Raw genomic sequence first — 120,589 nt, 5'->3', positions numbered from 1 at the left:
TAGTTTGCAAACCAGACCAATGAATCAGTTCTCCAGTGTGGAGCTTGCAAACCAGACCAATGAATCGGTTCTCCAGTGTGGAGTTTGCAAACCTGACCAGGTCTGCTCTGGAAGCCCTGAACCCTAATGAATCGGTTCTCCAGTGTGGAGTTTGCAAACCAGACCAATGAATCGGTTCTCCAGTGTGGAGTTTGCAAACCAGACCAGGTCTGCTCTGGCAACACACATCAAAGTTGCTGGTGAAGCAGCAGGCCAGGCAGCATCTGTAGGAAGAGGTGCAGTCGACGTTTCAGGCCGAGACCCTTCGTTCAGCCTTTCACTGACACTTCTCCCTCTCTGATATCCTTGCAGTTTGAACACGCGAGAGTTCGGGCAAAGACCAATTAGATTCAGATACAGATTTACTTATCAGTTGAATGTGTCATTTGCATTAACAACCAACACCCCAAGGGTGGCCAGGGGAATGCGGGGCGCAGCACAGAACACATTCTGGTGCCAGCACAAAGCACCCACAATATTGACGGAGCAATGCAGAACACAACAAATCAAATATACCAAGCGACTGCAGAATAATCCCCATTCCTCCCTCTCTCCCACCCATGCACACACACAGACCCTCACCCCATCCCCCAGCAGACTAGTGGATCCGCAGGCGTTTGCAGGCTCAGGCTCCAGCCATCAGCCTTGGCGACTTCAGATCGACCTTCGGGCTTCAAGCCAGGCCATTTACTTGTGGGTGTTCATCCATTGGCAGGGTGTCCTTGCCTCCCCATCTCCTGCACAGCTGGTAATAAGGTCCTGTCTAGTTTCCATCTCCCTCAACCCCCTGAGGACACAAGCCAACTGCTGCTTCCCAACAGACAGTTCTGCTGTTCGCCTACCTTGGGGCAGCGGAGTAGAGATGCGTCTCTACCAAAGGAGGTGTAAGGTGCTTCTATCCTCCGATAGCCTCTAGGTCACCGTTGAGCAAGGTGTAGCACCTACTTAGCCTCTTCTCTCCCTCCCCCCCCAAAAAAAATCAGTGTACGGCGAGGCCATGGGAGCAGATGGTGGATGGTCGTATGAGCAGATAGTGCATATCACGTCCTGGTTATATGATGCCAGGTAGACAATATCTGAAGAGTATTGATAATGGCTGGGGTCACCCATCTTGTAAAGATACTGCCCAGAAGGCAGCAATGGCAAACCGCTTCTGTAGAAAAAGTTGTCAAGAACAATTGTATGGATAAACCACGATCACCTATGTTGTAGGGCATGGCACAGAACGATGACGACACCTAAGACTTGTGGATTACTTTTTCATTCTTTACAGCCAGCGAAGTACTTAAGAAGGTTTGTGATAGAGGAAACATAGTGACAGGCAAGGCGACCCTGCAGCTTCCCGGAACCAGCACTGTGCTAATGAGCAGAGAACTCCGAGGAGGAATCTGGCCTCCAGGATGCTGGGGAGAATTGTCTGGGGGTTGAGGTCTTTGGTTTGACATCGCACCTGGGCGGACAACCCCCTATTTGGTTCTAGGATGAGCTTTGAGTCCCATATCAGCAATCCCACCAAGGCTAAATTCTCAGCTCATTGTAACACTGCTCACTTTCGGTCCTCTTACGCCTTCCTGAAACCCTTGTATCTTTAATGTAAGCCTTCACTCTGTCCTGCCACAAAAGGCAGGATCTCCCATTGGCCAACCATTTCAAATCGACCTTCCATTCACATTCCAACATGTCTGTCTATGCTTCTGTACTGACACAATGAGACCACACTCAGGTTGGAGGAGCAACACCTCATGTTCTGTCTTGGTAGCCTTGAACCTGATGGCACAGACATTAATTTCTTCAACTTCTCATAATTTTTTGCTCTACTCTTTTTTTTCCATTCTAGGTGCCCTCACCTCATCTCATCTGCCTATCACCTCCCTCTGGTGCTCTTCCTCCTTCCCTTAATGGCCCACTGTCCTCTTTTATATTTCTTCTTCAGCCTTTGACCTCTACCACCTATCTCCCCACCCCCAGCTTCTCACTTCATCCTCCCTGCACTCCATTATCTGCCAGTTTGTACTCCCACTCCCTTGCACTTTAGCCTGGTTTCTGCCTCCTTCCTTCCCAGTTGTGATGAAGGGCCTTGGCTCAAAACGTTTTCAATTTATTCCCCTCCATAGATGCTGCCTGACTTGCTGAGCTCCTCCAGCATTTTGTGTGTGTTGCTTAAAATTCTTGTACTTGTTTACTAATACTTTCATGGTCTTATCCCACCCTTTCTCTGTCATCCCTCGCCCAATGACTCTTTGTGATATCAGCTCTTAAGTTCAAGTCTCATAATCAGCGCAGAATTTAATTATAAACCCCCACTCCACTACGCCTTCAGCAGCTTGAGTCCTAAACTCTGGTCTGGAATTCCAAAAGACTTTTGACAAGGTCCCACACAGGAGATCAGTGTGCAAACTTAAAGCACACGGTATTGGGGGTAAGGTATTGATGTGGATAGAGAATTGGTTGGCAGACAGGAAGCAAAGAGTGGGAATAAACGGGACCTTTTCAGAATGGCAGGCGGTGACTAGTGGGGTACTGCAAGGCTCAGTGCTGGGACCCCAGTTGTTTACAATATATATTAATGACTTAGATGAGGGAATTAAATGCAGCATCTCCAAGTTTGTGGATGACACGAAGCTGGGCGGCAGTGTTAGCTGTGAGGAGGATGCTAAGAGGATGCAGGGTGACTTGGATAGGTTGGGTGAGTGGGCAAATTCATGGCAGATGCAATTTAATGTGGATAAATGTGAGGTTATCCACTTTGGTGGCAAAAACAGGAAAACAGATTATTATTTGAATGGTGGCCGATTAGGAAAAGGGGAGGTGCAACGAGACCTGGGTGTCATTATACACCAGTCATTGAAAGTGGGCATGCAGGTACAGCAGGCGGTGAAAAAGGCGAATGGTATGCTGGCATTTATAGCGAGAGGATTCGAGTACAGGAGCAGGGAGGTACTACTGCAGTTGTACAAGGCCTTGGTGAGACCACACCTGGAGTATTGTGTGCAGTTTTGGTCCCCTAATCTGAGGAAAGACATCCTTGCCATAGAGGGAGTACAAAGAAGGTTCACCAGATTGATTCCTGGGATGGCAGGACTTTCATATGAAGAAAGACTGGATGAACTGGGCTTGTACTCGTTGGAATTTAGAAGATTGAGGGGGGATCTGATTGAAATGTATAAAATCCTAAAGGGATTGGACAGGCTAGATGCAGGAAGATTGTTCCCGATGTTGGGGAAGTCCAGAACAAGGGGTCACAGTTTGAGGATAGAGGGGAAGCCTTTTAGGACTGAGATTAGGAAAAACTTCTTCACACAGAGAGTGGTGAATCTGTGGAATTCTCTGCCACAGGAAACGGTTGAGGCCAGTTCATTGGCTATATTTAAGAGGGAGTTAGATATGGCCCTTGTGGCTACGGGGATCAGGGGGTATGGAGGGAAGGCTGGTGCAGGGTTCTGAGTTGGATGATCAGCCATGATCATAATAAATGGCGGTACAGGCTCGAAGGGCTGAATGGCCTACTCCTGTGCCTATTTTCTGTGTTTCTATGTTTCTATCATGGAACTTACTCAAAGTTGAAAGTAAATTTGTTATCAAAGTACATATATGTTACCATATACTGCCTTGAAAAACAATTTCTTGCAAGCCTTTACAGGAAAATGAAGAAATACAATAGGATTTTGTGGCCAAGTTTGCAGACAATATGAAGATGGATGGAGGGTCATGTAGTGTTGAGGAAGCAAAGAGTCTACAGAAGGACAGATAGATTAGGAGAATGGGCAAAGAAGTGGCAGATGCAATACAGAGTCGAGAAGTGTATGGTCCTGTACTTTGGTAGAAGAAATAAAAGCATATACAATTTTCTAAATGGAGAGAAAATTAAAAAATCTGAGGTGCAAAGGCACTTTGAAATCCTCATGCAGGATTCTCTGAAGGTTAATTTGCAGGGTGAGTCGGTGGTGAGGAAAACAAATACATTAATTTCAAGAGGATTAGAATGTAATGCTGAGGCTGTATAAGGTACTGGTGAGGCCAGGTTTTTGGGTATATTTAAGACAGAGGTTTGTATATTCTTGATTAGTCAGGGCACGAAGGGATACAGGGAGAAGGCAGGAGATTGTGTCTGGGAGGGAAAATGGATCAGTCATGATGAAACGGCAGAACAGCCTCGATAGGCCAGATGGCCTAATTCTGCTCCTGTATCTTGTAAAACTATATAACTACTTATATAAAAAGATTTATGTAAAACTATAAATAATGTGAGCAGAATACTGGAAGTGACAGTAAACAATCTTGAATCTTGACTGACAGTCAATGAACAAACGACAAATCATGCACATTATGAACAAACAGGCCTCTGTCGGTCAGGGTCGACCATGGATATTGGGTCCTGGCTCTCTCGATACTCAAGCCTGGGCAGTTCAATATGGTGAGCAAGCTGTTGTCCATGTAGCCTCTTTACACATCTGATGAACTCAAAGGAATGGCAGAGACCGGACACAATTTAGCACCAGCTGCATCGCGGGAGTTGTAGAAACATAGAAACATAGAAAATAGGTGCAGGAGTAGGCCGTTCGGCCCTTCGAGCCTGCACCACCATTTATTATGATCATGGCTGATCATCCAACTCGGAACCCCGCCCCAGCCTTCCCTCCATACCCCCTGACCCCCGTAGCCACAAGGGCCATATCTAACTCCCTCTTAAATATAGCCAATGAACTGGCCTCAACTGTTTCCTGTGGCAGAGAATTCCACAGATTCACCACTCTCTGTGTGAAGAAGTTTTTCCTAATCTCGGTCCTAAAAGGCTTCCCCTCTATCCTCAAACTGTGGCCCCTCATTCTGGACTTCCCCAACATCGGGAACAATCTTCCTGCATCTAGCCTGTCCAATCCCTTTAGGATTTTATACGTTTCAATCAGATCCCCCCTCAATCTTCTAAATTCCAACGAGTACAAGCCCAGTTCATCTAGTCTTTCTTCATATGAAAGTCCTGCCATCCCAGGAATCAATCTGGTGAACCTTCTTTGTACTCCCTCTATGGCAAGGATGTCTTTCCTCAGATTAGGGGACCAAAACTGCACACAATACTCCAGGTGTGGTCTCACCAAGGCCCTGTACAACTGCAGTAGTACCTCCCTGCTCCTGTACTCGAATCCTCAGTCAGCATTGAACTCAACGTAGACAGCCTTAGGGACTCCAGCTCTGGATTTTCCCCCCCGGTTTACTCCCGAAGCCTTCCCCTTGAGTGGGTTTAGCTGCAAAGGAGATTCGAGATCAGAGTTTCCCTTTTCTTAGGTGAGCTGCCAAACATAGGTAACACATCAGGCGGCGCGTCAGATGCCTTTGAGCAGAAAATCCTACAAAAGGTCGTGGATTTAGCCCAGTATATCATGGGTAAAGCCCTCCCTACCATCACAGAAAAGCAGCATCCATCATCAGATATACCCACCACCCAGGCCATGCTCTTTTCTCGCTGCTGCATCAGGTAGAAGGTACAAGAGCCTCAGGACTCGCACCACCAGGTCCAAGGACAGTTACGGCCCCTCAATTATCACGCTCTTGAAGAAAAGAGGGTAACTACACTCATTCTATTTCTGGTCTTCCAGACCCAATGATAGCACTTCAAGACCCTATCTTGTTATTTCATGCTCTTGCTATGTATGTGTGGATTTGCACAGATCCTCTTCGATGCTCTTGCTCTTTTATTGATCCTGTTTGCAATGACTATTCTATGGATTTGCTGAGTATGCTTGTGAGAAAAAGAATGTGGCGACATGCATGTACTCTGATAATAGATTTTACTTTGAGCTTTGAGCCTCATCTGCCTGAAGTGACTGGTTTTAAAGTGTCAATAACCCGCCTTTGCCCCTTCCCCTGTCAGTAGAAGCGATTTCGGTGGGCTTCGTAGCTAAGCCATGTTTGAAGGCCGGGAGTGGGCATGGTTGTCGGAGACCATTTGAGGTACACACCATTGGGAGCATTTAATAGTTAGTGGGAGCTTATCCCCATTACCACCCCCAGCTATAACAACCTGAAAGAACCAAGTAATAAATGACGTAGATAAATAATACTGAGTTGTAGAGCCTGCAAGAGGAAGTCTATAGGACTCTATTTCTTGCACTTTAAAAATTTCCTTATATCTGCTGCTGACCGAGATTTTAACCTCTACCTTAATGTGTCCCTGTGTGGCTTGGAATTGCATTTGAATTGGAACTGAATGTTGATGTGAAGTGGTTTGCATCTATAGGCACAGGTGGAAGTGGATGGGTTAATGTGTTGGGACATTGCTTTCTCCACCAGGTGGGGCTGTCCTCCTGTTCTCAGTCCCTCCACTAAAACCCAAGTCCTGGGAAAGAATCCTTATCCCCAGCCACATCCAGAACTCTTCTTAACAAGGCAAGTAACTGCACAGTGTAATCCACGGGTCGTAGATTGAGAGTATGGGGACATTGTGCTGTCTGTTTGCACACTGGTGTTGGAACAGTTTCTTCCCCTCTGCCTTCAGATCTCAGAATGGGCAATGAACTCTAACTCTGTTGTTTCTTTTTCTTGCTCTCTTTTCGCACTACTTAATTTTTATATATATTCCTCATTGTAATTTAGTTTTTAAAATTATATATTGCACTGTACAGCTGTCACAAAACAACACATTTCACGATGTACACTAGTACTGCGCAAAGGTTTCAATCTCATAGCAAGGATGAGCGTTTATAAGGCACTGGTGAGGCTTCACTTGGAGTACTGTGGGCAGTTTTGGGCCCCTTATTTAAGAAAGGATGTGCTGACATTGGAGAGCGCTCAAAGAAGGTTCACAGAAATGATTCCTGGATTGAACGACTTGTCATTTGAGGAGTGCCTGGCGGCTCTGGGCCTGTGCTCACTGGAATCCAGAGGAATGAGGGATCTCATTGAAATCTATTGAATGTTGCAAGGCCTTGACAGAGTGGGTGTGAAGAGGATACTTCCTATGGTGTGAGGAGTCTAAGATCAGAGTAGACAATCTCAGAATAGAGGAACGCCCATTTAGAATGAAGATTAGGAAGAACTTCTTTACCCAGGGGATGGTGAATCTGTGGAATTCGTTGCCACACACAGCTGTGGAGGCCAGGTCATTGGGTATATTTAAGGCAGGGGTTGATAGATTCTTGATTAGTCAGGGCATAAAGGGATACGGGGAGAAGGCAGGCAAATGGAGCTGCGAGGGAAATGGATCAGCCTTGATGAAATGATGAAGCAGACTTGATGGGCCAAATGGCCTAATTCTGCTCCTGGTCTTATATAAGACTTTTGCACAGTACTGTAGTCATTCTGTGTATTCCACTTCATTGCTACTGTGAAAAAAAGCAAATTTCATGACAGATGTGAGTGATGATAAACTTGATTCTGATACGGGTCTCGATTGTGGGCTGAGAGTGGGAAAGGGGGCAGGGAGAGAGGAATCATGGTTGGGAAAACGGGAAGGGAGAGGGGAGGGAGCAGGAAGCACCAGAGAGACATTCTGTAATGATTAATAAACCAATTGTTTGGAATGATCTATAGGAAGAGGTACAGTCGACGTTTCGGGCTGAAACCCTTTGTCAGGACTAACTGAAAGAAGAGATAGGAAGAGATCTCTTACTAACTCTTCCTTCAGTTAGTCCTGACGAAGGGTCTCGGCCCAAAACGTCGACTGTACCTCTTCCTATAGATGCTGCCTGGCCTGCTGTGTTCACCAGCAACTTTTATGTGTGTTGCTTGAAATTCCGGCATCTGCAGAATTCCTGGTGTTTGGAATGAAATGACCTTGCCTGGTGTCTCAGGGCTGGTGTGTCTGTAGCACCCCCCCACCAGAAGTCCTTCTCTGCCACCTGCCCCACACCCCTCCCGTGATGCTCCATCCCTCGCCATTCCCAATATCCTTTGCTCCAGGTTTACAAACTCGCTCTCTGCTCCACGTTGACAAATGCAGTACTGTGTAAAATCTTAGGCACTTTAGTTATAGATACGTGCCTTACACTTTTGCACAGGACCATGTGCAGTAATATTAAAACTGATTCTGATCCTCAATATTAATGTGACAGAAGGATAAGGAGGCTGTTATCACAGGCGATACTTAGTGGCTGACACTTGGAATTTAAGAGCAGGTGGGTCATGTTAGAACTGAATAGAGCATTAGCTAGCCCAGCCAGAGTACTGTGTGCATTTCTGATCCCTGCACTACAGGAACCACAGAGGAGTTAATTACTGTCCATCCTTAGTTGGGCAGTAAAGGTGCTCCCACTATGCTAATGGGGCGGGAGCTCTGGGATTCCCGCCCAGTCGCTGTGAACATAGCTACATGTGACTGTGGTTACACAGGGTGATTAGGAAGGCATATGCATGTTTGCCTTTATAAGACGTTCAGCTCAAAAGTCAGGAAGATACATTGCTACTTACTTGCTGTCTGCCGCAGGCCGCTGGCATTTAGGGCAACAATGAAGGTCCTCTATTTCTAGCGGTGTTTATGGCTTCCATCATTATGTCATTAGCTTCCTCTCAGTGTTCATGCAAGTCCCGGGTGGAGACTCAGGAACACAGTCACACTCAGATGTAGAAGGATTCTTCATTGCTGTTTGCATAACACTTTCGTTTGACCAGTCAGGGTTGTTAATCCTGAGCTGAACCCTTGAACCTGTGGGCCACTCTTAGTCTGGCCTCTACCCTTTGACCAGGTTGGCAATGGGTGACCCTACCAAGCCCTGACTCCAGCCAACGCAGCTCTCCAGGTCATTGAGGCTCGCAAGTCTCTAAACCAGGTTACGTTGCAGCTTTATAAACTTCTAGTTAGGCCACATCTGGAATACTGCATACAGTTTCGGTTGCCCCATTACAGGCAGCATTTCGAGACTTTAGAGGGCACAGAAGAGGTTTACCTGGGCATTGTCTGGATTGAGGGCATGTGCTATATCAAGAGGCTGGACAAACCTGGGGTGTTTTCTCTGGAGTAATGGAGGCCAAGGGGAGATCTAAAAGAGGTTCTTAAGATTGTGAGAGACAGAGATAGAGTAGACAGATAGTATCTTTTCCCAGGATTGAAATGTCTAATACCAGAGGGCATGCATTTAAAGATGCAAATACACTGATAGGATTGTACTACAGAACCCCAACTAGCCACCTGAACATTGAGGAACAAATATATCATCAGATTAAGGGAACGTGCAAAAATAATAGGGTTGTTGTCTCGGGGGATTTCAACTTCACCAATATAAACTGGGACCGTCTTGGTATAAGAGGTTTAAACGAGACAGAATTTAAGTGTATCCAGGAAGGTTTCTTAAGTCAATATGTGGCCAGTCCAATGAGAGGAGGGGCTGTACTGGACCTGGTGTTGGGTGATAACCCTGGGCAGGTAACTGACCTTTCAGTGGGTGGGCAGTTCAGGAACAGTGACCACAACTCCTTACCTTTAACTTTCAGGATAGCTATAGATAAGAATAGGTACGGTCCTTGAGGGAGTTTTAAATTGGATAGGGCTAAGTTCAAGGGTATGAGGCAGGAACTGAGGAGAGTTCATTGGGAACACCTATTTTTTCCTGCAAGTCCACATCAGACATTTAAAGATCAATTACACAGAGTGCAGGAAAGGCATGTTCAGAATCAGATTTAATGTCACTGGAAAATGTTGTGAAATTTGTTAATGCAGCAGTACAATGCAATACATGACAAATGTAGAGTGAATGAATGAATGAATCAATAAATAAATGGATTCCTGTGAGTATATGTAAGTTAAACAGTTAGTGCAAAAACATTAAAAAAGTGAAAGCAGTGTTCATGGGTTCAATATCCATTTAGAAATCGGATGGTAGAGGGAAAGAAGCTGTTCTTGAATCACTGAGTGTGTGTCTTCAGGCTTCTGTACCTCCTTCCTGGAGGTAATAATGAGAAGAGGGTATGTCCTGGGCGTTCCTGGTAGAGAGAAGGAGAAGGATGGATATAAATGGGTATAAACATGTTAGGCTGTTTGGAGGTCAAGGAGGAGGAAATATTGGGTCTCCTAATGAGGATTAGGGTGGTTAATTCCCCAGGGCCTGATGGGGTTTACCCTAGCTTATTGAAGGAGGCAAGAGACGAGATTTCTGGGGCCCAAATCTCAGAAAGGATGTGTTGTCATTGGAGAGAGTCCAGAGGAGGTTCACCAGGATGATTCTGGGAATGAATGAGGAGCATTTGGCAGCTTTAGCTCTGTGCTCACTAGTATCTAGAAGAATATGAGGGGATCTCATTGAGGTAAGGAGGAAATTTTTAGCCAGAGAGTAGTGAATCTGTGGAATGCCCTGCTAGGGACTGCGGTGGGGGCCAAGTCCATGGATATAATTAAGGCAGAAGCTGATCATTTCCTGTTCGGTCAGGACATCAAAGGATATGATAAGAAGGCACATGTGTGGGGTTGAGTGGGATCCAGGATCAGTCATGATGGAATGGCAGAGGAGACTTGATGGGCTGAATGGCCTAATTCTGCTCCTATGTCTTGACAAATATCTTTGTGTCCTCTCTAGCCATAGGCAAATTCCCGGAAGACTGACGAGTGGCTAATGTTGCACCTCTGTTTAAGAAAGGAACAAGGGAAAATCCTGGGAACTGTAGACCGTTGAGTCTCATGTCAGTTGTAGGGAAATTGCTGGAGAAAATTCTTATGGATAGGATAGATGAGCATTTGGAAAACTATGGTCTAATTAGGGAGAAACAGGATGGCTTTGTGTGGGGCAGGTCGTATTTTACCAACTTGATTGAGATTTTTGACAAGGTGATGAGAGAGGTTGATGAAGTGGATATTGTCCACATGGATTTTAGTAAGGCACTTGACAAAGTCCCTCATGGGAGGCTGATCCAGAAGATTAAAATGCATGGGATCTGCGGTGAACTGGCTGTTTGGATTCAGAACTGGCTTTGCATAGAAGACAGAGGGTAGTGGTTGAAAGGGCTTAACTGAGCTGGAGGTCTGTAATTAGTGGAGTTCTGCAGGGATCTGTGCTGGGACTTCTGCTCTTTGTGATGTATATAATGACCTGGATGAAACTGTAGATGGATGAGTTAGTAAGTTTGTGGATGGTACCAAGATTGGTGGAGTTGTGGGTAGTGTAGAAGACTGACAAAGAATATAGCACGATATAGATCAGTTGCAGATGTGGGCAGAGAAATGGCAGATGCAGTTTAACCCAGATAAATGTGAGGTGTTGCACCTTGGTAGGGCAAATTCAAGGAGACAGTACATTGTTAAGGGCAAGGTCCTTAACAGTGTTGATGAGTAGAGAGATCTTGGGATCCAAGTTCATAGCTCCTTGAAAATGGCTACACAGAATGCTTGGTTTGTATTAGTTGAGGCACTGAGTTCAAAAGCCAAGAGGTTATGTTGCGATTTATAAAATTCTGGTTAGGCCACATCTGGAGTGTTTCATACCGTTCTAGTTGCCCCACTATAGGAAAGATGTTGCGGCTTTGGAGAGGGTACGAAGAGGTTTACCAGGATGCTGCCTGGTTTAGAGGGCATGTGCTATCATGAGAGGCTGGATAAACTTGGGTTGTTTTCTCTGGAATGCCGGAGGCTGACGGGATATCTGATAGAGGTTTATAAGATTATGAGAGGCATAGATAGAGTGGACAGAGAGTATCTGTTTCCCAGGGTAGAAATGTCTAACACCAGAGGGCATGCATTGAAGGTGAGAGGGGGTAGATTCAAGGGGGATGTGAGGGGTAAGTTTTTTTACTCAGAGAGTGGTGGATGCCTGGAATGTGCTGCCTGATGTGGTGATAGAAGCAAATACATGAGAGGCTTTTAAGAGACATTTGGATAGGCGCACAGATGTGAGGAATATGGTGTAGGTCGGAGGGATTAGTTTCGGACTGAGATCAAATGCAGTGTGGAACACCTCTGCTGGGTCGCAGTATGAAGACTTTTCCTCTTCAGTTGCCAATAGTGGAAGATGTAACAAGCCATCAGCATTGCTGTGTTGTTTGGTACCGTTGAGTTATATGTCATAAGAGTGGGCTCCTCGGAATAGTGCCCAGCGTTGTAACTGCGTAGCAGTCGTTACTGGAATCCCGTTCTTGGGGTTGAAAATGGACACAAGAGGCTGGTGGTCAGTCACTAGAGTAAACTTTTGTCTGCAGAGGTATTGGTGGAACTAGACTCTGTCAATCTGTGCATAGTTGTGTTCTATGCTTGTCAGTGATCTTGAAGCAAACACAATCGGGCGTTCAGACCCACCTTTCATAATGTGTGCCAAAATGGCTCTAATGGCGTAAAGGCATGCATCACACGCCAGTCTGATGGGCAGGGATGGGTCATAATGGGTGAACAATTCATCTGATGTTACTAGACTCTGATTCCCTGAATGCTCTTTCACATCTTTCTGACCATTCCCACTTTGCTCCTGCCTGTAACAGTGTGTTCAATGGGTGCAGCACTGTAGCAATGTTTGGGAGAAACCGGTGGTAGAAGTTTACAAGGCCCAAGTATGACCTGAGTTGTGACACATTTCCCGGTTTGGGTGTCTATAGCACCGCTCCAGTCTTCACTTCTTACTTATGTAAGCTATGCTTGTCAATAACATCCACAATGTGAGATTTTATTGTTGAAAAACTCGCATTTCTCTCTCTTTGTGCACAGACCACACCCACCCAGTCTGGTAAGCACTCTACCAAGGTTCTGGAGGTGTGCTTCATCATTTTTGCCAGTCATGATGATGTTATCAAGGTAACACTATGTTCCAGGATACCTTGGAGCACTTGGGCTATTACTCTTTGCCAAGTTGCTGGAGCTGATATGTTGCCAAAGATGAGACGATTATACTGGAACAATCCCTTGTGAATGTCGACTCTGAGGAACATGATTCCTCTGTCTCCATTTGCAGATAAGCATGTAACAAATCAGTCTTTGAAAACCTCTTCCCACGTGCCAAGGATGCAAAAATCTATTCATGGCAGAGGAAACTGCTCGGTACACAGCACAGGGCTGATGCTCACATTGAAGTCCCCATGAACGCGAACAGCTCGGACCTTCCTGTTCTTGATCACTGGGACAAAGGGCGTGACCCAATCACTCCACTCAACCTGGGAGAGAATTCTGGACTTCTCCACACCCTGAGGTTCTGCAGCCACTTAGGACATAGTGCATAAGGCACTGGACGCACTTTACGGAATTTTGGAGTTGCTGCTTCCAGTCCTCTTCTCAAATACCTTCTCATTAGCATTAAGCTGCTGTGACAGTCTCTGATCAGTGCTGCCTTTGCCTGATGATGCCACACTGAGAGCTTTGATCGTGTGCCAGTTTAGTTGGATTTTTCTCAAAGCGTTCACATCTGAAAAATGCTGGTCCTCAGTTTTTGATAAACACATTTCTAAGTTGTGTTTGGCCTCCATACATCACATTCGCCTTCAGTTTGTCTCTGCCTGTGTAAGTCTTTAGCACCACTGAAGTCTTCTCTGATGGTATCTTAGGAAACGGTCTGTTGTAGTCAGCCTCTGGAATTACGGACAAAACTGACCCTGTATCCAGCTCCAGTTTCAGTTTTACACCAGAAACATCTATTGTGATCCATATGATCTTGTGATCTGCTTCAGTAATACCATGCAGTGCTGGGCATGACAGTTCACCTTTGTCAGACTCTATGTTGTCTAATTCTGTTTTACATTTGTAACTTTATGCATTTGCTTTTCACTCGGTTGTGCTTTTTGTCTGCCTTGCACATTCTCTCTACACTTTCTGCAGACTTTGTCTGTGAACCAAGTTGTTTGCATCATGGGAGGTTTTGTCACATTGATGACATTTTTTTGCTTTTTGCACCATTCAGGGACAATTTGTGCATTTCACATTGTAACCTCCTTTTCTGTAGTTCTGCAGTGCCCTTTGCTGCAGTCTCAATGGTCAATGCCCATTCTAAGATTAAGTCTCGTTCAGACAGTAGCCTCTTTTGGGTGCTTTGACTATGCATGCCACATACAAGCATCAGAATGCATCAATGCACCTTAATGCATCAGAAAAGCCATCTTTAATGTCACAGTACTGGGAAAGTTTGTGCAGTTCTACAATGTATTCAGAAATGCTTTCATCCTTTGACTGGTTCCTTTTGTAAAATCTAAATCTCTCAGCTATTACCAGCAGTTTAGGGCTCAAGTGATTTTGTAAAATTGTAAGAATTTCATTGAATGTCTTGCTTGCTGGCTTCTCATGGGTTACTAGGCTGCATGAGAGACTGTCCATCCATGACCTGTTAAGAAGTGTAGGGTCTTTGCTCCTCCAAAATTTGTGTTACAATACAGTTCAACTCTCTCAATATACAACTCCCAGCTTTCATTAGTGCTATCAAATTCACCAACTTTCCTGACTCAAGCCACCACAGCGTTACTTTCACTTTAAATTCAGTGCGTCTTTCACTGTTACTCACAGGGCTTTCGGCTTTCTCGTGCTGTTTAACTCTCGCTATTTCATCCCATAACTGTTGTGCAGTTCGTGTTATTTTCTGACATTCAGGTTCGTACTTGTTGCCAATTTGTTGTGACTGTGCACAGCTACATGTTGATTAAATAAAAGCCGTATGCAGGAGGCGACTTTAACAGGTGTATTCACATCGCGCAGACAACATACCAATACGTAACACTAAAGGGGGAGGGGCTCATTGCTCTAAAAGAAATAGATCTATATACTACAGAAACATTGACTCTTTATTCATTGCTATAGATGCTACCTCCAAGGCAGAGTACAAAGTAAATGGCAGGATACTTGGTAGTGTGGAGGAGCAGAGGGATCTGGGGGTACATGTCCACAGATCCCTGAAAGTTGCCTCACAGGTGGATAGGGTAGTTAAGAAAGCTTTCATAAGTCGAGGGATAGAGTTTAAGAGTCGTGATGTAATGATGCAGCTCTATAAAACTCTGGTTAGGCCACACTTGGAGTACTGTGTCCAGTTCTGGTCACCTCACTATAGGAAGGATGTGGAAGCATTGGAAAGGGTACAGAGGAGATTTACCAGGATGTTGCCTGGTTTAGAAAGTATGCAATATGATCAGAGATTAAGGGAGCTAGGGCTTTACTCTTTGGAGAGAAGGAGGATGAGAGGAGACATGATAGAGGTGTACAAGATAATAAGAGGAATAGATAGTGTGGATAGCCAGCGCCTCTTCCCCAGGGCACCACTGCTCAATACAAGAGGACATGGCTTTAAGGTAAGGGGTGGGAAGTTCAAGGGGGATATTAGAGGAAGCTTTTTTACTCAGAGAGTGGTTGGTGCGTGGAATGCACTGCCTGAGTCAGTGGTGGAGGCAGATACACTAGTGAAGTTTAAGAGATTACTAGACAGGTATATGGAGGAATTTAAGGTGGAGGGGGTTATATGGGAGGCAGGGTCTGAGGGTCAGCACAACATTGTGGGCTGAAGGTCCTGTACTGTGCTGCACTATTCTATGTTTTTATGTACCTGACCTGCTGAGTTCCTCCAGCATTTTGTGTGTGTTATTCTGGTTTAACTCTTCCCATCACCAGCCAGAGCTTGTTCCTCTAGCGACACAGTAGTTTAGCATAACGCCAGTGACCAGAGGCGTGAGGCCTGTTAATCAGGAAGGGCTGTTACTCCCAGTCAGACACAGTGACTCCTGGATTGGTGGAGAAGCCAGAAAGCCTGTGTGACTGCTCCGTAAGCCGATGTGTAGTTACAACTTCCGACACGTTGTCCTTCTCAATACTTTGATTTATGTACAGGAGACGGGATGTTATGTTGAAGTTGTATAAGACATTGGTGAGGCCTAATTTGGAGTATTGCATGTGGTTTTCATCTTCAGGAAAGATGTAAACAATGTTGAAAGAGTACAGAGAAAATTTAGAAGGATGTTGCCAGGACTGGAGGACCTGAGTTATAAGAAATGATTGAATAGGTTAGGACTTTATTCCTTGGAATGTAGAAGACCGAGAGGAGATTTGATGGAGGCATACAAAATTATGAGGGCTATAGATAGTGTGGAATAGGTGGTGGATGGTTATATGAGTAGCTGGTGTGTATCACAAATCTAGATTATGTGACCACTAATGCCAGGCAGGCAGACAATCTCTGAAGAGTATTGATACTGGCTGGGGTCACCCATCTTGTAAAGACACTGCCCAGAAGAAGACAATGACAAACCACTTCTGTAGAAAAAATTGCCAAGATCAATTATGGTCACTGAAAGACCATGATCACCCACGTCATACGACATGGCATGTAATAAATTAACGTTAGTGTAAATGCAAGCGGGCTCTTTCCATTGAGGTTGGTTGAGATGAGAACTAAAGGTCATAGGTTACCGGTGAAAGGTGAAATAGTTAAGGGAACCTGAGGAGAAACAGAGGGCTGTGTGAATGTGGAACGAGCTGCCAGCTCAAATGGTGAATGTGAGTTTGATTGCAATGTTTAGGAGAAATTTGGATAGGTACATGGATGGGACAGGTATGGAGGGGTATGGTCCGGATGCAGGTCGATGGGACTCGGCATGGGCTGGATGGTTGAAGGGCCTGTTTCTGTGCTGCATGGTGGAGTGGATTTCCTTTGGAAGCTCCTGTCTCCTCACACAGTCCAAAGATTGTTAGGACATTGTAAATTGTCTTGTAGTTAATCAGGAGATTGCTGGGCAATGTTGCTTAAAGGGCCGGAATGGTCTATTCTGCACTCTATCGCAATAAATAAACAGAATTTTCTCAGGCTGTAGATAATACAGGGTATTACCGTGGCTCAGTAAGAGATAGCGTTCTTTCCTCAAAGTCAAAGTACTGTTGATGTATGTTTCTGAGCTGTTATTCTAGAGCAGATGAAGGGTTTTGACCTGAACCTCCACAGAAGCTGCCTGACCGCCCCCCCCACACACTCAAGTCCCTCCAGTTCCTTTGTGCATTTCTCTTAGAACAATGACTTTCCAAATGGGGATGTGTAAAGGTCCAAAAGGCTAGGTGACTGCTTGCAGTCCTGCATTTGCTGCTTTATCCCTGATCCAACCTCAGGGTCAGGTTGGTGGGACTTTGCAGTGCACATTAGTTCAGGACAGCCTGCAGTCACAAACTGTCCCATAAACAAGCAAGTTTTGTATCCACGTGTTTAGAATTTCTGCAACTACTCGGGGTGAGTGAAAGAATTGGGGGATGAGTCATGGACAAGTACAGCACAGAAACAGGCCCTTCAGCCCATCTAGTCTCGCCCGAGCCATTCAAACTGTCTACTCCCATTGACCTGCCCTGGGACCATAGCCCTCCAATCCATGTATCTATCCAAAAGTCCCTCAAATGTCAAAATCAACCTCGTATGCACCACTTGCGGTGGCAGCCTGATCCACACTCTCACCATCCTCTGAGGGAAGAAGTTTCCCCTCATGTTCCCCTTAAATTTCTCACCTTTCACCCCTAATTCATGAACTCTGGTTGTAGTCCCACTCAACCTCAGTGGGGAAAGCTTGCTTTCATTTATCCTCTCTATACCCCCCAGAATTCTGTATATCTCTATCAGATCTCCTCTCAATTTTCTACACTGCGAAGAATAAAGTCCTAACCTATTCAACCTTTCCTTATAACTCAGGTCCTCCAGACCTGGCAACATCCTTTAAGTTATTAAAAGGAACGATTCTGTAAAATATTTACATTTACTTTATTTCCTTTAGTACTGAGATTACATACTTAAAAACATTTAATTAAGACACCACAGGTTATTATTCCGGGCACTTAGCGCTACGATGAGAAATTATGCTGTTGTCAACAAGACTGAGTTGGGAATCTGTAGGCCAGGCAATGGAGGCTCCTGTCCTGTACAGGGCGGCTGGTGGGGTAAGGGAGTTCCATTCTTGTTCTGGCGAATAGTGAGAAGGAATTACTGTTCACAGCACATTGTAACATTTCCTGTTTAGTTATTTCAGTCCATGACATACATTAATGTATAAACACGAGGTTCTGCAGATGCTGGAAGTCCAGAGCAACACGCACACACACACACAAAATACTGGAAGAACTCAGCGGGTAAATGAATAGGAATAAACAATTAACATTTTGGGCCGAGACCCTTCATCAGCCCAAAGTGTCGACCGTTTATTATTTTCTATTACTTATAACCTTTGATAACAAGTTTGGTTGCTGCAATCGAGCCCACTGGCCCTCGGCCCAAAACATTGACATCTCTGTGGATGCTGCCTGAACTGCTAAGTTTCTCCAGCATTTTTGTGTGTGTTACTGTTGGTTGTTCTGGAGGTTTTATTCTCATCCCACCCCCTTCCTGTGCCATGCCACCTTACATTTATGGCATTTATAGTGAGAGGATTCGAGTACAGGAGCAGGGAGGTACTACTGCAGTTGTACAAGGCCTTGGTGAGACCACACCTGGAGTATTGTGTGCAGTTTTGGTCCCCTAATCTGAGGAAAGACATCTTTGCCATAGAGGGAGTACAAAGAAGGTTCACCAGATTGATTCCTGGGATGGCAGGACTTTCATATGAAGAAAGACTGGATGAACTGGGCTTGTACTCGTTGGAATTTAGAAGATTGAGGGGGGATCTGATTGAAACGTATAAGATCCTAAAGGGATTGGACAGGCTAGATGAAGGAAGATTGTTCCCGATGTTGGGGAAATCCAGAAAGAGGGGTCACAGTTTGAGGATAGAGGGGAAGCCTTTTAGGACTGAGATTAGGAAAAACTTCTTCACACAGAGAGTGGTGAATCTGTGGAATTCTCTGCCACAGGAAACTGTTGAGGCCAGTTCATTGGCTATATTTAAGAGGGAGTTAGATATGGCCCTTGTGGCTACAGGGGTCAGGGGGTATGGAGGGAAGGCTGGGGCGGGGTTCTGAGTTGGATGATCAGCAATGATCATAATAAATGGCGGTGCAGGCTCGAAGGGCTGAATGGCCTACTCCTGCACCTATTTTCTATGTTTCTATGTTTCTTACAGTGGATGGTTCTTATGTCCGTCAAGCCTCAGCCTGTCATCTGCACCAATCAGATTGTGAAAACTCCTCAAAAACTAATGAACAATTCTTGACAACTTTCAAAACTCTAATACATGTAAATCCAAGAAACAAAAAAAAATCAAAAGTAAATTAAAAACTACTTGCTTTAATGCCCTCAAGGTATTTTCTCCTAGGTTTTGTTCTCTGGGGATCGATGTGTAACGCTTTGAAATGTCGAGGCGTAATTGCAACGTTGGTACCTAGATCTGTAGCACCATGGGAAGTTACATTAGACACAGTAAGGATATTTCTACAGGGTTTTTCTCTTAACATGCAGTAAATGTGCTGAATTCTTTTCAGTGTTGTATGTGCAGTTTGGGAACACGTTAGAATTTGAAGAGAGTCGGGGTGACAAGGGTTTGAGTGGGTCTGATGCCAACGTCTGCTCCCATTGTGCCTGTCCACTCATGCACGCTCACCTGCTGGCACTGCGCTGTCTCAGTGAGGGATGGAAAGGGTTCACAAGTCTCCTCTGCTCTCACAAGGCCTGCTTTCCAGCCTCCTGCTCTTCTACCTTCCTTTGAATAGCTTGCGGACCAAAACCCATCGATAGTAACTTGCATTTGCATTTCTAATGAAGTATCATTGCCTCTGTTTTAACTTCAAGTGCATGCTAGAGTTATAGGGCACAACAGCACAGAAACAGGCTCCCCAGTCTATCTAGTCTAGGGCTTCCCAACTTTGGGTCCATAGCAGGAAAAAGAAGGTTGGGAACCTCAGGCCTAGTCCATTGACCTATTCAAACATTCCCTATAAGTGAGGTCCTCAAGTCCCGACAACATCCTTGTAAATGCATCTCGTCTGCGTCCAAGTGCCTAGTTCCATCGACCTGCAACTGGACCACAGCCACCCATGTGCTTATCCAAACTTCTCTTGAGACGGGATCAAACTTGCTCCACCACTTTCACTGGCAGCTCATTCCACACTCTAACCACCCTCTGAGTGAAGACGTTTCCCTTTAAACATTTCACCTTTTATACCCTTAACCTATGACCGCTAGTTCTAGAGTGGCCACCTGATCCAGGAAGTGACAGGTGGGGATGGGGAGAAACCTATCAAAGCATCTGGTGGGGGTTAAAGTCAAGGAGCTGAGGGCAAGCTGACCACTGGACCCAGACTGACCCTTCACCAAGTTCCTTCTGCATCACCGTGGAGACCTTGCCATCCCCCTGGGATGCAATTCTGGAGTTAACTTGCAGCTTGAGTCTGTGGTGAAGGTGGCAAATGTGCTATTAGCATTCATTTTATATTCTAGTATATAAAACCAAGGATATAATGCTAAGGCTTTACAAGACATTGGATCTTTAACCCATAACCTCCAATTCTAGTCTCGCTCAACCTCGGTGGAAAAAGCCTGGTTGCATTTACCTATCTAGACCTCCCCTCATTCCCCTTGCCCTAATCGATTCAATCTTTCCTCATGACTCAGGACCTCAAGTCCCAGTCCTCCAAGAGGATCACAACCTTGTTGTTGGGATGGAAGGTTTGTGTGCCTCAATGGCCCAGAGAGCTTTGTTGGCTGGAGTCAGGGCTTCGTGCTTTGGCTCTTGGTAGGGTCACCCATGCCAAACAGGTCAAAGAATAGAAGCCAGACTAAGAGTGGTCCACTGGGAGTGCGACGGAATTCCTGGGTCTCCACTTGGGACTTACACCATTGACAGTAGTGAAAACCGAGAGGAAGCTACTGACATGATGAAGGAAGCCCTGAACACCACCAGAGATGGTAGATCTTCACTGCTGCCTTAAATACCAGTGGTATAATGGGCAGTAAATCAAGTCCTTGCAAATGTTCTCTGCACTCTTTCCTGTTAGTGACTTGGAAATTTCCCCTTGAGACTTCGCTGCCTTTCAAAATTTTTAAACATTGGCATATCGGATATCTACCTCATTCTCCCTCAACCCTTCTCACTCTTGAACTTGCTTTCCCAGGTCTGTGTCAGTGACAGAGAACATTAACCCCTGCTTCTATCTCCATTGACACTGCCAAATCAGCTCAGTATCTGCAGCACAGTTTAGATTATCAGCTTTTATGTATTTATTACCCCTGCTGTCTGTGTTTAAGCTTGTTTGGGGATATTTACAATATTAATGATAAAATGCAAGCTATTGCTGTTATAGACAGGTTTAAGCTCTACACTGAAAGCGATAAGTGACTATTCAAGGGCCATAGATAGAGTGGATGTGTCCAATAGTGGAGGATTCTAGGACCAGAGGACACAACCTCTGAATACAAGGACCTCCCTTTAGAAGAGAGATAATCGCAGAAAGTACAGACCATCTAGTTTGAGCCAAAGTATTTGATCTGCCTACTCCCATCGACCTGCACTGGGACCGTAGCCCTCCAAACCCCTGCCATCCACGTACCAATTCAGACTTCTCTTAAATGTTGAAATAGAACTCACATGCACCATTTCCACTTGCAGCTCATTCCACACTCTCACTGAGTGAAGAAGTTTCCCCTTCAGTTCCCTTTAAGCTTTTCACCTTTTACCCACGACCTCTGGTTGTAGTCCCACCCAACCTCAGGGCTATAATCCCCTGGTTTAGATCCTTTCCCGCACAGCGGAACAACATTAGCTATCCACCAGTCCGCTGTGACCTTTTCTGTTGCTAAGAATGATTTAAATGTCTCTGCTAAGGCCCCGGCAATTTCTGCACTTGCCTCCCATAGGGTCTAAGGGAACACCTTGTCAGGAGATTTATTCACCCTAATTTGCCTCAGGATAGCAAGCACCTCCTCCTGCGTAATCTGTACAGGGTCCATGAAGTTGATGCTGCTTTGCCTCACTTCCATAGACTCTGTGTCTTTACAAGGAGGAATTTCTTTGTGAATCTGTGGAATTCATTTCCACAGTCGGCCGTGGAGGCAGGAGAACGGGCTTGATGGGGGAAGATAAGTCAGCCATGATGGAATGGGGTAGCAGGCTCAATGGGCCAAATGGTCTTAAACGAGCTACCAGCAAAAGTCATTGGCTTCGAGTGTTAAATATTTCTCTCTCTACTGATGCTGCCTGACCTGCTGTGTATTGTCTGTAGATTATGGTTTTATTTCAGATTTGTCCTTAGACTGAGGTAGCTGTGCGGTAAATCCTGGATGAATGAAAACATATAGGAACAGTGCTGTAGAGCGAACTGGCAAGGGAAAGAAAAGTTGTTTTGTTTGGTTGTATACATGTACAGTCAGATGATAATGAATTTGAAATTGAACGGTGGGTACTGCCTTCAGTGAAGGTATACAACCCTTGTGCATTCACCCATCTATGGGTCACAGTTTTCGTGTTATATCCATCCAAAGACTGGGTTGTGGTACCGAGAGAAACTTCGGCTCTGAGCTAGGTGTAGGAGCTGACCCAAGCCTCGGCCTCTGTTGAGGCACAGGAAGAAGTCTGTGGGGATGTCTGCCAGAGAGGGGATTCTGTGTGGTTGGAGCGAGGGCCTCGGGAGACATGGTCCAAGGTGATTTCATAACTCTGCTCCCTGGGCTGTTCTGTAATAGAGTACTGACCCCACAGTCAGCAGCAGCCAGCTCGGGGGGGCTCAGAAGCCTCTGTCTGGAGTAGGTGCATGGTCAGTTCTGTGGAAAGAGAGCACAAGGTTAGACAGAGCTGAACCCTCACCCTAATAGCACTTTAACCAAGTAGCTGCCTCTAAGTCAGAACGTTCTGGTTTTAAACCTCCGTGCAGCACTGAAAGAACAATGAACAGGTAGACACATTGGGTGAGATGTTAAAATCATTTCCTGGCTCCATGGATGCCAGAACATCAGTTTCTTTTAAACTTTATTTTCATTGTTTTGCCAATAACAGAACAAACAGGATAAATACACACAGACAGACAGGGTCATAATAGGTGAAGTAAAATCCGTATCTTATAATAGAAAAGGGTTACATTGGGTTAACCACACTCTTATGTCCATAATTGTCCTTCAAAGTCTCAGGGGACCTTAAGATCCATGACCTTAAAGTCCATTCTGCAGGTTCCCTCATAGGAAGAAATAAAACAAAGTTCTTCAATCCAAATAAATGTACAGTGAAGAAGTCATTTCAGGTTCAAATAAAATGTCCAATTTTCTCAGTATTTTTCAATTTTTTTAGTGTCAATTGTTCCATAACATATATTTCTTGAACTATTTCTATCCTTTCCAGGACGATAGGAGACTCTTTGCTTGGCCGTTTCCTGATAATCACTTTCTTACTGGCTGCTGGTAGTATTTGTAACAAATATCTTTCATGAATTTTGAGCTTATTTGGTACATTACCCAAATAACGATAAAGTCAAAATTAATTGCTGGGCTGATTATCGATCTTATCTCTGTTACCACATCTAACCAATAAGACAGAATCTTTGGACACTCCCAGAAAATATGAAAATGATCAGCCAACACATTATCACACATTCTCCAAAATTGACCTTGTTCAGGTCTGATACTTTGTAACTTCTATATTTTTGGCGTTATGAAAAATCTTAAGGTATTCTTCCAGGTGAATTCCCTCCACAGACCTGAGCTTGAAGTAGTCGAATGTGTTCTGCGTATGTTTAACCAATCATCTTCTGTCAATTATATGTTGGCTTCTCTCTCCCATTTTGATTTAACATACATTGTGGAGAGACCCCTGTTAGATTGTAAAATCGAGTAAATCCTGGTTATGTTTCTTTTTAAAATTCCTTTAGGCACATCAATGAATATATTAATCAGACTTAACCTTTCTCTCCAATAGTTTAAATATTTTGAAGATATCTAAAGAAGTTTTGTTTCTCTAAGTGATATGTTTCTGTGAGTTGTTGAAAGGACGCCAAGCCCTTAATGGAAGATATTGTACAGTATGAGGTGATTCCCTTACTTGTCCAATGTGTAAACCTACCACCCAATTGTGCTGGGAGGAATTCTGTGTCATGTGCCACCCAACGTAGTATTTTTACATTTCTTTCAAATTTTGGGTCTTTCAATTCTTTATACCAGATGTTTAGTGGGACCATTGTCCACTGAGTCAGTTTATTTAAATGCTTCTTTGGAGTATTTTATCCACCAGTGAAGATTGGAGAGGGATATTTATTAGACTTTGCTCTAAATCCTTCCACTTTGCCTCACAATTAGGGTCACCCCAACAGACCAGACTGTGCAGCTGTGCTGCTCTGTAATAGTCTTCAAAGCAAGGCGCAGCAAATCCACCTTTATCCTTACGCAGCTGTAATGTCTGAAATCTAATTCTTGGTTTCTGTTTTCCCCAAATAAATGTTGAAATCATTCTTTTCCATTCATTAAATTGCTTAAAAGGTACTTCAACAGGCAATGATTGAAAAAGAAAGAGCAATCTAGGTAATACATTCATCTTTACGGCTTCTATTCGATTATACATATTCACTGGCAGCAGTGAACATCTGTTTAAGTCTGCCTAATATCAGCTGTCATGGGAATATAATTATGTTCGTAGATAGTAGACAAGTCTTTAGGTATTTGTACTCCTAGGTATTTAATAATATTACCTTTCCATTGGAATTTACTCATTCTGTAAATGTTTTCTTGTGGTTCGTAATTAAAATTCAAAGTTTGGGTTTTATGTAAATTTAATTTATCGCCAGAGTAGGAACCAAATTCTTTCAGCAGGGATAATAATTTAGGCAAACCTGCATTGGGACTGGTAAGAGTCACGAGAATGTCATCCGCATACAGACAAATCTTATATTCTGTATCTCTGATCAGTACACCTGTTATGATCGTGTCTTCTCCAATTGCCTGGGCCAATGGCTCAATGAAAAGAGCGAAAAGCGTGGGGCTTAAGGGGCACCCTTGTCGGCATCCCCTTTCAAGAAATATTGTTTTAGATAAATTCCCATTTATTTTAATTCTGGCTGTAGGGGAAGAATATAAAGATTTCAGACATCCAACTACCTGATTATTGAAGCCAAACTGCTTAAGCACCAAGTACCGAGTCAAAGGCCTTTTCAGCATCAAGGCTAATAACTACAGATTCCAGGTTATTATTGCTCCTGTGGTCAATGAGATGAAGGGCCCGTCTCACATTGTCCTGGATTTGCCTATTTTTTACAAAACCTGTTTGACCTGTGTCAATTAGATCTAGAATTATATTTTCCAATCTTTTTACTAATATTGATGCAAATAATCTACAATCTATGTTTAGAACAGATATGGGCCTATAGAAACTGCATTTAGTCCGATCCTTACCATTTTTAGGAACTACTAAAATTATTGCTTGATTCCAGGACAATGGAGTCTCCCCTCCTCCGAGAACATAATTAAAACATTTCTTAAGTATTGGTATTATTATCTCTCTGAAAGTTTTGTACCATTCCGCTGGATAGCCATCAACGCCTGAGATTTTATTTGTTTTTAATGCTGATATAGCCTTACCTATTTCTTCTTCTGTTATCTCCTGAGTTATTACTTTATTTTGCTCCGTTCCTACAGATGGTAAATCTAAGGACGTTAAGAAGTTAGATATGTCTGCTAACTCTGCAGCTTTGGGTTGAGCGTATAACATTATGTAGTAGGTTTTGAAAGATTTTTGCATGTCTTCCAATTTGTGAAGCATCTTATTAGCCTGGGGGTCTTTCACCCTGTGTATGGATCTCTCAGCCTGATGTTTACATATTCTCCATGCAAGTAATTTCTTAGATTTGGGACTATTCTCATAGAAAGTTTGTTTAACAAACTTAGTTCTCTTCTCAACTTCACTTTCATAAATATTATTTACAGTTTGTTTTGTATCCAAAATTTGATTCAAGACATTACTGTCATTATACTCCATATGCTTACTCTCCAAAAATTGTAATTTTTCAGTAAGATCCTTGATTTGTTTCTCTTTTTCCTTTTTCTTCAGAGCTGGCTACTTTATGAGTTTACCCCTAATAACAGCTTTTGCAGCATCCCACAGAGTTCTGGGGGACACTGTTCCTCATCATTATATATCGTATAATCTTCAAACTCTTTCTTTAGGTATTTTGAATATAGGGCTTCATTCAAAAGACTGGTATTAAGTCCCACAAGGTATCTTTGGGCTTGTTGTCTAAATGTAATGTTAAGTTAACCCCTGCGTGGTCAGAGATGTCTCTTACCCCTATATCGCATTTTATAATCCTGTGTCTCTCTGAATTAAACATAAAAAATAATCTATTCTCGAGTACACGGAGTGGGGGTGAGGAAAAAATAAGCTGAAATGTCCAGCAAGTGGGTGTAACTCTCTCCATATATTGATTCGAAGAAGGAGTCTGAGAGTCTGAGTGGGAGTGCCGAGAAAGAGATTTTTGAAATTTTCGTTATTTTTTTTTTCTCCAACGGCTTTCTGAGAGGCGGGACTGCGCAGGCGTGTGACGTCGGGCAGTGCAGCGCGGCAGATTTAAAAGGGCAGACATCCTGCTTCGGGTTTGATTCGAAGAAGGAGTCTGAGAGTCTGAGTGGGAGTGCCGAGAAAGACATTTTTGAAATTTTCGTTATTTTTTTTTCTCCAACGGCTTTCTGAGAGGCGGGACTGCGCAGGCATGTGACGTCGGGCAGTGCAGCGCGGCAGATTTAAAAGGAACAAAGCCTCATAGAGCGGGCAGCGTAGTTTGCGGGCTGCGGAGTGAGCCGGGAGCAGAGTGAAGACTTAAGGGCTTCGGCTCAACGGGCTTAGGCGGAAGCGGGCGAGGCGAGGAAGGTTTGACATTCATTTTCTGTTGCTATTTGAGGAGAGGGGCATTATGACTGTGAGGGCAGTTTGCTGTTCTCGGTGTCGGATGTGGGAGGCCCTGGAGTCTCCAAGCCTCCCGGACGTCTACATCTGCGCCAAATGCATCGAGATGCAGCTCCTAAGGGACCGCGTTACGGAACTGGAGCTGCAGCTCGATGACCTTCGTCTAGTCAGGGAGAGCGAGGAGGTGATAGAGAGGAGTGGAAGGCAGGTGGTCACACCGGGGCCACGGGAGGCAGACAAGTGGGTCACGGTTAGAAGGGGGAAGGGGAAGAGTCAGGTAATAGGGAGTACCCCGGTGGCTGTGCCCCTTAACAACAGGTACTCCTGTTTGAGTACTGTTGGGGGGGACAGCTTACCCGGGGGAAGCGACAGTGGCCGTGCCTCCGGCACAGAGTCCGGCCCTGTAGCTCAGAAGGGTAGGGCAAGGAAGAGGAGGGCAGTTGTGATAGGGGACTCGATAGTAAGGGGGTCAGATAGGCGATTCTGTGGACGCAGTCCAGAGACCCGGATGGTAGTTTGCCTCCCTGGTGCCAGGGTCCGGGATATTTCTGATCATGTCCAAGATATCCTGAAGTGGGAGGGTGAGGAGCCAGAGGTCGTGGTACATATAGGTACCAATGACATAGGTAGGAAAAGGGATGAGGTCCTGAAAGGAGAATATAGGGAGCTAGGAAGGGAGTTGAGAAAAAGGACCGCAAAGGTAGTAATCTCGGGATTACTGCCTGTGCCACGCGACAGTGAGAGTAGGAATGCGATGAGGTGGAGGATAAATGCGTGGCTGAGGGATTGGAGCGGGGGCAGGGATTCAAGTTTTTGGATCATTGGGACCTCTTTTGGCGCAGGCGTGACCTGTACAAAAAGGACGGGTTACACTTGAATCCTAGGGGGACCAATATCCTGGCAGGGAGATTAGCGAGGGCTACTGAGGTGACTTTAAACTAGAATGGTTGGGGGGTGGGAATCAAATTAAAGAGGCTAGGCGTGAGGAGGTTAGTTCACAACAGAGGGATGGGAACCAGTGCAGAGAGACAGAGGGGTGTAAAGTGAGGGTAGAAGCAAAAAGTACAAAGGAGAAAAGTAAAAGTGGCAGGCCGACAAATCCAGGGCAAGCATTAAAAAGGGCCACTTTTCAACATAATTGTATAAGGGCTAAGAGAGTTGTAAAAGAGCGCCTGAAGGCTTTATGTGTCAATGCAAGGAGCATTCGTAATAAGATGGATGAATTGAAAGTGCAGATTGTTATTAATGATTATGATATAGTTGGGATCACAGAGACATGGCTCCAGGGTGACCAGCGATGGGAGCTCAACGTTCAGGGATATTCAATAGTCAGGAGGGATAGACATGAAGGAAGGGGAGGTGGGGTGGCGTTGCTGGTTAAAGAAGAGATTAATGCAATAGAAAGGAAGGACATAAGCCGGGAAGATGTGGAATCGATATGGGTAGAGCTGCGTAACACTAAGGGGCAGAAGACGCTGGTGGGAGTTGTGTACAGGCCACCTAACAGTAGTAGTGAGGTCGGAGATGGTATTAAACAGGAAATTAGAAATGTGTGCAATAAAGGAACAGCAGTTATAATGGGTGACTTCAATCTACATGTAGACTGGGTGAACCAAATTGGTAAAGGTGCTGAGGAAGAGGATTTCTTGGAATGTATGCGGGATGGTTTTTTGAACCAACATGTCGAGGAACCAACCAGAGAGCAGGCTATTCTGGACTGGGTTTTGAGCAATGAGGAAGGGTTAATTAGCGATCTTGTCGTGAGAGGCCCCTTGGGTAAGAGTGACCATAATATGGTGGAATTCTTCATTAATATGGAGAGTGACATAGTTAATTCAGAAACAAAGGTTCTGAACTTAAAGAGGGGTAACTTTGAAGGTATGAGACGTGAATTAGCTAAGATAGACTGGCAAATGACACAAAGGATTGACCGTGGATATGCAATGGCAAGCATTTAAAGGTTGCATGGATGAACTACAACAATTGTTCATCCCAGTCTGGCAAAAGAATAAATCAAGGAAGGTAGTGCACCCGTGGCTGACAAGAGAAATTAGGGATAGTATCAATTCCAAAGAAGTAGCATACAAATTAGCCAGAGAAAGTGGCTCACCTGAGGACTGGGAGAAATTCAGAGTTCAGCAGAGGAGGACAAAGGGCTTAATTAGGAAGGGGAAAAAAGATTATGAGAGAAAACTGGCAGGGAACATAAAAACGGACTGTAAAAGCTTTTATAGATATGTAAAAAGGAAAAGACTGGTAAAGACAAATGTAGGTCCCCTGCAGACAGAGACAGGTGAATTGATTATGGGGAGCAAGGACATGGCAGACCAATTGAATAATTACTTTGGTTCTGTCTTCACTAAGGAGGACATAAATAATCTTCCAGAAATAGTAAGGAACAGAGGGTCCAGTGAGATGGAGGAACTGAGTGAAATATATGTTAGTAGGGAAGTGGTGTTAGGTAAATTGAAGGGATTGAAGGCAGATAAATCCCCAGGGCCAGATGGTCTGCATCCTAGAGTGCTTAAGGAAGTAGCCCAAGAAATAGTGGATGCATTAGTGATAATTTTTCAAAACTCGTTAGATTCTGGACTAGTTCCTGAGGATTGGAGGGTGGCTAATGTAACCCCACTTTTTAAAAAAGGAAGGAGAGAGAAACTGGGGAATTATAGACCGGTTAGCCTAACGTCGGTGGTGGGGAAACTGCTGGAGTCAGTTGTCAAAGATGTGATAACAGCACATTTGGAAAACGGTGAAATGATCGGACAAAGTCAGCATGGATTTGTGAAAGGAAAATCATGTCTGACGAATCTCATAGAATTTTTTGAGGATGTAACTAGTAGAGTGGATAGGGGAGAACCAGTGGATGTGGTATATTTGGATTTTCAAAAGGCTTTTGACAAGGTCCCACACAGGAGATTAGTGTGCAAACTTAAAGCACACGGTATTGGGGGTAAGGTATTGGTGTGGGTGGAGAATTGGTTAGCAGACAGGAAGCAAAGAGTGGGAATAAACGGGACCTTTTCAGAATGGCAGGCGGTGACTAGTGGGGTACAGCAAGGCTCAGTGCTGGGACCCCAGTTGTTTACAATATATATTAATGACTTGGATGAGGGAATTAAATGCAGCATCTCCAAGTTTGCGGATGACACGAAGCTGGGTGGCAGTGTTAGCAGTGAGGAGGATGCTAAGAGGATGCAGGGTGACTTGGATAGGTTGGGTGAGTGGGCAAACTCATGGCAGATGCAATTTAATGTGGATAAATGTGAAGTTATCCACTTTGGTGGCAAAAATAGGAAAACAGATTATCATCTGAATGGTGGCCGATTAGGAAAAGGGGAGGTGCAACGAGACCTGGGTGTCATTATACACCAGTCATTGAAAGTGGGCATGCAGGTACAGCAGGCGGTGAAAAAGGCAAATGGTATGCTGGCATTTATAGCGAGAGGATTCGAGTACAGGAGCAGGGAGGTACTACTGCAGTTGTACAAGGCCTTGGTGAGACCACACCTGGAGTATTGTGTGCAGTTTTGGTCCCCTAATCTGAGGAAAGACATCTTTGCCATAGAGGGAGTACAAAGAAGGTTCACCAGATTGATTTCCTGGGATGGCAGGACTTTCATATGAAGAAAGACTGGATGAACTGGGCTTGTACTCGTTGGAATTTAGAAGATTGAGGGGGGATCTGATTGAAACGTATAAGATCCTAAAGGGATTGGACAGGCTAGATGCAGGAAGATTGTTCCCGATGTTGGGGAAGTCCAGAACGAGGGGTCACAGTTTGAGGATAGAGGGGAAGCCTTTTAGGACCGAGATTAGGAAAAACTTCTTCACACAGAGAGTGGTGAATAGAAACATAGAAAATAGGTGCAGGAGTAGGCCATTCGGCCCTTCGAGCCTGCACCGCCATTTATTATGATCATGGCTGATCATCCAACTCAGAACCCCGCCCCAGCCTTCCCTCCATACCCCCTGACCCCTGTAGCCACAAGGGCCATATCTAACTCCCTCTTAAACATAGCCAATGAACTGGCCTCAACAGTTTCCTGTGGCAGAGAATTCCACAGATTCACCACTCTCTGTGTGAAGAAGTTTTTCCTAATCTCGGTCCTAAAATCTGTGGAATTCTCTGCCACAGGAAACTGTTGTTTCCACAAATGAAACATTTAGTGTAACTTCTTTATGATCAATAAAACCCTTCACCAGTAAATAACGCTCTTCTTTGTCTGTAATCTGCGAGGAAAACCGGAAATTTACTTTATTTGAGATTAATATTGCAACTCCCCTTGCGTTTCCCCTCTCAAAAGAGTAACAACAATTTTTAAATCCCATTTTGCGTAACTTCTCATGTTCAATTTTTGAAAGGTGAGTTTCTTGCCAAAAAATTATATCTTGCTTTTCTCTCTTCATTTTAGCTAGAGCTAAATTCTTTTGATTGGGTTCTATAACCCATTCACATTAAGGGTGATTACTCTGTATTCTTGATACGGCATTCCACACCAGTAAAAAAGGGTTTATATAAATAGTTAAAAATCCCGAGATGACCTAAACAAATGAACTTCTGTCTGTACAACAAACTAACATTTAACATATAAACAACACATAACATCTGTGACTTCCACCTTTGAAGTTTAAACTTCAGTCAGCATGGACTTACGAAGGGGAAATCATGCTTGACTAATCTTCTGGAATTTTTTGAAGATGTAATTGAAAATGGACAAGGGAGAGCCATTTGATGTAGTGTACCTGGACTTTCAGAAAGCTTTGACAAGGTCCCACATAGGAGATTAGTGGGCAAAATTAAAGCACATGATATTGGGGGTAGGGTACTGACATGGATCGTAAATTGGTTTGCAGACAGGAAACAAAGAGTAGGGATTAACGGGTCCCTTTCAGAATGGCAGGCAGTGACTAGTGGGGTACCGCAAGGCTCGGTGCTGGGTCCGCAGCTATTTACAATATACATTAATGATTTAGATGAAGGGATTAAAAGTAACATTAGCAAATTTGCAGATGACACAAAGCTGGGTGGCAGTGTGAAATGTGAGGAGGATGTTATGAGAACGCAGGGTGACTTGGACAGGCTGGGTGAGTGGGCAGATGCTTGGCAGATGCAGTTTAATGTGGATAACTGTGAGGTTATCCACTTTGGTGGCAAGAACAGGAAGGCAGATTACTATCTGAATGATGTCAAGTTAGGAAACGAGGAAGTACAAAGAGATCTAGATGTCCTTGTTCATCAGTCACTGAATGTAAGCATGCAGGTACAGCAGGCAGTGAAGAAAGCTAATGGCACGTTGGCCTTCATAACAGGGGGAGTTGAGTATAGGAGCAAAGAGGTCCTGCTGCAGTTGTACAGGGTCCTGGTGAGACCACACTTGGAGTATTGTGTGCAGTTTTGGTCTCCAAATTTGAGGAAGGACATTCTTGCTATTGAGGGAGTGCAGCATAGGTTCACGAGGTTAATTCCCGGGATGGCGGGACTGTCATACGTTGAAAGATTGGAGTGACTGGGCTGGTATACACTGGAATTTAGAAAGATGAGAGGGGATCCGATTGAAACATAAGATTATTAAGGAAATGGACACGCTAGAGGCAGGAAACACGTTCCCGATTTTGGGGGAGTCCAGAACCAGAGGCCACAGTTTAAGAATAAGTGGAGTTCTTCCTCAACTCCATTTAGAACGGAGTTGAGGAAGAACTTTTTCACTCAGAGGGTTGTGGATCTGTGGAATGCTCTGCCTCAGAAGGCAGTGGAGGCCAATTCTCTGGATGCTTTCAAGAAAGAGTTCGATTGAGCTCTTAAAGATAGCGGAGTCAAGGGATATGGGGAGAAGGCAGGAACGGGGCACTGATTGTGGATGATCAGCCATGATCACAGTGAATGGCGGTGCTGGCTCGAAGGGCCGAATGGCCTGCTCCTGCACCTATTGTCTAAACTTCTAAGTCGGTGGGGGGAGAGAGAGCCCTTAAACCCGAAGGGGCCCCTCCTAGTGCAGGTTGATGCCTCTGAATAATTGAAATCACGACACTGCACAAAAAAAGAACAAAATCAAACATCAACTCCCAGGTTTGTGGTCAGGTTAGTTATAGTAATAAGAGCTTACAGAGGAAAAATAATTTATGTTCTATTTTTAAGTTCTTATACAAAGTCAATTATAGTTTGGTGTTAGGGTAGATGTGATTTTACCGACCTGGCTGAAGGATATTTTATCACTATACTTTTGAGAGCTCTCACGCAGTATCTTTGTTGCGTCAAAATTCCTTTAGCTTGTCCTGGATGCGTTTCAGATATGTTTCTCAGTCCCGGCGGGATTTTGCACCAGCTGCCTCCCAGGAAAGTTGTCTCAGTTTCTTGGTGGCTGTGACTTCCGCGGGGGCCACGATTCCGGGACAGTCCGGGAAAAATCCCCAGTTCTTCAGGTCTTCCGTCGCCTCCGATGCGTTACTGTAGATGACTTGTCCAGTGTCAAAAACACTCGAAGTTTGGCTGGGTAAAGAGTCTGGAACTGGAGCCCCTTTGCTTTAAGCGTTTTTCTGATGGTGGAGTAAGCCTTTCTTTTCATAAGTATTTTGGTCGGGTAGTCTTGATCAAAAAATACTCTTTTCCCATCATAATAAATCTCTTATTTTTTCCAAGCAGAGCGAAGCACCAACTCTTTAATTTTATACTCCAGAAAGTAGATGACCTCGGACCTTGGGTTGGAACCTTGTGCTGGTCTGGATCCAAGAGATCAAAGGCAGTGTTGTACACAGAGGGCGGCATCGGGAAGGGACAACTCTGTTTTAAAAAATTTTTCCAGAAATTCCTGTATGTTGTCTCCTTCCGCCCCTTCGGAAAGTACGTTATTCCTGCGTGAACGGGCCTCCAGGTCCGTTAGTCGAGCTTGAATGATCTCCTGAAGTTCCAGTGCGCGGGAAAGAACCTCCCTGGCTTTGGCATTCCATTTCTTCACTTCTGCCACCCTTTGCTCCATATCCTCAACTCTAACCGTTACTTCTTTTAAATCACCAACAATAGCCTTCAGCTTCTGGTTAATTTCTTCTCTGAAATCTACCAGCTCCTTCTTTAGAAAACCCAAGGAATCACTCAGTTCTTTTTTCATGTCCGAACGAAGCGCCCGTATTCCGGCCATGACGTTCGCATGAACAGCCTCCGTATCCTCGTGTTCAGCTTGGTTGCTAGCGCCGTCGTCAGTGTCCTCACCGTCAGTCGGTACTTTATCGCTTCTCTTCGGGTTTTGTTGCGGTTTTCCTCGTCTTTCTTTTGTTTCCCCCTTTCATGCTACGAGACCCAGTTTTCTGTTTAAGCAACCGTTTCTTATTTACGGGGAAATAAGACCATCTGGGAGCCCTTACTGATCATGCCAGTGGATGTGGTATATTTGGATTTTCAAAAGGCTTTTAACAAGGTCCCACACAGGAGATTAGTGTGCAAACTTAAAGCACACGGTATTGGGGGTAAGGTATTGGTGTGGGTGGAGAATTGGTTAGCAGACAGGAAGCAAAGAGTGGGAATAAACGGGACCTTTTCAGAATGGCAGGCGGTGACTAGTGGGGTACAGCAAGGCTCAGTGCTGGGACCCCAGTTGTTTACAATATATATTAATGACTTGGATGAGGGAATTAAATGCAGCATCTCCAAGTTTGCGGATGACACGAAGCTGGGTGGCAGTGTTAGCTGTGAGGAGGATGCTAAGAGGATGCAGGGTGACTTGGATAGGTTGGGTGAGTGGGCAAATTCATGGCAGATGCAATTTAATGTGGATAAATGTGAAGTTATCCACTTTGGTGGCAAAAATAGGAAAACAGATTATTATCTGAATGGTGGCCGATTAGGAAAAGGGGAGGTGCAACGAGACCTGGGTGTCATTATACACCAGTCATTGAAAGTGGGCATGCAGGTACAGCAGGCGGTGAAAAAGGCGAATGGTATGCTGGCATTTATAGCGAGAGGATTCGAGTACAGGAGCAGGGAGGTACTACTGCAGTTGTACAAGGCCTTGGTGAGACCACACCTGGAGTATTGTGTGCAGTTTTGGTCCCCTAATCTGAGGAAAGACATCTTTGCCATAGAGGGAGTACAAAGAAGGTTCACCAGATTGATTCCTGGGATGGCAGGACTTTCATATGAAGAAAGACTGGATGAACTGGGCTTGTACTCGTTGGAATTTAGAAGATTGAGGGGGGATCTGATTGAAACGTATAAGATCCTACAGGGATTGGACAGGCTAGATGCAGGAAGATTGTTCCCGACGTTGGGGAAGTCCAGAACGAGGGGTCACAGTTTGAGGATAGAGGGGAAGCCTTTTAGGACCGAGATTAGGAAAAAATTCTTCACACAGAGAGTGGTGTATCTGTGGAATTCTCTGCCACAGGAAACTGTTGAGGCCAGTTCATTGGCTATATTTAAGAGGGAGTTAGATATGGCCCTTGTGGCTACGGGGGTCAGGGGGTATGGAGGGAAGGCTGGGGCGGGGTTCTGAGTTGGATGATCAGCCATGATCATAATAAATGGCGGTGCAGGCTCGAAGGGCCGAATGGCCTACTCCTGCACCTATTTTCTATGTTTCTATGATCATAATAAACGGCGGTGCAGGCTCGAAGGGCCGAATGGCCTACTCCTGCACCTATTTTCTATGTTTCTATGTTTCTATGCGGCTGGCTGTATCTGCGCCATACCGGAAGTCCCACCAGAATATCATCTTTTTGTCCCCCACCTCACTGTGACTACTGTTGCTAAAAGGGCATTGGATCATCATCTCAGTCCCCTCCTATGTTATCAGATAAGCACGCAACATGGAATACAATGCAGTACAGGCCCTTCGACCCACAATGTTGTGCCAACCTTTTAACCTACTCCAAGATCAATCTAACCCTTCCTTCCTACATAGCCCTCTATTTTTCTATCATCCATGTAACCCTTAAACAGAAACAGAATTAGGCCATTTCAACATGGCTGATCCATTTTTCCTCTCAGCCTCAACCTCCTGCCTTCTCCCCGTATCTCTTCATACCCTGATTAATCAAGAATCTAAAAAAACACCTCTGCTTTAAATATACTAATGACTTGGCCTCCACAGCCACCTGTGGCAATGAACTCCACAGATTACCACTCTCTGGCTAAAGAAAGAACTTGTCTCCTTTCTTAAAAGACAGCCCTCTATCCTGAGCAACACACATCAAAGTTGCTGGTGAACGCAGCACGCTAGGCAGCATCTCTAGGAAGAGGTATCTATCCTATCCTGAGGCTGTGCCCTCTGGTCCTAGACTCCCCCCACCATAGGAAACATTCTCTCCATGTCCACTCTGTTGGGGCCTTTCAGCATTTAATATGTTTCAATGAGGTCAAATGTCCGTAAAGTATCTGATCTTCCAGTGGTGTTCCACACACCCACTGTCTGTGTAAAAAAAACTACCTCTGACATCCCCCCTGTACTTTCCTCCCCTCCCCTCCTGATGTCTTTTCAAAGATTCAAAGTACATACGCAGTATACAACCCTGAGATTTGTCTTCCCCACAGACAGCCATGAAACAAAGAAACACCCTGGAACCCAAAGAAAATATCAGTATCCCTCCCCCCACCTGCGCAAATAAAATCATGCAAATACCAACAAAGAGGAGCAAAAAACACAGAATATAAAATACAAAACTGAAAGAGTTCCAGGCGTATTTATTCAGCTCAGAAACCAGAAACACACCATAAAGTGAACTACAGAGTCCAATCCACATACAGTGTCAATTAAACCTTGCCCAAGATCCAGAACTCTGGCACTATCCTCCAGCTGCAGCAGCTGAGGGACTGTCACACACAGACCATTTTCCTCCAGCAGCAGTCAGTGAGAGAGAGAGGGGCTGGCAGACGATGCTAAACATCTCCTCGCCTTGATGATTTCAAATCTTCCTCAGCATTAGATTGGCAAGACATGGAACCAAACATTTCTGCCCTGGGGAAAAATCTCTGGCTGTGCGCACTAGCTATCCCTCTTATCATCTTCTACACCTCTCATCCTCCTTCCTTGACTGAAGGCCGCTCTGGCTCCTTTGGAAGTTCAGTAGCACAGACAACAATTTCACTCATTATCCTGAAGAAAGTAAGTCAGCTGTGGGGTGTTTAGTTCCTTACTGTGGGCCATGTCTCCCTCTTCACAAAATAGCCTTGCTAAGACTGGTTTCACGATTTGGTTCGGGAGTGTGAACGTAGATCACCGCTGTGCACCCTGTACTGTGACCGCAGGTCCCCGTACTCTGCATCCGCTACAGTGACCGGGACTGGGCTCCAGAGAGTGGACTTAGATCCCCACACACGTGATCACGACGTTGGACACAGCTTCTGGAGCCTGGACACAAATCTTTGGCCTGTGCATCCAGTGACACAAGACTATGGGATAACATTGACTCGGATTTTGGAGACGGAAGTCTAACCTGTGCATCCAACACTGCGATCACAAAACTATGGGACAAAGCTGACTCTGATTTTGGACACGGATCTCTAGCCCATGCAGCCAGTACTGTGCAATCACAATGCTTCACTTCTCTGTGACTAAGGGAGAGAGAAAAAAAAACAGGAATCCAAAAATTAAAGAGTGGCCTTACTCATTGGTGGGGCTGGAGTGAAAGGGTTGGCGGATGCACTGGTTACAATGTTCCTCACTCGCTTTGTTCCAACGCTGTGACGATCTGTAACTCCTGAAATATCCAGCTCCTGCACAGAAACACATTTACATTAAGGGCGGCAAGACAGTATAGCAATTAGTGTTACACTGTTACAATGACAGCATCCCGCGCTCAGTTCCCCCGCTCCCCACTGCCTGTACATTCTCCTCTGTGACCGCAAAGGCTTCCTCCAGGCGCTGATTTCCTCCCACAGTCCAAAGGCTACAGGTTACGGTTAGTAAGTTGTGGGCATGCTATGTTGGCACAAGAAGTGTGGTGACACCTGCGGTCTGCTCCCAGCACATCTTCAGACTGTATTGGTCATTGGCGCAAATGATGCATTTCACTGTATGTTCCGATGTACATCACAATTAAATCTATTTAGCCAACCATTCGTCCATTTACCAACCAGCTACCAATCACACGAGGAAACTATAATCAAAACGGATCAGATCCAAATGTAAACGAAAGAGATTCTGTCGATGTTGGAAATCCAAGAACAACACACCAAATGCAGGAGGAACTCAGCAGGTCAGGCAGCAAAAAGTGAAACTTCCTGGTGACCAAACATTTTAATTCCAATTCCCATTCCTGTTCTGACATGTCGGTCCATGGCCTCCTCTTGCACCACAAAGAGGCCACCCCAAGGGTGAAGGAGCCACATTCCATTTGGGTAGCCTCCAACCTGATGGCATGAATATCGATTTCTCCTCCCCTCCCGCTCCATTCCCCACTCTGGCCTTTTACCTCTTCTCACCTGCTTATCACCTCCCTGGATCCCCTCCTCCTTCCCTTTCTCCAGTGGTCCACTCTCCTCTCCTATCGGATTCCTTCCTCTCCAGCCCTTCACCTTCTAGCTAACCTCGTTCCCCCTCCCCCCAACCTTTTTATTCTGGCATCCTCCCCCTTCCTTCCTCGTCCCGAGGAAGCGTCTCTGTCTGAAATGTCAACTGGTTACTCTTTTCATAGATGCTGCCTGACCTGCTGAGTTCCTCCAGCATTGTTGTGTGTGTGTGTGTGTGTGTGTGTGTGTGTGTGTGTGTGTGTGTGTGTGTGTGTTGCTTCAGATCCAAATATATCACTCAGACGGTGATGAGAGTGCGGAACGAGCTGTCAGCAGAGGTGGTGGATGCAGGTTAGATTCCAACGTTTAAGTGTAGGATCATGGATAGGAGGGGTACGGAGGGATATGGACTGGGTACAGGTTGATGAGATAGGCAGTGTAATAGTTCATCATGGACTAGACGGGCCGAAAGGCCTGCTTCTGTGCTGTGGTACTCTATGATTCCACTCACAAGCAGTTTAGCAACACCATCAACTGACATTCCAACTGGCTACGTCGGGAGTCCATTAGCCAAAGTGGCAGAAGTCAGCAGCATCTGCGGAAAGAGAAACGGTCGACGTTTCGGGTCTGTGACACTCCTGCAGAGCTGACCACATCCCAAGTAGAATCAGAGACCTGGAACGAGGACTGTTCCTTGTTCCAGACACTGCCCAACATGCTGAGATTTTCCCCGCATCAGCTGACGTCCTGATGAAGGCTCTCGGCCCGAAACGTCGACTGTTGATTCATTTCCACAGATGCTGCCTGATCTGCTGAGTTCCTCCAGCAATTTGTGTGTGTTAATCTACTGGGCACCTTGCTAGCCAATTAAAATCAGTCAAAGTCGAAGGAAATTTATTATCAAAGTACCTATTGTATACGTCACCATTTACTACCCTGAAATTCATTTTCTTGCAGGTATTCACAGGATTATGTACTGCTCACATAATCACTAACTAATTAACCAAATAGCCTGGTAGTCAGCTGATCTGGGATGTGCTGATAATTCAAACTACATTTATTATCAAAGTACATATGCAGTATACAACCCTGAGATTTGTCTTCCCCACGGACAGCCATGAAGCAAAGAAACACTATGGAATCCACTCAAGTAAAAACTATCAACCCCCCCACAAGCGCAAATTGCATAAAACAGCAAACAAAAAAGCTCAAAACACAAAATTGAAAGAGTCCAGGCATATGCTTCCCGGATGGTAGCAGCTGGAATAGATGGTGGTTGAGATGGCTTGCATCCCCAATGATCCTACGGGTTCTTTTTACACACCTGTCTTTGTAAACGTCCTGAATCATGGGAAGTTCACAACTATAGATGTGCTGGGCTGTCCGCACCACTCTCTGCAGGGTCCTGCGATTAAGGGAAGTACAGTTCCCATACCAGGCAATGATGCAGCCAGTCAGGATGCTCTCAATTGTGCCCCTGTAGAAAGTTCTCAGGATTTAGGGGCCCACACCAAACTTCTTCAACCATCTCAACCAGTGGTGGCTGTGTGGAACGAGCTTCCAGCAGAAGTGGTTGAGGCAGGTTCGATATTGTCACTTAAAGTTAAATTGGATAGATATATGGACAGGGAAGGAATGGAGGGTTATGGGCTGAGTGCAGGTCAGTGGGACTAGGTGAGAGTAAGAGTTCGGCACGGACTAGAAGGGCCGAGATGGCCTGTTTCCGTGCTGTAATTGTTATATGGTTATACATATATATATATATTTCAGTTCAGCAGGCTGCCCCAATTCAAAGTCACCCAAAGTAGCAACAAAAATGTGGAACGACAGAGTCCAATTCAGTTCCTACCAGCGAATTCTTGAGCTCCGGACCATGCTTGCGTTTCAGGCTGCAAAGGGCACGTATCTGGAGTTCCTGCTGCTTCTGGTCTCCTGTGAAACTCTTCTCACCGAGTGATCTGCTGTGTGCAGAAACAATCAACATATTTACAACCTCGAGGTCACTCATTCCCCCTGCACAAACAGCAGCTGCCCTTGGACTTGATCAGCAATAAAGTGACCTGTTCCCTCCCGGGTCTTGAAGAAAATCCCAGGTTGTTTTCCAAAGATGGAACTAGATTTAATTAACAGGAAAGTAATGAATACCAAAGTTGGGACTTTATGTTGAAGTTGATCACAAGATCAAGAACAACCTATTCCACAAATGGCTTCTGTCAGGACTTTAGGAGTTGTGATGTCATTTTGAAGTTGTATAAGACATTGGTGAGGTCTAATTTGGAGTATTGTGTGCAGTTTTGGTCACCAACCTACAGGAAGGATATCAATAAGACTGAAAGAGTGCAGAAAAAAATTCACAAGGATGTTGCCAGGACCTGAGTTATCAGGAAGGGTTGAATAGGTTAAGACCTGGAACGTAGTAGAAATAGGGGAGATCTGATTGAGGTATACAAAACTATGAGGAGTATCATTCATTATGTGCCGTGCATATGAAATGGGCGACCAGGTCTTTCCATGACCATGATTGTTCTTGGCAAAATTTTTCTACAGAATTGGTTTGCCAGTGTCTTTACAAGACCGGTGACTCCAGCCATTATCAAAACTCTTCAGAGATTGTCTGCCTGGTGTCAGTGGTCACATAACCAGGACTTGTGTTATGCACCGGCTGCTCGTACGACCATCCACCACCTGCTCCCATGGCTTCACGTGACCCTGATCGGAGGCTAAGCAGGTGCTACACCTTGCCCAAGGGTGACCTGCGGGCTAGCAGAGGGTAGGAGTCCTTTGGTAGGCACGCGTCTCCACCCCAACCTCTAGCATACGTAATGACATTTGTTGTTTTGCAGCAGCAGTACAATTCAAAAATTAAGAAATTAGCCGATAAAAATATTACTATAAGTTACAGTGCACGCCTTTCGGCCCGCAATATTGTGCTGACCTTTTAACTTACACCAGGAACAATCTAACCCTTCCCTTCTCCATAACCCTCCATTTCTCTATTATCCATGTGCCTATCTAGGAGTTTCTTAAATGCCCCTAATGTATCTGCTACCCACCACCCCTGGTAGTGCATTCCACACACCCAGCACTCTGTGTAAAAAAAATTTACATCTTGCATAATCTCTATACGTTCCTCCAGTCACCTTAAAATTGTGCCCCCTTGTATGGGTGGTGGAGACATCTCTACCAAAGGGGGTATAAGGTGCTCCTCCCCACCGCTAACCTGCGGCAGGGTGTAGCACCTGCTTAGCACCCCCACCTCCCCAGATCAGGGTCATATGAAGCCATGGGAGCAGGTGGTGGATGGTCGTATGAGTAGCTGGTGAAGATCACAAGTCCTGGTTATGTGACCACTGACACCAGGCAGACAATCTCTGAAGAGTATTGATAATGACTGGAGTCACCCGTCTTGTAAAGACACTGCCCAGAAGGAGGCAATGGCAAATCAGTTCTGTAGAAAATTTTGCCAAGAACAATCATGGTCATAGAAAGACTGTGATCGCTCACATCATACGACATGGCACATAATGAATGAACAAACCTTGTGTAAGCCATTTTCACACTGGGAAGAAGTCTCTGGCTGTCTACTCGATCTACACCTCTTATCATCTTGTACACCTCTATCAAGTCACCTCTCATCCTCCTTCACTCCAAAGAGAAAGGCCCTAATTTATAGAAACATAGAAAATAGGTGCAGGAGTAGGCCATTCGGCCCTTCGAGCCTGCACCGCCATTTATTATGATCATGGCTGATCATCCAACTCAGAACCCAGCCTTCCCTCCATACCCCCTGACCCCTGTAGCCACAAGGGCCATATCTAACTTCCTTTTAAACATAGCTAATGAACTGGCCTCAACAGTTTGCTGTGGCAGAGAATTCCACAGATTCACCACTCTCTGTGTGAAGAAGTTTTTCCTAATCTCGGTCCTAAAAGGCTTCCCCTCTATCCTCAAACTGTGACCCCTCGTTCTGGACCTCCCCAACATCGGGAACAATCTTCCCGCATCTAGCCTGTCCAATCCCTTTAGGATCTTATACGTTTCAATCAGATCCCCCCTCAATCTTCTAAATTCCAACGAGTACAAGCCCAGTTCATCCAGTCTTTCTTCATATGAAAGACCTGCCATCCCAGGAATCAATCTGGTGAACCTTCTTTGTACTCCCTCTATGGCAAAGATGTCTTTCCTCAGATTAGGGGACCAAAACTGCACACAATACTCCAGGTGTGGTCTCACCAAGGCCTTGTACAACTGCAGTAGTACCTCCCTGCTCCTGTACTCGAATCCTCTCGCTATAAATGCCAGCATACCGTTCGCCTTTTTCACCGCCTGCTGTACCTGCATGCCCACTTTCAATGACTGGTGTATAATGACACCCAGGTCTCGTTGCACCTCCCCTTTTCCTAATCGGCCACCATTCAGATAATAATCTGTTTTCCTATTTTTGCCACCAAAGTGGATAACTTCACATTTATCCACATTAAATTGCATCTGCCATGAGTTTGCCCACTCACCCAACCTATCCAAGTCACCCTGCATCCTCTTAGCATCCTCCTCACTGCTAACACTGCCACCCAGCTTCGTGTCATCCGCAAACTTGGAGGTGCTGCATTTAATTCCCTCATCCAAGTCATTAATATATATTGTAAACAACTGGGGTCCCAGCACTGAGCCTTGCGGTACCCCACTAGTCACCGCCTGCCATTCTGAAAAGGTCCCGTTTATTCCCACTCTTTGCTTCCTGTCTGCTAACCAATTCTCCACCCACACCAATACCTTACCCCCAATACCGTGTGCTTTAAGTTTGCACACTAATCTCCTGTGTGGGACCTTGTCAAAAGCCTTTTGAAAATCCAAATATACCACATCCACTGGTTCTCCCCTATCCACTCTACTAGTTACATCCTCAAAAAATTCTATGAGATTCGTCAGACATGATTTTCCTTAGACTTTGTCCAATCATTTCACCGCTTTCCAAATGTGCTGTTATCACATCCTTGATAACTGACTCCAGCAGTTTCCCCACCACCGACGTTAGGCTAACCGGCCTATAATTCCCCGGTTTCTCTCTCCCTCCTTTTTTAAAAAGTGGGGTTACATTAGCCACCCTCCAATCCTCAGGAACTAGTCCAGAATCTAACGAGTTTTGAAAAATTATCACTAATGCATCCACTATTTCTTGGGCTACTTCCTTAAGCACTCTGGGATGCAGACCATCTGGCCCTGGGGATTTATCTGCCTTCAATCCCTTCAATTTACCTAACACCACTTCCCTACTAACATGTATTTCGCTCAGTTCCTCCATCTCACTGGACCCTCTGTCCCTTACTATTTCTGGAAGATTATTTATGTCCTCCTTAGTGAAGACAGAACCAAAGTAATTATTCAATTGGTCTGCCATGTCCTTGCTCCCCATAATCAATTCACCTGTTTCTGTTTGCAGGGGACCTACATTTGTCTTTATCAGTCTTTTCCTTTTTACATATCTATAAAAGCTTTTACAGTCCGTTTTTATGTTCTCTGCCAGTTTTCTCTCATAATCTTTTTTCCCCTTCCTAATTAAGCCCTTTGTCCTCCTCTGCTGAACTCTGAATTTCTCCCAGTCCTCAGGTGAGCCACTTTCTCTGGCTAATTTGTATGCTACTTCTTTGGAATTGATACTATCCCTAATTTCTCTTGTCAGCCACGGGTGCACTACCTTCCTTGATTTATTCTTTTGCCAAACTGGGATGAACAATTGTTGTAGTTCATCCATGCAACCTTTAAATGCCTGCCATTGCATATCCACCGTCAATCCTTTAAGTGTCATTTGCCAGTCTATCTTAGCTAATTCACGACTCATACCTTCAAAGTTACCCCTCTTTAAGTTCAGAACCTTTGTTTCTGAATTAACTACGTCACTCTCCATGTTAATGAAGAATTCCACCATATTATGGTCACTCTTACCCAAGGGGCCTCTCACGACAAGATCGCTAATTAACCCTTCCTCATTGCTCAAAACCCAGTCCAGAATAGCCTGCTCTCTAGTCGGTTCCTCGACATGTTGGTTCAAAAAACCATCCCGCATACATTCCAAGAAATCCTCTTCCTCAGCACCTTTACCAATTTGGTTCACCCAGTCTACATGTAGATTGAAGTCACCCATTATAACTGCTGTTCCTTTATTGCACACATTTCTAATTTCCTGTTTAATACCATCTCCGACCTCACTACTACTGTTAGGTGGCCTGTACACAACTCCCACCAGCATCTTCTGCCCCTTAGTGTTACGCAGCTCTACCCATATCGATTCCACATCTTCCCGGCTTATGTCCTTCCTTTCTATTGCGTTAATCTCTTTTTTAACCAGCAACGCCACCCCACCTCCCCTTCCTTCATGTCTATCCCTCCTGAATATTGAATATCCCTGAACGTTGAGCTCCCATCCCTGGTCACCCTGGAGCCATGTCTCTGTGATCCCAACTATATCATAATCATTAATAACAATCTGCACTTTCAATTCATCCACCTTATTACGAATGCTCCTTGCATTGACACATAAAGCCTTCAGGCGCTCTTTTACAACTCTCTTAGCCCTTATACAATTATGTTGAAAAGTGGCCCTTTTTAATGCTTGCCCTGGATTTGTCGGCCTGCCACTTTTACTTTTCCCCTTTGTACTTTTTGCTTCTACGCTCACTTTACACCCCTCTGTCTCTCTGCACTGGTTCCCATCCCTCTGTTGTGAACTAACCTCCTCACACCTAGCCTCTTTAATTTGATTCCCACCCCCCAACCATTCTAGTTTAAAGTCACCTCAGTAGCCCCCGCTAATCTCCCTGCCAGGATATTGGTCCCCCTAGGATTTAAGTGTAACCCGTCCTTTTTGTACAGGTCACACCTGCGCCAAAAGAGGTCCCAATGATCCAAAAACTTGAATCCATGCCCCCTGCTCCAATCCCTCAGCCACGCATTTATCCTCCACCTCATCGCATTCCTACTCTCACTGTCGCGTGGCACAGGCAGTAATCCCGAGATTACTACCTTTGCGGTCCTTTTTCTCAACTCCCTTCCTAGCTCCCTATATTCTTCTTTCAGGACCTCATCCCTTTTCCTACCTATGTCATTGGTACCTATATGTACCAGGACCTCTGGCTCTTCACCCTCCCACTTCAGGATATCTTGGACACGATCAGAAATATCCCGGACCCTGGCACCAGGGAGGCAAACTACCATCCGAGTCTCTGGACTGCGTCCACAGAATCGCCTATCTGACCCCCTTACTATCGAGTCCCCTATCACAACTGCCCTCCTCTTCCTTGCCCTACCCTTCTGAGCTACAGGGCCAGACTCTGTGCCGGAGGCAGGGCCACTGTCGCTTCCCCCGGGTAAGCTGTCCCCTCCAACAGTACTCAAACAGGAGTACCTGTTGTTAAGGGGCACAGCCGCCGGGGTACTCCCCATCACCTGCCTTTTCCCCTTCCCCCTCCTAACCGTGACCCACTTGTCTGCCTCCCGTGGCCCCGGCGTGACCACCTGCCTTCCACTCCTCTCTATCACCTCCTCGCTCTCCCTGACCAGACGAAGGTCATCGAGCTGCAGCTCCAGTTCCGTAACGCGGTCCCTTAGGAGCTGCATCTCGATGCACTTGGCGCAGATGTAGACGTCCGGGAGGCTTGGAGACTCCATGGCCTCCCACATCCGACACCGAGAACAGCAAACTGCCCTCACAGTCATAATGCCCCTCTCCTCAAATAGCAACAGAAAATGAATGCCAAACCTTCCTCGCCTCGCCCGCTTCCGCCTAAGCCCGTTGAGCCGAAGCCCTTAAGTCTTCACTCTGCTCCCGGCTCACTCCGCAGCCCGCAAACTACGCTGCCCGCTCTCTGAGGCTCTGTTCCTTTTAAATCTGCCGCGCTGCACTGCCCGACGTCACACGCCTGCGCAGTCCCGCCTCTCAGAAAGCCGTTGGAGAAAAAAAATAACGAAAATTTCAAAAATCTCTTTCTCGGCACTCCCACTCAGACTCTCAGACTCCTTCTTCGAATCAAATCCGAAGAATTTAATCAACCTATTGTCATAATACATGCTCTCTAATCCAGGCAGCATCCTAGTAAGTCTTCTCTGCACCCTCTTGAAAGCTTCCACATCCTTCCTGTAATGAGGTGACCAGAACTGACTACAATATTCCAAGTGTGGACTAACCAGGGTTTTATAGAGCTGTAACATTATCTTGCAGCTCTTGAACTCAGCCCCCTGAATGAAGAAGGCCATCTTCTGGAGGACTCGTTTGAGGTCCCAGCAACAAGGTTTTAGTGTCATGCACCCTACAAACAGGCCCTTCAGCAGAAACTATCCTCATAACTGTTACAATAATAAGACATTAAGTTTCATACCTGTCCTTGGATGGTGTGCACTGGCTGCTCTCACTCTCCGTGCCTCCGGTGTCCGATTGGTTAGTGGGCTGGAACGTTGGTGTTGCTGCATCCTGCTCCTTACCGGGTGACTCAGAGACTCCAGTCTCCATGGGACTGGCAGTGTCCTGGGGCTGGAATATCGCACGGAGGGCTTTCTCCACAGTCGGAGTGAATCCTGGCCCTCCGAACACAAGGGGCTGGTTGCTGGGGCCGTACGCCTGGATCTTGCCCTGACTGGGACTGCCGCTGCACTGCTGTGAGGCTCCGGGGTCTCCTGCCACACCAAGGACTTCAGGTTGCACTGGGTGCGAGCGGCCCAACACGTTAGGTTGTGTGCTCTTGCAGTCGGTCAGCAGTTTGGCCAGACCCCGACTGTCCTGCCGCTTGTTGGTCTCCGTCTCTGGGTGATCATTAGGGCACACCAGCCCCTCGATTCCTTCCGTCAAAGACTCAAAGCTGTTCAGCTGGAAGTCTTCTTCCATGGAGATGTATGGTGCCAACATCTCCAGGTCCATGTCCTGCAACCCCTGCAAACACCAAACACCAGATTATTTAAAAAAGAGCCACCCTCTGGCTGAAATCTGGAGGAAAACACACAGAGGATGCAGAGGGGGATCACAAAGGGGAGGAAAGAGAACCGGGTCGAGACAGAGACTTATGGAGAAGAGGAGTTCGGTGGGTAATAAAATGGACGAGTTCATGGCGCTAGCCAGGAGTCAGAGAACATTTCGGGAGAGCAGTGTCACATGTTTTACTGGGGCTGCACGAGGACATACCCGATCAAAACTTTTCCATAGACGGCTTCCAGACTGTTCGGGCTGACCGGAAGAGCACTGAGAGCGGTAAGCATAAAGGAGTTGGGGGGCTTACCGTTCTGGTTAACAATGGATGGTGCAATCTGGGTCATATTGCGATCGAGGAACGTGTTTGTAGACTGGATATTGAACTTTTTGCTGTTGGACTCCGGCCATATTCCACCGAGATACAACACTGGGGGGCACGGGAGGTCGTTCCTGCCTGTGGCCATCGAACTTTGCAGCTCCTCCCGTGGAGGGTCAGACACCCTGAGCCAATAGGCTGGTCCTGGACTTAGTTCCATCTGGCATAGTTTGCATTTTGTTGTTGGATTGTTTGTGGTTTTTGTATTGCTATATTTATGCTCTATCCTTGGTTGGTGCGGCTGTAACGAAACCCAATTTCCCTCAGGATCAATGAAGTATATCTATCTATCTATCTAGCTAAAGAAATTCTTCGTCTCTGTTCTAAAGAGTCGTCTTTCTACTCTGAGTCTGTGCCCTCAGCTCTCCCAGTATAGGAAACATCCTTTCCGCACCCACTCTATCCAGGCCTTTCAATATTGGACAGGTTTCAATGAGATTCCCCATCTTTCTTCTGAACTCCAGTGAGTACAGGCCCGGAGCCATCAAACACTCCCCTTTCATTCTCATGAGCCTCCTCTGGGCTTTCTCCAATGCCAGCACAATCTCTCTTAGATAAGCAGCCCAAAACCACTCCAAGTGCGGTCTGACCCTTGTAAAGTCTTAGCATTGCATTCTTGCTGTTGTATTCTAGGCAGCCTTGATACTCACTCTGCCTCCTGTCAATCGGCCAATCTTCTATCCACCCCAATATTGTTCCTGTAATAGCATGGGGTTTTGTCTTGTTTATATGACGAATAAAGCTAATCTTTATCTGCAGCCCCATTGCCTGGATCTCACATGCAAGCCAATCTCCCGTTGAACACCAGCTCAGTGTGTGTCAGCTTCTACACAAGGGCTGTTCCGTGTCCCCTCCATCCCACTCCCCTCATCCCCTTTCACGTGTTGTCTCCATAGGCGTTCATTTCCGGCCAGCTTCCCTCGCTCTTTCTCCAGAGAAGTGGATTTGAAATGGAGGAGAAGGTTGGTAGCTCGGGTTGGCTGCATGTTTGTGGGGTTGTTCGCCGAGCCTGGTGGCTAGGTCGCAAACGTTTCATCATCAGTTGAGGTGATATCATCGGTGTGGAAATGAGTGTCGTTTCTGCCGAGTTCTCGTGTCTGTATTGGTCCAACTTGTACTGATTGGGTGCTGGGTGAGAGACAAACCCATGTGCCTGTAGGATTGGGACCGAGGGGTGATCTGTGGACACTCAAGCAACCAACTCTCTGAACGACCAACAACCAGGGATACTGGTCAGCAGAGATCACCCAGCTATCCTGGTTGGCCGGGACGCAGTGCAGACTTGCGGCCAGCGTTGCCAGCCGACCAGTCGGAATAATGAAAAACAACACTCAGTCGTGCACTGATGACGTCACCTCAACTGGTGTCGAAACGTTTGCAACCTCACCTCCACGCTTGGCGAAGAGCCCTACAAGCAATAGTTTTCTTTCCCCACATGGAGAGTAGTGGGTGCAGAGGGTCCACTGTCGGGGTGGTGGTAGAGGCAGATCCACTGGGAACTGTAGGATGGGCACATGGATGGGAAAGGAATGGCGGGCAGTGTGGAAGGAAACAGTTGGATTTATTCTGGGGAAGGCTGGAGGGTTGGCATGGCTTTGTGGGCCAGAGAGGGAGGTGTAGGGGGTGCGTGCGCTGTATTGTTCTGTGTTCAAGATTGCACAGCAGTTAGGGCAATGCTACCACAGCGTCAGTAACCCAGGTCCGATTCCCGCCAGTTTGTATGTTCTCCCCGTGTCAGTGTAGACTTCCACAAGGTGCTCTGGTTTTCTCCCACATTCCAAAGATGTACAGGTCAGTAAGTTTATCGGTCACATGAGTGTAACTGGGTAATTTGGGCTCATTGACCAGTAGGGCCTGTTACCGTGCTGAATCTTCAAATAAAAAGAAAAGTTCAAAGTTGAAAGTGGCATTCGTTAGGCTTGCAAGACCTTGGATCTGCGCCTGGAAAGTCTTCACTCTCCAGGGCGCAGGCCTGGGCAAGGTTGTATGGAAGACCGGCAGTTGCCCATGCTGCAAGTCTCCCCTCTCCACCACACCCATGCTTTCCAAGGGAAGGGCATTAGGACCCATACAGCTTGGCACCAGTGTCGTCTCAGAGCAATGTGTGATTAAGTGCCTTGCTCAAGGACACAACACGATCCCTTGGCTGGGGCTCGAACTCACGACCTTCAGGTGGCTAGTCGAATGCCTTAACCACTTGGCCACGTGCCCACAAAAGTTGAAAGTAAATGTATTGTTAAAGTAGTCATAGTCATACTTTATTGATCCCGGGGGAAACTGGTTTTCGTTACAGTTGCACCATAAATAATAAATAGTAATAGAACCATAAATAGTTAAATAATATGTAAATTATGCCAGTAAATTATGAAATAAGTCCAGGACCAGCCTATTGGCTCAGGGTGTCTGACCCTCCAAGGGAGGAGTTGTAAAGTTTGATGGCCACAGGCAGGAATGACTTCCTATGACGCTCTGTGTTGCATCTCGGTGGAATGAGTCTCTGGGTGAATGTACTCCTGTGCCCACCCAGTACATTATGTAGTGGATGGGAGACATTGTCCAAGATGGCATGCAACTTAGACAGCATCCTCTTTTCAGACACCACCGTCAGAGAGTCCAGTTCCATCCCCACAACATCACTGGCCTTATGAATGAGTTTGTTGAGGGATTAGGGTAAACATAAGCAGGCCTTTACCACTGAGGTTGGGTGGGTCATGGGTTAAGGGTGAAAGGTGAAATATTTACAGAGACCCTGAGGGGGAACCCCTTCACTCAGAGGGCAGTGAGTGTGGAACGAGCTGCCAGCGAAGTGATGGATGCAGGTTCAATTGAAACATTTAAGAGAAGGTTGTACAGATACCTGGATGGGAGGGGTATGGAGGGTTATGATCCAGGTGAAGGTCAATGGGCCGAAGGGTCTGTTTTTGTGCTGTAGTGCTCTAAAACTCTCTCCTGGGAATTATTCTCTGTAATGATCTAACCCCGCCCCCCCAATCTGATACTTACCGAGTTGGCGCTGTCACTTGGCCTGGTGACCACAGCCTCCCGTCTCTCCGCCTGGCCAGATTTGTTGCGTGCTGCCGGTTCCGTGCCTTGGCCGCCGCTGGGTACTGGCTCCAGCCGGTGGTTGAAGATGGGCGAGAGTAATTTGCAGAGCGCGGGGCTGCAGAACTCCTCGGGCATCAAGAGCTCCTCTCCACCTTCCATGAGTTTCCTGGTAAAGTGGAACGCGCTTGAATCCATCCGGTCTGACACACAAAGGGAAGGTGTTGGTTAGGGAGGACAGTCTCCATAATTCAGCACAGAAACAGGCCCTTCAGCCCATAAATACCTGTCTAACCTGCTCCCATTTACCAACACTCAGCTCAAGCTCAGCTTGGTTCACCTGTCATCCACACTTTTAAATGTTTATTTGGCACTACTGTGTGGAGTAGGCTCTTCCAGCCCAGCATCCCCGACAAACTCAATTAACCCTAACCTGACCACGGGACCATTTACAATGGCCGATTAACCTACCCGGGATACAGCTTCAGACCACGGGAGGAAAATGGAGCACCTGGAGGAAATCTACGCAGTCACGGGCTGGATGCAGGAACTCTTTTCAGAATGGTGCTGGTTATGTGACCACTCACGCCAGGCAAACAATCTCCGAAGTGTGTTGATAGGGACAGGGGTCACCCGTCTTGTAAAGACACTGCCCAGAAGGAACCACTTCTGTAGAACCATCTGCCAAGCACAATCCTGGTCATGGAGACCTTGACCGCCCAGGTCATATGACGCGGCACAAAGTGATGATGAGCGGCCTAAGAAATCTTTCCAATAATAATTTTACGGTTTCTGCCTCTGTCTACAAGTTTCCCCAGCTGCAAGTCTCAGCGTTAGGGTCAATGACACCCTTCATGTTGCAGGAGGCTCATGAAGCCCCTGGGTGTTGATGGACATGTCTCACTGGGAGGGTCCCCAAGCCCCACGGTACCTTTTAAATCCAGGGAGACGATGATATCGACACAGCTTAGTGCCAGCTCATCCGCGCCAGTGGGATTGTCCTTCCACTGGGCGAGCAGCTCCTGGGTTTTCCCGGGATCGACTGCAGGTTCCTGGTGACTTGTGTTCTGGTCCAGGGAGAGGATGAGTGCGTCATCTACTACCTTACTGTAGGGAGACAGGGGGGGGGGGGGGAAAGAGAGTCATTACAAATCACCCCTCATCCTCCTTCACTTCAGAGAGAAAAGCCCTAGCTCGCGCAACCTATCCTCAGAAGACATGCTAGTAAATCTCCTCTGCACCCCCTCTAAAGCTCCCACATCCTTCCTGTAATGAGGTGACCAGAACTGAACACAATACTCCAAGTGCGGTCTAACCAGGGTTTTATAGAGTTGCAACGTTACCTCACAGCTCTTGTACTCAATCCTCCAACTAATGAAGGCCAATACATTTTACACCTTCTTAACTTGTGTGGCAACTTTGAGGGATTTACGGACATGGACCTCAAGATCCCTCTGTTCCTCCACACTGCTCCGAATCCTGCCCTGTATTCTGAAATTTTAAAGAACGTTTGGAAACCTAATCAACATTAGTATGGAGTTTTAGAGCAACCAAATATTCCACGGTGCTCCTCCGGAGGATCTTTGGGAGAAATTAAACTCTGAAGATAGGTAAGCAAGGAGTAGATATAAGGTGAAGAAAGGGTTAGAGATGTGGAGGCCAAGAGAGAGATTAGGGACAGACTTGGTTGCTGCCAGTGTGATGATGAAATTCAGGGTGAAGCCGGGCCAGTGGTGGAGGGACGCAGGCTGCGATACAAGTGCAAGGCACCCAGTTCAAAGTCTGGTGATCGGAGAGTCTTGGAGTTGATACCGGACACAAATACTGAAGAACGGCTGGTCGGAGCTCTTGGGCTGGTGTGACCAGACATAGAAACATAGAAAATAGGTGCAGGAGTAGGCCATTCGGCCCTTCGAGCCTGCACCGCCATTTATTATGATCATGGCTGATCATCCAACTCAGAACCCCGCCCCAGCCTTCCCTCCATACCCCCTGACCCCCGTAGCCACAAGGGCCATATCTAACTCCCTCTTAAATATAGCCAATGAACTGGCCTCAACAGTTTCCTGTGGCAGAGAATTCCACAGATTCACCACTCTCTGTGTGAAGAAGTTTTTCCTAATCTCGGTCCTAAAAGGCTTCCCCTCTATCCTCAAACTGTGACCCCTCGTTCTGGACTTCCCCAACATCGGGAACAATCTTCCTGCATCTAGCCTGTCCAATCCCTTTAGGATCTTATACATTTCAATCAGATCCCCCCTCAATCTTCTAAATTCCAACGAGTACAAGCCCAGTTCATCCAGTCTTTCTTCATATGAAAGTCCTGCCATCCCAGGAATCAATCTGGTGAACCTTCTTTGTACTCCCTCTATGGCAAAGATGTCTTTCCTCAGATTAGGGGACCAAAACTGCACACAATACTCCAGGTGTGGTCTCACCAAGGCCTTGTACAACTGCAGTAGTACCTCCCTGCTCCTGTACTCGAATCCTCTCGCTATAAATGCCAGCATACCATTCGCCTTTTTCACCGCCTGCTGTACCTGCATGCCCACTTTCAATGACTGGTGTATAATGACACCCAGGTCTCGTTGCACCTCCCCTTTTCCTAATCGGCCACCATTCAGATAATAATCTGTTTTCCTATTTTTGCCACCAAAGTGGATAACTTCACATTTATCCACATTAAATTGCATCTGCCATGAGTTTGCCCACTCACCCAACCTATCCAAGTCACCCTGCATCCTCTTAGCATCCTCCTCACTGCTAACACTGCCACCTAGCTTCGTGTCATCCGCAAACTTGGAGATGCTGCATTTAATTCCCTCATCCAAGTCATTAATATATATTGTAAACAACTGGGGTCCCAGCACTGAGCCTTGCGGTACCCTACTAGTCACCGCCTGCCATTCTGAAAAGGTTCCGTTTATTCCCACTCTTTGCTTCCTGTCTGCTAACCAATTCTCCACCCACACCAATACCTTACCCCCAATACCGTGTGCTTTAAGTTTGCACACTAATCTCCTGTGTGGGACCTTGTCAAAAGCCTTTTGAAAATCCAAATATACCACATCCACTGGTTCTCCCCTATCCACTCTACTAGTTACATCCTCAAAAAATTCTATGAGATTCGTCAGACATGATTTTCCTTTCACAAATCCATGCTGACTTTGTCTGATCATTTCACCGCTTTCCAAATGTGCTGTTATCACATCCTTGATAACTGACTCCAGCAGTTTCCCCACCACCGACGTTAGGCTAACCGGTCTATAATTCCCCGGTTTCTCTCTCCCTCCATTTTTAAAAAGTGGGGTTACATTAGCCACCCTCCAATCCTCAGGAACTAGTCCAGAATCTAACGAGTTTTGAAAAATTATCATTAATGCATCCACTATTTCTTGGGCTACTTCCTTAAGCACGCTAGGATGCAGACCATCTGGCCCTGGGGATTTATCTGCCTTCAATCCCTTCAATTTACCTAACACCACTTCCCTACTAACATGTATTTCGCTCAGTTCCTCCATCTCACTGGACCCTCTGTCCCTTACTATTTCTGGAAGATTATTTATGTCCTCCTTAGTGAAGACAGAACCAAAGTAATTATTCAATTGGTCTGCCATGTCCTTGCTCCCCATAATCAATTCACCTGTTTCTGTCTGCAGGGGACCTACATTTGTCTTTACCAGTCTTTTCCTTTTTACATATCTATAAAAGCTTTTACAGTCTGTTTTTATGTTCCCCGCCAGTTTTCTCTCATAATCTTTTTTCCCCTTCCTAATTAAGCCCTTTGTCCTCCTCTGCTGAACTCTGAATTTCTCCCAGTCCTCAGGTGAGCCACTTTCTCTGGCTAATTTGTATGCTACTTCTTTGGAATTGATACTATCCCTAATTTCTCTTGTCAGCCATGGGTGCACTACCTTCCTTGATTTATTCTTTTGTCAAACTGGGATGAACAATTGTTGTAGTTCATCCATGCAACCTTTAAATGCTTGCCATTGCATATCCACCGTCAATCCTTTAAGTGTCATTTGCCAGTCTATCTTAGCTAATTCACGTCTCATACCTTCAAAGTTACCCCTCTTTAAGTTCAGAACCTTTGTTTCTGAATTAACTATGTCACTCTCCATATTAATGAAGAATTCCACCACATCTGGGGTAGGGACTCTGGACGCAGCCCGTCCTGAGTTTGGAGGTGTGTGTGTGGGTGTGCATGAGAGTGTGGGCATGTATTGCAGAGACAATACAACACACACAAAATGCTGTTGGAACTCAGCAGGTCAGGCAGCATCCATGGACAGGAATAAGAGTTGATGATTTGAGTGTTTTGTACATGTTGCTCTGGATTTCCAGAATCTGCAGAATCTCGTGTTTGTGAAGTGAGACAGTGGTGAGATACAAACTTTAGGCTGAGGAATTTTAAAAGTTTGCCCTGACCTCATAAGTCTTCAAACTGCCCACGATGTCAGGACTCCCTTTCTCCAAGACACCATCAGTTTCTGCTGAGAACTTACCTGAGCACATAGTTAATGCAGACAATGCTTTCCGGCTTTAAGTTGTCCCCACTGTAGATCACAGTGGCTTGTGTCTCCAACCACACATATCCTCCACTCTTGGCCAGAAAGCGGTACTGACCAGAGCTGACCTGGCCCTTATTCAGCACTGTGGAAGCAAACACAAAGGACAGTTATACCCAGTCACCCGTCGGAAATAGCCTTGTGCCACAAATGCTGTAGACAGCAAAACCCAGAGATTTAGGGTGTGAGCTTACAGATCCGTTTGTCATAAAACTATGGGATCTCCACTCGGCCATGGTATAGTAACGATGCTACAAAGTGTATAAAAAATTGACCAACACAAGAGATTCTGCAGATTCTGGAAATCCAGAGCAACACACAGAAAGTACTGGAGGAACTCAGGGGGTTAGGCAGGATATTGCCAAGATTTGAGGGACTGAGTTATCGTTTCATTGGGAAAAGCCCTCCCCACCATTGAGCACATCTAGAAGGAGCACTGTTGCATAAAGCAACATCCATCATCAGGGATCCCCACCACCCAGGACACGCTCTCTTCTTGCTGCTGCCATCAGGAAGGAGGTATAGGAGCCCGAGGACTCACACCAACAGGTTCAGAAACAGTTACTATCCCTCAACCATTAAGTTCTTGCTTGTATGCCTCAATACGTGGCTAGGCATCAGTTTGAAGATTAGCTTTATTTGTCACATATCAAAACACACAGCGGAAGGCGCCGTTCGCGCCAGTGACCAGCACAGCCCGAGGATGTACTGGGGGAGCCTGCAAGTGCCACAATGCTTCGACATAGAGTCGTAGAAAAGTACAGCACAGAAACAGGCTTTTTGGCCCATCTAGTCTGTCCCAAACTATATAAACTACCTACTCCCATCAACCCACACCAGGACCATAGTCCTCCATACCATACCCCTACCATCCATGTACCTATCCACACTACTTTTAAAACACTGAAATCGAGCTCGCATGCACCACTTACGTTGGCAGCTCGTTCCACACTCTCACCACCCTCTGAGTGACGAAGATTCCCCTCATGTTCCCCTTAAACTTTTCACCTTTCACCCTTAACCCATGAACTCTGGTTGTAGAACCACCCAACCTCAAGTAAAAAAAAAGCCTGCTTGCATTTACCCTATCTATACACCTCAATTTTGTATACCTCTGTCAAATCTCCTCTTAATCTTCTACGCGCCACGGAATAAAGTCCTAACCTATTCAATCTTTTCTTATAACTCAGGTCCTCCAGACCCGGCAACATCCTTGTATATTTTCTTTGTACTCTTTCAACCTCGTTTACATCTTTTCTGAAGGTAGGTGACCAAAACTGCACACAGTACTCCAACACGAGGAATTCTGCAGATGCTGGAAATTCAAGCAACACACATCAAAGTTGCTGGTGAACGCAGCAGGCCAGGCAGCATCTCTAGGAGGAGGTACAGTCGATGTTTCAGGCCGAGACCCTTCATTAGTCCTGACGAAGGGTCTCGGCCTGAAACGTCGACTGTACCTCCTCGTAGAGATGCTGCCTGGCCTGCTGCGTTCACCAGCAGCTTTGATGTGTGTTGCACGGTACTCCAAATTAGGCCTCACCATCTTATACAACTTCAACATAACATCTCATCTCCTGTACTCAGTACTTTGATTTATGAAGACCAATGGGCCAAAAGCTTTCTTTACGGCTCTATCGACCTGTGCTACTACTTCAATGAATTATGGACCTGTATTCCCAGATTCCTTTGAACTACCGCACTCCTCAGTGCCCGACTGTTCACTGTGTAAGACCTACCCTGGTTAGTCCTACACCTCGCACCTGTCTGCATTAAATTCCAAATGCCATTGTTCAGCCAATTTTTCCGGCTGGTCTAGATCCCGCCGCAAGCCATGACGACCTCTCTCACCGTCCACTACACCCCCAATCTTGGTGACATCTACAAATTTACTGATACAGTTAACTGCATTATCACCCAGATCGTTGGTATAGATGGCAAACAACCACCAACCCAGCACCGATCCCTGTGGCACCCCACTAATCACAGACCTCCAGTCAGAGAGGCAACCGTCTACCACCAGTCTCCGGCTTCTCCCACAAAACTGTCCGAGGATGTGCTGGGGACACTCCTGGCACCAAGATAGCACACCTACAACTAACTAACACTAACCCATATATCTTTGGACTGTGGGAGGAACTGGAGCACCCAGAGGAATCTGGGCGGTCACAGGAAGAACGTAGGAACTCCTTCAGACGGCGGTGGGAATAGAACACCGATCGCTGATCACTGGCTCGCTAAAGCGTCAAGCTAACTATTGCACTGGCACACCATGGTTTTTTGTTCAATAACACTCCCACAAGGCAGCTCAAAAAGTTCCATACAAATGAAAACTCAGAGCTGCTGCCTGCAGAACTGTACCAGGCACCAAGTCCCTGACAACCTTTGGACGGGGTGACATTCAACACTGTGCTCAGTAAACAACAGCTCTGAATACCTTTAAAGCAATGTGCCCAGAATACAGCCCCTGGACACCACCCAAAGTAAACTTGTTTTCACAGCAGTCAGTGGCTGACGTGCACTTTGGTTAGTGAGAGGGAAAACAAGACATTCTGGGGAGCCCCTCCCAACATCCACCGCCTGGGGCGGAGAGGAGGAGACCACAATCTGCTCTACCACATGAAAAACCAAGCTCAGGGGTGAGAACAGCATTGACTGAGAGGGAAAGGGCAAAGGTAGGAGGGAGGAGGAGGAGAGGTAGACAAATAAGACATAGGAGTAGAGTTGGGCCATTCGTCTGCTCCACCATTCCACCACAGCTGACTTACTTTCCCCTTCAATCCTGTTCTCCTGTCTTCTCCCCGCAATCTTTGACACCTTTACTAATCATGGACCTATCAATCTCTGCTTTAAATACACTCAACAACTTGGCCTCCACGGTTTTTGAGGCAACAAATTCCACCGATTCACTACCCTCTGGCTAAAAAAATTCCTCCTCATCCCTGTTCTAAAGGGACATCCTTGCATACTGGGGCTGTGCCCTCTGCCCCTAGACTCCCCCACAATAGGAAACATCCACTCTATATAGGCCTTTCAACATTCGATAGGTTTCAATGAGATTCCACTCCCGCCCCTTCCCTTATTCTTCTATCAAACGCTTATACATTATCCTTTTCTAACCCAGGATCATTCTTGTGAACCTCCACTGGAGCCTCTCCAACTTACCTTTTCTTAGATAAGGGGCCCAAAACTGCTCACAATACTCCAAGTGCAGTCTGACTAATGCCTTATGAAGCTTCAGCATTAATTACATCCTGCTTTGTGGCCAAGTCTGCATACGATACAAAGGTAGGTAATGTTGAGGAAGCCCGGAGGCTGTAGAAGGACTTGGACAGATTACGATAATGGACAAAGATGGAATACAGTGTCAGGAAGTGTATTGTCATGCACTTTGGTAGAAGAAATAAAAGTGTGTAGACTATTTTCTAAATGGAGAGAAAATTCAAAAATCTGAGGTGCAAACGGACTTGGGAGTCCTTGTGCAGGACTTGCCAGAGGTCAGCTTGCATGATGAGAAAGGCAAATACGATGTTAGCATTCGTTTCACGAGGACTAGAATATAAAAGCAAGAATGCAATGCTGGGGCTTTATAAGGCATTGTTGAAGCCTCACTTAGATAAGGGGCCCAGAACTGATCACAATCATCTAAGAAAGGATGTGCTGATATTGGAGAGGGTTCAAAGGAGGTTCAAGAAAATGATTCCAGGATTGAAAGGATTAACGTACGAGAAGTGTTTGATTCCTTTGAGCCGATACTCACTGGAATTCAGAAGAATGAGGGGTGATCTCATTGAAACCTATCAAATGTTGAAAGGTCTCGACTGATGTGAAGTGGATGTTTCCGATGGGGGTGGGGGGAATGTCTCGGACCAGAGGACGCAGCCTCAGACTAGAGGGACGTCCATTTAGAACGAAGATGAGGAAGAATTTCTTTACCCAGAGGGTGGTGAATCTGTGGAATTCGTTGTCACAGGTGGAGACCAGGTCATTGGGTATATTTAAGACGGAGGTTGATAGATTCCTGATTAGTCAGGGATAAGTGGAGAGGGTAATGGATCAGCCATGATGAAATGGTGGAGCAGACTCGATGGGCCAAATGGCCTAAACATGCTCCTATGTTTTATGGTCTATTGTATTCTAGTCCTCTGGAAATGAGTGCTAACATTGCTTTTGCCTTGCTTACCACTGACTCAACGGGCAAATTAACTTCAGAATTATATCCCGGGGTGTGAGGAAAGGCAAGGTTCTACTGATTGAAGTTTCCAAGGTGATGGTAAGGGTGCGCAGTGAAGGGCTGGTCTGGGTCCAGTAGTCAAGCTCTTTAACCCTAACCCCCACCAGCTGCTTTGACTAGTTTCTCTCCCAGTCACTTCCAGTAGTGCCTATTCCTGGATCAGGTGACAACTTAATCGTTCTGGTGAAACACGGGATGGCCAGTGGTGAGATACCAGGGATTCCTGCACCATCAGCACCGCACAGACACAGAGCTGAGCTTGTCACACACAGCCAGCCGGGGACACAGTTCAGCTCCTTCTGCTCTCTCTGGTGGGCTGTGACAGAACAGAAACCAGAGTGAAGGGTCTCAGCTCGAAACGTTGTCTCTTTATTCCCATCCATTGACGCTGTCCGACCTGCTGAGTACGCTGCGTGTATTGCTCCAGATTTCTAGCACCTGCAGTAGCTCTTGTGTCTATAGAACAGTGCCGCACAGAAACAGGCCCTTCAGCCCATCTAGCCCATGCTGAACTGGTATTTTGCCAAGTCCCATCAACCCGTGTCTGGATCATAGTCCTCCATATCCCTCCCATTCATGTACCTATCCAAACTACTCTTAAATGTTGCAATTGAACTCACATCCACAACTTCTACTGACAGCTCGTTCCACACTCTCACCACCCTCTGAGTGAAGAAGTTCACCCTCATGTTCCCCTTAAACATTTCACCTTAACCCATGACCTCTAGTTGACGTCTCACCCAATCTGAGGGGGAAAAGTCTGCATTCACCCTATTTAAATCCCTCTATTTCAGTACCTCATCAGATTTCCCCTCATTCTCCAATATACTCAACCCTTCCCTATAATTCAGCTCCTCAAGACCCAACAACATTCTTGTAAATTTTCTCTGCACTCTTTCAATCATATTGACATCTTTCCTGTAGGTAGGTGCCCAGAACTGCACACAATACTCCAAATTAGGTCTCACCAATGTCTTATACAACTTCAACATAACATCCCAATTGCTAACGTCCCACCAGAAACTACCTACAGATTTGGTGCGTCTTGGTCATGTGGTCAGAGTCCAGCGAATGGTAGAATTCATAGGCAGTGTGTCCGAGCAGCAAATTCGGGCGGTGACCACAGAGCTCGGTGATTCTGTAGAGAGAAAAGCAGAATCAGGCTGGGCAGCAGGTCCCACTACCTCATCAGCAGTCATTCTCCCCCTCCCTCGTCAGCCCTTGTCCTCCCCCGTCCTCTCCTCCCTCGTCAGCCCTCGTCCTCTCCTCCCTCGTCAGCCCTCGTCCTCTCCCTCCCTTGTCAGTGACCATTCTCTAGCCCATCAGTGACAGTTTTTGTCTCATTCCATGCCTGCAATCCCAAACTCCAGCCCACCTCAATCTACCTGCTGCTACAACACTTAATGCCAGGCTTGCCCATTTCAATCCCCTTGTCAGCTGGACTCCCACACTTTTAAAGATTAGGATTATTTGTCACGTACACTCAGTAGATACTTTACTAGGTACACCTACTCATTAATGCAAATATCTAATCAGCCAATCACATGGCAGCCGTCAATGCATAAAAGCATGCAGACATGGTCAAGAGGTCCAGTTGCTGTTCAGCTCAAACATCAGAACAGAGAAGAAATGTGATCTAAGTGACTTTGACCGTGGAATGATTGTTGGGGGAGGTATGGATGAAGTAGGAAGCTGGAGGAGACAGGTGGAAATGGTAAAGGGCTAGAGAAGGAGGAATCAGAAAGTAGGGGAGAGTGGACCAGGGGAGAAAGGGAAGGAAGAGGTGATCCAGGGGAAGCGATGGCAGCTGAGAAGAGCGAGAGAAGAACCAGAATGTGGAATGAGAGAGAGGGAAAGTGGAGTGAAGGGGGTGGAAAATTATCATAAGTTAGAGGAATTGGTGTTCATGCCATCAGGTTGGATGCCACACAAATGGAATGAGGTATTTTACCCCCCCCCACCCACCTTCCCCCTCACCTATCACCTGTCAGCTGTCCTCTCCCTCCAGCTAACTTATTCTGGCTTCTTCCCCCTTCCTTTCCAGTCCTGATGAAGGGTCTTGACCTGAAAGGTTGACTGTTCACTTCTCTCCATAGATGCTGCCTGAGCTCTGAGTTCCTTCAGTATTGTGTGCGTTACTCTGGATTTCCAGCATCTGCAGAATCTTGTGTCCAGCTTCCCTTTCACCCCTTCTCTTCTCCTCACCTGGTTATCACCTCCCTCTAGTGCTCCTCCTTATTCCCTTTCTCCCATGGTTCATCCTCCTCTCCTCTATCAAATTCCTCCTTCTTCAATCCTTTACCTCTTCCACCTATCATCTCCCAGCTTCTAACTTCACCACCCTACCCACCTAGCCTTCCCACTCACCTGGTATCATCTGCCAGCTTCTAACTTCACCACTCTACCCACCTAGCCTTCCCACTCACCTGGTATCATCTGCCAGCTTCTAACTTCACCACTCTACCCACCTAGCCTTCCCACTCAACTGGTATCACCCATCTCCTGCCAGCTTGAACTCCTTACCCCAGACCTCATTATGGCTCTTCCTCCTTCCTCTCCAGTCCTGAAGAAGTTGTCTTAGCCCAAAATGTCAACTATTTATTCCCTTCCATAGATGCTGCCTGACTTGCTGAGTTCCTCCAGCATTTTGGGTGTGTTGCAAATACACTGAGTGGCTACTTTATTAGATACACCTGCTCATTAATGCAAATATCTAATCAGCCAATCATGTGGTGGCAACTCAATACATTAAAGCATGTAGACATGGTCAAGAAGTTCAGTTGTTGTTCAGACCAAATGTCAGAATGGGGAATAAATGTGATCCAAGTGGCTTTGACAATGGAATGACTGTTGGTCTGAGTATCTCAGAAATTGCTGATCTCCTGAGATCTTTATGCACAACCAGAGAGTGGTGCGAAGAACAAAAAAGCATCCAGTGAGTGGTAGTTCTGTGGGTGAAAACACTTTGTTAATGAGAGAGGTCAGAGGAGAATGGACAGATTAGTTCAAGATGACAGGAAGGTGACAGTAACTCGAATAACCATGCGTTACGACACTGGTGTGCAGAAGAGCATATCTGAATGCACAACACGTCAAACCTTGAAATGGATGGAGTACAGCAGCTGGGATCCACACAACAGGCTACTGAGTGCAGTTGTTTCTTTGCCTTTGGTGTGTTTTTCTTTTGAATCTGAAACTTTGTGGAGTGGTGCCACACACAGTTTATGCTGTAACAATGCCAAGGATAATATCTGCAAGACAGCGTGTGCTGGAACAGCCCCCAGTACTGGCTCAATAAGCTGGACCCAGCAGTGAGGCATGGATTACCGTGTGGGAAATGCACTGGAAAAGTCATGTTGCTCGTCCGACCAGATCCCCGGATCACACCCTCCACTGAGAGCTGGGTCACAGACAGAGGAGAGATCTGAAGACATTCTCTTTGAGAAATGTGGATGTTCCCACTGACTCCCAGGTCTTCACAGCCCAAGGGGAAGGAGCATGAGCAGCATTGTCTTCCGGAGGTCATATCCTGGGGGCAGACACAAACCCCATGGAAGGCACCTCCTCGCCACACTGCCGACCATCTGCAGTTCCCACGGTCCGCATGAACGCTAGATCACTTTTTTCTTGCTCTCTTTTTGCACTACTTTAAATTTTTTACATACATTTCTTACTGTAATCTTAGATTTTTTTATTATGTATTGCAATGTACTGCTGCCACAACGAACTTCATGACACATACCAGTGATAGGGGGCGGCGCAGTGGCGTTGTAGGTTGGTAGATTAGTTAGTGATTGTAAATTGTCCCGTGGTTAGACTAGGATTAAATCGGGGGATTACTAGGCGTTGCAGCTCAAAGAGCTGGAAGGGCTTACTCCGTGCTTTATCTCGATACATAATTGTTAAACCCGATTTCTGATTCCGAATCCCGATGCCTGCAAGTGCGAGAGTCCGGTTCTGGGGACTGGCCTGCCCTGGAGACGGAGGTACATCTGTGCTGTTGCTTTGCTGAGCATTGTGGCCAGGGGAGCGTAACGCTACTATAGCGCCAGTAACCCGGGTTCAATTCTCGCCACCACCTGTAAGGAGTTTGTACGCTCTCCCCGTGACTGTGTGGGTTTCCTCCGGGTGCTCCGGTTTCCACCCACAGCCCAAAGGCGTATGGACAAGTTCGGATTAGTAAATTGTGGCTGTGCAATGTTGTCGCCGGAGCATAGCCACACCTGTGGGCTGCCCCCAGCACATCCTCAGGAATGCTGGTTGTTAACGCCAACAACACCCCTCACTGATTCAGCAATCCCAGACCCCCAAAGACTGCCTGAGAACACTCTCCAGCACTATGGTACCAAGTGCTCTTTAAATGTGTGCAGCAAACCCACTGTTGTTCTATTTTCAGCCCGAGGCTGGCAGCCCGCCAGTGAACAAAACGTTCCGATGTACAGAGACAGTGGCGGTCAGGAATTTAACCCCTCAGACTCATTCCCTGCTTTTCTTCACGTATCCTAGACACGTACAGCTGTAGGAAAACAGATATGATTACTGCAGCCCCTTCCCCTCCCTCCCCCCCCACCCAGCCTCTGAGATCACTCCCAGCCCCTCCCAGGGCATTATACCAAGGCTTGCTTTCACCTCTAGGAGTGACACCCTGGGGGCTTTAAATCATTAAAAAATACTTCCTTGTCATCTGGGGACCCAAACAGTTCTTCCAGGTGAGGTAACACTTCACCTGCGAATATGCTGGGGTTGTCTATTGTGTCCGGTACTCCTGATGTGGCCTCCTCTACATTGGTGAGGCCCCGTCATAAATCAGATCTTGCACCTCCGCACCATCTGAAAAAGGCGGAATTTCCCGGTGGCCAAACATTTAAATTCCAATTCCAATATTTGGGTCCATGGGCTCCTCTTGTTCCAAGATGAGGCCACACTCAGGGTGGAGGAGCAACACCTTATATTCCGTCCAGGTAGCCTCCAACCTGATGGCATGAACATGGATTTTGTTCCGGTGAAAAAAAAATCCTTCCTTGTTCTTCTAATCCCCACTCTGGCCTCTTCTCATCTCTCCCTGCCCTTTCTCCTATGGTCCACTCTCCTCTCCTATCAGATTCCTCCTTCTCCAGCCCTTAATCTTTTCTACCTACCTGGCTTCACCTATCACCTTCTAGCAATCCTCCTTCCTCTCCCCCAACCTTTTTATTCTGGTGTCTTCCCCTTTCCTTTCCAGTCCAGAAGGAGGATCTTGGCCGGAAACGTCGACTGTTTATTCATCTCCACAGATTCTGCCTGGCCTGCTGAGCTTCCCCCCCCCCCACCCCCAGAGCATTTTGTGTGTTGCTGCCTCGTCATTCGCTTATTCCTGCTTGTGGGATCGTGTTCACTGACAGACCACCACAGAGCCTGTAGCACGACGGGAGGATCTGCATTGGAATGGAATTTCTCATCTTTCCACCTTTGGTTTTGAGGAGGTTTTGGCCCATCGGCCAATACTAGCTCACAGAGAAATCCCATTCTCTCTCACAATTTCATTATCACCGGCATGTGACGTGAAATTTGTTAATTTAGCAGCAGCAGTTCAATGCAATATATAATATAGCAGACAAAAAAATAAAATAAAAATAAGTAAATCAATTACATATATTGAATATTTAAAAAACGTGCAAAAACAGAAATACAGTAAATTAAAAAAAAGTGAGGTAGTGTCCAAAGACTCAATGTCCATTTAGGAATCAGATGTCAGAGGGGAAGAAGCTGTTCCTGAATCGCTGAGTGTGTGCCTTCAGGCTTCTGTACCTCCTACCTGATGGTAACAGTGAGAAAAGGGCATGTCCTGGGTGCTGGAGGTCCTTAATAATGGACGCTGCCTTTCTGAGACACCGCTCCCTGAAGATGTCCTGGGTACTTTGTAGGCGAGTACCCAAGATGGAGCTGACTAGATTTACAACTTCCTGCAGCTTCTTTCGGTCCTGTGCAGTAGCCCTCCCATACCAGACAGTGATGCAGCCTGTCAGAGTGCTCTCCACAGTACATCTATAGAAGTTTTTGAGTGTATTTGTTGACATGCCAAATCTCTTCAAACTCCTAATAAAGTCTTGCCTTCTTTATAACTACATCAATATGTTGGGACCAGGTTAGATCCTCAGAGATCTTGACACCCAGGAACTTGAAGCTGCTCACTCTCTCCACTTCTGATCCCTTTATGAGGATTGGTATGTGTTCCTTCATCTTACCCTTCCTGAAGTCCACAATCAGCTCTTCCGTCTTACTGACATTGAGTGCCAGGTTGTTGCTGCGACACCATTCCACTAGTTGGCATACCTCACTCCTGTACTCCCTCTCGTCACCACCTGAGATTCTATCAACAATGCTTGTATCGTCAGCAAATTTATGGATGGTATTTGAGCTATGCCTAGCCACACAGTCATGTGTAGATATAGAGTAGAGCAGTGGGCTAAGCACACACCCCTGAGGTGCGCCAGTGTTGATCGTCAGCGGTTCCAGTCAACCGTTGCCTCAGCGTTCCAACCACCTTCCTCCAGGTTCCACCACTTATAGTAGTCAGTCCAGACATCCCAAAAAGCTGTGGATTTGATGGGATGTGGGAAGAAACTGTAGCCCCAGGTGCAGGGGGAACCCATGTGGCATTTATTCCTGGGGACGTCAGCTCGTGCAGACGGCACACAAAGGAAGGTCAGGATTGAAACAGGGTCACTGCAGCTGTGAAGCATCACCACCATTAGCTGTGCCTGTGTCTGCGGTGAGGCAAAGCAACCAGCATTCACCGAGACAGCACGGTATCCAGTGTCAGTCAGTGATTCACTCTCACTCCCACCGCCCACACCACAATAATGAGCTCAGCTGAGAATCTGTGGCTTCAGCCCGCAGCGAGTGGTGAGAGTTTCTCAAGCTGCCCCCCCCCACCCTCACCCCGTCTGCCTACCGTGCATCGCAGTAGGTGAACTTCATGTCCATGCCGTGCCGACTCAGGAAGGACTTGCTGTCCAGCCGAACCTCGATGCTGGTGGGGTCAGGGATGGGCTCGCAGATCATCAGCAGGAAGGACATCGGGATGGCGCTGTTTGAAGGAGATTTGGGGTTCACCTCGCATTGTTGTATGTGTCCCGTGCAGTGCAGCACCTAGGCAGAGAAAGCGCAGTCAGAAACACAGTGAATCCCAGCACTCAGTGGGTCAGCGAGTGTGGGAGTGAAGGGTAAATGGGAGTTGCTGAGAGTTCAGACACCAACCTGTCGGGCTGATGGGGGGGGGGGTGAAATGGATAAGCCTGGCATTACGGAGGCACCAATGAGGGTTGTGGCAGCAGGTAGATGGAGGTGGGTGGGAGGCGCTGAATGAGGCAGGAATGATGGCTGACGAGGGAGATAGAGAACTGCTGTGAGGTGGTGGGAACCGCTGCCCCGCCTGACTCCGCTCCTCTCAGTAGTCATCACCCAAACTTGCTGCTCAGACACTGCCGATGAATTCTACCATTCTGGCCACATGACCAAGACACACCAAATCTGTAAGTAGTTCCTGTCGGGATGTTATATTGAAGTTGTACAAGATACTGGCGAGGTCTAATTTGGAGTATTGTGTGCAGTTTTGGTCACCTACCTACAGGAAAGATGTCAATAAGACTGAAAGAGTGCAGAAAAACTTTACAAGGCTGTTGTCGGGTCTTGAGGATCTGAGTTATAGGGAAAGGTTGAATAGGTTACTACATTATTCCCTGGAGCCTAGGAGAATGAGGGAAGAGTTGACAGACGTATACAAAATTATGAGGTGTTTAGTTCAGGTGAATGCAAACATTTTCCCCTCAAGTTGTGAGACTAGTACTGGAGGTCATAGGTGTAAGGTGAAATATTTAAGGGGAACCTGAGGGGAAACATCTTCACTCAGAGGGTGGTGAGAGTGTGGAATGAGCTGCCAGTGCAAGTGGTGCATGCAAGTTTGGATAGGTACATGGATGAGAGAGGTATGGAGGGCTATGGTCTAACGGGACCGGGCAAATTAATAGTTCAGCGCCACTCGATAGGGCTTGTACGATGCTATGAAGGGGAGCAGTTCATTCGGTCCTTGGACCCTCCATTCACTGGGCATCTCCATCCAGGATGAGAGAATAGAAAGCTCGTCACCTGTATCCCATTGTGGGTCAGTGTTCCATGAACCGTGTCTATATCCCGGACCACCTACAACTGCTCTGTCTTTAATTGCCATGAAGCCTCCCAGGACCACGTCCCAAACCTGCCACTTCACCCAGAAAGGAGAAAGACAACAGGGTTCAAGGAACATCACCGTAAGTACATAAGAACTAGGAGCAGGAGTCGGCTGTCTGGCCTGTCAGCTGATCTGGCTGTGGAGTCAGCGCTAATTACCTGTCTTCTCCCCAACACCCTTAATTTCCCTGCTATATATAAACAAACTGTTCTAAATATATTTAATGAGGTAGCCTCCACTGCTTCCCTGGGCAGTGAATTCCACAGATTCACCGCTCTAGGAAAAGCAGTTTCTCCTCATCTCCATTCTAAATCTATTCCCCCGAACAGCTCTGTTCCCCTGCTCTAATCTCACAACTTTTCCTGCCTGTATCTATCTAGCCCTCACATACTTTTATGTCCCACCACCCCACCCAGAGATTCCCTGGCAACTCCCACACCATCCCGAACTGGAAGTGCATCGTCGGTCCTTAAACTCAACGAGCTCCCTCCTCGACTGCAGGAGCGACTTCACCAGGGAGGGAGAAGTTCAAGGTCAGCTGTCCCTGCACAAGTCAGTGTTTAGACATGGGAAGGCAGCTTGTTCCAAGATGAGGCCACCCTCAGGGTGGAGGACCAGCACCTCATATTCCATCTGGGCAGCCACGACCTGATGGCAAGAATATCAAATTCTCTTTCCAGTAAAAAGAAATTCCTTCTTCCTCTTCTTCTATTCCCCACTCTGGCCTGCCTCTCACCCCTCCCTGCTGCCCCTCCTCCTTCCCTTTCTCCTATGGAACACTCTCCTCTCCTATCAGATTCCTTCCTCTCCTGCCCTTTATCTTTATCTTTCCCATCCACATGGCTTTACCTATTACCTATTATCTTGTCCTCCTTCTCCTCCCCCTCCTTTTTCTGGTATCTTCCCCTTCCTTCTCAATCCTGAAGAAGGGTCTTGGCCCGAAACATCAACTGCTTACTCATTTCCATAGATGCTGCCTGACCTGCTGAGTCCCTCCAGCATTTTGTGCGTGGCAGCTGCAGCTGGTTTAGCCGCGCTGCTTGGTGCAACCACAAGATTCGGACTGCATGGGCATGTTACTTACTCTCCACGTTGCTGATTTGATGGTGACGGCCCGTTTCCCGTTCACCAGCGTAGATTTCATCCTCATGAAGAAGTCCCTCTGGGCCTGGGCCTCCCGCTTCGCTGTGAGGCCTTGCACTGACGAATCCACAGGAAGAAACAAATCAGCCAGTCAGTTGATTAAACAATAGATGGAGTTAGACAGTTAATTTTGTCAATAAGTGAATTAGTCCACTTTGATTAAACTGACTAGCTTAATCACTCCCCCAATATTACCACCTCCATGTGACACTGCCAAGCCCACTAGTATTAATAGTCCCCTCCAATATTAGTGCTCAAAGGCCCACCAGTACTCCAGCGCATGAGCCCCTGACATTACGAGCCCCAGACCATCGACATTACAGTTCTGACATTCTGACATCACAACTCTGGGTGGCAATATTGAGGTCCTTCATTGGTCTGGGCCGACCACGGATGTTGCCTCCCAGCTGCCTGCGTGACACTGCTAGGGCAGTACGACACGGACAGTAAGCTGTTGCCCATGCAGCAGCCACCGCCTCTCCGTGCAGCTGATGAATCCGAAAGAACTGCAGGCACCGATACTGTATGGCAACAGCGGCATCGCAGGCGTTGCCAGTCAGCGTTGAACTCAATGTAGGAGTGCCTTAAGGACTCCAGCTCTGGGTTCAACCCTCGGGGTTTACTGCCGAAGCCTCCCCCATGAGTGGGTAGTGGAGGTTAGATATCAGAGATTTCCCTTTCATAGATGAACTGCCAACCACGGCTGACAAGCCCCATCTGCACAAAGTGACTGGTTTTAAGGCACCAGAAACCCACTTTTACTCCTTCCCCAGTCAGTAGAAACTGTTCTGCCAGGCTGAGTAGCTAAGCCACATGTGAAGGCCAGGAACTGGACTTGGTTGTCAGAGGCTATTTGAGACACATGTCATTGGGAGCATTTGATAGGTAGTGGGAGCTTGTCCCCATTACATCCTCCTGACTATAACCTTAAGGAACCGTGGCAGTATTTCCACTCTGATTACAGTGATCAGCCCCCTAAATACTCGTGTGTGTGCCTGATCCCCCCACATTCCCAACGGACAGCACACTCCATGGACCAGGGAGAGCACCTCAACCCTTGACAGAATCACTTAAGAATTATTAATCAGGTGTACATCAAAACACACAGTGAAATGTGTCGTTTGCGCCAACAACCATCACAGTCCAAGTCTGTGCTGGGGGCAGCCCACAAGTGTCACAACGCTTCCAGCCCCAGCGTAGCACGCCCACAACTAACCTGTATGTCTTAGGAATGTGGGAGGAAACCAGAGCGCCAGGAGGAAACCCACGTGGTCACGGGGAAAATGTACAAACTCCTCACAGACTGCAGTGGGATTTGAACCCAGCTTGTTGCTGGTGCTGTAACAGCGTTACACTAACTGCTATGCTACTGCGCTGCCCAACTACGAACTGCCACCCCACCACCCACTTTGCTCAAAGATTCAAAGTATATTTATTACTATATACAGTGTATAACCCTGGAATCCATCTTCCCTCTGAACAAAGAAAATCATGGAACCCATTTAAAGAAAATCATAAAACCCCTGCCCCATGTGCAAAAAAAAAGACAAATCATGCCAACAGCAACAAAAATATACACAAGTGAAAAAGACACAATATAAAACACGAAGTCAAAAGAGTCCAGGCATATTCAGTTCAGTGTTTGTTATTTGCAGACCACCCTGATTCAAAATCACCCAAAATAGCAACAGAGAATAAAAGGATCTCCCCTGCAGAACCACATTGTGCATTTTGTTGTCTACATTGTTCTGGCACCCTACTCCCCTCTGAACCCTTTACTCTCCCCGTGCACCCGCTCCCCACCAATGGATGTGTGTTGGGGGAGGGAAGTGGGTGAGAGACCCTCACCTTGACGTGCCATCAGTAGGTCCTTCACTTCCTCCTCATCACATGGGTGGATGAACTCAAAGATGCTGTGGCCGATCAGAGCAAGCTGTGGGAGTAGAGAGTGGGGAACCGTAAGTCTCGAACTGCTTAACCGATAAAAGACACCCAGCTCTCATACAGACCAAAACTGGGTAACAAACAAGTTTATGGATTTATGGACATCCATTTGATTTTGTCTGGAACAGGAGCCCCAACCGTTTTTATGCCATGGGCCAATACAGTTAACTGAGGGGTCAGTGGGCCTGAGGTTGGGAACCCCTGGTTTAGAAGTTGACAAAATGTTCTGTGGAATTCACTGCCGCAGGTGGCTGTGGAGGCCAAGTCATTCGGTACACTTAGAGTGGAGATTGACATGAGGAAGTCTGCAGATGCTGGAAGTTCAAGCAACACACACAACATGCTGGTGAACGCAGCAGGCCAGGCAGCATCTATTGGAAGAGGTACAGTCGACGTTTCGGGCCGAGACCCTTCGTCAGGACAAACTGAAAGAAGAGATAGTAAGAGATTTACTCCAGCAGTGAAACTGTCAGTCTGTGTTCTAACAATGGTGTGTGATTACTGTGGGGAGATTACATATAAAGAAGTTCTCTCCACCACCCCCCCACCCCCACTACTGGTTCTTGTTTGAATTTAATAGTATTTGCTCCATAAGACGTAGCAGCAGAATTAGGCCATGTGGCCCATCGAGTCCGTTCCACCAGTTCATCAGCTGATCTATTTCCCTCTCAGCTCCACTCTCCCTGTCTTCTCCCCAAATCCTTTCATGCCCTGACTAATCAAGAATCTCTGCCTTAAATATACCCACAGACTTGGCAACAAATTTCACAGTTTCACCACTCTCTGGCTAAAGAAATTCCTCCTCATCTCCTTTCGAAAAGGACACCTCTCTATTCTGACGGTTTCTCCTCTGATCTTAGACACTCCCACCATAGGCAGTGATCTCAGCATTAATCCCGATCCCAATATTATAAATCCGATGCCCAATATTACAGCCTTTGGACTTCCCATATGTCAATCCCTGTGGCTACCCATTCCTAAACTGATGTGTCTGATGATGGTCTTCTCTGCGGCCACAATGAGGCCAGAGGCAGGCTGGAGGAGCAACACCTTGTATTCTATCTGGCTAGCCTCGAATCTGAGGGCATAAGCATCGATTTCTTTAACTTCTGGTGACCACTCCCCTCTGCTCCTCCCTCCGCTTTGTTTTCCCTCATTCTGGAGGACCTCTCATCCCTTTTCATCTCTTCCCTTGCCCTCATGACCTGCCCATCACTTCCCCTGCTTCCCCTCCTCCTTCCCTGTCTCCCATTGTCTACTCTCTTGGGGTGTATGGGGTGTCAGGGAGGGGTAGCACCTCTGGTGGGGGAGCATGTTGCATCCTTTTCAGGGCGGTTAGTCCACCTTTGGTCCCCACCTGGCACTCAGCTCTCACCTGTGGCTCCCCATAGCTGTTTGCATGCGACAGCGGCCACACCCCGGGCAACGGCTTCGACAAGCCGGCTAAACCAGGTGAGGGTAGCCGACGGGTCTCAACCCTCGGTGAGATAGGGAGTTGTCTATCCCAGCATGTGAAGACAGACTCCGGCGGATTGAACGGACGAGACCAATGGAAGGTCCAACGGTCAAGAAGGCAGTCTCTGCAAGCGTTGTGGAACGTGTAGAGCAGGACAAGACACAGAAGACGTCCTGGTCATGCACTGCGCCTAGTCCCATCGCCAACCGTCTAGACTCTGTCTTGCCACTGGATCCAGATGGGAATTGGGAAGAGAGAGTGAGGCTGACGCTGCGCAACTCTCCCTCACTTAAATCCAAATCACGCGCTAGTCTCGACACCATCATAATGGTGTCAAGGTTCTCATCGATGCCAATGATGGACGAACAAGGACTCTCTTATCAGATTCCTTCTTCTTCCGCCCTTTACCTCTTCCACCCATCACGTCCCAGCTTTGCTTCTTCCATCCCCTCACCCACTTTCCCCCTCACCTATCACCTGCCAGCTTGTACTCTTTCACCTCCGCCCAACTTCTTATTCTGCCTTCTGTCCCCTTCCTCTCCAGTCCTGATGACAGGTCTTGGCCCACAATGTTGACTCCATAGATGCTGCCAGCCCTGCTGAGTTTGGAGTTCCCAACCTTTTTTTTAATGCCGTGGAGCCCCTACCATCAACCAAGGGGTCCGTGGATCTGAGGCTGGGGGAACCCTGGCATTTTGAGCGTTTCTAAGATCACCAATGTCGCAGGCTGAAGACATGTCATATCAAAATCCCAATCTCACAAAATAGGGAATGCAGGGACGTAGACCATGTGCAGGCAGAAGGAATTCGTTTAAATTTGGCATCCTACTCAGCACAGCCATCATTGCTGAAGGGCCTGTTCCTGTGCTGTACTGTGTCTAGATGTCCAAAACTGAAGATCAAAAGCCAGAATTATAACAGTCACAGGCCTCTGTTATTACAGTCTCATGATCCCCAATTCTCTACACCTAGAAGACCTCCAATGCGATGAGACCCCGACATCACAGTCCATGCATCCCAGCTGCCATGGCCAACGAAGCCCTGGGACAGTGAATCCACTGGGAGCGTTAGAGGCTGCGACACACGCGAGTCCACAAGTCCACTGGAGGCTGAAGGCCGGACCTTGGGTTGGAAGTGTGAGTGTGGTGTGGAGTTGGATGGGTGGGAGGAAAGGGGCTTGCTTAGCTGTTGTCGTTACCTGTCTTGTTCTGCTGGACTTTGGGGGCATACTATATTGGTGCCTTAAAGAGGACCACAACCTTATCGAAGGATTTGGGGGCTTGTGTGCCTCAATGACCAGGTGAGCTATGCTGGCTGGAGTCAGGGCTTTGCGTTTTGGCTCTTGGGAGGGTCACCCATGCCAAACAGGCCAAAGGGTAGAGGCCAGACTAAGAGTGGCCCACAGGTTCGGGGGTTCAGCTCAGGGCTAACAACCTTGACTGGTCAAACAAAATTGTTAGGGAAACAGCAATGAAGAGTCCTTCTACATCGGTGTGCAACAGGATTCCCGGGTCTTGCCTAACTGACAGTAGTGGAAACAGAGAGCAAGCTCCTGGCACAGTGAAGGGAGCCCTGAACAGCGCCACGGACGGAGGACCTTCACTGCCAGCAAGGGACGTAACGGGCAGCAAGTCTGATGGCGCCAGAATGTGTGGCAACAGTTGTACATCCGTTGTTGACACAATGGATATACTCCATGGTATGTTTCCATTGTACATGTGATAAATGAACAAATCTGAATTCGAATTACATAACCCGGGCCTCTGCCATGCATTAACCCTTTGATCACCTGGGTCAGCCCGAGATATCTGTTCACGTTCTCCGACAGGTATACGATGTCACCTTCTTCCGTCAGCACCATGAAGAAGCCATCGACCGCTCGGAGGTAAAAGGCGTTCAAGTGCACGGCCAAACCACTCTCCGCTGGCACTGTATGACAGAGTAACAGACCGTCAGTGACAGTAGGGAAAAGACTAGTTCAGCTGCCTTCAGATGGACCCCAGCCAAGTCTGGGCTCCCAAGCCAGCCAGCTAGCGCTGATTCTGATCACTCACGGAGCACTGTAAACAGGTGGAAGGTACTCCTTCAGCTATAGGCAGGCATCTGAGAAGCTGGGGGGAGAAACAATTCACAGAAGCTGAACCAATTTAGAAGCACCTAGGGGCTGCAGACAGAGGGAGAAGGTCCCTGCTTGGCGCTGGTGAGCCATTGGGAGATACTCTGCCCGAGTGCACTGATTACATTGAAGGCAGAGTCCAACAGATCGTTTGTTGGACGTGCGAGAATTTTTTTTGTTTGGGGGGTGGTTCCAAGGTTAACAAACAGCCAAGGCAAATTGGCAGAGAAGGAAAAGATTCAGTAAAGGGGATGAGGGCACATGGAGGGGAGAGGGCAAAAAGGTGCCCCCACTGTTTGACAAGCAGGGTAGTTTCTGAAGACAAAGGTGGTGGTGGGGAGTCGGTACTTGGAACTGGTCCCCGCGGGACAGACCATCTGCCTGTCAGCTCCTCTATATTCCCATATCATGGCACAATGCAGAACAGACAGAGAGAGAGAGACGGTGTGAGACAGAGAGATAGAGACACACATAAACACATGGGGGGGGAGAGAAAGAAAGAAAGAGAGAGGCAGGCAGAGGGGGAGAGAGGAAGAGACACACACACACACAGAGGGGGAGGGGGAGAGAGAGAGACACATACACGGGGGGGGGAGAGGCAGAGAGAGAGACACACACACACAGGGGGGAAGAGCGAGAAAGAGAGAGACACACACACACAGAAGGGGGAGGGAGAGAGAGAGGGAGAGAGAGACACACACACACAGAGAAGGGGAAGAGAGAGAAAGAGAGAGAGAGGCGGAGGGGGAGAGAGAGGCAGAGAGAGACGCACACGGGGGGGTAGAGACACACACACACACACGGGGGGGGAGAGAGGCAGAGAGAGACACACACGGGGGGGTAGAGACACACACACACGGGGGGGAGAGAGGCAGAGAGAGAGAGAGAGACACACACACACGGGGGGGAGAGAGGCAGAGAGAGAGAGAGAGACACAGAGAGAGAGAGAGAGGAGGAGAGGGAGAGAACAAGAAAGAAGCTGCCACTTACCGGACCGGAGGAGGGTCCGGAGCCGCAGGTAGCTGATGGCCACCCGCATGACGGAGGCTTTGTCCAGGTGGGAGGCGGCGCCGCGGGGCAGCGGTAGCTGCTGGGCCAGTTGGTACATCACCTCGGTCTCCCGTCCGCGGCGGCTACGGGCCGCGTCCCGGGACCGTTCGCGGCGCTGCTGGGTCGGGGCCTGGTCCTCGGCCTCCCCGCCCATCTCCCCCATCCCCGCAGCCTCCTCCTCACAGCCCGCTCCGGCGAGTCGTGGGACAAACCGCCCGCCCCCCTCGGTCCGGTCCGGACCGGCGGAAAGGCCTTCAAGCCCTGGGACTCGGGTTATTTAAACGCTCGGATCCACAGGCCTGCTCCCTGATCCCAATATCGGCTCGACGCTCCGAGCTCGAATAAACCACCACCACCACCACCACCACCACCTCCTCCCTCTCACGTCCCGTCCCAGCGAGGAAAACAAAACACGAAATCCGATCCGCCCCCTGTCTGACGACCGCGCCGTCTTTAACCCTCGGCTGCCCGGAGGCCGCACAGAATCCCCGTCCTCCCGTACGCTCCACTCTCCGCCTCTTTCACCCCCCTCTCTTTTACTCCTCTCTCTCTACACCCCTCCCTCTCCTACACCCTTCCCTCCTTTACACTCCTCCCTTACCCCCACACACACCGCCCTCTCACTCCTCCCCTCGCCACCTCTCTCTTTCACACTCTCTCACTCCTCCCCTCGCCATCTCTCTCTTTCACACTCTCTCACTCCTCCCCTCGCCATCTCTCTCTTTCACACTCTCTCACTCCTCCCCTCGCTCCTCTCTCTTTCACACTCTCTCACTCCTCCCCTCGCCACCTCTCTCTTTCACACTCTCTCACTCCTCCCCTCGCTCCTCTCTCTTTCACACTCTCTCACTCCTCCCTTCGCCACCTCTCTCTTTCACACTCTCTCACTCCTCCCCTCGCTCCTCTCTCTTTCACACTCTCTCACTCCTCCCTTCGCCACCTCTCTCTTTCACACTCTCTCACTCCTCCCCTCGCCACCTCTCTCTTTCACACTCTCTCACCCCTCCCCTCGCTCCTCTCTCTTTCACACTCTCTCACTCCTCCCTTCGCCACCTCTCTCTTTCACACTCTCTCACTCCTCCCCTCGCCACCTCTCTCTTTCACACTTCCTCACTCCTCCCCTCGCCATCTCTCTCTTTCACACTCTCTCACTCCTACCCTCGCCACCTCTCTCTTTCACACTCTCTCACTCCCCTTGCCACCTCTCTCTTTCACACTCTCTCACTCCTCCCCTCGCTCCTCTCTCTTTCACACTCTCTCACTCCTACCCTCGCCACCTCTCTCTTTCACACTCTCTCACTCCCCTTGCCACCTCTCTCTTTCACACTCTCTCACTCCTCCCCTCGCCACCTCTCTCTTTCACACTCCTCCCCTCGCCACCTTATTCTCTCTCTTTCACACTCCCTGCTCTTACTCTTCCCCTCACCACCTCTCTCTCACCACACTGCACCTAACCCTCCCTCTGTCTCTCTGCGCCCCCTCAATCTCCTTTTCTCCTTCCCAGGGGCTCCCATTGGCCTCAGACAGGTGACAGAGGACAACTTTGAACTGCAGATCGGTGTTAACCACTTTGGCCACATCCTGCTGACCATCCTGCTCTTGGATCAGCTGAAACATGGCGGCTGAGCCGCATCAGCGACGTTGCCAGCCGGGTGCATCGAGTGAGAGGAGGGTTTCTGTGATGGGCAGGGGTGGCGTAAGGTCGGGAGAGCCTGGGCAGTGAGTGTGGCGAAGGCAGCATGCCAAGCCACATCAACATTGCCAGCTGGACCAACTGCATCAGTGAGAGGGTGGGGTAAGGTGGCAGGTGGGTGGAAAGGTGACGGGGGAAAGTAGGGGTGGGATATGTAGGGAGGAGGACATCAGCGTGTTAGTGCCGTGCTGTGGGAGGGAGCTCTGCAGTATGGGAGAGGCAGTGTGGAGGGAGTGCTGCACTGCTGGTGGGGCAGTGAGGAGGGAGCTCCACAATGTGGGAAGTGCAGTGAGGAGGGAGTGCGGCAGCCCTTCCCTCTGACCTCCCCATTCTCCCTCCATTCCCTTCCCCTTTCTCTCTCCTTTTCCTTCCCCACTCTCCGTCTGTTCCCTTCCGCTCTCTCTCCCTCTGTTCCCTTCCGCGCTCTCTCTCTCTGTTTCCTTCTGCTCTCTCTCTCTCTGTTCCCTTCCACTCCCTCTCTCTCTGTTCCCTTCCGCTCTCTCTCCCTCTGTTCCCTTCCACACTCTCTCTCTCTGTTTCCTTCCACTCCCTCTCCCTCTGTTCCTTTCTGTGCGCTCTCTTTCTCTCCCTCTGTTCCCTTCCGCTCTCTCTCCCTCTGTTCCCTTCTGCTCTCTCTCCCTCTGTTCTCTATCACTCTCTTTCCCTCGGTTCCCTTTTGCTCTCTCTCCCTCCATTCCCTTCCCCGTCTCCCTCCGTTCCCTATCGCGCTCTCTCCCTCTGTTCCCTTCCGCTCTCTCTCTGTTCCCTATCGCTTTTTCTCCCTCTGTTCCCTTCCCCTCTCTCCCTCTGTTCCTTCCCCCCTCCCTCCATTCCCTTCCCTCTCTCTTCTATTCTGCATGGGCAAGGTTCATTTCAATGACATCAACATGAATGAGCGCTATGATTCCCTGTTGTCGCATTGCCAAAGCGAGTTGGCCAACGTCCTCTTTATCATCTTGTACACCTGTATTGAGTTACCTCTCATTGTCTTTCACTCCAGAGAAAAGCCCTAGCTCACTCAGCCTACCCTCATAAGATATTCTCTCTAATCCAGGCAGCATCCTGGTAAATCTCCTCTGCACTCTCTCTTGAAAGCTTCCACATCCTTCCTATAATGAGGCGACCAGGACTGAACACAATACTCCAAATGTGGTCTAACCAGGGTTTTTACATTACCTCACGGCTCGTGTACTCAATCCCCTGATGAAGCCAACACATCACATGCCTTCTTAACCACCCTATCAATTTGTGCAGCAACTCTGGGGGGCCACTTGGTTGAGCATCTCTGCTCCATCCACCAAAAGCAGAACTTCCCAGTTACCACACGTTAATTCCAGTTCCCATTCCGACAGGTCGGTCCATGGCCTCCTCTTGTGCCAAAATGAGGCCACCATCAGAGTGGAGGAGCAGCATCTCATGTTCTATCTGGGTACCTGAGACGTGAATATCGATGTCTCCTTCTCGTAATATTTTTTTCTTCCCCCTCCCTCTTCTGTTCTTCACTCTGGCCGCTTAGCTCTTCTCACTTGCCTATTATTTCCCTGTGTCCCCTCCTCCTTCCCTTTTTCCTCTGGTCCTCTCTCCTCTCCTATCAGATTCCTTCCTCTCTAGCCCTTTATCTCTCCTACCCACCTGGCTTCATGTTTCACCTTCTAGCTATCCCCCTTCCCCAACCCTTCCCCCATCTTTTTATTCTGGCATCTTCACCCTCCCCTTTCCATCCTGAAGAAGTGCCGGCCTGAAACCTTGGCTGTCTATTCATTTCCATAGATGCTGCCTGACCTGCTGAGTTCCTCCAGCATTTTGTGTGTGTTGTTTTGCAGGATCTTGTTCAGATTAAACTCAGGACCTGGGAGTACAAGTACGTTGTTCCCTGAAGGTAGTGTCACAGGTGGACAGGGTGGTGAAGAAGGTGATTGGTATGCTGGCCTTTAGTCAGGGCACTGAGTGTAGAAGTTGGGATTCAAAGTACATTTATTATATAAGTAGGTGTCCAGTATACAGTCCTGAGGTTCATCTTTCTGCAGGCAGCATAAAAAAAATCACAGAACCTCTTTAAAGAGAAAAGAACAACTGGTGAGGGAGGGAAAGAGATCACTCCTGGAACAACTGTTTGGATGTTACATTCTGCTGCATTGCTTGTCCGAGTTCCCTGACTTGAGGACCAGCAGATTCTCACTCACCATCAAGGGAAAGAGAAGGCCCCTCAGATGCAGGGCCTCCTTTCGACAGCAGGGCACACTGCCTGCTGCCTCGATGTTTCAATCTCAGTCAAACCACAAAGTCATTGAAATAGCTAGCCCAGCAATGGTCAGTTTAGGTCATTACCTTGCAGTTGCACAAGGCATCAGTGAGGCTGTACTTGGAGTACTGTGTAAGTTTGTGGTCACCTGCTGTAGGAAAGACGTCATTAAACTGGAAAGAGTGCAGAAAAGATTTACAAGAATCTTGTGAGGACTTAAGGGACTGAGTTATGGAGAAGAGTGGACAGGCTAGGACTTTCTTGCGGTGTAGGGGACAGAGAGCGATCATACAGAGGCATTAAACCATGAGTGGCACAGAGAGTGAATGCACAGTCTTTATCCCAGGGTGGCGACCTCCTCGACACCATCAGAGAGTATGTCAACAACACTTGTGTCATCAGCAAATTAATAGGTGGCATTTGAGCTGTGCCTAGCCACACGACCATGGGTGTAGAGAGAGAAGAGCAGTGGGCTAAGCACACATCCTTGGGGTGTGCCTGTACTGATTGACAATAAGGAGGAGATGTTATTTCTGATCTGCACTAATGGTGGTCTCCTGATGAGGAAGTTGAAGGTCCAGTTCCAGGGGGAAGTACAGAAGCCTAGGATTTGAAGCTTATTGATTAGTTCTCTGGGAATGACAGTGTTGTATACTGAGCTGTAATCAATAAACAGTTGGCATTCCTGTTGACCTGGTAGTTCAAAGCTGAGTGGAGAGCCGGTGAGATTGTAGACCTATTGTAGTGGTACGCAAGTTACAACAGGACCAGATCTTTGCTCAGGCCAGAGTTAATTTGACCCATGATCAACGTCTCAAAGCACTCCATCACAGTAGATGTCAGTGTTACTGGACAATAGTCACTGATGCAGCTCGCTCTGCTCTTCTCAGGGGTGTACAGGAGCCCAAAGACCCACACTCGATGTTTTAAGAACACCTCTCTGCCATCAACTTTCTGAATGGTACATGAACCCATGAAAAATGTTCTGCCTTTGCACTATTTGTTTATTTTTGTAGTTTATCCTAATTTCTTAGAAGTTGCATTGTGGTGGTGGTTGTCCGTCGTCATTAAGACCAAACATCAGTAAGACCAAAGAACTGATTGGGGACTTCAGAAAGGGTAAGGTGAGGGAACACACTCCAGGTGAGGGAGTCAATACCTCTGAGGATCTAATATGGACCCAGCACTTTGATGCAGCTACAAAGAAGGCACAACAGTGGCTATGTTTCACTAGGAATTTGAGGAGATTTGGCATGTCACCCAAAGTCACTCACAAATTTCTAGAGATATATCATGGAGAGCATTCTAACTGGCTGCATCACTGTCTCGTTATGGGAGTGGAGGCTGCTGTACAGAATCGTAGTAAGTTGCAGAGAGTTGTAAACTTAGTCAGCTCCATCATGGGTATGAGCGCCTCTAGTATCCAGGACATCTTCAAGGAGCAATGCCTCAAAAAGGCAGCATCCGTTATTAAGGACCCCCCCCCCCCCGTCTCACCCAAGACGTGCCCTCTTATTGTTACCTTCAAGGAAGGAGGTACAGAATTCTGAAGACTCACACTCAGTGATTCAGGAACATCTTCTTCCCCTCTGCATCAGATTTCTGAATGGACATTGAATCCCATGCTGGGTCAGGCATGTCCCTATCTCACTGTAGTATGAGGCCCGCCAGCTTCCCTCACCTGGTTTAGCCCGCCTGTCGAAGTCACTGTCGCATGCAAACGGCCACTTGGAGCCACAGGTGAGAGTTGAGTGACCGGTGGGGGCCAAAGTTGAGTGAGCTGTACTAGAATGGACACAATAAGGCCCTTCACCAGAGGTGCTCCCCCTCCCTGGATATCCCAGCTCTGCACTGCTGCCACAAAACAACAAATTTCACGACATTTATCAGGGATAACACTGGACGACAGTTTTTTTGTTTATGATAGGCTACTTGAAGCTGAACATAAATATAATTATTGACTACTTGTATCACGCACGAGTTTAGAGAAACAAGAAATGAACTTTTATTGAATATAATGTTTAATGGTTCTCTCGCTTTGCAATAGTTCAACTAAGCTAAAATGTTTTGCTGATTTTCGTTTGTACTCAGTGTCTGAGCCTTCTGGCTTATGTGTCCATCAATAATCAGCCAGCGTTAATGGATTCCAGTTGCCCTGATACCGTTTCTCCATGACTGCAATTCCTGGTGAAATCTTTCAGCATGCTTGTCACTGACAGCGCTAAGATTGCAGTGAAGAAGTCTAAATGGGAATGCAGAAAATGAATCTTTAGTGACATGTTGCACTTCATGGTTTTGTATGCTTGAAGCATCTTGTCAACCAGCTGCATGTAGTTTGGTGCTCTGTAGTTACCAAGAAAATTTTCAACATCCTTGAATGCCTTCTATGCAATTTTCTCCGGTCCCACTAGAAGTTCTTCGAATTGCCTGTCATTGATGACCTGTTTGATTTGAGAACCACAAAAACGCCTTCCTTAATCTTGGCGTCAGTTATTCTCACTTCAATTATAAATTGAAATAATAAATATGTGGTTTTTTTAAAAAGGTGCGTGATGGGGAAATTTCATGGTGATTTTCATGATCAGTAGCCCAAAATCAATAAGATACACCCAAAAGTATTCAGGAAGCAAAATATTTGTGGTCCAGTGTAATAAACCAGATTCTGATTCTGGTCAATGACCTCTAATCAGAATAACTCCTCTCCCTCACCATCCTCTGTCTGTTATGGCCAAGACAAATTTGAGTCCAATTGCGCCACTATCTTCTGAATCAGGTTACCATGAGGAACACTGTCGAAAGCTTTACTAAAGTCCAGTACCCTACCCTCATAAATCACCTCTGTTGTTTGTTTGTTCATTATGTGCCGTGTCGTATGACGTGGGCGATCCTGGTCTTTCCATGATCATGACTGTTGGCAAATTTTTCTACAGAAGTGGTTTGCCATTGCCTTCTTCGCTGCCGTGTCTTTAAAAAACGGATGTCCCCAGCCATTATCAGTGTTCTTCAACGATTGTCTGCCTGGTGTCAGTGGTTGCATAAACGAGAATTGTGATAAGAACCAGCTGCTCATATGACCACCTACCATCTGATCCCATGGCTTCACATGATCCTGATCGGGGAGGTGGTGCTAAGCATTTGCCACACCTTGCCCAAGGGTGATACGCAGGCTAGGTGGGGGAGTTTCCTTTGGTAGAGACGTACCTCCACTCTGCCATCCTGCTTAGGTATAGCTTTTCATAAGTGATATAGCAGTTCTTTATTTTCCTGTAAATACCTGTGAGAAATGAACCTCAGGGTAGTATATGGAGACATGCACTCAATGACCACTTTATTAGTTACCTCCTGTGTTCTTCTGTTGCAGCCTATCCTCTTCAAGATTTGATGTGTTGTACATTCAAAGATGCTCTTCTGCATACTACTATTGTAACACATGGTTATTTGAGTTGCTGTCACCTTCCTGTCAGCTTGAACCAGTCTGGCTATTCTCCGCTGACCTCTCTCATTAATAAGGTGATTTTGCCCACAGAACTGCTGCTCTCTGGATGCTTTTTTGTTTTTCACACCATTTTCTGTAACATCTAGAGACCGTTGGATGTGAAAACCCCAGGAAAGCAGCAGTTTCTGAAATACTTAAACCACCCCATCTGGCACCAACAATCATAACAATCAATGATCTTCTCCACACAAGGCCATGCTAACCATCGCAAATAAGTTCATGTTTTTCCAGACGTGATTAAATCTTATCCCTAAGGATCTTCTCCAATAATTTCCTTACCACTGACATCAGGCTCTCCGCTGTGTAATTTCCTGTTTTTATTTATTGCACTTCATAAACAAAGGAACATGTTGGCTCTTGTCCAGTCCTCTGGAACCTCACCTGTGGCTAAAGGACTCTGTTTTCACTAGTACCAGTGGGGATGAGGTACAAGAGCCTTAGGTCCCACACCACCAGGTTCAAGAACAGTTATTACCCCACAACCATCAGGGTCACAAACCAGTCAATAGGTTTCAATAGATATATTTAATGTCACAGAAAGTACACCCTGAAATTCTTTTTCTTCGCAATTATCCACAAAAACAGAGGAGTGCCCCAAAGAATGAATGACAGTTAAATGTTAGAATCCCACAGCCCCCCCCAGCTCCCTCCTCCCACACACAAGCAGCAGCAAGGCAACAAGCACCCCCATCGGCAAAAAAGCATCTATGTCTCCCATGGAGCACTCAAACATGCAGCAAAGCATCAATAAAGACACAGACTTGCATAACCCAAAGACTACTCATTTACCTGATATTTCATTTACCGCAGGCTCTCTCTCTCTTCCTAATAGGGGAAAAAAGAGCTGTTCCTGTTTCACAGCGAGAGGGGAGACATAACAAAACAACTTGCTGATTTATGGTGTTAAAAGTCTGTTGTGTTGCTTTTTCTGCCTCTGGGCACACAGCTAGCAACAAGCCTGCTGCTTCCGATCTTCCTTGTTCTCCCGCGATGCATTAGCGGGTGGCGGCGGCAGCAGCACCAGCCTTGAATCCGCCCACCTCCAGAGCCATGAAAATCTGGCACCCTGGAGGCGTGCTAGTCTTCCGGGCCACATCCTTGGCATATTGAAAAGTGGCCAGTCGTGAGGCCCTGACAGCGGGTCCCATTTCCGCAAAGAACCGAATTCAGAGTGTAACTCCAGGTCAGGGTCTTTAAAAGAAGTTTGAAAGGGATAAAAAGAGATAACAAAGATAGAAATAAAGCTGATTACAAAGATGCAAGCAAAGGAGTCGCCGTTTAGCGCCATCATCACTCCGCTCCACCTCTTCAACCTGTGTGGATAATTTCACATGGACATGGACTGATTAGGGATAGCCAGCATGGGTTTGTGTGTGGTAGGTCGTGTCTAACCAACCTTAGAGAGTTTTTCCAGAAGTTACCAGGAAAGTAGATGTCTACATGGACTTTAGCAAGGTCCCACATGGGAGGGTAGTCAAGAAGGTTGAGTCACTCAGCATTCAGGATGAGGTAGTAAATTGAATTAGACATTGTCATTATGGGAGAAACCAAAGAGTGCTAGTAAAGGGTTGCCTCTCTGACTGGAGGCCTGTGACTAGATGGGCCAAAGGGCCTTTTTCTGTGCTGTACTTCTCATTGACTCTATGTGTACTTTGATATATATTCCCTCCGAGAGGATCACAACCTTGACATTGTTTGGAGACCCAGAGAGCTATGTTGACTAGAGTCAGGGCCTTGTGCTTTGGCTCTTGGTAGAGTTATCCCATGCCAGACAGGTCAAAGGGGAGAGGATAGGCTCACAGTGGTCCACAGGTTCAGATCAGGGCTAACAGCTCTGACTGGTAAAGCAAATTTGATACAGAAACAGCAAAGAAGAATCCTTCTACATCTGAGTGTGATGGTATTCCTGAGTCTCCACCTGGGACTTGCATGACTGACAGTAGTGATAGCCAAGAGGAAGTTACTGACACAATGAAGGAAGCCCTGAACACCACAAGAGATGGAGGTCCTTCATTGCTGCCCTAAACACCAGAGGGATAACAGGCAGTAATGATAATAATGAGTTAACTTTGAATTTATTTCAACAACCTGTGATGGATCCCATCAGACCCTGGGGATCGATCCACTTCATTATTCTTCAGGAAACCCAGATGGTGTGTATAAAACAGTTTTTAGCCTTTGGTTCTGCCTGTGGGTGGTAAAGGTGCATGTAAAATATTTTAATGTGATTGAAACAGAACATAACTGGTTAAAAAACATTTCTAGTTGTCTAAAATTACCCTCCCTTCCCATGTAGCAACAGTTGAAGGGTGCTGTGGGTGTCACTGAACCAGTGGGACTGATCTTGTGTACAGAGTAAATTAATAGTGTTCCGTGAATGGATTGAAATAATTATCCCAGCGAGTCAGCACATTCTGTACCAGCAGCCCGGCCTACACAAACAAACCTTACCTCATTTCCTCCTGTGGGCAGAAAGAGCACATTTTTTCTCATCGTCTTTGGGGTTGTTTTTGCTTTCAGTGAACTCGGTTTCACCGACCCTTCTCCAAAACCTCCTCATTTCACTGGTCAAGCATTGGCAAAGGCTGAAAAAAAAGCAAGTGTTCCAACACATGGTCAGAAAGATGGCACAATAGTCACGTGATGACTAAATATTTTACCTATGATGATGACTGAGTTGTTATTAGCCAAGCTAAAAGGAAGATGAAGAATTTCTTGAGGCACAAGGTGGTGAATCCACGGAATTAATTGCCATGGACAACTCTGGAGGCCCAGTCGTTCAGTATATCTAAAGTGTAGATTGATAGGTTCTTGATCAGTCAAGATGTCTGATCGGGAGGCGGGAGGCGAAGATGGCAGCGCGACGCAGCTTGCAGCGGCCACTCCAGTGGTGATGTCTGTTATTTGTCAAGTAGAGTGCCGTGCACAATCCTCATTTAATGGAGACGGACGTGAAAGCACGGAGGATCATCTGGTGAAACTTCTGAAATGCCTGCTTCGCTGCTGCTGCTACTGTGTGGTCCAGAATCTCTGGAGGAGAAGGCCAAGAGTCCTTGGCTTTGCTTGTTGCTCGGTGGCCGGGGAAGGGTTGAAGTGCTCGGCAGAGGATGGTGCTCGGAGAGGCTGTGTTGGAGGGGCTGGTCGGAGGCTCGAAGTTTTCGGACGGATTCATAGAGTCCGCTGTGGTCGGGTGCTTCCAATGGTGCTGCGTCGGTAAGTTGGCGGTGCTTGGAGGTTCATGGCAGGGAGAGTTTCTCCCTTCTGCCGCCTGCATGAGATAATGAGTCTATCGGGAATTTGAGACTTCTTTTTACCGTGCCCATGGTCTGCTCGTTATCAAATTATGGTAGTGCTTTGCACTGTTGTAACTATATGTTATAATTATGTGGTTTTGTCAGTTTTAGTCTTGGTTTGTCCTATGTTTTCTTGTGATATCATTCTGAAGGAACGTTGTATCATTTTTTAATGCATGCATTTCTAAATGACAATAAACGAGGACTGAGTGTCCTCATAATCTAATCTAATCTAATGTCAAAGTTTACGGGAGAAGGCAGGAGACTGGGGTAATAAATCAGCCATGATGGAATAGTGGGCTGAATGGCCTAATTCTGATCCTGTGTCTTATGGTCTAAGATCTAGGGATCACACACGTCCATCTACACACCTTGCAGTTAAGAGGCCCCTCTCAGAGCAGAGCACTGCTTCATCATACAGTACTGTACAAAAGTCTTCGATGCACGCACGCACACACACAGAATGCTTCCTGCTCCTTCCCCTCTCCTTTTCCCTTTTCCCAACCATGATTCCCCTCTCCCTGCCCCTTTCCCACTCTCAGTCCCTGTCCACAGAGACCCATGTCAGAATCAGATTTATCATCACTCACATATGTCATGATTTTTTTTTTTGGCGGTAGCAGTATGGTGCAATACATAAAATAACTACAGTAGTACAATCCTAGCTATATACAAACTTTTGTATATGTGTCTATGACTTCTGCATAGTACTGTAGTTCAGGTGTTTAGGGCTCCTTGGAACATTCTCTGACTGTACTCTCCCAACTACACAATTTTGTGGGCCAAAGGGCGTGTAGTGTGCTGTAATGCTCTGTATTCTGTGTTTACCATCTGACAGCGCTGAGGCAGCATCTTGTTAAATTAGTAACTAGCTTATATATCCCGCTCCAATATGCCCTCTTGTCACCATCTGAAATTCCGCCAACATTAGTTGTATCATCAGCAAATTTATAGATGGCAATTGAGCTGTGTCTAGCCACACAGTCATGTGTGTGGAGAGAGTAGAGCAGTGGGCTAGGCACACATCCCTGAGGTGCGACAGTGTTGATTGTCAGCGGGAAGGAGGTATTACTTCCAATCCGCACTGACGGTGGTCTCCTGATGAGGAAGTTGCAGAGGGAGGTACAGAGGCCTAGGTTCTGCAGCTTTTTGATCAGGACTGTCGGAATGATTGTGTTAAACACTGAACTGTAGTCAATAAACAGCATCTTGACATAGGTATTTGTGTTGTCCAAGTGACCCAAGGCCACGTGGAGAGCCAGTGAGATCACATCTGCCGTAGAGCTATTGTGGCGATAGGAGGCAAATTACAGGTCCTTGTGAGGCAGCGGTCGATCCTAGTTATAACCAAGCTCTCAGTGCACTTCATTGTCATAGATGTGAGTGCTACTGGATAATAGTTGCGCTCTCTTACCAACACAACTTCATGGGTCCTTTAGTGTGCTGTAATGATTTGTGTTCTATGTTAACCACCTGTTAACAGCCCTGAGGTGGCATCCTGGTAACTTGGTTTACCATGAAGCCAGCTGGTGGTGCAGTGACATCAGCACCGGACTTCGAGGTGAGTGTTCCCTGGTTCAAATCTGGCCGGCTCCTGGAACACTTTCCAACCGTGCTGTGTTGAGCGTCGAGCTAGCAACTCACCTCATAAAAAACAGACAAATGCTAAAGAAGTGGCAAGTTACGCCACAAGGCCGAGAGGAATGAGATCAACAATGTACTACGAAGTACAGTGAAAAAATGCTTTGAATGCTATCCATGCGGATCATTTCAACACCTCAGCGCCTTGACGAACAAAGAAAAACAATAAAGGAATGCAGAATAGAACCAGAATCAGATTTAATATCACCAGCACATAATGTGAACTTTGTTAACTTTACAACAGCAGTACATTGCAATAGAGAAAAAAACCGAATTACAATAAATATATATATATATATATGGGGTGTATGGGGTGTCAGGGAGGGGTAGCACCTTTGGTGAGGGAACATGTCGCGTCCTTTTCAGGGCGGTTAGTCCACCTTTGGTCCCCACCTGGCACTCAGCTCTCACCTGTGGCTCCCCGTAGCTGTTTGCATGCGACAGCAGCCACACCCCGGGCAACGGCTTCGACAAGCCGGCTAAACCAGGTGAGGGTAGCCGACGGGTCTCAAACCCTCGGTGAGATAGGGAGTTGTCTATCCCAGCATGTGAAGACAGACTCCGGCGGATTGAGCGGACGAGACCAATGGAAGGTCCAACGGTCAAGAAGGCGGTCTCTGCAAGCGTCATAGAACGTGTAGAGCAGGACAAGACACAGAAGATGTCCTGGTCATCCACTGCGCCTAGTCCCATCTCCAGCTGTCTAGACTCTGTCTTGCCACTGGATCCAGATGGGAATTGGGAAGAGAGAGTGAGGCTGACGCTGCGCAACTCTCCCTCACTTAAATCCAAATCACGCGCTAGTCTTGACACCATCATAATGGTGTCGAGGTCCTCATCGACGTCAATGATGGACGAACAACAGTATATATTTATATATTTTATTAACTGTACAATTGTATATATAATAAATAAAATAGTTAAATATGTCATGCAAACTGTAAAAATAAAAAAGTCCTGAGGTACTGTACATGGGTTCAATGTTTATTCAGAAATCAGATGGCAGAGGGGAAGAAGTTGTTCCTGTTTTATTGAATGTGTGTCTTCAGGTTCTATACCTCCTTCCTGATGGTAGCAGTGAGAACAGGGTTTGACTTGGGTGATGGTGGTCCTTATTGATGGATGCCACCTTTTTGAGGCATCGCTCCTTGAAGATGTCCTGGATACTACAGAGGCTAGTGCCTGTGATGGAGATGACTAAGTTTACAACTCTCTGCAGCTTACTTCGATCCTGTGCAGCCAGATAGAATGCTCTCCATGGTACATCTGTAGAAACTTGCAAGTGTTACAAACCAAATCTCCTCAAACTCCTAATATAAAGTAGCCACTGTCTAGCCTTCTTTGTAGCTGCATTGATATCCTCAGAGATACTGACTCTCCAAGAATTTGACATTGTCTACTCTTTCCACTTCTGACCCCTCTATTATGACTGGTGTGTGTTCCCTTGTCTTACCCTTCCTGAAGTCCACCATCAGTTCTTTGATCTCACTGACATTGCGTGCAAGGTTTTTTGTTGTGACACCACTTATTTAGCTGGTACATCTTGCTCCTATCACCATGAGAGATCCTCTTACAGAGAGAGTACAGCCATAACAAGGTAGACTGTGAGGTCAAGAGTCCACATATTTGCTAATGACACAACTATTGGCAGAATCTTGGATGTTGATGAGGTGGCGTACAGGAGCGAGATATACCAGCTAGTCAATTGGCATCACAGCAACAATCTTGCACTCAACATCAATAAGACCAAAGAACTGACTGTGGGCTTCAGAAAGGGTGAGATGAGGGAACACACACCAGTCCTCATAGAGGGATCAGAAGTGGAAAGGGTGAGCAATTTCAATTTCCTGGGTGTCAACAACTCTGAGGATCTATCCTGGGCCCAACACATCGATGCAGCTACAAAGAAGTAGGTAGAAAACAGTGGGTATATTTCATTAGGAGTCTGAGGAGATTTGGTACGTCACCAAAGACACTCGTAAATTTCTACAGATGTACCAAGGGGAGGATTCTAACTGGCTGCATCACCGTCTGGTATGGGGTGGGGGTGGGGGGGGGCACGCGGGTGACCACTGCACATGATCGAAATAAGCTGCAGAAAGTTGTAAACTCAGTCAGCTCCATCATGGGCACTAGCCCTTGTAGTATCCAGAACATCTTCAAGGAGCAATGCATCTACAAACGTATCATTAAGAACCCCCATCACCCAGGACATGCTCTCCTCTCATTGTTACCATCAGGGAGGAGGTACAGGAACCTGAAGACACACACTCAATGATTCAGAAACAGCTTCTTCCCCATATAGTTACTGTAATCCACCCTCTTCTCTCTATTATTATGTATTGCATAGTACTGCTGCTGCAAAGATAACAAATTTCACCATATATGCTGGTGGTATTAAACCTGATTCTGATTATGATCTTGACATACTAGGAGCCGTTCAACAGTCTTTTTACAGGAAGGTAGGGGTTGTGCTTGAGCAGGGTTGCATGTGCTTTCAGGCTTTCATATGGTTAGTGGAATGCTTTGTAGCTGTGATCTGGGTTCAAATCCCACCACATCTGTATGGAGTTTGTACCTTCTCTCTCGGAAGGTGTGAGTTTCCTCTGGGTGCTCCGGGTTCCTCTCAGATTCCAGGGATGTATGGGTTAGGGTTAGTAAGCTGGCACTGGAAGCATAGTGTCACCAATGGGCTGCCCCCAAGTCCATCCTTGGCCTGTCTTGGTTGTTGATGCAAACAACACATTCCACTGTAATTTTCAATACCTGTGCGACAAATAAAACAAATTTTAAATTGTTATATCTTCTGCTTGATAGGAGGAGTAGGTGGGTCTTTGATTAAGCTGACTGCTTTACTGAGGCAGTGAGAAGAATATACATGCTGGTTTCTTTGATGTGCTGTGCTGTCACCACAACTCTGCAGTTTCTTGTGGTATTGAGCACAACTTTAAGCTGCCAAATGCTATGCAGCCAGACAGGTCTATAAAAGTTGTTGAATTTGTTTTAGCATTCTGAGAAAGTAAAGGCACTGAACATTGATTTCCTGAACTTCCAGTAACTGGTCCTCCACTCCTTCACCACGTGCCATTCCTGTTTCCCCTCTAACCCTATCTCCTTACCTGCCCATCACCTCCCTCTGGTGCTCCTCCCCCTTCCCTTTCTATCCTCTCCTATCAGATACCCCCTTCTCCAGTCCTTTATCTCTTTCACCAATCTACTTCCCAGCTCTTCACTTTACTCCCCTCCCCCTCTCCTGGTTTCACCTTGTACTTCTTCCTCTCCTCCCCTCACCTTCTCCTCTGTTTTTCCAGTCCCGATGAAGGGACTTGGCCTGAAACGTTGACTGTTTGCTGTTTTCCATGGATCCTGCCTGACCTGCTGAGTTCCTACAGCATTTTGTGTGTGTTGCAGAGGTACTGGTGGTTGGACCAGGACAGGCTGTGTGATTTTTCCATCCCAGGAACCTGAGGCTTTCGACCCCTTTGACCTCAGCACCATTTAGACAGCGGCCTGTGCCCACCCATAGAACCTTAGAACCGGGGGACTTCCGGGTCATCAAGGGAATGGCGGCGTAAGGAAAAGGTCTCTCGACAAAAAAGAAGGTAAACTGCCCCAAAATCGAATTTAGACAAATACTTAATATTGCATAACTATATTAATAAAAGGGGCAAGGATGATGTCTAAGAACAAGAATAAAAAGTCCGCTTCGAAGGCTGATAAACATAAAGAGATGCAGCAAGGCGACGGGCCTAGCTCCCCCACGGCAAGCCAGGACAGAGATAATGAGGAGGAATCGGTGACTCTGTCTTTGATTCTCGGAGAGATTCGCGAGTTCCGACAAGATAACAGCAAACAGCTGGAAGATATTAAAGGAGAAATAGTAAAAACTAACTCGCGGATAGATGAAGCCGAAGCGAGGACTGTTGGAATTGAAGAGAAGCTACAAAACACAGAGCAAGTGATAGCAGAAATGCTAAAGCTGCAAGAGCAGCTCCAGTGGAAACTAATAGATCAAGAAGGCCGCTTGAGAAGGGAAAATGTGAGGATCTACGGAGTTCCTGAAGGAACTGAAGGTAAACCCGGATTGATGATTCCCTTCGTGGAGAAGCTGCTTAGAGAGAACCTTGATATACCGGCCGCAAAAGACCTACAGATAGAAAGGGCTCACCGCGCGTTGGCACCACAGCCTCCAGCAGGCGCCCAGCCCAGATCGATTCTGGTCAGATTTCTCAGTTACAGAACGAAGGAAGAGGTGCTTAAAAGAGCATGGCAAAAGAAAGGTTTCATGTGGAACAACTGTAAAATCAGTTTAGACCACGACTACGCACCAGGGATCCTTGCCAGACGGAAGGAATATACGGAAACACGGAGAGTCCTGAAGGAAAACAACATCAGATTCCAGACCCTGTATCCAGCTCGGCTGAGAGTCTTTCACGACGAAGGGACAAAAACTTACGCTACGGTGGAGGAGGCAACGTCGGACCTGGCAGACCGGGGACTACCTATTAAAGTTATCACCCAACCGGAGTCGCTACTGGAGAGGATTCGGCAGAAGTCGTGGCAGTTAGTGGGGCGAGGACGCTCCACACGAACCAGAGTGTCAAACTACAAGGAAAAGCTGCAAATATTCAGACGCGAATGTACAGAGAATACAGATTAATTAAGAGAAATGACTGAAAAGAGTAAATCGGACTTAAAAGTAAAATGAAAACTGGTAACTGAAAATAATCTAGGCGGAATAACTTGAATGATAGTAATATGGTCGAGACATAAATAGGAGAAAATTCTCTATGATTATTCAAACTGCTGAGGGCCCTCTAACACAGGGTGAAGATAGAGGTTATCCCTCTGAACTGAGGCGGGTCGGTGCTCAGGCCTCACTGTGGGAAGTCGGGGAAAATTTTCAAATGTTATACGTTCAGAAATGTCTAGGGTGTGGTTATATGTCTTGGTTTACTGTTGAGAAGGGATTGCTTACTGTTTGGTTAGAAAAGGAGAGTGCTTTTTTTCTACTAGAGAAAAATGCAAACTGAATTGGTAAAAATAATTTCCTATAATGTTAATGGGGTTTTGAATCCAATTAAAAGAAATAAGATTATGTCTAAATTGAAAAAAGAGAGGGCACAAATAGCTTTCCTCCAGGAAACACATATGAGCCAATCTGAACATGGAAAATTAAAAAGAATGGGCTTTAAGCATGTATTTTATTCATCATATAAATTGAGTCACAAAAGAGGGGTAGCTACTTTAATATCAAGTACTCTTAATTATGAACATATTTCAGAGACTAGAGACAAAGAAGGACGGTTTGTAAAAATCACAGGAAGAATAGAAGGTACAGAAATAACATTGCTGAATGTTTATGCTCCTCCAGGTAGTGAATGGTCATTTTATAGACACATTTTTGACCTAATGGTCAGTTCTCGAGGGGTAGTAATTTGTGGAGGGGATTTTAATATTAGATTAAATCCTATATTAGATTCTTCAAGAATAGTTACTCAGAATAAACCTCTGACTCGGAAAGTGAATTCATTGATGGAGGAGTTGGGAATTATAGATGTCTGGAGGGAATTACACCCTACTAGTAAAGATCATACATATTACTCTTTCCCTCATTCAGCCTATTCAAGGATAGACTATTTCTTTATCTTTAATACAGATAGACTCAGGATAAAAAACTGTAATATTGCAACAATTGATCTGTCGGATCATAGCCCAGTCTCTATGTCTCTAATCCTGAAAAGGAAAATGAGGAAAACACTATGGAGGCTAAACTCACATATACTTAATAACCCAAAAGTAATGGAGAGATTAAGGGGAGAAATCAAAGAATATCTAGACCTTAATGACACGGGAGAAACATCACCAGTGATTTTATGGGATACATTGAAAGCTGTACTGAGAGGGAAAATTATTTCCATTACTACTCACATGAAAAAAATCAATGCACAAAAATTAGCAGACCTTCAAGGAAAATTAAAACAACTTCAAGTTGGAGATAGCAACAAAAGTAATTCAAATCGAAAACAGGAAATTAGGAAATTGCAAAGTGAAATTGATGATATTTATACGTTGGAAACTCAAAGAAATTTTCTTTACCTGAGACAAAAGAATTATGAAGTAGGAGGTAAATCAGCTAGATTATTAGCATATAAATTACGAAAACAACAACAAGACAATACAATTCATAAAATAAAGAATCCAAAGACAAAGCTTGTGGAGAGTACAATAGGGAAAATTCAAGAGAGTTTTGAAACGTATTATCGAGAGCTGTACTCCCAACCCCGGGCCCCCAATGAGCCCTATATAGACAGTGTATTGAATTTTTTAGATCTACCTAAACTTACAGATTTACAAAATGAAAGTTTATTAGAACCAGTAACTGTCAAAGAACTGAACGTGGCCATCTCTAGGTTAAAGGCTGGAAAGTCCCCGGGTTCTGATGGGTTTACCTCAGAGTGGTACAAGTCCCTGAAGACACAGTTAGCCCCATTACTACTTAACACCTTTAATTAGATCTTGCAGAGAGGAGAAACTCCACCTTCCTGGAGAGAAGCGATTATTTCAGTTATTCCTAAAGAGGGTAAAGATAAACCAGAATGTGGCAATTATCGGCCAATTAGTGTTCTTAATTTAGATTACAAACTATTTACATCTATATTAGCGCGCAGATTGGAAAAGCTTTTACCTGGCCTAATCCATTTAGACCAGACTGGATTTATTCAACAAAGACAAACACAGGACAACATAAGGAGAACTCTACACATATTAGAACAGGTTAATAAGAACGAGACAGAGACAATGGTAGTAGGATTGGACGCTGAGAAAGCTTTTGATTTGGTTAGTTGGGCATTCCTATACAGAGTGTTAGGAAGATTCGGCTTTCAAGAAAGGTTTATTAAAGTAATTCAAACGCTGTATGACAGCCCAACAGCCCGAATTAAGATAAATGGGGACCTCTCTGACTCCTTCATTTTAGAGAGAGGCACTAGACAGGGATGCCCAATTTCTCCTCTCCTTTTTGCGCTATATATTGAACCACTTGCCCAACTAATAAGACAGAGCGAAATCGTAAAAGGTATCAAGGTGGCAGGGATTGAACAGAAAGTGGCGTTATTCGCAGATGATGTTTTGGTCTATCTGAGTGAACCAGAAAAATCATTTATAGGATTGTTTACACTGTTGGATGACTTTGGGAAAATATCAGGTTATAAAATAAATGTAAAGAAAACGCAGGTTATGACCCTAAATTATACACCATCCAAAAAATTGCAGGATACATACGATCTTAAGTGGGAAGCTAAATCATTAAAATATTTAGGAATAACCCTGCCGAAGGATCTTTCAACACTGTCACAGGTAAATTATGGGCCATTAATCTCAGAGATAAAAGCAGATATGCATAGATGGAATCTTATCCCCTTTTTAAGTTTAAATTCAAGGATAAATACTATAAAAATGAATATTCTTCCTCGGTTATTATATCTTTTCCGTACTTTACCAGTGGAGGTGGATGATAATCAATTCAGGGAATGGGACAAATGGATTTCCTGCTTCATTTGGCAAGGAAGGAAACCTAGAATTCGATATAACACCTTACAGTTAGGGAAGGAAAGAGGAGGTATGGTTCTTCCTTGCCTGAGAAATTATTTTTATGCCTCACAGATAACCCCTCTGTTATATTGGTGTAATAGGGAATATAAGGCTAGATGGAAGGAAATAGAATTAGGATTAGTTGACAGTTTTCCTCTTCAGGCCTCAATAGCTGACAAAGGATTGATGGCCCAGTTGGAAAAATTTAATAATGCTTGGATAAATCTTACATTAAAAGTATGGCAGAAGGTGGTTAATTCATGTGGAATTAATAACATGCTAAAACTCTTTAGATGGTGTGCATATGATACCGAATTCCTTCCCAACAGAGGAGATAAAAGATTTGAGCTATGGATAAAGAAAGGTCTTACAACCTACCTCTCATTTATAGATAAAAGAGTATTACAAAGTTTCCAAATCCTGCAGGACAAACATGGCCTAGAACATAATGACTTCTTTAGGTACCTTCAAATACGAAACTATGTTAACCAGAGTTGTAGATATACAGACCTGTCAACAGTAGAATTAGAATTTTTCAAGATTCTGAATTCGGCTTGCAGTTCAATACCTAGTAAATCAGTTTCTCGCCTATATAATGCACTCTCCCATGCTAAAAATGTAAATACACTGTATATTAAAGAGAAGTGGGAGAACGAAGCGGGGTTGGTACTTTCAGAGGAGGCTTGGGGGAAAATCTGCAGCTTTCAATGGTCCTCGACTAATTCTTTGACTTGGAGAGAACATTGTTGGAAAAACATTATAAGGTACTTCAAGACCCCATATCAGGAAAAATATAAAGATACAAATGTGATGTGTTGGAGAAGGTGCGGCTCTAAGGAGGCAAATCATTTTCATATTTTCTGGGATTGCCCTAAATTAAGTCTATTTTGGGAAGGTATTCATAGAACATTAGTTAAGGTACTTAGGTCCCAGATACCTCTGAACTTTGAGACGCTCTATTTGGGGCATGTATTGTTCCTTGAACAGAAGGAAGATATAAAGTTGCTGCAGGCCCTCTTAGCGGCAAGTAAGAAATCAATCACTAGAAAATGGCTAAATCCAATACCACCTACATTAGAAGATTGGTACGAAATTATCTTGGAAATATTTAAAATGGAAAAGTTGACCTACTCCCTGAGAACTCAAAAAGAAACATTTTATCAAATCTGGAATAAATGGATTGAATATATAACCCCAATGCGAGCAGACTTTAGATGACTCTCCTAATGATTTATATTGCTCTTCTCATCAACACAGTAATATTGCTAACGTAAGCACCCCTAGTCTAAATGTTTGTTGTTTTTTTTTGGAAAATAGAGAATTAACACAAGTAAAGGGAAAGATTTGGGAAAGGGATAAAAAAAAATGAAAAAATTAAGTAAATAAGTACATAGGGATTGGATAATTATGTCTGCGGGCAGGAACAAGCACGAACAAATTGGGATATAAACATCTACAATGGTTGGTGTATAGGCTTGTATGCAACATTTTGGACCAGTGGAAATGGTCCAGAAGGGTTGTATGGAAACTATTATTACCATTTTTCTTAACAACTAATTTCATTACTTAGCCTAATAGGTTAGATTTACCACAGTACATAATTATCTATTTAAATGTTTATTTTGCTTTTATATCATCTCAATGTGTACTTAAGAATGTATAAATAATTGTAGTTTTATACATATAAAAAATGGAAAAGGTTATATGTGTGAAAAAAAGTACATGATAATTGTGAACTCCTTATCCAAATAAAAATAAAATAAAAAAAAACCATAGAACCATAGAAACTACAGCACAGAAACAGGCCCTTTGGCCCTTCTTGGCTGTGCCAAACCATTTTCTGCCTAGTCCCACTGACCTGCACACGGACCATATCCCTCCATACACCTCCCATCCATGTATCTGTCCAATTTATTCTTAAATGTTAAAAAAGAACCTGCATTTACCACCTCGTCTGGCAGCTCATTCCATACTCCCACCACTCTCTGTGTGAAGAAGCCCCCGCTAATGTTCCCTTTAAATTTTCCCCCCTCACCCTTAACCCATGTCCTCTGGTTTTTTTCTCCCTTTGCCTCAGTGGAAAAAGCCTGCTTGCATTCACTCTGTCTATACCCATCATAATTTTATATACCTCTATCAAATCTCCCCTCATTCTTCTACGCTCCAGGGAATAAAGTCCTAACCTATTCAACCTTTCTCTGTAACTGAGTTTCTCAAGTCCAGGCAACATCCTTGTAAACCTTCTCTGCACTCTTTCAACCTTATTTATATCCTTCCTGTAATTTGGTGACCAAAACTGAACACAATACTCCAGATTCGACCTCACCAATGCCTTATACAACCTCATCATAACATTCCAGCTCTTATACTCAATACTACGATTAATAAAGGCCAATGTACCAAAAGGTCTCTTTACGACCCTATCTACCTGTGACGACACTTTTAGGGAATTTTGTATCTGTATTCCCAGTTCCCTCTGTTCCACTGCACTCCTCAGTGCCTTACCATTAACCCTGTATGTTCTACGTTGGTTTGTCCTTCCAACGTGCAATACCTCACACTTGTCAGTATTAAACTCCATCTGCCGTTTTTCAGCCCATTTTTCCAGCTGGTCCAAGTCCCTCTGCAGGCTCTGAAAACCTTCCTCACTGTCTACTACACCTCCAATCTTTGTATCATCAGCAAACTTGCTGATCCAATTTACCACATTATCATCCAGATCATTGATATAGATGACAAATAACAATGGACCCAGCACTGATCCCTGTGGCACACCACTAGTCACAGGCCTCCACTCAGAGAAGCAATTTTCTACCACCACTCTCTGGCTTCTTCCTTCGAGCCAATGTCCAATCCAATTTACTACCTCTCCATGTATACCTAGCGACTGAATTTTCCTAACTAACCTCCCATGCGGGACCTTGTCAAAGACCTTACTGAAGTCCATGTAGACAATATCCACTGCCTTCCCTTCATCCACTTTCCTGGTAACCTCCTCGAAAAACTCCAACAGATTGGTCAAACATGACCTACCACGCACAAAGCCATGTTGACTCTCCCTAATAAGCCCCTGTCTATCCAAATGCTTGTAGATTCTGTCTCTTAGTACTCCCTCCAATAATTTACCTACTACTGACGTTAAACTCACCGGCCTATAATTTCCCGGATTACTTTTCGATCCTTTTTTAAACAACGGAACAACATGAGCCACTCTCCAATCCTCTGGCACTTCAACCGTAGACAGCGACATTTTAAATATTTCTGCCAGGGCCCCCGCAATTTCAACACTAGTCTCCTTCAAGGTCCAAGGGAACACCCTGTCAGGTCCCGGGGATTTATCCACTTTAATTTTCCTCAAGACAGCAAGCACCTCCTTCTTTTCAATCTGTACAGTTGCCATGGTCTCACTACTTGTTTCCCTCAATTCCATAGATTTCATGCCAGCTTCCTTAGTAAATACAGACGCAAAAACCTATTTAAGATCTCCCCCATTTCCTTTGGTTCCGCACAAAGCCGACCACTCTGATCTTCAAGAGGACCAATTTTATCCCTTACAATCCTTTTGCTCTTAATATACTTGTAAAAGCTCTTTGGATTATCCTTCACTTTGACTGCCAAGGCAACCTCATGTTTTCTTTTTGCCCTCCTGATTTCTTTTTTAAGTATATTCTTGCACTTCTTATACTCCTCAAGCACCTGATTTACCCTCTGTTTCCTATACATTTCATACAACTCCCCCTTCTTCTTTATCAGAGTTGCAATATCCCTTGAGAACCAAGGTTCCTTATTCCTATTCAATTTGCCTTTAATCCTGACAGGAACATACAAACTCTGCACTCTCAAAATTTCCCCTTTGAAGGCTTCCCACCTACCAATCACATCTTTGCCAGAGAACAACCTGTCCCAATCCACGCTTTTTAGATCCTTTCTCATTTCTTCAAATTTGGCCTTCTTCCAGTTCAGAACCTCAACGCTAGGACCAGATCTATCCTTGCCCATGATCAAATTGAAACTAATGGCGTTATGATTACTGGAACCAAAGTGCTCCCCTACACAGACTTCCGTCACTTGCCCTAATTCGTTTCCTAACAGGAGATCCAATATTGCATCCCCTCTAGTTGGTCCCTCTATATACTGATTTAGAAAACTTTCCTGAACACATTTTACAAACTCTAAACCATCTAGACCCCTAACAGTATGGGAGTCCCAATCAATGTATGGAAAATTAAAATCCCCTACCACCACAACTTTATGTTTCCTGCAGTTGCCTGCTATCTCTCTGCAGATTTGCTCTTCCAAGTCTCGTTGACTATTGGGTGGTCTGTAATACAATCCCACTAATGTGGCCATACTTTTCCTGTTTCTCAGCTCCACCCATAAGGACTCAGTAGGCAAGCCCTCTAATCTGTCCTGCCTGAGCACTGCTGTAATATTTTCCCTAACAAGCAATGCTACTCCCCCACCTTTCATTCCTCTGCCTCGATCACATCTGAAACATCGGAACCCTGGAATATTAAGCTGCCAGTCCTGCCCCTCCTGTAGCCAAGTTTCACTAATTGCTATAACGTCATAATTCCACGTGTCAATCCATGCCCTCAACTCATCCGCCTTCCCTGCAATACTCCTAGCATTGAAATATATACACCTCAGAAGATTTTTACCACCATTCACAACCTTTCTATTAGCGGATTTGCTTGAACTTTTAACATCATTTATTTTCACCCCAGCCACACTGTCAGCTCTGGCACTCTGGTTCCCATCCCCCTGCAAATCTAGTTTAAAGCCTCCCCAACAGCACTAACAAACCTCCCTGAAAGGATATTGGTCCCCCTGTGGTTCAAGTGTAACCCGTCTCTCTTGTACAGGTCCCACCTGCCCCAGAAGAGGTCCCTCTCCCCACTCCCGTTTCCTGATGACCACAACCTGCTCTTCTGTTGACGATGACAGAAAGGTTGATGTCATGTCACCATGTCACTCGGGAGTCTATCTTGTTCCTGATTGTTTATTTGTGATTCACTTAACACCCAGGTGTCAACGATACACCTGAGAAATTTTGGATTTAGCCATCTCCGCACTCTGCGCAGAGTAAAAATTCCTGCAATTTACGACATTCCAAAAGAGCCAGCTCTCAGCCAGGGAGAGGAGGTAGGAGTTAAGCACAGAGTACAGCTCCACTTTGTTATCCCATCACGGACCTCCATGCAGCAACAACCTGGGTACAGGAGCCCTAGGCTCCACACCACCTGGGTCAGGAAAAGTTATTACCCTTCAATCTTCAGGCTCCTGAACCAGTGTGGATAACTTCAGTCACCACAATGAGCCTCAGGTCCCACACCACCAGGTTCAGGAACAGTTATTACCCCACAACCATCAGGCTCCTGAACCAGTGTGGATAACTTCACTCACCACAATGAGCCTCAGGTCCCACACCACCAGGTTCAGGAACAGTTATTACCCCACAACCATCAGGCTCCTGAACCAGTGTGGATAACTTCAGTCACCACAATGAGCCTCAGGTCCCACACCACCAGGTTCAGGAACAGTTATTACCCTTCAATCTTCAGGCTCCTGAACCAGTGTGGATAACTTCACTCACCACAATGAGCCTCAGGTCCCACACCACTAGGTTCAGGAACAGTTATTACCCCACAACCATCAGGCTCCTGAACCAGGGGGGATAACTTCACTCACCACAATGAGCCTCAGGTCCCACACCACCAGGTTCAGGAACAGTTATTACCCCCTCAACCATCAGGCTCTTGAACTGGGGGATAACTTCACTCACCACCACTCACCCCATCACTGAAATGTTCCCACAACCTATAGACTCACTTCCAAGAACTCTTCATCTCATGTTCTTGATGTTTATTGCTTATTTATTATTATTATTATTATTGTATTTGCAGATTTTGTTGCCTTTTGCATAGGTTGTTTATCCACCATATCAGGTGCGGTTTTTCATTGATTCTATTCTGATTCTTGGATTTACAGTGAATGCCTGCAAGAAAACTATTCTCAGGCTTGTATATAGTAACATATCTGTACTTTGATAATAAATTTATGTAGAACTTTGAACTTGTCTTCTTTTGCACATTGGTTGTTTGTCAGTCTTTGTAATTTATAGTTTTTACATAAATTCTATTGTATTTCTTTATTTTCTTGGAAGAAATTGGATCTCAAGGTAGTGTATGGTGACATACTGTGTACACACTTTGATAATGAATTTATTTTCACTATGACAATGCACAGGAATGCAAGGGGCCGCAGAGGGTAGTGAACACAACATGGGCACATCCCTCCCCACCGCTGACAACATCCACAGGAGTCTCTGGCTCAAGGGGGCAGCGTTTATCAGCCAGGACCTCCACCATCTGCTTCATGCCTTCTTCTCGCTGCTACCATCGGACAGGAGGTCATCGTCATTACGTGCTGTGTCGTATGACATGGGTGATCGTGGTCTCTTGACAAGTTTTTGTACAGAAATGGTTTGCCATTGCAGTCTCCTGGGCAGTGTCTTTACAAGATGGGTGACCCCAGCCATTATCAATACTCTTCAGGGATTGTCTGCCTGGCGTCCAATGGTTGCACAACCAGGACTTGTGATCTGCACCGGCTGCTCATAAGAACACCCAGCTGCTCCCACTATCCCAATTGAGGAGAGCGGGGAGGTGGGTCTAAGCAGGTGCTACATCTCGCCCAAGGGTGACCCGCAGACTAGCGGAGGGAAGGAGCGCCTTGCACCTCCTTTGGTAGAGACGTATCTCCACCCCGGGCTGTATACGGAATAAGGTAGATGAACTTGCTGCACAGTTGCAGATTGGCAGGTATGATGTTGTAGCCATCACTGAATCATTGCACAGGTTCACTACTCTCTCTGGCTAAATCATTGAATGTTGAATCTGACTGGATACATCACAGCCTGGGATGTGAACTATAGTGTGCGCAAGAGGCCACGAGGACGGTTCTCTTCTCCATCGAGGACGCCTACAGCAGGGAATGTCTCCAGAAGGCAACATCCATTATCCGGGAACGCCCCATCCAGGCCATGTTGCCTTCTCACAGCTCCCATCGGGCAGGAGGTACAGAAGCCTGAACCTCCACACCACCAAGTCCAGGAACAGCTACTTCCCTTCAACCATTAGTGTTGTGAACCGACCGACATGTCCCGAATCATGTCCTCAGCAATGAACACTACCAATAACCTCCTGCACAACTATGGACTGATCTTTGATTGTGTCTTTGTAGTTTTTTAGCACTAAGGGTTTGCACAGTCTTTTATATCTCTGTGTGGTATAATTAACATATAATTTACATACTTTCTGTTGTCTGTGATGCTGGTGTGTTTTTTATTGTATCTTAATAAATTAAATAAATACAGATAAGTGTGAAATAGGCCTAATTGCCTCTTCGAGCCGCACCGCCTAACAATCCCCAATTTAACCCAAGCCTAATCACAGGACAATTTACAATGACCAATTAACCTACCTTAGCTTCCGTAGTGACCAAAATAGCTTCAAGGAGCGATGCCTCAAAAAGGCGGCATCTATCATAAAGGACTCCCATCACCCAGGACATGCTTTGATCTCATAGCTACCATCAGGGAGGAGGTACAGGAGCTTGAAGACACACACTCAATGATTCAGGAACAGCTTCTTCCCCTCTGTCAGGTTTCTGAATGGACATTGAACCTGGGAACACGACCTCATGACTTTTTTTATTTCTTTTCTTGCACTACTAGTTTTTTAATTTAACTATTTAATTATATATATATATATATATACACTTATTGTAATTCACATTTTTTCTCTATTATTATTGTTGCAGCAGACATGGAGTGGTGATCTGAAGGCTTTAGTTCTTCGAGGCTTTGGTGAAGAGTGGCTTCACTCAGAGAAGGCAAAGGAAAGAAAAGGTAAAGGTTTTTTTTCCTTCTCTTCATTATATCCGCTCTGCTAGGACAGGAGAGACATCAGGCAGGGTAGTGCAATGCTCTTCTTGCAGGATATGCAGGGAAACCTCCAGTATCTCTGACCACAACTGTGAGCTTCTAACAAACTGCATCCAGGAGCTGCAGCTGAAACTGGATGAGCTCCGGATCATGCGGGATGCTGAAAGGTGATAGATAGGACATATAGAGAGGTGGTAACACCCAAGGTGCGGGACACAGGAAACTGGGTGACAGTCAGGAAGGGGAAAGGGGTTAAGGAGCCAGTGTAGAGTACCCCTGTGGCCATCCCCTCAACAACAGGACAACAGGTATATCACTTTGGGTGGGGGGTGGGGTGGATGATCTAACGGAGGAAAGTCACAGTGGTTGGATCTCTGGCACTGAGTCTGCCTCTGTGACTCAGAAGGGAAGGGGAAAGAAGATTTATTGGTTAGGGGAACCGACAGGAGGTTCTGTGGGAGAGAACAAGATTCCCAGATGGCATGTTGCCTCCTGGGGGCCAGGGTCTGGGATATTTCGGATCAAGTCCTCAGCATTCTTAAGTGGGAGGGTGAACAGCCAGAAGTCGTAGTCCATGAAAGTACCAATGACATGGGTAGGACAACTGGTGAGGTTCTGCATTGGGCGTTAAGTGCTAAATTAAAGGGCAGGACCTCCCAGGTTGTAATCTCAGGATTGCAACTTGTGCCATGTGCTATAGGAGGAAGATTTATGGATCATTGGGTTCTCTTCCAGGGAAGGTGGAACCTGTATAGAAGGGATGGTTTGCACCTGAACTGGAGGGGGACTAACATCCTAGCGGGGAGGTTTGTTAATGCTGCACAGTGGGGTTTAAATTGGAGTTTCAGGGGTGGGGAGGGTGGGAACCAGAGTGCCAGTACAGTTAGTGGAGAGGTTGTGGAGACAGATGTTGGTAAGACCTCAGACAAAGCTAGGAAAAAGGTTGAGCATGGCGCAACCACATAGAAAAGGGTGAATACAGGACTGAAGGTGTTGCATTTGAATGCGTGCAGTATACGGAATAAGGTCGATGAACTTGCAGCACAGTTGCAGATTGGCAGGTACGATGCTGTAGGCATCACTGAATCATGGCTGAAAGATAATAGCCGGGAGCTTAACGTCCAGGGATACACATTGTATCGAAAGGATAGGCAGAGGGGGTGGCATTGCTCTGTTGGCAAAAAATGAAATTAAATCATTAGAAAGAGGTGACATAGGGTCGGAAGGTGTTAGACCATAAGACCATAAGACCAAGAAGCAGAATTAGGCCATTCAGCCCATTGAGTCTGCTCCACCATCCCAGATCTCACTTAAGCCACTACATTGCCTTCTCCCCATATTCTTTGAAGTCCTGACCAATCAGGAAACTATCAACTTACACTTTAAATATACCCACAGACTTGGCCTCCACCGCAATCTGTGGCAGAGCATTCCACAGGTTCACTACTCTCTGGCTAAATCATTGCATGTTGAATCATTGTAGATAGGGCTAAGGAACGGCATGGGAATTGTATAAAGACCCCCAAACAGTATTAAGGATGTGGCCTACAGGTTACAACGGAAGATAGAAAAAACATGCTAAAAGGGCAATGTTACAATAGTTGGTGCTGGATTATAGGAAGGGGATTTTCTAGAGTTCCTACAAGATGGATTTTTAGAACAGCTCATGGTTGAGCCCACGAGAGGATTAGCTACACACACAAAATGCTGGAGGAACTCAGCAGGCCAGGCAGCATCTGTGGGAAAAAAGTACAGTTGATGTTTTCGCCTGAAACATCAACTATACTCTTTTCTGTAGATGCTGGCTGGCCTGCTGAGTTCCTCCAGCATTTTAGATCATAAGACCATAAGATATAGGAGCAGAAGTAGGCCATTTGGCTCATTGAGTCTGCTCTGCCATTTAATCACGGGCTGATCCAATTCTTCCAGTCATCCTCACTCTCCTGCTTTCACCCCATACTCTTTAATGCCCTGGCTAATCAAGAACATATCTAACTCTGCCTTAAATGCACCCAAAGACTTGGCCTCCACAGCCTCTTGTGGCAACAAATTCCACAGATTTACCACCCTCTGACTAAAGTAATTTCTCTGCATCTCTGTTCTAAATGGACGTTCTTCAATCCTGAAGTCATGTCCTCTTGTCCTAGACTCCCCTACCATGGGAAGTAACTTTGCCATATCTAATCTGTTCAGGTCTTTTAACATTCTGAATGTTTCTGAGATCCCCCCTCATTCTCCTGAACTCCAGGGACTACAGCCCAAGAGCTGCCAGACGTTCCCCATATGGTAACCCTTTCATTCCTGGAATCATTCTCATAAGTCTTCTCTGAACCCTCTCCAATGTCAGTATATCCTTTCTAAAATAAGGAACCCAAAACTGCACACAATACTCCAAGTGTGGTTTCACTAGTGCCTTATAGAGCCTCAACATCACATCCCTGCCCTTATATTCTATACCTTTAGAAATGAATGCCAACATTGCATTCGCCTTCTTCACCACTGACCCAACCTGGAGGTTAACTTTTAGGGTATCCTGCACAAGGACCTCCAAGTCCCTTTGCAACTCTGCATTTTGAATTCTCTCCCCATCTAAATAATAGTCTGCCCATTTATTTCTTCCACCGAAGTGCATGACCATACAGTTTCCAACATTGTATTTCATTTGTCACTTCTTAGCCCATTCCCCTAAACTAGTGGTCGCCAACCCGTCAATCACGATCGACCAGTCGATCTTTGAGACTTTCCCAGTGGATCCCGAAAAATATCAAAAATAAATACACAAATACTGTTGTAATGCAAGTATTATAAAATTAAGTAATACTGATTCGGATGATAGTAATATAGCAGTACTTTCGCTACTGAAAGCTGTTTGTAAGGAGAGATTGTTTCTGGGTTGCGGGGTTTTGGTTCCGTTCTTTCTGCCCAGTGTGCATGTGTGTAGCCCCCCGTCATGAACTTCGTTTTCAGCGTAGCGTGTGCTGCATCAAAATGACCAATTAGGTTAGATAAGAGTACAGACTGTCGCAAACATCAATATACGGCAGTGGTCTCCAACCTCCGGGCTGCGGACCGATACATTACCATGAAGAACGCAGCGGTGCAGTGGTAGTCGGAACGCACCCAGCACACCTTTAAGAAAAAAGCTGAATTAAACCAGCTAATTAATTAGGTGCTGCCCGGCACGTAAATGTCAGCCCAGGTCAGAGGCGATGTAATTAGCAATCGCTCATGATATCCTAATAGCATGGCAGAGGCGCCACGAAAGAAGGCGAAAACGTACAAATTCCATCCAGAATGGGAAGAGGAATTTCTATTTACCTTGGTGAAAGACAAGTGTGTATGTATGTTGTGCCACCAAACACAAGCACTGACTAAAAGAGGGAATCTGGAGCAGCACCACAACACCAACCACCAGAAATTTAAAGACACCTACCCCTCCCAAAGAGTGCAATTCATGCCAGGAAAGTTGAGGAGCTGAAATCGGAGTTGAAGGCCCAGTAATTGTTTTTCACAAAACATGCTGCTCAAAATAAGGCTGCTATCGAAGCGTCATTTAGTGTAAGTCACCTTTTGGCTAAACACAAGAAGCCTTTTACAGCTGGCGATTTATTCAAGGAAGCAATGGCCATTACCACAGAGACTGTTTTTAATGACTTTAAAAACAAAAACGACATCACAACCGCAATACATAATATTCCGCTTGGCCCTGCAACAGTAACAAGGAGGGTAGAGTCACTGTCAGAGGACGTGCATATTTTTCACTACAATTCGATGAATCCCTGGATGTAACGCAAACAGCTCAGCTTGTTGTATTTTGTCAGAATGGCTTTCCAGGATCTTACAACAAAGGAGGACTTCCTCACTCTTTTGCAATTAAAGGAGAGAACGCGAGGTGAGGATATTTAAAATGAGTTTTAAAAAATTTCCATGAAAATGACATCCCCATTCATAAACTGGTGGCAATTACTACTGATGGGGCCCTAGCAATGTGTGGTGTGCGCATTGGTTTTGTAGCACTAAAAGTCAGAGCCTACTTCGGGTCAACTTCTCTATGCGAAATTGCATTTTCACGGATAAAAATTATTAAATCTAAGTACAGGAGCTGCCTTACTGACAGACACCTCACAGACTGTCTTAAACTGGCTGTCTGTAGTTATGAGCCAAATTTCAGGGAACTAGCAGAAAGTATTCAGCCTCAGGCATCATACTGAGTGCAACAGTCAATTTTTTTTCATTTATTTTTCATGTTGAAATAAAATGAAATAATGAAACTTAGAATTAAAGGTGTGAAGTAGACAGCTATGGCCTGTTTGATATGCTAGTTACAGTGTTTTCTTGTTTGAATTAATTTGAAAGTTTGACATAAGTATTTTGTGTAATTCAAATATAATTAGCCCAAATAAAAGGCCTCAAATTGGAAGTACAATCTGAGCTGTTTTTTCTCTAAACGATTTAGTAGGTAGATCTTGCCTTTCACTAAGGTTGAGGTAGGGGATCCTGGGCTTAAAAAGGTTGGTGACCACTACCCTAAACTATCTAAGTCACTCTGCAGGCTCTCTGTTTCCTCAACACTACCCGCTCATCCACCTATCTTTGTATCATCAGCAAATTTAGCCACAAATCATTAATCCCATAGTCCAATCATTGCCATACATTGTAAAAAGCAGTGGTCCCAACACCAACACCTGTGGAACTCAACTGGTAACCGGCAGCCAGCCAGAATAGGATCCCTTTATTCCCACTCTCTGTGTTCTGCCGATCAGCTAATGCTCCACCCATGCTAGTAACTCCCCTGTAATTCCATGGGCTCTAATCTTGTTAAGCAGCCTCATGTGTGGCACCTTGTCAAAGGCCTTCGGAAAATTCAAGTACAGCACATCTACTGCATCTCCTTTGTCTACCCTGCTTGTAATTTCCTCAAAAAAATTGCAGAAGGTTAGTCAGGCAGGATTTTCCTTTCAGGAAACTATGATGGCTTTAGCCTATCTTGTCATGTGCCTCCAGGTATTCCGTAATCTCATCCCTAACAATCGATTCCAACAACTTCCCAACCACTGATGTCAGGCGAACAGGTCTATAGTTTCCTTTCGGCTGCCTCCCACCCTTCTTATATTTTGTGTATGTTGCTCAGATTTCCAGCATCTGCAGATTTTCTCTTGTTTGTTAGAAGATCAGCTATTCTTTCTTTTTAAATCTTTTTATTGAATTAGTACACAAAAGGTAAACCATGTAAACACTAATACACTGTTGCAATATAAATTTACAAGAGGTATTAATACACATAAGATCAGCTGTTCTGGGTTGGGTGTTGTGCAATGAACCAGAATTGATTAGAGAGCTTCAGGTAAAGGAACCCTTACGAGAAAGTGATCATAACATGATCGAATTCATCTTGAAATTGGAGAAGGCAAAGCTAAAGCCAGATGCATCAGTATTACAGTGGAGTAAAGGGAATTACAGAGGCATGAGAGAGGAGTTGGCCAGAAGTGATTGGAAAAGAACACTGGCGGTGATGACGACAGAGCAGCAATAGTTGGAATTTCTGGAAGCAATTCAAAAGGCACAAGATATATACATCCGAAAGAGGAAGAAGTATTCTAAAGGAAAGATGACACAACTATGGTTAACAAGAGAAGTCAAAGCCAACACAAACACCAAAGAGAGGGCATATTATAGAGCAAAAATTGATGGGAAGTCAGAGGATTGGGAAGCTTATAAAAACCAACCAAAGGCAATTAATAAGCCATTAAGAAGGTAAAGATGGAAAATGAAAGTAAGCTAAACAATAATATTAAAGAGGATACTAAAAGTTTTTGCAGATACATACAGTGTAAAAGAGAGGTGAAAGTGGATATCAGATCATTGAAAGATGATGCTGGAGAGGTAGTAATGGGGGACAAGGAAATGGCAGATACACTGAATAAGTATTTTGCATCAGTCTTCACTGTGGAAGACACTAGCTGTATGGTGGAAGTTCCATGTGTCAGGGGCATGAAGTGTGTGAATTTACCATAACTAGACAGAAGGTTCTTGGGAAACTGAAAGATCTTAAAGTAGATAAGTCACCTGGACCAGAAGGTGTACACCCCAGGGTTGTGAAAGAGGTGGTTGAAGAGATTGTGGAGGCATTAGTACTGATCTTTCAGGAATCACTTGATTCTGGAATGGTTCCAGAAGACTGGAAAATTGCAAGTGTCACTGCACTCTTCAAGAAGGGAAAGACGCAGAAGAAAGGAAGCTATAAGCCATTTAGTCTAACCTCAGGGGTTGGGAAGATGTTGAAGTCGATTATTAAGGATGAGGTGTCAGGATACTTGAAGGCACATTATAAAATAAGCAATAGTCATCGTGATTTCCTCAAGGGAAAATCTTGCCTGGCAAATCTGTTGGAATTCTGAAGAAATAAGAAGCAGGATAGACAAAGGTTCATTTTGTGTACTTGGATTTTCAGAAGGCCTTCGATAAGGTGCCACACATGAGGCTGCTTAACTAGCTACAAGCCCATGGTATTACAGGAAAGATTCTAGCATGGATAAAGCAGTGGCTGATTGGCAGGAGGCAAAGGGTGGGAATGAAAGGAGCCTTTTCTGGGTTGGCTGCAGTGACTAGTGGTGTTCCACAGGAGTCTGTGTTGGGACAAATTCTTTTTACATTATATGTCAATGATTTGGAAGATGGAATTGATGGCTTTGTTGCTAAGTTTGCAGATGATACAAAGATAGGTGGAAGGGCAGGTAGTTTTGAGGAAGTAGAGTGGCTACAGAAGAACGTAGACAGATTAGGAGAAAGGGCAAAGAAATGGCAGATGGAATACAGTTTTGGGAATTTTGTGATGATGCACTTTGGTAGAAGAAATGAAAAGACTGACTATTTTCTAAATGGAGAGAAAGTACTAAAAACTGAGGTGCAAAGGGACTTGGAAGTCCTTGTGCAAGATTCCCTAAAGGTTAATTTGTAGGTTGAGTCTGTGGTGAGGACGGCAAATGCAATGTTAGCATTCATTTCAAGAGGACTAGATCATAAAAACAAGGCTGTAATGTTGAGACTTTATAAAGCATTGGGTGAGGCCTCACTTGAAGTATTGTGAGTAGTTTCAAGCCCCTTCTCTTAGAAAGGATGTGCTGAATCTGCAGAAGGTTCAAAGGAGGTTCACAAAAATGATTCCAGGGTTGAATGACTTGTCATCATCATCTTCAGGTGCCATGCTCAGTTTGAGCTTTGACTGCCTTGGCCTACACACTCCTGTTTCGGGACAAGTGGATCAATTCATTGGTATTCATTTCCAATTCTCTGGCTGCTGTCTCCATCATCATTTGTCTTCCTCTTGCTTTCTTCCCCTCAATCTTACCCATAATTACTGTGCATTCTAACCCCTCTTTCCTAACCACATGTCCAGTGAATTTACCTTGCCTTTTCATGATCTCATACATTATTTCTCTTTTTTTGTGTTTGCTCTGTTCATGACATCCTCGTTAGATATTCGCTTCGTCCATGATATTCTTTGCACCCTCCTCAAAAACCACATCTCTGCTGCTACAATTCGTTTCCTCATGTTACTAGATATTGTCCAATATTCTGAGCTATATAACATAACTGGATAAACGTACTCTGAGGCGGGTTGTCATGCCTAGTTTAGTGTTGGTCAGTATACTCTTCATTCTTGTAAAGGTGTCTTTTGCCATCCCTATTCTTCTTTTGATGTCCAAGTCGCACCTGCCATCTGATGTCACCCAGCTTCCTAAGTAGCAAAAGTTCTTTACTTGTTTTATGTCTTCTCCATTTATTCTCAGCCTGCAGATAGGATTCTCCTTCTTTTTGGATATCACCATACATTCTGTCTTTTTGCATTTGATAGATAGACCCATTTTTGCACTTTCTTCAACAATTATATCAATTAAGTTTTGTAGTTCTTTTTCCGTACTTGCAATTAACACAGTGTCATCTGCATATTTGAAATTATTGATGTTTTCACCACCAAATTTGATTCCCAAGATGTCTCTTATTTTTTGTAATATTGTTTCACTGTACTCATTAAATAAATCGGGGAGAAAACACACCCTTGTCTAACGCCTCTCTTGATTTTCATAAACTGACTCACTTCTCCATCTATTCTTACAGTGGCAGTTTGTTCCCAGTACAGATTTCTGATTAGGCGGAGGTCTTTCGAATCTAGATCTAGAGTTCTCTGTAATATTTCAAATAACTTATTGTGCTTCACTTTATCAAATGCTTTTGTGTAGTCAATAAAACAAACAAACAAATCTTTTTGCACTTGACTAGCTCGTTCTGATAGTATCCTTAACATCAATATTGTGTTTCTTGTACCTTTATCTTTCACAAAACCACATTGTTCTTTACCTATTTCAGCTTGTATCTTACTTTTAGCTCTTGTCATCAAAATTCTTAGAAGTATCTTGGTGATATGACTCATTAAATTTATGGTCCTATGTAATTCACATTCTATTGATCCAGCTTTCTTAGGAAGAGTGATACAGTAAATACTGATTTTTTTCATCTCTTCTGGTATTATTCCAGTCTCATAAATGTCATTGATTAAATCAGTAAGTTTTTCAATTCTGTAATCTTCAAGGGCAATAATTTGATTTGTTCTATTACTAATTCACCAGAACTTGCTGCCTTTCCTTTCTTCACCTTATTTATTGCATTACGAACTTCAGATTTTAAAATACTTGGACCTTCAATGTTTTTCTTAATTTCTGGTTTTTTGCCTCAATTGTCTTCAAACAATTCCTGAATATACTCAGTCCATCTGTTCATAATCTCATCATTTTCCATGATAATGGTACTGTCCTTTGTTTTCAAACATCCACTTGAAGAACAGAGGAGCTTTTTACCAGTGATATTCTTGATTTGTTGATATAATGTTTTTGGATCAGTAATAGGGATTCTTTTTATTTGCTCACATTCTTGGTTTAACCACTCTTCTTTGGCTTTTTGACATAAGCTTTTAACTTTTTTAATCTAAGGATTTATATTCTATAGGATTTGCTTTCTTTCATCTCCTTCTTCCATTAGATTTTTGATTTCATCTGTCATCCATTTATTCTTTGTGCTTTTTTCTTTTTTAGGAATCACTGACTTTGCTGATTCTACCAACGCATCCTTTAGTGAGTTAAATTTCATTTCTACATGATTGCTAAATGACTTGTCATATGAAGAGCATTTGATGGCTCCAGGCCTGTGCTTACTGGAATTTAGAAGAATGAGGGGTGACCTCATTGAAATCTATTGAATAGTGAAAGGCCTTGATTGAGTGCATGTGGAGAGGACGTTGCCTATTTTGGGAGCGCCTAAAACTAGCGGATACATCCTTGGGATAAAGGGGGTGTCCTTTTAGAACAGAGATGAGGAGGAATTTCTTTAACTAGTGAGTGGTGAATCTGTGGAATTCATTGCCACATGGAGGCCAAATCACTGGGTATATTTAAGGCAGAGGTTGATAGATTCTTGATTAGTCTGGGCATGAAGGGATACAGAGAGAAGGCAGGAAATTGTGACTGAGAGGGAAAACGGATCAACTGTGATGAAATGATGGAGCAAACTCAATGGGCCATATTCTGCTCCAATACCTGATGTTCTTATGGTATTGCGATGTACAGCTGCTGCAAAGGCAACAAATTTCATGACATGTGCCGGTGATATTAAACCTGATTCCGATTCTGAGAAGGGTTTGGAGGCTTGCGTGCCTCAACGACCTGGAGAACTCTGTTGGCTGGAGTCAGGATTGTGTGCTTTGGCTCTCGTAGGGTCACCCATGCCAAACAGGTTGAAGAGTAGAGGACAGACTGAGAGTGGTCCATCGGTCCTCCAGTGGTGTTAAAAAAAAGGTTAACCTACCAACCAGTCAGTCTTTGGACTGGGAGGAAAACCCTGTGGCCAACGGGGAGAATGTACAAACTCCCTACAGGCAGCAGTGGGAAAGTCTACTTGTGCATGTGACAATAAACTTGACCGAACCTTAGAATGACCTGATTTTTGGAATCAGAGACATTCTGTTGGCCCTCCTCCCTCAGCCCCATAGAGTCATGGAGCACTGCGTCACAGACTCAGGCCATTTGGGCTGTCTTGTCCATGCCAAACTATTAAGACCCATCGACCTGCACCCAGACCATAGTTCTCCAAACCCCTCACAGCCATGTACCTGTCCAAATTTCTCTTAAATGTTGCAATTGAACCCTCATCCATCACTTCCACTGGCAACTCATTCCACACTCTCACCACCCTTTGAGAGAAGAGGTTCCCCCTCAGGTTCCCGTTAAATGATTTCCCTTTCACCCTTAATCCACGACCTCTGTTTCTAGTCCCACCCAACCTCAGTGGAAGGAGCTTGCTTGCATTTATCTTATCTATATGGCTCATAATTTTGTAAGTATAAATTTGAATGAAGTTGGTGGATATTCAGGTGACTGGACTACAGTTACCAATGACCAAGTGATCCAGTGGGTGGTAAAAGGATAAACCCCTGGCCAAATGGAAATCATGAAAATCGTTAACCCTAATATCGAAGGCTTCAGCTACAGTACGCTAAACCAGAAATCCTGGAAAACTTAAAACCAGACATCTTGTGCATACAAGAAACTCATAGGCTGAACAGCCAACCCTATGTACCAGGAATGCACTTGGCTATTGACACCCCAAGCCAAGCTTATGGAAGTGCAATCCTTGTTAAAGATAAATCTATAGTAATGAGCACAGCAAACATCCAAGCTGGATCAATGGAACTTCTGAAAGTTGAAACGAAACACATAAATATCATCTCGGTCTACAAACCCCCTAATGAACCATTCATGTGGCCACTTAACCTAGATCTCCAGGACAAAATGTACCTCATTATTGGTGACTTTAATAGCCATAGCACCAACTGGGGATACGAAGATGACAATGTAATTGGAGAAGAAGTTGTATCATGGGCTCTAACCAACAGTCTTGAGCTATTATACGAGTCAAAGGACACCCCTACCTTCACAAGTGCCAGTTGGAGAAAAGGATACAACCCAGACCGTCATAACGGGGACACTGGTGGCAGACCCAAATGCAAGACACGGACACTGAAGTACCAGGAACAGGACTCGGAGTGTCAAGAAAGCAAGGGAAGTGGGGAAGGAAGGCTGCTGGACATTGACACAGACCCTGGACGAGACTAGGATGCAGGGCCTGGGCTAGAACATGGATAAGAAACATGGAACCCGGACAAGGAACTAGGAACAAGGAGCCTGGACTAGTGACACAGATCTTCGGAACCAGAGCCTGGTCAAGGACCCAGAACCTGGGTCTTGACTTGGAACTGGAACTCAGGTCTAGGCTAGGACTCAGGACTAGGATCTTGGCAAGGACAGGACACGGCGCATGGACAGGATGAGAACACAAAGCCTTGGCTTGGACAGGACGAGGTTGTTCGATGCGGCTTGGACAGGACGAGGTGCTCCTGGGCTGGGAGAGGCACAAGAACAGGATGAGACCCCGAAGCCTTGACTTGGTCTTGGGAGACAGGAACGCAGAACACAGATCCTTGGTCTTGGGAGACAGGAATACAGAACACAGAGCCTTGGTCTTGGGAGACAGGAATGCAGAACACAGAGCCAGGACCCCTCCTTGGGAACAGGACATAGGGCCGGGACTCAGACACAGAACACAGAGAGACAGTTCCCAACACAAGATAGCAGCAAACAGCCAGACCTACCTAGTGAAGGCATGGACACAGAGATGGTTCCCAACACAAGGTAGCAGCAAACAGCCAGATCTACCTAGCGAAGGCGTGGACACAGAGATGGTTCCCAACACAAGGTAGCAGCAAACAGCCAGACCTACCTAGCGAAGGCGTGGATACAGAGATGGTTCCCAACAACGATAGACAGTTCCTTATCTAGACACAGCAAGGCTGCGGTCTTGCTCCAGCAGTAGAACTTGACAGCAATACAGGCAAGGATGCAGGCAAAGCGGAAGGCGGAAGGCGGATGGCGGATGGCGGATGGCAGATGGCAGATGGCAGATGGCAGATGGCAGATGGCAGATGGCAGATGGCAGATGGCAGATGGCAGATGGCGGATGGCGGAAGGCGGAAGGAACAGTTCAGCAAATGAAGCTGAACCAGGAGCTATTTATGTAGCCAGCCCAAAGTCAGAATCATGTGCCTCAATTAAGGCACACAACAGGACAAGGGAAAACCGGAAAACCTGGAATACAGATTGATGGACTGGACTGTGAATCAGAATGCGGACTTCACGGACCGGACCATGACATGGACCATGACATAGACCTTGCCTTTGTTACCTTGGCAAGCTCCAACCTCTCTATACGAACAGCCCTCCAGCATATATCCAAATCTCAACACCATCCAGTCCAGGTAGAACCCCTTCCAGTTCCGAGACCTGTACCATCAAAGTACCTACCGAGATTTAACCTGAGAAAAACAAATTGGACATCTTTTGCAGAATCCCTTGATCAACTTATCGATACCATACCACCAGAACCTGATCATTATGATGAATTTGTCCGACAAATCTGGAAAGTAGCACAGCAGAACATACCTAGAGGCTGCAGAACCAAATATATTCAGGGATTGACTAGTGATATCAAGCAAAGCTATGATGAGTATGTCAACTTATTCGACCAAGACCCGTTTGGTCAACACAATTGAAATGGGAGAGTCAGTTCTGTCCCTACTGAGCCAAGAGAGACAACAGTGTTGCCAGGAACTGATAGAAAACATAGACATGACCAAGAACAGTAAGGAGGCATGGGCAACTGTTCGGAAACTCAACTCAGACAATAGACCACCACACAGAATTGCTGCCGTAACACCCAATCAGGTTGCCCACCAACTGATACTAAATGGTCGACCAAATAACAAGGAACGGAGGCAAAAGAAAAAGCAAACTCAGGAGATGGTGTCAGCTCTCTCAAACAGGAATAACAACTTCCCACCTCTCACCCTAGAAGAATTAAAGGATGAAGTATCACAGCTGAAATCCAACAAAGCTGCTGGCATAGATGGGATTCTTAATGAATTCCTTAAGCATCTTGGACCTAAAGCACTCCACTGGCTTCTGTCCCTTTTTAACTGTTGCCTAAGATCATTAAAATACCTAAAAAGTGGAGAAGAGCCAAAGTTGTTGCTCTCCTAAAAACCAATAAAGACCCCAAACATTCCGAAAAATTACAGACCCATTTCCTTGCTCTGCACCCTCTATAAACTCTACGAGAGACTTATACTGAAAAGAATATCCCCCTTAGTCGAAGATCTTCTAAAACCAGACCAAGCTGGGTTCAGGCCAGGCCGCTCTTGCTGCGGTCAAGTCCTGAACTTAACCCAGTGTATTGAGGATGGCTTTGAAATGTGACAAATTACAGGGCAGTATTTGTTGACTTAGCAGCATACGACACTGTGAATTACAGAGGCCTTCTACTGAAATTATCTAAAATGTTAAAGAACGAAACCACAGCCTCCTAGAAAATTGCAGGTTTTATGTAGAAATGAATGGAATTAAGAGTAGGTGGTGTCCACAAAAGAACGGACTACCACAGGGATCAGTCCTGGCACCTCTACTATTTAATGCTTACACAAACGATCAACCAACCTTTCCTAACACACGCAGGTTGATCTATGCAGACGACCTATGCATAGCAACACAAGCTAACTCCTTCCAAGAAGTTGAAGTACGACTTACAGCAGTCCTCGAAGCAATGAAGCAGTATTATGAAAAATCGTCTCTGAACCTAAATCCATTAAAAACTCAAGTGTGTGCGTTCCACCTGAGGAATCGAGAAGCAGCTCAGAAACTCAAGATCTTCTGGTGTGGGAAGGAGCTCGAACACCATCCGACTCCAATTTACCTGGGCGTGACACTGGATAGGACGCTCTCATTTGCCACCCACATCCAAAAACTCTGAGGGAAAGTTGGCTCTCGCAATTCTGTCTTGAAAAAATTAGCAGGCACGAAATGGGGAGCTAATGCTCACAAACTTAGATGAACTGCCCTAGCACTCTGCTATGCACCTGCAGAATACTGTGCACCTGTGTGGGGCAGATCAGCCCATGCGAAGAAAATAGACCCGTTGCTTAACGAAGCCTGCCGAATAATCACGGGCACACTGCGCCCCACACCCACTAACATCATTTACAGACTTGCAGGCATTGCTCCCCCGGAGATCCGAAGACACACTACAACAAAAATTGAAAAAGGTAAACAGAACTCGGATCCACGGCACCCACTACACCATCATGTGTCAGTTTCCAACCGCCTAAAATCGAGGAAAAGCTTTGCTACAGTGGAGGAACTACCACACGGAACATCCCGCCGAACATACAGGATTGACCTCTGGCAACAAACAGACCCCACAGAGTTCTGTTTACCTTTTTCAATTTTTGTTGTAGTGTGTCTTCGGATCTCCAGGGGAGCAATGCCTGCAACCCCACCAGACAATACAGTGCAAGACCCCACAGAAATGTTACCAGACGGGGCACTGCTTGACAGACGGAAGTGGTGTACTCTCAACAGAGCGAGAGCGGGAGTTTGTAGGACAGGAGACAATATGGTGAAGTGGGGTTTAAAGACCAGCGAATCCTGTGAGTGTGGCGAAAGGGGGCAGAACATCGAACACGTTCTGCGCAACTGCCCACTCTCACCTGATTTAGCTGACACTGACCTGCTCAACACCAGCCAGACAACACTAGAGTGGCTGGCTGTCTGGTGTGACAAGCTATGATGATGATCTAAAATGACACTCCACGGAGCTCGGATATGTGGGACCTTGCCCTTCATGCTGTGTACATCCATCTACTGATGCTTCCGGACACATCTTCAGTGATGTTCCTGGAATCATTGGTTGTTTCGGGTCTTTCAACATCATACAACCTCCTCCAGGTGACCCAGCCGGGGCTGATCAGACCCCAGCTTGTGTCCAGATGTGTCCATAAATTATCTCAACAAATTAAATCTCATCATCATCATCATCATCATCATCATGTGACGTGGGCAGTCTCTAGAGTTTACGGAGAATGGTGTGACAAACAAAAAACATCCAGTGAGCAGCAGCTCTGTGGGCGAAAACACCTGGTTAATGAGAGAGGTCAGAGGAGAATGGCCAGACTGGTTCAAGCTGACAGGAAGGCGACAGCAACTCAGATAGCCATATTTTACGACGGTGGTGTGCAGAAGAGCATCTCTGAATGCACGACACACTGAACCCTGAACTGGATGAGCTACAGCAGCAGAAGACCACAAACATACACTCAGTGTTCTGATGAACACTCGGCCCAAATTGTCAACTGTTTACTCTTTTCCATAGATGCTGCCCGGCCTGCTGAGTTCCTCCAGCATTTTACGTGTGTGGCTTTGGATTTCCAGCATCCTCAGATTTTCTTGTGTTTAACATTCGCTCAGTGACCACTTTATTAGGTACATCCTTCCTTAGGTCACCATCATCATCATCGTTGTCATGTGCCATGTCATATGACATCATCTTTATGTGCCGTGTTGTATGACATCACCTTTATGTGCCATGTCGTGTGACGTGGGCGAACGTGGTCTATCCATCACCATGTTTGTTCTTGGTAAATTTTTCTACAGAAATGGTTTGTCATTGCCTTCTTCCGGGCAGTGTCCTTACAATCAGGTGACCCCAGCCATTATCTATATTCTTTGGAGATTGCCTGATGTCAGCGGTCACATGACCAGGACTCGTGATCTGCAACGGCTGCTCGTACGACCATCTACCACCCGCTCCCATGGCTTCACGTGACCCTGATCGGGGGGGTGGGGAGACTAAGCAGGTGCTACACCTTGCCCAAGGGTGACCTGCAGGCTAGCGGAGGGAAGGAGCACCTTACACCTCCTTTCTTACTGCCCATTACACCGCTGGCGTTTAGGACAGCAGTGAATGTCCTCCATCTCTGGCGGTGATCAGGGCTTCCTTCATCATGTCAGTAGCTTCCTGTCAGTTTTCACTACTGTCAGCCATGCAAATCCCGGGTGGAGACTCAGGAATACCGTCACACCCAGATGTAGGAGGATTCTTCATTGCTGTTTCCACCGCAGCTCTCTGGTGAAATGATATTATATCTGTTAAATAGGGGCTGTGGACAATTCTGATTTGATGGAGACAGACGTGAAAGCACAGAGAGGAACATCTGGAGAAATTTCTGAAACGCTGGTCCGCTGCCACTGCTACTGTGCGATCGAGAATCTCCGGAGGGAAGGCCCCAAAATCCCCGGCTTTGCCTGCTGCTGGCGACCAAGGCCGAGGTCAAAGTGTTCAGATAGAGATGGTGCTCGGTACTCGGTGTCAGAGGGCTGATCGGAGGCTCGAAGTTTTCGGACGACTCAGAGTCAGACTGTGGTTGGGCATGGCAGGGAGAGTTTTCTTCCTTCTCCCGTCTGCGTGAGATGTGGGACATTTGAGAGACTTTCAACTTTTTTACTGTGCCATGGCCTGTTCTTCATCAAGTTATGGTATTGTTGCACTGTTGTAACTATATGTTATAATTATATGGTTTTTGTTAGTGTTTCAGTCTTGGTCTGTCCTGCGTTTCTGTGATATCACACCGGAGGAATATTGTATCATTTCTTAATGCATGCATTACTAAATGACAATAAAAGAGGACTGCGTGTCCTCATAATCTAATCTAACAATTGTGTTTGATCAGTCAGGGTTGTTAGTCCTGGAGGACCACTTTTAGTCTGGCCTCTCTCAGTAAGGGTGACCTGACCTAGCCAAAGCGCAAAGCCCTGACTCCAACCGACTTTGCTGTCTGGGTCACTGAGGCATGCAAGCCTCCGAACCACGGCAAGATTGTGGTGCTCTTGGAGTTACATCTCCTTCGGTGGAGACACACCTCCGCCATGCCAACCTCTCCCTTAGGTAAAGAGACAAAAACTACATACATTATTCTGGGTGTTGTCTATGAAACACTCTATAATTATAGTGAGGTGTTTTTAATTTCTTGTAATAAATGGCAACATGCTATTGGTTATGCAAATACGTGCTCGTTCGGTCTGTCCACTTTCAGCGATTTGTGCATTGGCACACCCAGACCTGTCTCAAAAGTAAACATGTCAAACATGTAAACGTGTGGTGATTGCACGCAGCCTTTGGGGAATCAACAACGAGAGGGCAGAGGTTGAATGTGAGAGGGGGAAAGATTTCAAAGGTACCTGTGGGGGGGGGGGTGACTTCAGCACGCTGAGGTGAAAGGGCATCTGGAACGAGCCGTCCGAAGAAGTGGCTGAGGCAGGAAAAGTAATAATATCTTTAAAAGACGGGCAGGGCTGCCTGCAGGCTAAACATGCTTTTGATTTTGTGTTTTATATTCTGTGTTTTGCCTGTTTTTTTTCGTGCGTGGGGTGAGGGCAGTTTGATGTTTGATGTTTTCCTTCGGAAGGGTTGGTTCCATGGCTGTTCTTTGTAACCATAAGACCATAAGGTACAGGAGCAGAATTAG

At 45.9% G+C, this 120,589-nt stretch overlaps 1 protein-coding gene and 1 long non-coding RNA gene across 3 annotated transcripts in view; one reads left to right on the top strand and one right to left on the bottom strand.

Annotated features, from left to right (window-relative positions):
- Positions 1–14,997: 14,997 nt before the first annotated feature.
- On the bottom strand, positions 14,998–75,574 carry LOC134354603 (hypoxia-inducible factor 3-alpha-like). 2 transcript variants are annotated; one of them, XM_063063598.1, is made up of 13 exons: positions 75,163–75,574; positions 73,846–73,985; positions 70,505–70,589; positions 68,598–68,713; positions 66,239–66,435; positions 60,336–60,442; positions 55,008–55,155; positions 51,431–51,606; positions 50,461–50,702; positions 46,498–47,045; positions 39,975–40,086; positions 37,282–37,390; positions 14,998–22,568 (listed from the first exon to the last, which is right to left on the bottom strand). In XM_063063598.1, the coding sequence occupies exons 1-13, from the start codon at positions 75,383–75,385 to the stop codon at positions 22,507–22,509; spliced, it is 2,265 nt and encodes a 754-aa protein (XP_062919668.1). In that variant the 5' UTR covers positions 75,386–75,574; the 3' UTR covers positions 14,998–22,506. The 2 variants fall into 2 exon arrangements, with proteins under 2 accessions (XP_062919668.1, XP_062919669.1); XM_063063599.1 differs by having other exon boundaries at positions 39,975–40,083.
- A 12,336-nt stretch (positions 75,575–87,910) lies between these two features.
- The window catches only part of LOC134354602 (uncharacterized), a 44,239-nt gene continuing 11,560 nt past the window's right edge, over positions 87,911–120,589 (top strand). Inside the window, exons 1-3 of the long non-coding RNA XR_010019856.1 lie at positions 87,911–88,451; positions 103,005–103,092; positions 112,218–112,256. This is a non-coding gene — a long non-coding RNA (uncharacterized LOC134354602). The remainder of the gene's footprint in view (positions 88,452–103,004; positions 103,093–112,217; positions 112,257–120,589) is intronic.

Source organism: Mobula hypostoma, chromosome 12, assembly GCF_963921235.1.
Source record: "Mobula hypostoma chromosome 12, sMobHyp1.1, whole genome shotgun sequence".
Classification (NCBI taxonomy): domain Eukaryota; kingdom Metazoa; phylum Chordata; class Chondrichthyes; order Myliobatiformes; family Myliobatidae; genus Mobula; species Mobula hypostoma.
The sequence above is the reverse complement of the archived record's forward strand: the minus strand, read 5'-3'. Positions and strand labels throughout refer to the sequence as shown.

Bases quoted from the DNA above. Each gene is read 5' to 3' on its own strand.
- LOC134354603 (XM_063063598.1), bottom strand. From the start codon at position 75,385: ATGGGGGAGATGGGCGGGGAGGCCGAGGACCAGGCCCCGACCCAGCAG. The intron at 60,443-66,238 runs GTAGGCAGACGG...TTCTCTCTACAG, and splicing joins TTCACCTACTGCGATGCACG to AATCACCGAGCTCTGTGGTC. The intron at 51,607-55,007 runs GTAAGTTCTCAG...GTCTCCCTACAG, and splicing joins TGCATTAACTATGTGCTCAG to TAAGGTAGTAGATGACGCAC.